We start from the raw sequence: 144,179 nt of genomic DNA on the forward strand, positions 1-144,179 counted from the left end.
GGTGGGCAGGAGGCTTGTCCTATGGGGTGAAGTGAGGCAAGGCAGGGCAGGAGTGCCATTGCCGCAGGGCAAGGTGAGGCAGGGGCCGGGCAGCTGCTGCCTGACACCATCGACCCCCGCACACGGCAGTCAGTGAGTGCATGGGAGCCCACAGTGTCTGTCAGCTGCCACAGCCTGCTGGCTCCTTGACCGGCGCACTCTGGGGCTCTGCAGCCCACCGCCAGCAGTTCAGAGAAGCTGCCTCTGAGCTGGACAGCTGGCTGACAGCTGAGGAGGCAATGCAGTGCCCGAGAAAAGGAGAGCATGTAAGGCCAGGAGGGACAGGACGGGGCGGGGGAGGGAAACCAGCCATGCCAGGATGCATCCGGCTACGTGGGGCGGCAGGTTGAAGAGGGACAGTTGCCATCTCCGGGACATGGCACGTGTGCCCACAAAGAGGGCTCTGAGTGCTGCCTCTGGCACGCGTGCCATAGGTTCGCCACTACTGATCTATATATTCGTCCTGTGTAAGCTTTTATTCATCTGGCAGCACTTTCTTGCCTGCTTGAACAATGATAAAATTTGGGGTTTCACACCAAATTGGCAGAAGCTCTCTCATCCCTACTCCTAAAAAAGAAATATTAAGTTTCTGACATGAATCAGAATATTTGAGTAGTCTATACTTTACCCTTCCTTTGTACAATTTATGTGGATAGCACCTTTTTCTCTAGCAGGTGGCCAATAGGTTGCTCCTCTTTGTGGTTACAGATATTCCTATTTTAAAGGAACATTTCTCACTTTAAAGGGTCATCCTTCATAGCATAGTAACACGTTTCAAGGATTTTAATCGATGTTCCTCATTTCCACGTTTCCCACCTCTCTCAAAGTGAATGGATATCTCTCATTTCAGATGCTTCCTCTCCAAAGTAGCCCTCGTTTCTGAGATTTGATCTGTGTTCATTCCTCCTCCTCCTCCTCCTCCTCCTCCTCCTCCTCCACTGGTGATGTTTTCAGGAGCATAAGAGCCACCAGGAGGAGCTATTTTGGAAAGATTTGTTCAAAGCCTGCTACAAATAGGAAAAAAAAATCAGAATTTTCTTTGCCTGTGCTAGTTTTCTGGATTTTGTGTACCTACAGGGAATTGTTGTGCTTTTCTTAATTGAGAACAGTGTTTCTGAAACTTTTTTTTCCTCCCTTCCCACTTTTAAAAATTAAGGAGGACTCCACAAGAGCTTTAATTTGTATGGGTTATATTTATCGACATATGCTGTATTAAAAATTGAAACTGATGCATTTGCTGCCACTACTGCTTCTCATGATTGTTTGATGGGATTTTAATATTGTATTATTTCCCAGTGTGTACTGGCAAATAATTTTGACTTTGCTGTTGCCTAAGGGGGTTTTGGGGGATCCCCCACAAGGGTCGTAGAGCACACTTGGGTGTCCACTATCTCCATTATTATTTATTTTAACTTTGGAAGTGTTAAATAGAAATGTCAGACAGGACACAGAAATTAAAGGAATGGAGATAAAAGACGAAAAATGTAAACTACAAGCATTTGCGGATGATTTGGTATTTATATTAGAAGACCCGTTGCGAGACAAGCCCTAAATTATGGACAAAGATTGAAGAATTTGGAGAAGTAGCAGGACTGAAAATAAACAGAGAAAAGACTAAAGTGACAGTCAAAAACTTTAAAGACAAACAAAAAAAAACCCCAACTGTCAGTAAAAAGAGATCTCCAGGTAGTGAAGAAAGTTAAATACCTGGGGTTATATTTAACAGCAAGGTGTCTAACAATAAAATAAGATAATTATGTAAAACTATTAAAACAAATAAAACTAAACCTGGAAAAAAATCTACAGCTATCAATATTGGGAAGAATAGCAATGGGGAAAACTAACATTTTACCAAAACTACTTTTTTAAAAAATTTCAAAATATTAAAAATTGAGAATTTTTTTTAAATGAGTTACGGTAAATGCATCGATTTTGAAATTTATCTGGCAAGGGGAAAAAGCCAGAATTAGACTAAAAATGTTAGAAGAAGCGAAAGAAAATGGAGGGTTTGGTTCTATATTATCAGACTGGGTTCTATATTATCAAGCAGCTGCATTAACCTGGCTAAAAGAATGGATAACACTTAGACACAAAAAATTATTATACTTAGGATGACACGACTTACAACTCGGATGGCATGCCTTCCTATGGTACAAGAAGAACAAAATCCATAAATACTTTCAAAATCACTACGTAAGAAATGCTTTGCTTCTAACATGGGAAAAGATAAAAACAAAAATTTATATGAAAGTACCAGGATGGATCTTGACAACGGAAGTGTTTGTGCACCCAAATTTAATTAACTATGAGAAACCTGTGACTTATAGAGACATTTTTTTTTAAATTCCATTTATATCCCGCCCTTCTCCAAAGACTCAGGGTGGCTTACAAGCTTAGCAGTAGCCTTCATTCTATGTATATGCCTGCTTATTAGGGCTTTCACACACACCCCAAGCAGCATTATTACAAAGTCAGCTTAATTGCCCCCAACAATCTGGGTCCTCATTTTGAATACTGAAGGGAAATTACAAACTAAATAAGAACTGGAAGAACAGGGCATTGAGCTATCATGGTGGCCATACTTGCAAATGCAAATGAGATATGAGAAAGATGCCAAAACCTCTTGGTTTTTATAAAGACCAGACAGTGTTTGGCCAGATACTTTTGCCATCAGATGAAAAATTGATTAAGAAACTGTATAACTTTTTGTTAAACTTAAAGATGGAAGATGAACAAGTCAAAGAAAGAATGATAACATGAGCAAAAAAAACTTTGGGCAAAATGTAGAGTTAGAAAAATGGCAAAATTTGTGGGAAAGAAACTATAGAATAACAAGAGCAGCTACCTATAAAGAAAATTGATATAAAATGTTTTATAGATGGCACTTACCACCTGCAAGATTAGCAAAAATGTTTAAAAACATTTCTAGCAATTATTGGAAATGTAGGCAAAAGCCAGGCATGTATTACCAGCTTTGGTGGACATGCCCTAAAGCAAAAGAATTCTGGTCAAAAATCCATATGTGGTTAGAGAAAATGTTAAGAAAACATGTAGATTTTAAGCCGGAACTATTTCTTTTAGGTATAATCTCAAAAAACTATGCTAAAGAATGTGTGTATATTTAATATTACATGTACTAACAACAGTGAGAATTACATTTGCACAATACTGGAAAAATAAAGAAACACCAACTGAAGAAGACATAATAAGAAAATTCTGGACTGTGCGGAAATGGAAAGGCTTAAATTGAAAATGAAAGGGAAAGAAGATATAGAATACTTTCAAACATGGGATAATTTTTACAAATGGCTAGAAAATGGGAGTAGAGAGTAGGAATGGAAGTTGTATTATTATTAATGTTAAATATGTGGACTCAGACAACACGTTATTTACTAAGCACTAAAGATTTGTAATTATAAAAAAATCAATGAAGTTTTTTTAAAAAAAACCACTAACATAGAAGAAGTAAAACTACAAGGAAGATGATTTAGACTAGACAGGAAGAAGATCTTTCTTACTGTAGAAGGTGTCAGCTCTCTGATTTCTGCATACTGCAATCATTTTGCACACACACAAACACAAATAATGGACATAAGTTTGACATCAGAACCCAAACCAAGGACAAATTAATATCAAAACATTTCAGCTCCCAGAACATTTTTAACAAACCTCAAACTCTGTTTGGAAAACTCCTTAACTCCTCTATGAGCAAGAAATAGCTGAACTCACATACTCCAAAAGGTTGCAGACTATTTCACAGGGCTCAACAAACACAATGAGCTTTAACACATTGTCAGAATCCATTTATATCACATTTCATAAATGTATGGTTAGAATATTGTGCCTATTCTCGGGATTCTGCCATCTCTCCGAGGTGGGGGAGAGGATGTTTATTCAGATTGCAGTAGACTGTTTTCAAAGACCAGGAAAGCTTTTGATCTGGGGGGAACAGAGGGAGAGAGAGAGATCTGGGTTGCATCTCCATTTGGAACTATATTTATATTTTATATTTTATTAGATTTATATACCGCCCTTTCCCGAAGGACTGAAAGGAAGAAAGCAATAACAATAAACGCAAGAAGATTTCCCTTTCCCACGAAAGGGCCTGATGTGAGCCTGACCAAATGGATTCGAGGGGAGGGGATTGAAACGGGAATGCTTTATATAGTATTGAAATGTAACTCAATGTCAGATCCTGTCTTGTATTGCCACAACCGATCTCATCCTAGTAAACTTTTCCTTTTGGACAAACTTGGATCCAGGAGTTCTTATTTCCTAAGATGTGGATTGGGGTGGGTCCTGACATATATTACATTTGATAGAATTGATAAATCATTTCTAATCTATCTCTTATGTAATCTGCATCTGCATAACCAACATGTCCTCTCCTCCTTTCCCTCTCTTCCCAGTTTAACTCTACATCAATTTACTCACTCCATGTTTCTAATGCAATATGAACTGCAGCTCATGAAATCTTATGCCTTTTAATAATTGGTCCTGATTTTTGCCACCATAGGCTAACATGGCTTCTCTCCAACAATACTATACTTCCATCATTCCAGAAAATATTTACAGTATATATGAAATTTGAAGAAATGTTGCCAATTAATGTAGTTCCATGGATACATGTAAGTTCTGGAGGCATTCAAAACAAAGTAGTCGCTCTGCGGATTTTGCCATTGAGCCAGCATTGTCTGAAGACATTTCCACAGTCACCGTAGTGTTACCTATTTATCTACTCACAGCAACCCAGGTTTGAGACTTGAGTGCCACATGATGGGGCGAACTCCCATCCTTTCCCCAGTGCCTGCCAACCTACCAATTTGAGAGCATGCAAAATGCGAGTAGATTCAAAACAAAACTGGTTTGGAATTTCGGACGTTGTAAGCTACGAGGTTGGGATGGAAGGTATAGACCAGGAGTGTCAAACTGCCCGCCCGCAGGCCAGTTGCATCATATGGATGCCGTGCCCACCCCAGCTCCGGCAATACAAAAAAAGTCACGATACGTTGTGACACATCACGTGACATGGGGAGTTTGACACCCATGGTGTAGACAAAACCTACATGCTTTGATGTGCTAGAAAAATGTGGTTCAACAGCCCCACCCCCAGCACCCTTTCCGCCCAATCAAAACTGGCTTAACATATGGGGAAAGGCTTGACATCACATCAATCTGAAATTTTGAACCTTTCCTTGGGATTATATCCATTATATTTCCCAAGGCTCTATTCAATTCTATTTGAGTCAGCACAAAAGAAAAAGCAGCTACACGATCCTGCTTTCCCTCTGCAAAAATTGTGAAGGATCTGTGTGAAAAGAACATATGCAAGGTCTCCAGAAATATAAGCCTCTGAGAAATCACCAGACTATAATGCACATCATATTTAGCCACTGTCCATACTGACTTGAGATAATGGGATTTATTGTACATCTGGAGCATCCGAGGCTTGGCATGCTGCACTTATATCTTTAACATGATATTCAGAGTAGTTTATAATTACCATGACTTTCAGAATTGATTCAGTATCTATTGCTATAATCTGCAGTAATGAATCAAGGCAGGAAGCTGATATTTCTGCCTGCCTAATATTGTACCACTAAGTATTAAATGCATTGTCTTCCTGATAGCAGAGATGAATGTCAGATCCAGCCAGGCCTGGATTCAGACTCTCTGGAAGAATCTTGCATAAGAAATATCCCGATTCTTCCTCTAAGGGCGAAGATTGGGGCCACCTCAGAAGTTTTTACATCTCAACTGGATTATCCAGAGTGTGGCACTCGCCTCCCTCCTCTGGTGTCCTCTGCTGCAGCAGGCAAGCTTATCTGCTTTTTGATCTCCTGGAAGAAGGGAAGCCCTTTCAATACCTGCTGTTTAAGAATAAATGGTTCTGCTCTTCCTGTCTGCCAGTTGCTATGCCTGACCGGAATTCCAATCACGTTGGCTGCACAAGGCCATGTCCTTTTTCTCCTTCAGTCCTCCCAAATTCAGTGTTACACAGAGATGCAGGTTCTTGCTTTGCAAGGATTCTTCTATCACACAACCATCATTTCTTGGATTTTATTTGTGCATGTGTGGTGTGCGTGCGTGCGCGCCTGTACATGTGCACTAATCTGCCCACACCCGCAGTGGATTCTGTTCTTTTAGTTGATTTGTTTGTTATGCTGCAATTTTTGTCTAAGCATACCAAAACTAAACTCAGCACGACTACTCAGTGAAAACGCCTGTTAGAAATTTTCCATTATGATACATGCAGGGAGGAAATTTGTAGCATTTATTAAGATGTAGACAATAGCTATTTTTTAAGTAATAAGGAAGTGCACTAGGTTTTTAAAATTTTCGTTAACATGTGCTTCAGCATGCTTATATGAGTGCTGTCAGGGAAAGAAAGAGTATGTTTATTTCTCCAATAGAAATTTAAGCTCAGAGTGCTTCTGGTTATTCAGAAATGGCTCTGAACATATGGAGGTTTGCCCCCACAGAATAGGTTCTTCTTCTTTTTCCATTATTTGTACCAAAGGTGAAACAAGCTTTTAACTATAATGGACAAATTGTTCCCAGAATGGATCACTTATGCATTCTATGTAACCTTCATTAACTAAAGACATGGACACTCTAGATCTGGAGTGTCAAACTGCCGGCCCGCGGGCTGGAAGCGCCACCGGAAAACCACACCCACCCCATTGCCAGCAATGGCGAAAAAGCTCCGATTCGGTGTGCGACATCAGGTGACGTCTTGAGTTTGACATGTCTGCTGTAGATGAAGCTCTGAATCATGTAATATATTTCCCTGACTGCTAATTTCTAAGTATCATGTTGGACTACGAGTGGAGAGACTTGGATCCAAGTTGCCATTTAGTCATGGTGATAACTGGCAAAGGAATGACCTTGGACTAGGCACTACCTTTCAACTTCGTTTTCCTTACATCATTACAAGTAGTCCTTGACTTACAACCATTCATTTAATGACTGTTCAAAGTTACAACGACACTGGACAAAGTGACAGGACTGGTTTACATGCTTACAACTATTGCAGCATCCCTGTGGTTACACGATCAAAATCCGGACTCTTGGCAACTGGCTCATATTTATGACAGTTGCAGTGTCCCAGGAACACGTGATTACCTTTTGCAACCTTCTGACAAGCAAAGTCAGGGAGGAATCTAGGTTCACTTAACAACCATGTTGCTAATTTAACAACTGTAATGATTTACGTAACAACAGTGGCAGGAAAAGTCATAAAATGGGGCATAAGTCACTTAACAACTGTCTCACTTAACAGAAATTTTGGGCTGAATTATGGTGATAAGGTAAGGGCCAACTGTACTCTTAGGATGATGTGAGGAAACCCAGTTTTCCTGCTCTCTTTCAAAGAAGGATAAAGTGCCGCCTTAAAAGATGCTAAGCCCTTAGGACTGTTTGTAATAACTTCATGCCCTTTGATAATTCTACAGGCTGATATTATTATCGTTCAGATGGGGTTTTGAAAAAAGTTTGACTTTCTCAGCTTTTACCTATTGTGTATGTTACTTTCTTCATCATCATCATGCCACCGGTCAGAGAATGTAGATTGGTGGCCCCCAGGGGGAGATCTTTCTCTGTGGGCGCCCCAGAATTATGGAATCAGCTACCAGTTGAGCTCCGGACGGCGCCCGATCTCCGCTCCTTCCGCCGCGACCTAAAAACATACTTGTTCGAACAAGCCGGCCTGGCCTGAGGGGGGATTGGGGGGGTTATTATTATTTTATTGGGGTTATTTATTATGTATTAATTGTTCTTTTAACGGGCATGTATTTAATTACTTTTAACTTTTGTAATTTTGTATTTTATTCTTGCCCTGTACCGCCCTGAGTCCTTCGGGAGAAGGGCGGTATAGAAATATTAATAAATTAATAAATTAATTAAATTAATCATAGTTTTTTGTATTTCCAGGACTCCTTTTTTTTGTTCAGATACATCTCTTTCTGCTATCAGGAATATAAGTCAATATTACTCAAACCTTGACTGCTTGAAGAAGTATAGACTTCAACTCCCAAAATTCCCCAGCCAGTTCTGCTGACGGGAAATTCTGGGAGTTGAAGTCCAGACATCTTCAAGTTGATAAGGCTGAGAAACACTGATATAAATAATTCGAAACTCTGAAGCACTCTCTACTTCAAACTACGTGACAATCAAAAATCTATTTAGTCATAAAAGGCAAATGATTATAATTTACACTGATTTTGAAGACTTTTGTGAAGCGTATCAGGAACTTCTCTTGGGAGAATATGATCAGAATCCCTAAAGGTTGAGTTCCAACAGATATGGTTTTGAAGAGCTGTACTTTCACATTGACAGAATTTCATTTTGAGCTATGAGAAGTGGAAAATAATTGTTAAAATGACTATTAAAATGGATTATTGGCCTTTCAACCTCTACATCAGATGTAATTTATTTGTGTATTAAATTTTTATGCCACCCATCTCCTCTGTAGGGTGACTTTGGGTGTCTTACAGGTAATAATCTATAGGAAAGTACAGAATCAGAGCATTCAATTACATTAGCCATGTGAAACACGTTGGCCAAATTTTGGGGAGTTAAAAAAAGAAATCACCAATTAATACATATGCTAAAAAGAGACGCAGAAAGGAATAAGCTGACAGATGCCCCCCCCAAAAAAAGGGCCTAACAGAGAAAAACGACACTCCCCAGTATCCTGCACTTTGGCTGTGCTAGAAGAGGGACAGGCAGAACTGGGGCTGACCAGCACTCCAGTGTCTCAGGTTCATTTGCAATTGGTTAAAAATATATTTGTGGAATTGTGGATGTGACCTACTAAGAAGAACAAAGAAGATAAAATCATTGTTCACGGCCAGGACAGGTTTTCTCCCATCAGGGTAGCAGAGATATCTTTGGCAGGTCAAAGGTCAAATATTTGTTTGTTTCTTCTGCCACCAGGAAGGTTCATGAACTCGCACCTATTCAGCAAGGACTGCTGGGAAAGCACAAAAGCCTCTGCGCTGACAATGGGAAAAACACGTCCTTGAAAAAAAAAATAACGTCTGTCCAGCTTCCAGAGCTGGGCCTGTTGTTATGACAACAGTCAACTCTGGAGGCACCCATCTTTCCTCCTCCCCGTTCTTGCCCTCCCTGGGAATGTCAGACGGAGGAGGCTGAAGCAGCTGCCGAAAGCAGTGTGGTGGCTTCTGGGCCCTCCCTTTTGTGGGGAGCAAAGACCTGTCACAAGGCTTCTGAAGGATGCAGACCATTTTGGATCTCTTTGTCACCACATACAGATTGCAGCCATTGCCCTCTTTGCCATTGTAAGACTCAGCCTCCTTCCTCGGATGCTGCAGTCACTGCCCAATCTCAGGGACCCTACCTGTTGCCTCCTCCTACAACGGAGCTTTCCTTTTTTCTCTCACACTGAGGACCACGGCATGCTCCCCAAAGGATGGAATGCACAGTGCTTTTTTTGTAAAAGAAAAAGGTGGTGGAACTCAAATGTTATACAACCCGCCTTGCCTACCCTACAAGGTTCCATCCAAAAAAGGTGCCGGAACTCCATTCTGAGTGTTCTATGAGAAAAAAAGCCCTGGGACTGCATATTCTCCTTGGAGCCATGTTTCCTTTAAGACTTAGGTTTTTAATGGCAGTAAAAAGTGTTGATTGACACATTTTAAATGCCTTAAAAAGATTTTGGACAGATGTTATAGTTTTGAGAGTTTAATGATATGGTGAGGGCTTTTGGTTTTGTTTTTTTAAAAAAAACTTTATTAAAAAAATAATTGCTGGTTTTTAGAATGGCACACTAAAAGAATAAATAAATAAAGCTACTTTCCAACTGTCTAGTCCTGTTCGAACTAAGGAGAACTTTCCTGAGAGTTAGAACAATTAATCAGTGGAACGACTTGCCTCCAGAAGTTGTGAGTGCTCCAACATCGGAGGTTTTTTAAGAAGAGATTGGACAGTCATTTGTCTGAAATGGTATAGGGTTTCATGGTATAGGGCACAGGTCTGCAACCCGCGGCTCCAGAGCCGCATGTGGCTCTTTCAGCCATCTCCTGTGGCTCCCAGTCTTCTGCCATGTGCAGTCCAAAAAAAAAAAGTGGGACTAAAAAAGTTCAACCAATCAATTCATATGGAGGGTAGGTCCATATCTCGCCTTGGCTCCACTCTTCAGTCAAACCCTGTTCTGCACATGTGCACATGTACGTGCATGTGCACACATTTTTTTTGCGGCTCCCAGTTTTTCCTTTTGTGAGGGAACCGGTTCTGAGTGGCTCTTTCACTGTTTCAGGTTGTTGACCCCTGGTATAGGGTTTCCTGCTTGAGCAGTGGGTTGGACTAGAAGACCTCAAAGGTCCCTTCCAACTCTGCTATTCTGTTCTGAAGAGTTCTCCCCCTCTCCCCCCATCAGGATGATCATTAGTGCTTGGCTTCCAATTTCTCTCAAGATGTTGAAGCAAATAAATTCTTTGAAGTTAAAGGATCCAGGCCAGCACCATCGCTTATTCATAGAGGCTACCTAGATGTTCTCTGTCTTGGAAGATGAGAGGGTCACGACTTTATTGCATGCTCTTTCAAGGAGGGTGCTGAAACTTTGGCAGTGACCAGTGGTCTTGGGTGGCAGCACACTCTATACACCCGTATCCAAAGATTCATTCATCGTTCCTTTGCAACGCACGCACAGAAGTTGTCCACTTCACCTGACTCTCTGTTACGAGATGGAGACGATTTGATTTCAACCTGCCTTTCCCAAATGCGTTTGGAAGACGCCCGATTGTGGAAGGCTACTGAGGCGACTGGTACCCAACAGCTACCTTTGCACAAGGCCTAAAAAAAAAAAAAGCTTTATCAGGAAAGTAATAGCACAACATCACAGCATGGCAGCTTCTCCCGCTACTGTCCCTCTTTCGCTGTGAAAACAAGAGGTTGTTCAGCTGCTCTTAGAAGGGCTGAGGCCATATAGGTTGGTACTTTTAGGAAGGGTCATGGTCTGTGTGAGTGTGTTCATGGTGGGAGGGGGGGAGAGAAAGAGAGAATGCAAAAATCTATTCTGCTAAGGGATGCAAGTGAACCAAGTGCAGCAATTATGAAGAAGGATTTATGTTTGCCTGCCTTTAATCGGAAACTTGGTGTCAACAAGAAAAATATCTCCTGTCCAGAGTGCCGGCTCCCTGCTTTATCATTATTATTGTACAGAAGGTTTATTTTGAAATTTAAGGCAAAGATGGTTTTTAAATTAAATTTAACATAGGATTTGCTGCATGGAACACGATGAGGGCGAGGTGTCCTTTGGCGTCTAATGACTCCGGGGACAGCCTCCCCCTCACCCAAGCAAATGCCGAACAGCTGGGGGCAGCCTATGCCCCACCTCCCCACCCCTCCCCCTGAAATCTCTCTCTGTGTCCAATTTATATGACGGAAGGAAACTACAAATGAGGTCGGTTTGCGCTGCACTTTTCTTTGGGCACTGCAAACACTGAATGTCTTCCCTTGTGAGAAGACGATGTAGGGATTGTTTTAAAATAGCCAGGGAAAGAAAGAACGGGGAGAAAAGCGCCTGTTTTGATTTTGTATTTTAGCTGCGCGATGGGAAACCTAGCACATTAAGACCATATTTCCATGACTGGTATGTCAATCTTTTCTTTATTTCTTTCTTTTTTAAAAAAAAATCACTTGGTGAAGGTGACTTTGCAGATGACTCTGTACTTTGTGTTCAATACACAATACACTACATTTTGCAGGCTTCGCACACAAGCAGATGGGGGAAACGAATGCAAGACATACTGGATACCATCTTAAGACCAATCTCCAAATATATATAGCTTGGTTTGTGGTTTCTAAAATTCACCCTGCAGTGAAGAGGCTCTGGATAACTTCCAAAGCTGGCCCTTGGTCCTAAAATTATGGGAGGGGAAATATGAAGAGCCTATTGCAATTGTTCCCAGTTGTACATGCCTTCTTTTTAAAATCCCCTTTCAGCATGAAAAAGCATGAACTGTGGGGCCATTCCTAAAAAAATAATAATCTAATTTTTTAGTCCTCCCCCTGCCCCACTGCCACCCCCCCACCCCAGTCCTCCAATACTGAAAGTGTTGTGGAGGATATGAAGAGAGAAGGCAGGATCCAGAATTTCTAAAAGGTTGGTGGGGAAGTGGCGGTGAGCATTACACATTCCCTGGGCCGCCTTCTGTTAGTGCAATCTGATTATTGTAATTTTAAAACATTGATTTAATTGTGAATTGTTTTAATTTGTTTTCATTGTAAACAGCTCTGGGAGTTATTATGGCTGAAAGGCCATCTGTACTTCTAATTAATAAGAAGTACCTAATAATTCAGATATGCATTCCTTGCAGGCTCAGACTGGCTTCCTTGTGGTAGAATGCTGCATACTATAGTAGGGGTTGCCCTCTATTGGTCAGGGAACAGGGCTGGGTGGGGGGAAGGAATGAAAAAGGTCCAAATGACCTTGTTGTATATTCGGTTCGGTCGCAGTGAAAGAGACGCAGGCATTCAAACAGGAACAAGGTTTATTGAAGTGGAACAGGAACAGAAGCAAAACAGTAGCTGCTGCGCAGCTATTTATACAGTTGGCCTCTAGGTGGCGACCAATAGATTTAAAGGAGCCCATTCCTGCCCCAAATCTACCAATGATAGCCCTGGAGACAACAAGTCTGGCCTAGTCAGTAACCATTACACATACACACCACTGAGCAACCGTTAATGCAGCATTTACACAGACACTTACACAGACACGTGAATCTGTACAAGCAAAAACCCCAATACATTACAGACCTATTTTGCTCGAGAGGCTTCGTCTTTGTAACAAGTTCTCACAAACATTGCTGTGATGTAGGGTGCTACCCTCTGTTCCTTTATTGCTGGAAAACAGCATGTCCAAATGCAAATGTTTTTCTTTTAAGTTTGTTTCATTACATTAGCTTTTAATTAGAGAAAATTTAAAATTTTGATTAAAAAGCAGGCAACCCAGAAGTGTATAACCTTTCTCAGGAGACTAACTGTATGCACAACAGAGGTTGAAATACCACAGAATTCAAGTCCCACCTTAGCAATGAAAGCCAGCTAAGTCACTCTAGGCTAGTCTCTCTCTCTCTCTCTCTCTCTCTCTCTCTCTCTCTCTCTCTCTCTCTCTCTCTCTCTCTCTCCCCAACCCATCTCTCAGAAATAGGAGGAGGAGAGTGTGTTGGATATGTTTGCCGCCTTCAGTGATTGGTAAAAATAATAATAAAAGCAGGACATGCATAAACAAACAAACAAACAAACAAACAAACAAACAAGCTCTCTCAGCCCAACCCATCTCACAGAAATAGGAGGAGAGTATGTTGGATATGTTTGCCACCTTGGGTTATTGGTAAAAATAATAATAAAAGCAGGACATGAATGAATGAATGAATGAATGAATGAATGAATGAATGAATGAACGAATGAATGAATGAATGAATGAACGAACTGTCTCTCTCTCTCAGCCCAACCTGTCTCACAAAAATAGGAGGAGGAGAGTGTGTTGGATATGTCTGCCACCTTGAGTTATTGGTAAAAATAATAATAAAAGCAGGACATACATACATACATACATACATACATACATACATACATACATACATACATAAGCTCTCTCTCTCAGCCCAACCCATCTCACAGAAATAGGAGGAGAGTGTGTCGGATATGTTTGCCACCTTCAGTTACTGGTAAAAATAATAACAGCAGGAAACAAACAAACAAACAAACACACACACACACACACACAAACTGGAATCAGTTTGGTCTAATGGCTAGGAAAGTTCTCCTGGCCTAGGGGCCGGATTGACCAGATTGAGAGTTCTATTATCACCTTAGACATGAAAGCCAGTTGGGTAACTAACTTTGGGGCAGTCCCTCTCTCCCAGCCCAACCCACCTCACAGGGTTGTTGTCGTTCTGGGGAAAATAGGCAAGGAAGGCGTATTGGTATGTTCCCCACCTTGAATTACTTGTAGAGTAATAATGGTGGGTTAAAGTCTAATAAATAAATTAAATAAATATGGCACGCAAGTCCTTCACAAGGTGAAAGAGAGAATGCTGTTTAAGCTTTCGGGTCAGGCTAAGAAGTTGAAAATCAGAGAATAGGCTAAGACTGGACCAGTCTTCTTATGCTGATCACTGGTTTCTGACACTGAGAACAGTGACTGAGCACAGGGGGTCCTCTGAAAATGCTAATTGTACTAGTTCATAGTGCGTCTAACCTTTTGGTTGCTGTGGTGGGGTTAAGGCATATAAAGGTGGTGTGCAGGTAGTCCTCAACTTACGACCACAACTGAGCCCAAAAATTATGTTGTTAAGTGAGACATTTGTTAAGTGCATTTTGCCCCATTTTACGAGCTTTCTTGCCACAGTTGTTAAGTGAATCACTGCAGTTGATGAGTTAGTAACCTGGTTGTTAAGTGAATCGGGCGTCCCCATTGACTTGGCTTGCCGGAAGGTCAAAAAAGCTGATCACTGGTCATAAGCACGAACCAGTTGCCAAACGTCTGAATTCTGATCACGCGATCGTGGGGATGCCCCAAAGGTCACGGCGGTGAAAAATGGTAATAAGGCACATTTTTTCAGCGCCATTGCAACTTTGAAAGGTCACTAAATGAACTCTTGTAAGTCAAGGACTGCCAGTACACGGAATGGTGTCTGAAGCATCAAGTTACCGGTACTGTAATGCAGATATGCAGACACGGAATGGTGTCTGAAGCATCAAGTTACCGGTACTGTAATGCAGATATGCAGATGACTGAGACAAGGATAAATAAAATCAGTAGGAAAGAAAATCAGCAAAGAGGTACAAGGTCTTAGAATTTTCCAGTGACTCTGTAGAGAGTTTGTCTTTGGAAAACAAGGCAAGACTGATCATTTCCTGCAGGCAGTGGTGAGGTATTTCCTGGAATCTCTGAATGCCTCTAGATTCCAGCGGTGGCAGGATTGCTGAATGAATGCAGAAACTGCCTTGAGTTGTGGGGGGGGGACGACAACCCAGCAGCAATCACTGGCTCCAAAATGGCAAGCATGGCTGGGCAAAGGAATCCCCCACCCTTTTTACTTGTACGCAATGTATGTGGCATATACAGGTAGTCCTCGACTTACGGCCACAACTGAGCCCAAAATTTCTGTTGTTAAGTGAGACATTGGTTAGGTGAGTTTTGCTCCATTTTACGACTTTTCTCACCACATTTGCTAAGTGGATCACTGCAGTTAATGAGTTAGTAACCAGGTTGTTAAGCGAATCTGGCTTCCCCATTGACTTTGCTTGTCGGAAGGTCGCAAAAAGGGGGATCACCTTGAGCCCAGGACACCGCAACGGTCATAAATAGGAGCCAGATGCCAAGCATTTGAATTTTGATCATGTGACTGTGGAGATGCTGCAAAGGCCATAATTGTGAAAAACGGTCATAAGACACTTTTTTCCAGTGCCGGTGGCTGCTGAGTGGCAAGCAGTATTTGGAGACCCCTACCACGAGCCCATCAATGTTTCCTCCAGCTGACTTAAAGGACAATGCAACAAGTCTTTCATACTCGATGCTTCCAAGGTATCATTTATCTGTGTATCACTCTCTTTCCCCCATGATCTTAACATGAAATGTGCTTTTTTTTCACCGCAGCCGCACACTGCGTTGAAGTAGTATGGAGTCAGTCATCATGAACCTAAGATCCCTCTCTTGGCCAGTCATTGCCAGCACTGAGTCAATGCTGAGCAGTCACCACATCTACTGCAACTGTTCCTTGTGTGATGGACAGCATGTATTCCCAGAGGCAGGAATCTCTCCATCATATTTCTGGTGTTCACCTGTAGATGCTGGGGACACACTGCTGTGATGGGAAACAGCCTTTAGATAATCATCCATTTGTGACTTAGTGTCTTGCCAAGCAAAGAAGCATAACTCCTAGTTACTGTATTCGGTCCCAGCTTGAGTGAGACAGCAATAAAAGAAGGCTAAGTTCCAGTTAAGTACCTTTTGGGATAAATACTGCCTGCATTAGATGAAATCAAATGGGATAAAGCAGTGAACGGAATGGCCATGTAGACACTCTACTCAAGCAAAGGCAGACAGATTATGCTATGCATCAGGAGCTGTGCATGCCATCTAAGTAACAAATATACTTACCCATGGATGAACAGGAGAGTAAGGATACAGTAGGGCTGCTGGTCAGTCAGGCTGCTGTGAACAAAGATTGATCAAGCCAGCATGAGATGAATGTAGGATTCACTAGCGAGATCGTCAGCCCTAGGATGAAATCCGAGAGTAATAGAATAACGGATCCAATTTCTTGCAGGCTGAAAAAAACCTTCCTCTAGGAAGGACTCAAGCAAGAAGCCAAAAAAGGGATTAGAGTTAGACTGTTAAACAATTTTCCCCAATGTCTTGATTTGGTTTGAGAGGGATTGTGCAGTAGGTTGTGCATTACACCCTCTGTATCGAATAAGTATGCCCAATTTCCCTAAAGGTAACTATTCCCATTCTGACCAGTCTGACTGGGAATTTGTGGTGTAGGTGGGCTTTAGGGGTGGGTGGGCTACAATTCTAACATATCGAGAGGGCGCTGGGTTGGAGAAGTCTTCCATAAATTACTGACTGGATGAGTTTCAGCACCCCAGTATACAGACCATGACTTCTGCAAGTGAAATATGAAAATTGTCCCTGGCTGAGCCAACTCTACCACCAGAATAAAAGAAGATGAAAGGGACCCTGGAGATCTTCTAGTCCAACCCCCTGCTCAAGGAGAAAACCCCATACCATTTCAGACAAACAATCTTTTCTTAAAAAACTCCAGTGTTGGAGCCCCCACAACTTCTGGAGGCAAGTTGTCCCACTGATTTAATTATTCTGTCAGGAAATTTCTCCTTAGTTCTAGGTTGCTTCGCTCCTTGATTAGTCTCCATTCATTGCTTCTTGTCCTGCCTTCAGGTGCTTTGGAGAATAGGTTGGCTTCCTCTTCTTTGTGGCAGCCCCTGAAACACTGCTATCATGTCACCCCTAATATTTATTTTTATTAAACTAGACATACCCTACAACCATTCTGCATATGTTTTATCCCCTAGTTCCCAGTGCATAGGTTCTTTGGATTATCTTACAAAGGGTGGTATATGGGTAGGGCTGTGATAGAAGAAATTTAAAAAAAAATGTTTGGTGAGTGCTTTGTGAGCCACTGACTGACCATTTCACCATTTAGTGATTTAAGTATCTTCATGGCATTGTCCCCAAATTGTTTAAAGCAGGGGTCTTCAATCTTGGCTCTTTTGTGACTTGTGGACTTCAACTCCCAGAATGCTGGCTGAGGAATTCCGGGAGTTGAAGTCCACAAGTCATAAAAGGGCCAAGTTTGAAGACCCCTGCTTTAATATCCTCATTACTGTTATTTTTTTCACTAAGATGGTTGGATAATTCTAAAAACTTATGAGGAAGTGACATGTATGCAACTGATGGACAGCTTTAGTTTTAGGCAGTGGTTAATGCCGGTATGTAATTGCTCTTGCATTGTTCCTTCTCTTATTGCAGAGAGTAAGGAAGATGACCTGGATTTAGGTAAGATACATTACCAAAGCAACTAGGAGAAAAGGTATCTTAAGTCCACTACAAGCAGAAAATATGTGGAAGAATCTCCAATAGACACCTTCCTAATTCACATGGGTTTGAGAAGGGAAGACAGCCCAGCACAATTTGACTTGCAAGATTCTGTCATAGCCACTCTCCAAAATATCAGTCTGAGCCTTCCTTAAAGTGGTAATTGGACTGGTCTACTTAGTGCAGGGGTAGGCAACCTTGGCTCTTTTATGACTTTTGGACTTCAACTCCCAGAATTCCTGAGCCAGCCATGCTGAGGGGAAAGGGAGAGGTTTCCAAGCTGAGCCATGTTGGCTCAGGAATTCTGGGAGTTGAAGTCCACGAGTCATAAAAGAGCCAATGTTGCCTACCCCTGACCTAGTGGGACTACTACACATACAGCGCTGCCTATACATTGACCCACACACAAGTATAGAGCAACCAAATCCCATATTTCACATAATGTGGCCCAATGTATTATTCTTAATACATTTTTGAACATAATTAGCCTGGCCATTAATGAATCAGCATCTTTACAGTAACACCCTCCTTAACTATTGACCCTGGTGGCATCTTGGGTTGGGGCTGCATCTCCCTACGAACTGCAGACTCTGTGGAAGGAGGAGGAGAGCACAACATAAAATATTAATGACACAACATTAAAGGGAGAAATACATCAGGTATGGCAACCTCGGCAAGATCTACAGTCTCACTCTTGGCGACTTTAAATTTTCTTATCTTTGATAAGAGGAAATGAGGTTCGATTAAAGAGAGTCCACGGAGAGCAGTCAAAGCAAGTTAGGGCACCCACTATGTTGGGGGGAGAGGTGGACGGGTTGAAGAGGAGGGGTAGAAGTAAGGCAGACTCAACAGGGCTGCTTATAACCGGGAAGGAAAGCAGCATGTGGGATGCTTGGAGAGGTCACATCCTGCAGGACAAAGGACCAAAGCATGTTAATGAGCTTGGCAAGCAGGTTTCCATCATATATTACTGGCTCTTTAAAGCTCCTCCGTTGCAGGAAGAAAGGAATGGGTGACCTTTGTCCTGCTGGCAGCAGACACTGAATCAAGTTGCTGTTGGGCTAGAACCATTTCTGCAGCAGCTCTTTAAGATATCTGGCCATCAATCATCTTGTCAAAAGGGCTTGGGTCACCTTCCTTGAAATAACCCATTGAAATAAATGGGGTTTCTGATAGTCACGACTAACTTTAAGTTCTGCAGTTTGTCTATCTCAGGGTTAGGTGACCTTGGCTCTTTGATGACTCGTGGACTTCAACTCCCAGAATTCCTGAGTCAGCATGGCTGGCTCAGGAATTCTGGGAGTTGAAGTCCACGAGTCATCAAAGAGCCAAGGTTGCCTACCCCTGGTCTATCTGAAAGGGGTAATCCAATGCCTCTAGAATAATAAACCTTTATTGTCAAAGTACAACATGTGTACATTGAGATTAGCTGAGCCTCCCCCTGTGCTCTCTCCCCCCAACACACAGTGACAACAAACCCTCCATCCCACCACACTATGTGAACCAACTACACCACACACCGGCCTCCCAAGTCAATATACCATTCCAGACAAGTGACTGTCCAGTCTCTTCTGAAAAACCTCCAGTAATGAAGTGCCCACAACTTATGAAGGCAAAAGCTGTTCCACTGGTTAATTGTCCTCACTGTTAGGAACTTTCTCCTTAGTTCTAGGTTCCTTCTCTCCTTGATTAGTTTTCATCCATCGTTTCTTGTCCTGCCTTCTGGTGCTTTGGAAAATAAGTTGACCCCCTCTTCTTAGGGGTAGCCCCTCAAATACTGGAATACTGCTATCATGTCACCTCTAGTCCTTTTTTTCTCTAGACGAGCCATACCCACTTCCTGCAACCGTTCTTCATATGTTTTAGTCTCCAGTCTTTTAATCATAGAGGATACCAAGCTGAAAGACACCACCAACTTTTAAGGACTATAAAGTCAGACTTGAAACCTGTGTTCATAAATACAGCTGCTCAAACAACTACTGTGAATGTCTTTTTTAAAAATAATAATAAGAACAAGAATAATAACCTGGTGGTACTTAGGATGACTCAGCCTTCCATCCTTCCGAGGTAGGTAAAATGAGGACCCAGATTGTTGGGGGCAATAAGCTGACTTTGTAATAATGCCGCTTGGGGTGTGTGTGAAAGACCTAATAAGCAGGCATATACATAGTGTATTATATGTATATAGTTTATGTAATATGTTAACACAAGCAGTTCGCAATAATAAGAGAAACGGTGACAGCCGAACATGAGGTAAAAGTATTTGACAGCCGGCCACGAGGGAGTTTTGACAGCTGTCAAAACCCCCGACTTGCGCAGGCGCACTAGTTGACAGCTTTCAGCTGTCAAAGCAACACATGCCGCCAGCACGAGGAGCCGAGCTGTCAGGCGTTCCGCGAAGCTGATTGGAGCAGAAGCAAAGCGGGAAAAAGACCGGCCGGCGATTGGACCAGACGACCGGCGCCAGACTATAAAAAGCCGAAAGGCTCCTGTTAGAGTTGCTCTGTCTTAATAAACCTGTTGAAGTTACCAGCTGTCTTGAGTGGTCTGTTCCAGCCACTTCACTGGCGACGAAGGTGGGATCCGCTTCCAGAGCTGAGGTCACGGCCAGGAAGAGTCCTCGGCCTATAGAGCGAGTCACTGGGAGTTTTAACTCCCGCAGCGAAGCGGACCACCGAGCCCTGACAGCATGGCAAATTTCGGACGAGTGAGGGAGTTCGACACTCACCACCCCGAGCGATGGGAGTCGCATCTGGGGCAGGTAGAGGGATTCCTCCTCGTCAGCAAAATAACAGATGACAGAGCCAAGGCGGCTGCACTTCTATACATCAGCGGTCCGCCCGTCTACGATGCTGCTGTCGGTTTATTCAGCCCGGTGCCGATCACAGAAGTTCCATATTCAGAACTCGTCGACCGGCTCAGCAAGCACTACATGCCGGCCCGCTCAGAACTGTACTGGCGGGTACAGTTCGCCCAGCGAAAACAACGACCGGATGAACCTGCAAATGATTTCATTGCGGGAGTCCGGCACGCTGCGCGGAGCTGCAACTTCCCCGACTTAGAGGACCGGATTCGGGACCAGGTGGTCATCGGGCTGAGGGACGAACGTCTCAAGAAGAAAATCACGTCCAAACCGGAGATGACACTCGCCCAGGTCTCCCGAGAGATTTTGGCGTATGAAGATAACCACAAGAAGCCCCTCAACCGAACGGCATTGGAACCCCAAAGCAGCGTCCATCAGGACGAAGCGTGTCTCAGCGACGAAGAGTCCATCGATCTGACAGACACCGATGCAATTCAACGCCGAATGGAGAGAAGGCAAGGTAGACGGAGCGACAACAACGACCGTCCCAGTCCAAGAAACTTCACCTCAGCCCAGAGAGAACAACGAAACGCCTGTGCCAGCTGCGGAGGCAACCATGCCCGGGCAAATTGCCGTTTCCGGAGCGCTAAATGTCATAACTGTGGCAAGACCGGCCACATTAAACCCGTCTGCCGAGGCCGCCCCCGCGACAACCTGCATGAAGTAGAGGCTACTCCCCCAGGTACGATCACCCACCGAGCCAGTCAGGGAAAGCCCTCAGAGGGGTTAGTGAAAACAGTGGAGGGGGTACACAGTTTGAGCCCTAAGGTAAAAATTAAAGCTAAATTACAGGGAGTCTTTTGCGACATGGAGGTGGATTCAGGTTCTGCTGTAACCCTAATTTCGTCAAGGACGTATAGGGAAATTTGTAAGCGCAGTAAAAAAACAATACCGTTAGAGAGCCCTCAAGTTCAATTAGCTGACTACCAGAAAACACCGATTCAACTCAAGGGCAGGGCTAAGGTCTGGGTAGAGTACAAAAAGTTCAAGGGACCACTAGAAGTAATAGTCACCCAGGGAGATCGCACTAATCTGATAGGGTTAAACTGGTTTAACCCCTTAGGAATTGCTCTTACGGGCGTCAACGCCATTCAAACCTCAACCCTGGAGACCGTCTGCAGGAAGTTTGCAGACGTTTTTGATGGTTCCTTAGGCAAATACACAGGACCTCCCATCGCCCTTAATTTAAACCCCGCCATACAGCCTATTAAAATCAGGGCCAGGCGGGTCCCCTTCGCCCTCAAACAAAAAATCGAGGACGAACTGGAACGCCTTGTCAAACTTGGAGTTTTAGAACCTACTGATGGGGGCAGTTGGGAAACCCCCATCGTAACACCTGTGAAACCAAATGGCCAGATTAGAATATGCGCTGACTATAAGGGGACGCTAAACTTAGCACTTAATGCCCACTCTTACCCCATTCCAGCAGTTAGGGATGTCCTGGCTTCCATTCGCTCCGGCGCCATTTTTGCGAAATTAGATCTCACGCAGGCGTATTTGCAGTTGCCTGTGACAGATGACACCGCGGTTGCCCAGACAATTGTCACGCACCGCGGAGCATTTAAAGTGACAAGACTACAATTTGGCATTTCGACCGCCCCAGGCATTTTCCAAAGCATTATGGAAAAAACATTAAAGGGAATCCCCGGGGTCTCCCCTTACTTCGACGATGTACTTATCGCCGGAGAAACAGAAGCCATTCTGGCTGACAGGCTGTCAGCTGTGCTAGAGCGATTCCGAACGGCCGGATTTAAACTAAAAAGAGAAAAGTGCTCTATAGGAGTTCCCTCTACAGAATTCCTCGGGTATAAGATTGACGCTCAGGGCATCCACCCCACTAACGACAAACTAAAAGCCATCCAAGCAGCCCCCAGCCCCAAAAACAAACAGGAACTTCAGGCGTTTTTGGGACTATTAAATTTTTACCATGCCTTCCTCCCCCACAAGGCTACTATTGCAGAGCCACTTCATAGGCTATTAGACAAGGGTAAAACCTGGACCTGGACAAGAGTGCATGAAAATAGTTTCCAGTCACTCAAGAGCATCATTTGTAAAAGCTCCACTATCACACTATTCCAGGAGGACACACCCGTCTGCATCGCTTGCGATGCGTCTCCATACGGAATAGGGGCAGTCTTGAGCCACCTGGACCAGGACGACACCCAAAGACCCATTGCATTTTATTCTCGAACTCTAACTAAAACAGAAAGGAATTACGCGCAAATTGACAGGGAGGCCCTGGCCATCGTCGCCGGGGTTAAAAAATTTCATGACTATCTGTATGGCAGACAGTTCACTATCTTCACAGACCACAAACCCCTATTAGGCATATTTACCTGGGACAAAACGACCCCGCAAATATTGTCCCCTAGAATCCTACGCTGGTCAACCTTTCTATCAGCGTACTCCTACAAATTGGTATACAAACCAGGCAGGGAATTAGGGCATGCAGACTGCCTCAGCAGACTCCCTATACGTTGCCACGACCCAGACCCAGCCCCTGCAAGTAACATTATGGCCATCGAGGAATTACCAGAATTTCCCCTCACAGCAAAAATCATTGCTGATAGCACCGCGAGGGACACAACTCTCAGCAGGGTTCTGCAATGGGTCACAACTGGATGGCCACACAAAAGCCCAGCAGAAACATTTCGCCCCTACTTCACCAGACAAGCTGAACTAACTTCTCATTTAGGCTGTCTACTATGGGGAAATAGAGTAGTGATACCACACACAAATATACAACAAACATTAAAAACCTTACACGAAGGGCACCCGGGAATGGTCAAAATGAAGTTACTTGCAAGAAGCTATGTATGGTGGCCAGGAATTGATAAGGACATAGAACAACATGTAGGGGGATGTTATACGTGCCAACTAACAAGAAGCGAACCACCCCATGCCCCAATCCATAAATGGGAAACAACAAAAAACCCATGGTCCCGTATCCACCTAGATTTTGCGGGACCAATACGAGGGCAGAATTTCTTAATAATTGTGGATAGCTTTTCTAAATGGCTCGAGGTGATACCCCTTAATAAAATAACAACATACTCCACTATACAAGCACTTAGGAAAGTTTTTGCAACACATGGCCTCCCAGACGTCATAGTTTCCGATAACGGCCCACAATTCACTTCTCGTGAATTTCAGATGTTCGCTTCGAGGAACTGTATTAGACTGGTGACGTCCGCACCCTTCCACCCGTCGACTAATGGCATGGCAGAAATAATGGTGAGGTCAACAAAAGAAGCACTTAATAAATTCATAAAAGGAAACTGGCACCGACGCCTTAGCCAATTCCTCCTAGCCCAACACACGACACCCGGTACCACCACTGGCAAATCACCAGCTGAACTTCGATGGGGCAGGAGGCTAATAACAAGATTAGACAGACTACACCCAGACAGAACTCCTAATGACCAAGAACTTCCTACATCCGCGCCACGAACCTTTCTGCCAGGCCAAGCTATCTGGGCTAGAAATTATACCAGCAACCAAAAATGGATCCAAGGGGTCATAATAAAACAAACCGGACCTGTCTCATACTTAATCCACTCTGACACACACGGCCAACTACGACGACACCTAGACCAAATACGAGTCCGCAAACCACAAAACACACCCCCACCATCACAACAACCCCTTTTAACCCCCTTTATACCAAATACTCCGCCACCCGAAGAAGCACAGCCACAACCGCAGGAGGAAGGAGAACTCGGAGACGAGGCTCCCCCACGACGGTCCAGCCGATCGAGAAAGCCACCGACTTACTTGCAAGACTATGAATGGGCAGGAAGCAACAAACAAACTCACGGGGGTGCAAACCATCCAGGGGAAGGGTAAGGGGTGTATTATATGTATATAGTTTATGTAATATGTTAACACAAGCAGTTCGCAATAATAAGAGAAACGGTGACAGCCGAACATGAGGTAAAAGTATTTGACAGCCGGCCACGAGGGAGTTTTGACAGCTGTCAAAACCCCCGACTTGCGCAGGCGCACTAGTTGACAGCTTTCAGCTGTCAAAGCAACACATGCCGCCAGCACGAGGAGCCGAGCTGTCAGGCGTTCCGCGAAGCTGATTGGAGCAGAAGCAAAGCGGGAAAAAGACCGGCCGGCGATTGGACCAGACGACCGGCGCCAGACTATAAAAAGCCGAAAGGCTCCTGTTAGAGTTGCTCTGTCTTAATAAACCTGTTGAAGTTACCAGCTGTCTTGAGTGGTCTGTTCCAGCCACTTCACATAGAATGAAGGCTACTGCTAAGCTTGTAAGCCGCCCTGAGTCTTCGGAGAAGGGCGGGATATAAATGTAATAAAAATAAAAAAATAAAATAAATAAAAAAATAAATGTCAAGAGTGGGAACCGAAAGTCAGAACTCTTTCCGTCTGTACCAGAATTCTGGCAAATAATTACTGTGATCACCTCTCCCAAGCAGCTTCTATTTAAAAAAATAATAATCCAAAACCTTAGATGAAGTAAAATTTAATACATTTATTGCAATGTGCTGGGCTGCCAGATGCAGATCCAGAGGCCTGCAGTATAGAAAGCACAGAAAATCCTCAACTTACACCACAATTACATCACCAGAACTTCCATTGCTAAGCAAGGCAGTTGTTAATGAATTTGTGCCTTATTTTACATCTTTTTTTTTACCGAGATTGTTAAGTGAATCATGGAAGATGTTAAGTGAATCATGTGGTCATAAAGCGAACCCAGCTTCCCTCATTGATTTTCCTTGTTAGAAGCCAGCTGGGAAGGTCACACAGGACCCCAGAACCCTGCAACTATCTTAAATACTTGCCGGTTGGCCAGCTGATTGTTGAGCTTGGGGATGCTGCAATGGCTTTAAGTATGAGGACTGTTTGTAAGTCACTTTTCTCAGTGCCGTTGCAACTTCAAACAATCACTAAACAAATACTTGTAAGTCATGGACTATTTGTATGCTATTCAGTGCGCTACAATGGCAGAGGCTTTAGGCATTCCATCTTTTTTTTTTTAAATTCCATTTATATCCCGCCCTTCTCCGAAGACTCAGGGCGGCTTACAAGCTTAGCAGTAGCCTTCATTCTATGTATATGCCTGCTTATTAGGACTTTCACACACATACCCCAAGCGGCATTATTACAAAGTCAGCTTAATTGCCCCCAACAATCTGGGTCCTCATTTTACCTACCTCGGAAGGATGGAAGGCTGAGTCAACCTTGAGCCTGGTGGGATGCGAACCTGCACTAATTGCAGGCAGCTGGTGTTACTTAAGGAGGCATTAGCCCACTGCTCCACCAAGGCTCTTCAAGAAACAAAGACACCATGAATGGTGAAGATCACTTTGCTCTGCAACAGGTTCCAACATGGTTAAGAGTTCTACAAAATAGCCAGCTTATCTTGCTGCTTGAGCAAGAGGAGGGTGGAAGGTGGGATGGGAGATGGGGAGAAGGGAGAGGAGAAAGCGGATATGGGAGGGAATCAGATATTATGCAATGCTTGAGAGAGCAGCATACTGAGGGCAGTGCTGCTAATGGCACAGTTTTGGCCTGGTCTATATTCCCTTGAAAGTCCTGCTGTCCTTCAGCTGATCCTGAAGTCTCTTTCTGCAAAGATCTCTGCATGCAGGCTTTTGACTGCCGAGGCACTGTGAACAGAGGAACAAGGAGAAAAAACCGGGGAAAAAGCTACATCATAGTATTTGGCAAGCCATAAAGCAGGGGTCTTCAAACTCGGGCCTTTTATGACTCATGGACTTCAACTCCCAAAATTCCTCAGCCAGGCATGCTGGCTGAGGAATTCTGGGAGTTGAAGTCCATGAGTCATAAAAAAGCCGAGTTTGAAGACCCCTGCCATAAAGGATCAGGAAGCAGAAGAGCCAAAGAGAGATGCAGCTGCTGGTGGTGGAAAGGGTGGGTTGGATATCTTCTCAAATGAAATCTGTGGGGAAATGGCATTGAGAACAAATCTGGCCCACCTGTCTTTGCTGTGGACCGACCAGTTGTAAGGTTCTACATTTAGGCAGGAAAAATCAAATGCACAGGTATAGTATAGGTGGTACCTTGCTCAATAGTAGTAACTGTGAGAGGGATCTCGGAATCCTAGTAGACAATCACTTCAATATGAGCCAGCAGCGTGCTGCAGCTGACAAAATAGCCAACACAGTGCTAGGCTGCATTAACAGAGGGATAGAATCAAGATCAAGTGAAGTACTAATACTACTTTACAATGCCTTGGTAAGGCCACACCTGGAATACTGCATCCAGTTTTGGTCACCACGATGTAAAAAAGATGTCGAGACTCTAGAAAGAGTACAGAGAAGAGCAACAAAGATGATTGGGGGACTGGAGGCTAAAACATATCAGGAACGGTTGCTGGAATTGGGTATGTGTAGTTTAATGAAGAGAAGGGTGAGGGGTGACATGATAGCAGTGTTCCAATATCTTAGGGGCTGCCACAAAGAAGAGGGAGTCAAGCTATTCTCCAAAGCCCCTGAAAGCAGGACAAGAAGCAACAGATGGAAACTAATCAAGGAGAGAAGCAACCTAGAACTAAGGAGAAACTTCCTGACAGTTAGAACAATTAACCAGTGGAACAACCTGCCTCCAGAAGCGGTGAATGCTCCAACACTGGAAGTTTTTAAGAAGAGACTGGGCAGCCATTTGCCTGAAGTGGTATAGGGTTTGCTGCCTGAGCAGGTTGGACTAGATGACCTCCAAGGTCCCTTCTGACTTCTTCTTCTTCTTCTTCTTCTTCTTCTTCTTCTTCTTCTTCTTCTTCTTCTTCTTCTTCTTCTTCTTCTTCTTCTTCTTCTTCTTATTATTATTATTATTATTATTATTATTATTATTATTATTATTATTATTATTATTATTATCCTTTATCCCCTGCAGTTCAACAAGTCATGCAAAGGACAGAGAGTTTGGGGTTGCTTGCTCCCAGAGGGCAGCCTCTTAACCATGGCAAAAAGTTGGTTATCCTGGGGAAAGGGTACATATAACGAGGTCTCTTTATGACATGGATGTTGCCACATTCAACGTTGAAGAGATGGATGGAGAGCCCAAGATGCGTTCTAAGAGGCAGATTGTTCTTGAATCAGAATTGTCTGGCAAGTCAAATTACAAAAAGAGTATACTCAAGTTTATAATAGGGTTTCACAGTCAGCTATGAAGCAACAAGAAGAAAAAGTGGCCAAAGATTCCAGAATGTGGACAAATTAGTTGCATTTAAACTTTCTGGTCACCTCAAAGGTGCTTTTTTTCAAGAGGCAACTGGACTTTCTTGTTTTTCTTTGAAGATATTTCGCTTCTCATCCAAGAAGCTCTGAACTCTGAAGAGAGATCCCACCAGCAAAGAGTTCAGCTCTCTGCTGCTGGGATCTCTCTTCAGAGTTCAGAGCTTCTTGGATGAGAAGCGAAATATCTTCAAAGAAAAACAAGAAAGTCCAGTTGCCTCTTGAAAAAGCACCTTTGGAACATCCATGATCTGGATGACTGAGAATCTCCATAGACATTACACTTTTTGGCTTATCAGCAATCTTCAGAGGCCAGAGAGAAGAATACATTTTGAGGATGATTTACACAATGATTTATATTAAGACTGCCTAGTGAGTCTGCGCATCAGGCACCTCCATTGGTAAGCATGAGCAGCAACATCCACCATTTTGTATAGATTCTATTGCTGATTTCTCCTTAAATATTTTGGATATTGAAATGAAATGAAATGAAAATGGCGTCTTGTTCAGAAAGTGGGGGATTTTGACAGGCTTTTGGTTCTTGATCACTTTCCCACGTTTTATCCTTAATCCCACAGATTTACAGGCAGTCCTCGATTTACAACCACAATTGAGCCCCAATTTTTTTCTGTTGTTAAGTGAGTTTTGTCTCATTTTATGACCTTTCTTGCCACAATTGTTAAGGGAATCACTGCGGTTGATAAGTTAGTAACCTGGCTGTTAAATGTATCTGGCTTCCCCACTGTCTTTGCCCTGTCAGAAGGTCACAAAATGGTGATCACATGACTTTGGGTCACATCAACGGCCATAAATATGAGTCAGTTGCCAAGCCTCTGAATTTTAATGACAGGATCCTGGGGATGCTGCAAAGGTCGTAACTGTGAAAAATGGTCATAAGTCATAAGTAACTTTGAACGGTCACTAAACAAACTGTTCTAAGTCAAGAGCTACCTGTATTTTGCAGGCTTTGGCATAGATGCTGATCTATTACTACCTCTGTGGCTCTCCCATTGGGTTAGAGTTTGCTGCCTCTTGAACAACACCCTTATGCTGATACTGCCTTGGCCAAATCAGTGGAATGAATTACCTCTGCGCACCCCACTCCTCATGTACCTGAGTGCTTCCCCCTCCCCCCTCTCTCCATCTTGTGGTTCACCCTCTAAAACACATGGTAAGATGATGTCCTATAGAAACCCCAGTGCACAAGAGGTCTTGATTTAAGCTGGTTATGACAGTTTTATGGTTCATCCTCAAGTGAGCTGAGACAGCCTCGGTAACTTTTAAGCATCGCTTAAGTTCAGTCTCACAAGTTGCATTAGGACCCTGGGTCCCAGAGGCAAATGCTGCAATTGTACACTAAATCACAGTGCCACTCAGTAACTAAAAGTTCCTAATAAATAATTTTTACAGGGAATGCAGTCCATATATTACCGAAGGCTAGATGCCTATATATTTCAAGCCAATTGTCATATTTGACTACCTCTCTTTCTACGCAGCCCTGTCAAGACGCCAAGTGACTACTCAAATAGAGGAGACCTTTTGGATTTGGCAATCATTAATTTCCCAGAGACTAAGTAAGGTTGACTTTTAATGCAAAGCCGTTTGTAAGTGAACATGGCACTCCTGTTTGCACGCAAAATAAACTAGCTTCCACTGCTTTACCTGGAGGTGGGGAATGCAAATTCTTGCAGTTTGGACAAGAAGAGATTGGCTCTGCTTATGCATTATCTTGAAACATCCTATATGGGTAGTCCTTGACTTACAGCCACAACCAAGCCTAAAAGTTCTGTTGCTAAGTGAGTCACTGCAGTTGTTAAGTTAGTAACACAGTTGTTAAGTGAATCTGGCTTCCCCATTGACTTTGCTTGTCAGAAAGTTACACAAGGTGATCACATGACCCTGGGACACTGCAACCGTCATAAATATGAGCCAGTTGTCAAGCATCTGAATTCTGATCATGTGACTAGGGGGATGGTGCAACTGTTGTAAGTGGGAAAAACAGTCATAAGTCACTAGTTTCAATGCTGTTGTACTGTAATGTTGAACATCCACTAAATAAATTGTTGTAAGTTGAGGATTACCTGTAGTAAGCTGCCTATGCTCATTTTACAGTCATGTTATTTGGTGGACCCTTATAGGAAGCAGTTACAACAGCTACTCTTTGTCAACTGTCCAGTTGGCATTTCCAGAAAAAGAAACTCCCAGGACATGATTTTGCCAAGAGTATAATACTTTACTGAAAATTTACATTGGCACAGAAGTGAAACCAGCTCTGATTTTCCCACTTGAAGGCTTGCTTAGTTAAACAATAAACTCCTTTGTTCCCACTCACCAGGTGTTTACATTGTCCAATAGTAACATTTCTTCTTGTTATGGAAACAGTCCTCCACTTAGCAACTGCATCAGTGACCTTGACTCTCAGAAGCCTGGGTTGCCTAAATACCACTCCTCTCCCTTTTGTATTCCATCCCATTGTCAAGCTATGAGCAAGGGGAAAAAGTGTAGGTGAAAAGGTGAATCAGTGTTGACACTCTGGCCTGGACAGTTTTCAGCAGCCAGTACAGATTGAGGATTTGTATCTCTCCGAATGTTATTGAACTTGAGCGCCTATCATCTCAGATTAGTAGCCATACTGGACGAGGATATGTGATCTCTGGGGGAACACAGACGGCCAATCTCTAGTCTATAGAGAAGACATTGCCAAGTGAAGAGGTCAACCCTGTGTATCTTCTGATCTTTTTAATGATCTTTTGATGAAGCATATAATTTCAAGATCACCCATTGTGTGCTGGCCACAGAGCCTTAAAGTCCCTAAGTGCTTATATTTCACATCAGAAAAAAAGAGAAGAAATCCACTAATTAGTAAAAAAAAACACCAACACCAACCCCCTGCCAACAACCAAACACCCAAAACACCGAAACTTTCAACCCCAACTCTCCTAGTAAATACCGTGCAATGCTTTCAGAAGCCCTCAGAATTTTTTTTAATTATTTATTTTAATTCCATTTATATCCCGCCCTTCTCCGAAGACTCAGGGCGGCTTACAAACTTAGCAGTAGCCTTCATTCTATGTATATGCCTGCTTATTAGGGCTTTCACACACACCCCAAGCGGCATTATTACAAAGTCAGCTTAATTGCCCCCAACAATCTGGGTCCTCATTTTACCTACCTCGGAAGGATGGAAGGCTGAGTCAACCTTGAGCCTGGTGGGATGCAAACCTGCACTAATTGCAGGCAGCTGGTGTTACTTAAGGAGGCATTAGCCCACTGCTCCACCAAGGCTCTTTTCCTGCTCAAAATAAATTTTTCAGCCTGGCCCAAAGCTAACCACAGTAGGTTATATACAGTACAAATAGTAATAAGTAATAGTAAACAGTAATAAGAGCTGACATAAGACTAAGGCCTGATCTATATACTCAGGAGAATGGGCTGTGATAGTAAAATTCAAAGCTATCAGAATATTAGTTGCTACGTCAGTGTTTGTGGGGAAGCTGTTATAATATCTTCCAGATTAAAACAAACCAACTAGCCATCAGAGATAGCAGTTCTGTTGCCAGATGTTCCTTGTGATTTAATTTTTTCTACTTACAGGGATGGTTTTAATATATACAGCAGAAGAACAATCCTCACCTCTGCTTTGAACTTCATTCTGTCCAGATGCTGTACATTAAGCAGAGTGACGCTGAGGCCTGCAGACACAGCCTATACGAAATGGGGGAAAGGCACCATCTTGTTTTTAGTCTCGGGAAATGCAGTGTAATATTTTGGGTTGGTCCTGATGCTGTCATGTATATTCATCAAATCTGATATCATGGAGGTGAAATTTTTGAGAATCCTTTATCAGACAAGGGGGGGGTGGAAACAAGAAAATATGCACTGGAGGAAAAATGGAGCTGGTGCTTTTAAACACTATGTCTTCAAGCTGGCATTCTTATAGTTTCTACACTGAGAGGATTAGTTTGCAGAGAAGCAAACTGGTTTTTAAATGCTGTAAACTTTCCCCAAGCTTTCACACAAGAAAACCCCGGAACAAACAATTAGCACTTTCCCATTTATGGAAATATAAAATCCAGCTCTTAAAAAGCATACATGCACTTATTTTTTTATTTATACGGCGTCCACCAAACTAGAGGATGAAAAACAATCCAATAGAGCACAAAATGCTATATTATGTTGAAACAAAGAACACCATTCTAACTATACAATCCAATTAATAGGAAATAACAGCATAATCAATTAATTGGAGTGTATGTTTGCACGTGTGCTCACGCATGCCTTCAAGTTAGCCTTGACTCCTGGTGACTGTCTGGACTAGTTTTTGCAGTTTTCTTGGCAAGATTCTTGGAAATGATTTGGCCTTGTCTTCTTCTAAGAAGTGAGAGTGAATAGCCCAAGGTCACCCAGCTGGTTTTGTGTCTAAGGCGGGAGTAGAATGCCTGGTCTTCTTTCTCAGGAAAATTAGAGGAGAGAAAAGAAGAGAGCTCAGAGGGATCTCATTTGAAAATTGATTTTTCCCCCCATGCTTAGTAAGAAAATAATTAAACTAGTACACTTTGTATTAGGAAAGTGGTTGAAACTAAGAGTTTGTGTACATTTATGTATTTTTAAGAACAGACTTATGTAGTAGTTGGAAGTCACGCACAGAAGGTTCAGAATCTTTTCCCATCTTTGTATACTCTCTCCACTGAACAGCTAAATGCAATATTCCCCCCCCTCCGCAACATGCAATATGGAAATTGCAAATATTCACATCCCATTGGGAAATCTAAGACATAGGGCCTGGCCAAATCCAGCATGAAATCTACCAGTTATTAGCCCACCCAGGGAGAACCTAGAGTAGACAGACTGTGATGTTAAATAGACTAACAGAAAAAGGATTGAATTGCAGTTAAATCCAACATCTTTCTGAGTTATTTGGCATTTTATGGTGTTTTGCTTTATTTCTTATCCCATGGCATACCGTTTTAAGGTCTCAGAAGAAGAAGAGGGGTTTCCGTAAACAAAAGGATGGAAATCACACACACACACACACACACACACACACACACACACACACCAGAGTTGGTGTTGATATTTGAGGAGGATACTTCTCCTCAATGAAAAATGAAAAACAGTGAGAATAGCACAGATGACCTCCTCTTGCACTTGGCTTATTTAACATAGCTTGACAAATGAGTTTTGTTTCAACAGCAATAGGCCTGAACGGTGATTGGGATTAAAGAGAGGATGCTGCTTTCCTCAGGAACAAATTCCCTGGAAGAATGAGATCCAGAAGAGCTGGATACGTCCGAATCCTCCCTAATCCAGTCCACTCCATAGAGGTTTCGCTTTGTTACTGAATAAGCTAGGATGGTGGCTTTATTTTTAGCTTGCGGTCAGTTACCTGAGCTGAAGTACAACAGAGAACTCAGCAATGGCATCTACTGGAAAGAATGGGAATGCTTGCAATCACTCTATGCAACTTCAAGGGTGATGAAGCAGCTGCAAAGAGGAAGTAGCAGAAGACCTGAACCAACAAGGCTCATAGAGACCCAACTAAGCACATCCGTGATGTAACATGACTTTTGTTTCTTTATTTTGGGCTGGGCAAATTTAAGAGACGATGTCAGCCTTACCAGGTTGTCCAGACAAGAATCACGCCAGCTCGAACTTTATTGTAAGGTTACACTAACACACTCTTTCACGTCTGAAAATACATATCTTCCTCCTTCTCTATTAGAGTCCCAGAAATTAGGGAGGTCCCCTCTGAAATGTTTGCTGTGCTCCCATTCCTTTTGCAGGTTCAGCTGCCTCTTTCCCAAATGCCACTTTAGAAAAAGGGTGGAGAAGAGCAACTAGGATGATAAAAAGGCTGGAGACTAAAACATATGAAGAATGGCTGCAGGAAGTGGGTATGGCTCGTCTAGAGGAAAGAAGGACTAGAGGTGATCTGATAGCAGTGTGTTGTGATTCAGGGTCAGCCTGTGGGTTTGGCAGTTGGGTCGGACGATTCAGAGGAGGAGGAGGGGGGTGTTGGAGAGCCTGCAGAGGACAGCCCTGAGGCTTCGCAGAGCCCTCAGCCAGGCCTCTCCCATATGGTTATGACGCAGACCCAGCTGTGTGAGCCTGACAGCGTGGATGAAGATGACCCACAGCTGGCCCTGTTCAAGGATGCCGGACACAGGAGGCAGTCAATCAGGAGTAAACAGAGGAAGGCAATGGGGCACCTCGGAAGGAGGCAGAGAGAAGCCACGCCTTGAACTGTTTAAAAGAGGAATGTGTGGGAGGGCTGGTTTGCTGAAGGCAACCATTTGAATAGCTCCTGTTTCATGGTTCGTGTTTTTGTTTTGCTCTGTTTGCTCTGTTTTGTGTCAATAAATTTGGCAGGCTTAGTTCCAGCCTCTTGCCTTTTTGTAAAGGGGTTGTCTCTGCCTTTTCTGCAGGGCCAGTAGTAGGCTGGAACAGAACACAGTGTTCCAGTATTTGAGGGGCTGCTGCAAAGAAGAGGGGGGGCTGTCAATTTATTTTCCAAAGCACCAGAAGGCAGGACAAGAAACGATGGTTGAAAACTAATCAAGGAGAGAAGGAAGCTAGAACTAAGGAGAAAGTTCCTAACAGTGGGGACAATTAACCAGTGGAACAGCTTGCCGCCAGAAGTTGTGAGCGCTTCACCACTGGAGTTTTTTAAGAAGAGACCGGATAGTCACTTTTCTGGAATGGTTATAGGGTTTCTTGCTTGAGCAGGGGGTGGACTAGATAGAAGACCTTCAAGGTCCCATCCTGCTCTATTCTGATTGATTATCTAACTATTTCCCTGTGGTTTGCAGCTCTTCCACCTTTCTCTTCCACCTCCTTCCCACATACTATTACAGGTGCTTCCTTTCAAAGCGATGTTATTTTGCAAAGCAACAAACACACACACACACACACGCACACACATTCTAAAAGCAAAGCTGTTGCTTTATGTCACCTTGTGTTGCTCTGAACTGCTCGTCCTGGGGCTCCAGTGCTTGGAAAAGAATCCTGCAAATGCTGGATAAGTCGCTCAGAGGCACACAGCCTGGCTGAGGAAGGTGAACAATGTCGCCTCTATGCTGCAAAGCACCTCGTGGAGGTGAAGCTCGGCTGCCTGGAGCTGGCCTAATTCTTTACCTTAACAGCTTGCTTAACCCCTTTTCTCTTTATTGCCTCTGTTTCTGTGCAGTTCTGGCCTTGTTTACTCCCTCTCCCCTACTCCATTTGGGCGAAGGAGCCCGAAGGTGCTTCACACACATGTTGGAATGGCTAATTTGTTATTCTCCATACAGAGCTTTCCAAATGTAGAATGCCAAGCAGCATAACAAATTGGTGGCTACTTATGGTCCATAATCTTGTAGCTCAGGCACCAAGGGAACACTGGTTGCCATCATAACAGAAGATTTGCAGCTAAGGGTGCATGCAGAGGTCAGGCCCTATATTTCTCCAAAGGCATAAAATAATAATAAATATACATTGGTTCGCGCACACACATTCACACAATCTACATTTGGGGTGAGTTAATGCGTGGTCTCTCCTACTTTTTCCGTGAGCAGAAAAGATATATACAGTGAAGGTTCATGTGCCCGTTCTTGCCCATTTGTTTCTAAGTGTACATTAATTTTCACTATAATTCATCTTCACAGGGGCTGGGATTAGAGAGGGAGGCCTTCCCACTTCTTTTCAGGAGATGTAAAACCACTCCACTTCTCAGTGGGCCTAATGGAGTCTGATCTAAAACTGGAATGAACCCAACCATTTCACTTCCTTTATTTCTTCTATTTACAGCACTGATGTGTAAGCTGGTTGTTCTCAGCACAAGGATTATGGGCACTGACATTGGGTCGTGTCCTGGATTTAAGGATGTTAACTGGTGGGAGAGCTTAAAAAAATTGAGGATGAAGGAGTCTGTTTCAGAACTCAGAAAAGGAATCAAACCTCCACCCTGAACTGGGAAGCTTCATCTCATTTCCTGTGGAAGAGAACCATCAGAGCAGGCAGAACAGTTTCAATCCTGGGAATCCTTTTACTCCCTACATTCCCTACATCCTTCCAGATGTTTTGACAGTGACTTCTGCAATCTCTTTTCATTTGGACATTCCCTACATCCTTCCAGATGTTTTGACAGTGACTTCTGCAATCTCTTTTCATTTGGACATACTGGGATTGTTGGGATTTGAAGTCCAACATATCTGGAAGGCATTAAGTTGCCACCACTAGCCTGGGAAGATGTTCCAAGCTACAGCATAGAACTGGGTATATAGTATGCTGGAGGGATTTGATCAGTGGTGGGATTCAGCCAGTTCACACCACTTCGAAGGAACCGGTAGCTAATTTTTTGTTGCCCAGGCCCAGAATGGACTTCCAGAAGTGGCATCCGCACAGAGAACTGGTTGTTCAGATATTTGAATCTCACCACTGGATTTGATTCCCCAAGAAGTCCGATGCAGCTTCCTGACAATCTCCCAAACAGCTATCTTTGTTCTCTGCACTTCCCTGATTCCGTGGCAGCTCAAGTTAAAATGGAAACGTCAATTTTAAAATGTTTATTTTAATATCGCATGTTTAGAATATGTGCTTCACACATAGTCAGGTATAAATATATACTTAAGCATCCTTAAATAATTATTTTATATATATATTTTTTTAAAAAAATAAAGTGGAAACTGGACAGAATAGGCTTGGGAAGAAACACATGCAGAACTGAAAAGACCAAACCCCTGTTGGATATTCTGAGGCTTGATCCCAGCAATTCTTGGCACTGTTGTACGTCTATCAAACGAGATGGTTTAACTTGTCCTCTCATAGTTTCCTGATTGGGTTTCTGGGATGACTAAGCCCTTATTGCCCCGGATTCCATGTTACTGTGAAGTAGGAAAAAATGTTGGGTACTTATGATCTGTCCCTGTCCACAGTTGTATTTAGGAAGAAATCAGAGAACTCCTGGTGTTATTTTCCCCCCTAATATTAATGTTGGAAGCAGAGACCCAAATGTCATGTGCTTACAAAACATAGCATGCGTGCAATGCCAAATGGACCTAGGCATCACAATTTCTGTATTTGCTTCCTCCAAGCTATCCAACAGGGAAGAAGCGCCCTTTGCACCCACCCACAGACCTCACCCTCCCACTACCTCTGGTCAGGAAGGAAAATAAATGCTTTCACTGCCACCCCACTAAAACAAAACAAGGGTGGGGGAAGCAACTTGCAACTGTTCCCTCTCTTCTCTCTTTCTCTGCAAAACAAAATAGGACAAACAAAATATGAATTTCTGGAAAGGGAGGTCTCAAGTAAATGAAACGTGGGACTGCATGTGCTCCCTTCAGAGAGGAAATCGTGTGGTCATTTCTCAAGGAGAGGCCTCCCCAAGGGAAACAAAACCACAAAACGCAAACAAATAAACAATTAGAAAATCTACATGGAAAACTTGAAGGGTGCAGAGAGAATTAGGTCAAGTTATTGGGTTAAAATGAAGGCTTTGGAATTAGTAAAAGAGTGGCACTTTGGACTGATTGTCCCTTGCTTATCAGGTCAGGAGACTGATGGGAGTTTAATCATTTCTCAAAAAAAAAAAAACCCTTACCAAAAGACAGAGTTATCTGAATAAAATTTTTGTCAGAATATTCCTCTTAGTGTTTCTAGTGCCTTTGGTGAAAATGCACGGATTTATTTATTTAGACTGGAGAGTGACGATGTATCTATTTTAAAAGGTTAAAGGGAGGGTGGCATGTAGGAAAGTCACCACTGTCCATCGGGTTGATTTTTCACTCTACGGTAGCATTTGACAAATGAATTTTTGCAGGGGTTTTATTCCTAAAAATCTTCTACATTTGCTTGGGGCTGCGAAGGACAATATCTGGAAGATTCTAACTTCTCCAGCCGTGGTGTTCATTGTGGGAAACAGGACCACTTTCACTCTGCCCCTGTGGTGGGGCCAACCTTGTCCATGGGAAACCGATCTGCTTTTGAAGGAAAAGAGCAGGAAAAGCTGGGAGCAGAGTTAAATGCATCATTAGCTTAGAATCATTATGTTACCACAAGCACTCGCAAGTTCAACCCCTCCTGAATTCCACTGACTCTTACATAGTGCCGATTTAATGCTGAGCTTCAGTTTACCAGATTCTCGTGTACAGGCGTGAATAAATCTTCTATGCTGCAACCTAACCAGTGGTCTTGATTCTTTGTGCCTGACAGCCTTTGATCTTGCTTCAAGAGAAAAAAAAACCCACTTGAAACATATATATCAGGTATTCCCAAACTTTGTTTTGCCATCACTTCTCTCTTCGGTGTAATCTTAAAATACACACTTCCCTAGAAAATCCAAATACCCAAATAAACACACATGAACAATGAAAACAATACAGTCAAGCTTTATTATTTTTTTTTAATAAAGACATAAAAATAAAAATCTTCCTATCTCCCCTGGACTCTATCTGCACCTCCCTAAGAGAGCTACTCGTTACAGCTTGGGAAATATTACAGTATAATATACTGTATACGGTATACACAAATAGATTCCCCCCCCGCCAGCAATTTTGTACATCTAATCTCTAGAGACCCCTATTTATTTTCCAGGTAGTAGACTTCCAGCTCTTGTTGAACTTGGCTATATATTTGCAAGTGTGGTATTGCTTGCCTAGTTTTGAGGTATTTTCATAATACTGATTTCGGATTGTTGCTAAACGGGAATTGCAGACCAGAACCACTATGTAATGTCTGTTTCTCCATAACAAAGTCCAAAGTCCAAATTATCTTTGGAATGCCACTGCTTTCTTTCTTGGATGGTCTAATCATGATAGTTGACTTTTCATGAGCCAAAGCTTCCTCTGGAGACTGTGTACAGAGATAGGGAGGCAACATAACTTCTGATAACCATTCTTACGATTAGATGGACTTTTCCACTTAAGTTCCAGATCCATGCCTTAAACTGAATGCACACTGTGGTACTTTTGCTTGAATTATGATGCTTATACTCTGGTCACAGCTGTACAAATAGACCAGCTCTACAGGTGTGTTTCTGTAATGAAAAGCTCTGCGCTTGATGCTGTTATCTGATGTTGTGAGAAAGTCAGTGTAGATGTATAGGCTGCGGTCCTGTACCTTTGCCCTCCCATAGGCAGAAATATACAATTTGAGTGGCATCAAAAGTATATACAGGAGCAATCATTTAATGTTTAGTGACTGATGAAAGTTACAATGGCACTGAAAAAAGAAAGTGACTTCTGATTGGCTTTCACACTTATAACCATTGCAGCATCCCGACATCAATATTCCGTTGCTTGACAATTGGCATGTATTTATCACAGTTGCGCTGTCCCGGGGTCATAGGGTCACCATTTGTAACCTTCCCAGCTGGCTTCCAACAAGCAGAATCAATAAGGGAAACCAATTCCCAACAACTACAGCTTAACAACTGTGGCAAAAAAAGTCATAAAATGGGGCACAACTCACTTAATGACTTTCTTGCTGAGCATCAGAAATTTTGGGCTCCACTGTGGCCATAAGTCAAGGACTGCCTGTATGCACGACTAGGAATTAGACTTTGTTCTAAGATGAGGGGGTCCTCGGTGCTCTCTGAGTTTGCTTGTTTTCTTGCAGACGTTTCATGACCCTAACTAGGTAACGTCATCAGTGCTAGTAAGGAGTGCTGTTTGGTGTCAGTTTATATTCTGGTGTCTTGCCCATCTGGGTGGGTGGGGACAGTTTTAGGAATTCTTTGATTTGGCTGTTTACTAATGGCTCTTTGGCAGTTTCTTGACTGGGGTATTGCTTACTTGATTGCTGGTCTGAAGGTGACCTTGGAGTTAATCTATGCTGATTACTGGTGGAGAAGTGCTGGAGTCTTTTTCTCTTTTGGGCTGGTTGACTGTCTCAGCCAGTTCACACCACTTCGAAGGAACCAGTAGCTAGTTTTTTGTTGCCCAGCATCCACACAGAGAACCGGTTGTTCCCCTATTTGAATCCCACCAGTGCCCGTAGGTGTCGGGCCTTTTCAGACTCTGTACCCCACGCACCCCACCCCCAGATGAAGCTGGGCATCATCACTCCTGAGCTTTTGAAGGTCCCTCAAGACCTGGTTAAGTCAGCAAGCCTGAGGACCCCAGGGGAAGGGTAAGTGTGTGAGATTGTTATATTATCTTTTCTCTCTTATCTTCTTTTCTTGCTTAGTCCTGTTTTTATAGTTTTTCATGTTTTAAATAATTATATAAATATTTATTTATTTGTTTGTTTGTTTATATGCCACCCATCTCACTATCCAGTGATCTTAGGCCATGATGGTTTTATTTTTATTGCTTTATTGGGTTGTTAAACTTGGCAACTTTAAAATGTCAACTTTGACTGGTTAGTGCAGGGGTAGGCAACCTTGGCTCTTTTATGACTCATGGACTTCAACTCCCAGAATTCCTGAGCCAGCATGGCTCAGCTTGGAAACCTCTCCCTTTCCCCTCAGCATGGCTGGCTCAGGAATTCTGGGAGTTGAAGTCCACAAGTCATAAAAGAGCCAAGGTTGCCTACACCTGGGTTAGGGAATTCTGGGAGATGAAGTCCACAGATCTTAAAATTGCTAAGTAGGAAAACACTGGTCTAAACTGTCTGAAATTATAAGTTTGAGGGACCACTACGGTGGGAAGGTAACAGCGTTCCGTGCGCCTTTGGCGTCTAGTCATGCCGGCCACATGACCACGGAGTCATCCTCGGACAAGCGCTGGCTCGTCGGCTTTGAAACGGAGATGAGCACCGGCCCCTAGAGTCGGAAATGACTAGCACGCATGTGCAGGGGAACCTTTACCTTTACCTTTTATTCTAAACCATTATCATCACTGAAAAGACTTTTCATCCAAAGATTCTACATCATTGGTGAGATGTCTCTATATGGGTTTCCTATGCCATCTGGGACCTTCCTGACCCACCAGATGTCTTTCAAAAAGATTTCATTAAATTAAAAAAAAAACAGTGATTGAACCTGTATTTTTTGGGGGGGGGAAATCAATAAAGTTCAGCTGTAAAAACCTTTTCTAATTCATAGAGAGAGAGAGCAATTTCTTGGTAAATCTGTTAAACAGGCCCTTAACTGATTTTATTTAAAAGAGCAGTGACTATGACCTTTTCCTGTTTAGAGGAAGATATTCAAAATAAATAATGGGTAGCTTAAACATATAGCATCTTTGCAGGAGTAAAGAAGCAAGGAAATCAAGGAAGCCTAATCTCCATTTATTACAGTGGTCATAATTTATCTATGGGACAAGAGGGTTGACTCTCTAACCTTTTTTCCTAGTCCAAAAAGTTGCACACAGAAATTCATGACATTTTGGGCTAGGCAATGATAATTTAAAACAAAGGAACTGAAAAAAGAGGAGGTGGAGAGGAGGAAAGGAAGAGAGAAGGGGAAGGAGGAGGAGGAGGAAGAGGAGGAGGTGGAGGAAAAAACTCTTTCCTCCTGCTGTATGCAGGAGGAAAGATATCAAGTAGATCCTGAAGAGCTATAACTACTACTTTATAGCTCTCTGAAAAAGCTAGACTGTAGGATGAAGAATATTGTCTGTTGCTGGGTGAGTATGTGTGTGTGTGGGGGGGGTTGTGTTTATGGGAATGTGGGTGACTGTATACATCAGGGGTAGGCCACCTTGTCTCTTTTATGATTCGTGGACTTCAACTCCCAGAATTCCTGACCAACATGGCTCAGCATGGAAACCTCTCCCTTTCCCCTCAGCACGGCTGGCTCAGGAATTCTGGGAGTTGAAGTCCACGAGTCATAAAAGAGACAAGGTGGCCTACCCCTGGTATACATTATACACTTATACACACGCTGTAAACTATATGTCCCTTTTTCTTTCCCCTCTTTATTTTTGTTGGTGGCCACCTAGAACTGACAAGACTTTCTTGGCTGTTTATTAATCAAGTGCTACCGTGGTTTCTCCAATTTCCATAAATAACTTTAACCCTGTTGCAATCGCAACATTTTTTTTTAAAAAAATGACATATTCATGGTAAAAGGATTTTGCAGTTTGGTTTGCAGTGAACCAGTATTCTTGTCTGGGGCTGGGCTGTGCAGTGTGTGCTTCTTTATAGCAGCCTTCAGACATTATTATTATTATTTTTTTGAGAAAATTGTGCATAGCTGCCAAGAAAACTGTTTTCTTCATTAGCCTGAGGCATTTCTCCTTTGGCCAGGCTTGGTTCCAGAACCAGGAGAGGCAGAGCGAATGGTTGTTTATATTCCCTTTGCTAACTTTTCTCCGCAACTGAGACAGCCCAGTGATGAGATTGACTGGCCCAAAAAGGAGGGCGGCTCTGGCCATCATCTCCTCTCTCCTTAGGCTTGCAGTTATTTATTTTTCTCTATCCAAGGGGATCAAATAGTGCTGAGCCTCAGCAGGGCTGGTTGGAAAAAGGTCATTTGGTCTTTTCCAATATGTTTTTCTTTTTGCTAAGCAGAACGACAACCTTTTCAGCTGTGACCAGGGTGGGATGGGGAAGCTCATAAAAAGCCTCCAAAATGTCAGAAAAAGTTCATTTCCTCGGAGGAGGAGGAGGAGGAGGAGGAGGAGGAGGAGGAGGAGGAGGAGGAGGAGGAGGAGGAGGAAGAGGAGGAGTCCACAGCTTGATTGGTTCCAGCAAAGGAGGAGAAAAACCTGACTTGAACAGATTGGACTCTTCTGCTACAGAAACAAATCTATCTCCTTCGTCTGGGCTATTTGGCAGGAGCTTTCAAGCTTCAGCAGACAATTGATACCAAGCCTAGCTAACGCGCTGAAGACGGCTAAGCTGAGCCTTACCTATGAAAATACCGTCAACAGAGTAGATCAGGATTTTGAACCACGTCATGCTCATTTTAATGAGTTGGTTTGGAGTAGGTAGGACATAGAATGCCGCCTAGTCCCAGGGAAGTGTGATCCCGGAAAGTTGTCACAAAACTGAAAACTGAATTTGACTGAAAAGGGAAAGTATTCAACATACTGATTCTATTAACTCTAACGCTGGTGTGTGTTAATGAATGTTAAATTAAATTATATTTAGTTTTGTCCTAGACAAAACAACTTCTTGAATTACAGCTCTGAGATGTCAAGTGGCAAAAAAAAAAGTTTTGCACCCCTGATGGAGAAATTGGATATTAGGATAAACATTGGAAAGCCTTTTAAGGATGTCCTCATATCATCTATTCCCTATGTCCCTCCCCAACCCACAAAAACAAAAGAAAGGAGAAAAAAATCTTCACCTTCTATTATTTTACATTACATTAAGAAATGAACTAGGTAAGCTTCACTAACAACATAAATGACCAATAAAGGAGAATATTTGTAGCTCAGGGGTGAAATGAGCGAACCTGGGTGCTCTCTAAGCGTGGTTGTTTTATTGCAGATGTTGCTAGCATTGATGATGTTACCCAGTTTGGGTAATGAAACATCTGCAAGAAAACAACCAAGCTCAGAGGGCACCCCTCAATATAAATTACATTTTGTTGCATGCTTACTAGAACGTGTGTATTCTATTGTCCACTAGCCTTTCAGAAATCTACTTTTCCCTACTGATTCCTTATCTGATATTTCTAAGTTCTACAGGTAGTCCTCGACTTACAACAGTTCATTTAGTGATGGTTTTTCAGAGCTATGACTATCGCAGCATCCCCACGGTTACGTGATCAAAATGTCAATGCTGCTAACATCGGATGTTTTTGCTTTGACAACATAAGGAGATGCAACCATTTTCCTTCTTATGTTTTACTCTTAGAATTAGAGTTAGAATTAGATGATACTTGGGGGGGGAGGAGGAATGTCCATGGGAGTTTAGTTAGACATAACAATACTGTAGCTAGTGTGAGAACCAAGGTTATTGAAATAAGAGATGATAAGAGTTGGCGGGCTGGAGAACTGGAGGGAGAGCCTGCATTTCAAACTAATTGAAGAATGTGATTGACGACTGTTAATTAGAGGAGGGAATTGTGCTTTGATACTATGTGCTCAGGGGAGGGGAATTCAGATTTTGGCTTCAACTATGTAAGTGCCAATGTTATGCTTCTCGAATAAAGATTCTTTAAGGTAAACAATGCCTCAAAGTTCTTTGAAGAGTTTTATCTGTTGGAACCATGACACAAAATTCAGATGCTTAGCAACTAGCAAATATTTATGATGGTCGCCATGTGCCGGGATCATGTGATCTCCTTTTGTAACCTGAGAAGCAAAGTCAGTAGGGAAGCCAGGTTCACTTAACAACTGTGTGACCAACTGAACAACTGCAATGATTCACTTAACAACTGTGGCAAGAAAGGTTGAAAAATGAGGCAAAACTCACTGTTGCTCAGCGACAAAAATTTGGGGCTCAGTTGTGGTCGTAAATCGATGGCTTACATGTCACGTTTCTTATTTCAGCAGCTGAGCAGGTATTCGTGAGCCTGTAATTTGTCAGTGGAGCAATTTTATCTCATGGAAAGGAGTGGCTTTGTGTGCCCTTCCTTCTCCTGCCAATGCAAACCCCACCACGCCTTTCCCTTCGCTACTCTGATGGTGCCCCTTAATGTGAACCCGAGTGTGCAGAACTTAAGAGCATGTCCAGGGAAACTGACTTCCACGGCATAAAAAGCTGACCTCCATAGCTTTCTACCATCATCATCCAGATTTGAAGTCGCCCAGCTGGACTGTAAAAAAAAAAGGCTGTAACTTAAGAGATTTGCATTTTGTTTTCTGGGTGAGCTGAATGTTAATGCAGCAGCAGGAATAAGTAAGTTCGTGACCAATCTGTTTTGCTCAATAGTCATTAGTCTTGTCCAGCTAGGGCATCAGGCAGTTCTACAATAATTTTGCCATTAAAATCAGACACCAAAACACCAGGGCGGGTGACGTATCTCTCAGGGATTACTTCCGTGTTCTCATTCGCTTTTGTAATTTCCAGAATGCCCCAAGTTGGAGCCCCCAAATTTGATTGAAAACGGAAATTTAGCACGGCCGTTTCCCATCCAACGTGGGTGGGATAGGAAGGCAAGCAAAGTTTTAAGAGGGGCTGAACGTGTTCCCCAAAATGTCTTCCCCTCCCCAAATTTGCCCCATCTGAGTGGCCTAATTCTTTCTTGTCATTCTGCTCCCTTGATCTGTAGCTGTAGAAAATCATATCAAAACACCCTAAACCCCACCCTTGGCCTGCTCTTCTTTTTAAACTCAGCAAGGAATTACAAACAGTCCTCGACTTACGGCCACAGGTGACCCCAAAATTTCTGTCGTTAAGTGAGACATTTGTTAAGTGAGCTTTGCCCCATTTGACGACCTTTCTTGCCACAGTTGTTAAGTGAGTGGCTGCAGTTGTTCAATGAATCAGGTGGTTGTTAAGTGAATCTGGCTTCCCCACGGACTTTACCTGTCAGAAAGTCGCAAAAGTTGAACACATCACTCCAGGACACTGCAACCGCCATAAATACGAGTCACTTGCCCAGCATCTGAATTTTGATCACACGATCATGGGGGTGCTGGAACGGTTGTGTGAAAAACAGTCATAAGTGCCGCTGTAACTTTGAATGGTCACAAAACAAACCATTGTAAGTCGAGGACTACCTATCAGCTATGGATCACATGACCTTGGGACACAGCAACGGACATAAATATGAACCGGTTGCCAAGCATCTGAATTTTGATCATGTGATCATGGGGATGCTGCAAAAATTGTTAACTATGAAAAATGGTCATAAGCCAATTTTTCAGTGCTGTTGTAACTTCGAACAATCACTAAACTAAGTGTTGTAAGCCAAGGACTACCTGTACTTGTTAGTCCTTCCATACAGTGGTGGGATTCAAATATGTGAACAACCAGTTCTCTGTGTGGATGCCGCTTCTGGAAGTCCATTCTGGGCCTGGGCAACAAAAAATTAGCTACCGGTTCTGCCGAAGTGGTGCGATCTGGCTGAACCCCACCACTGCTTCCATATCCTAAATCAGGGCTTTTCAACCTTTTCACCCATTGTACCACTTTTAGCATATGGCAACATCCAAGTACCATCAGTCGCCTGGCAAGGTGTCAAAAACTTGATGACCCCCCCCAAAAAAGGAAAAAAGTGATGAAGTACAGGTAGTCCTCAACTTACAACAGTTCGCTTAGTGAGTGTTCAAAGTTACAATGGCACTGAAAAAAGTGCCCCCCAAGCCACAGCCGAGCAAGACACCTGCCCGCCTGACGGCGCTCTTCCTCCTGTCCGAGGTTTTCATTGTTGTGAGCATTTCTGTTGAGGATTAGCAGTGGGGGTGGGGTGGGGTATTTGGTTTTTACTCCCCCCATCTGCTGGGTGGTTGCAGCAGGTTTTGGTCACTTCACATGACCCTGGGACACTGTGACCGTCATAAATATGAATCAGTTGCCAAGCATCTGAATGTAAATCACAAGAACCTGAAGATGCTGCAACACTCCAGCTGATCGGCACTTCTTCGGGCTCAGCAGAAGCACTGGGATCAGCCCCGAGCTCCAGCTGGAGCCTGGCGCTGATCCTGGCACTTCCACTGGGCCCCCACATCCCTGCAGCTCCTGCTGTCTCTCGCTCAGGATTGTGCGGTGCTGCCACCGGTTCAGCTCATTCCCCTCCCCTGCTACCACTTTTCTAGGATGGCTGTGTACCACCTGCCAGGTGCCAGTGTACCACAGATGGTACCTGTATCACGGGTTGAAAAGCCCTGTCCTAAATAGTACCTGTATCTGATGATGGTCCTCGTGAAAGGTTATACCAAATTCGATACGCCTGAAGATGCTACCAAGGCTGTGTCTACTTTGTTGCCACAGACTAACATGACTCTTTCCTACTTTCTACATCCTGTGGCAATGAATTTCATAAATTAGTTATGCATTGTATGAAAAACAGATTGTTCTTTTTTTTCAAATTGGTCCTGAATTTCCTGGCAGGAGCCACTTTCCCCGAATGGCTTCTCATCAGAGAAGTCTGAAAATCTCTTTAGACATTTGGCAGTTAACAATTATAGAGGCAAAATGGCTATGCTTCAAAAAAAAAGGGGGGGGAATGAAGAAAAAGGCTTCAGGAGAATAAAGTCGAGAAGTGTGCAATTATTTTATAGCTAGTCCTCGTTTAGTGACCACAATTGTAACCCAAAACCCGGTTCTTAAATAAAGCGGTTGCTAAGTAAAACATCATGATGTTACTCTCTTCAACTGTCTTTTGCTTTACAGGAAGGTTGGGAAGGTTGCAAAGATGAGGATTGGTCGTAAAGTTACCTTTTCATCACGGTTGTTGTAACTGTGAAGAGTTGCCAAATGAATCTGCCACAAAATGAGGACTAGCTGTGCCTGGGGTTAGTTAGAGTACTGTAAATACTCTGTTTACGAAAAGTCTTTATGGAAAAGTTGGTTTCTGTGAAAAGTTTGAATGAGAAGGCATGGTAGACAACCTAAAAAGCCATTTCTTTCCAGATATAAAGGACAATTAATGGGGGAAAAGCCCATAGAAAAAGTTCTGATGGGAATTGATGAGGAATATTGACTGAAAACTCCTTACAAGAGGGAATGAATGGCTGCAGTCTGGCTTTGACAACTAAGACACATATGGCCAAATGTGTAGAGCACAAGAGCAAAAAGTGTCATGGAGGTCATAAGCAGCCCACAAACATCCTTTTGGTAACCCCCTAGAGCAGGGGTAGGCTCTTTTACAACTCGTGGACTTCAACTCCCAGAATTCCTGAGCCAAGTTTGCCTACCCCTGCCCTAGAGCATGGGTGTCAAACTCGCGACCTCACGCGACGTGTTGCGATGTATCAGGACTTTTTCCCTGTTGCCAGCAACGGTGTGTTTATGTGTGTGTGTGCGGTTTTGGCATGACGCGTCCAGCCTGCGGGCCAGCAGTTTGACACCCCTGCCCTAGGGTATCAGCGGAATGGATGGGGCCGACTCCTTCCCCTATTCGTTTCATTTGGGGAAGCTTCGGTATCTGAAAGAGCAAAATATTTGCCCTAAATCTTGCAAGTTCTTAAGACCGAATCCACTTCATGTCTAAGAACCCCTCCTTGTCCACTTCTGGAGGATGGACGGCCCCTTGACAAAGCCTCAAGCCAGCAGAAATCACGTAAGACTTTCCATCATGCCCAAGTATGGAATTCAGGCAATTGTAATCGTACGTCCAGGAGGCACCAGTCTGAAGCAGGCTGGTTTAACCATGGTAGTTAGCTTCCTTCTTTCCTTTCGGTTCGACCACAGTGTCCAGGTGGAATTTTCAGAATCTGGTGTCCACACGGAGGACAGGAGCCGGCTAGTATTAACGCAGAGACTCACTGACGGCGGCCGATGATAGCAGCAGACTTTGCTGCCAAATGCCTGTGTTGTAGGCGCCTCTTATTAAGCACCTGGAGGTTTCTGATAAGCAGTCAGGTTATGTCCAGCTCTTTCCAAGAAGGCATTCCTGGGAAGCAGCTGACATGATGAATGATAACGGAGCTCTGACACATTCCAGGTAACTGCTCTCCTGGCAAGGATAGTTAGGGAAATCTGAATCTCACCAAAGAGGAATGTGTAAATGACTTTGCAACATGTAGGGGAATTAAGGAGATGCACTGCTTATCAGTAAAATGATCAGAGAGAGGGTGGTATGTCTTTATGAAGCATTAGCAGGCAAAGAAAAAGGTCTATCAAGCCGGCTTTGGGTGATTACTTCTGATCGTCCCACATGTCCTTTACCAATCCGTAGGTGATGCCCACCCGTAATATTTAGATACAGTATATGTATGAATCCCAGAAATTGATTTGAAGATGATTTGAAGATGCTAAGAGCCTTCTGATGGCTGTTTCCCCCCCCCCTTCAGCTGAATCTTACGCACTGCAGCTTTCTTTCCATATATGAACAAAGCTACAGTGAGGGGAAAGATTGTGTGTTTGTGTGTGTGTGTGTGTGTGTGTGTGTGTGTGTGTGTGTTTGTGTGTTGGGTTCTGTGATACGAATGTGATACGGAAACGCTTGGGAGAATCCTGTTTCCAATGTAGAATTTGTTTTGGAGTGGGGGGAGAGAAAGGGAGATTCTGATTTTTTTTTTACCCTGGTGTATTTGTACTCTGGTATAAACTCCACCAGAGCTGTTTTAAATTATGGGATGGATATCAGTTTAGTAAAAACTAAAACTAAAAATAAATATTTGCTTTTTTTAAAAGAAAAAAATCTTGTTCTTCTTTGTACGATTATGTAACTTTCTTCAAATCCACCTTTCCCCAAATCCACATTTTATCCTTATTCTTCTGACTTGCAATGTTGGTCTCTGTGCACAGTCAGTCTGTAACTTCCTCAACTTTTTTCATCCCTCTTTTATTCCCTTTTACCGTATTCCACTTGCATTCGCCCCATTGCTCCTCCCTTTTATTTTCTCTTTTCCATCTACCGCTTGTCCATTTCTATTCTGCCCGAGTAATTTCCACTGAAAGAGTAGGTTGAGAACAGCAGAGTTGTCCTTAGGTGTCACACACCATTTTTAATATACAGCATACTGTACAGGTAGTCTTTGATTTATGACAGTTGGGACCTGAATTCCATTGTTTAAGCGAAGCAGTCATTAAATGAGTTGCACCCACTCTTGCGACCTTTGGGGGCATGATTGTTAAGCAAATCACTGCAGTTAAGTGAATCACGCAGTCATTAAGCGAATCCAGTTTCCCCCATTGACTTTGCTTGTGGAAGCCAGCCGGGAAAGCCACAAATGGTGATCACATAACCCCAGGATGCTGCAATTGTCACGTGTATATATATATGCAGATTGCCAAATGCCTGAATTTTAATCATGTGACCAATAGTAATCTCTCTTCTCTCTCTCTCTCTCTCTCTCTCTCTCCCTCCCTCTCTCTCCTTCCCTCTCTCTCTCTCTCTCCCCCTCCTTCCCTCTCTCTCTCTCTCTCCCCCTCCCTCTCTTTCTCTCCCTCCCTCCCTCTCCCTCTCTTTCTCTCCCTCCCTCCCTCTCCCTCCCTATCTCTCCCTCCCTATCTCTTTCCCTCTCTTCCTTTCTCTCTCCCTCCCTCCCTTCTTCCCTCCCTCCCTCTCTTTCTGTCTCCCTCCACTCTCCCTCTCCCTCCCTCCCTCCCCCTCCTTCCCTATCTGCCTCCCTCTCTCTTTCCCTCCCTCCCTATCTTTCCCTCCCTCCCTCCCTCCCTCCCTTCTCTCTCTCTCTCTCTCTGTCATACCTTTAAGCTAGTCTTTTTTAAGCTGCTACCTTGGTTCAGCACAGTAGCTCTACAGACTGTTTGCTGGATAGTGTGGAGGATGCTGTACTGTCCTTTCCTTATCCTTGCTATTTCTCTGTTAGAGACAAGTATTTCCAAATGTGATTGTTGTAAACTCTTGAAGCCAACCAGCTGAAGCTTTGCAGGTAATGCTTTGTAAAAAGTCTACCATATACTCCCCCCCGCCCCATTTTTACCTCGCTCAACAGCCGCAGCCATTTTGATGTTTTCACATGATAGCCTATGTTTGGATCTTCTTTCTAATTGTATTTCAAATCAATTTGGACTGCATCTCATTGTCTTTGTATTTCTACTTGAAATTCAAGATTGAGTTCTGCAATCTGTGGACTTCAACTGGGAAATAGATCTTGACTGATATATATCTCCCTAATGTTGGAGGCCTAGAGAAGAACAGTCTTCAAAAACGAATAATGAGTTGGCAGATCGGCTTTCCTGGTTGTTTTTTTTCTTTCTCTTTCAGACCACCATGCTTTCTACATAGGCATTTTTCAAGCATCTCTTTGTTAATTTGGAGTCTTCCAGCACTTGGTACACTCAGAAATATCTGGGTGTAAGGCTGACATATCATTTTCTAATAAATATACATTAATGCCATAAGAAACAGTATAAATTCACTGAAGAAAAATCTAATTCTCTTGTTCTATTGAAAAGAGTCGTTGCTGCTTTTAAACCTATGGATTAAGATGTGGTAGAAATTTTGTCAAAGATAAATAGTGAGGTGAAATCATGTTCTGCTAAGATACTCTACTCTTCCAACAAATTCCAACCCTGTGGTCAAATCCTACAGCCGTGGTGGCGGACCTATGACACGGGTGCCACAGGTGGCACGCAGAGCCCTCTCTGTGGGCATGCGCACCGTCGCCCCAGTCCTAGGCCTTCAGCTGGGTTTTATAAAACCTTTTCGCTTTAGACCTCCACCGCTGTATGTAAAAAAAAGAGGTTCAATCAATCAATCAATTTCAACTTCTCGCGGGGGGGGGAAAAAGATCTCGCAAAGTTGGAATTGATTGATTGTACTTTTTAGTCCCACCCAGTCTGCCGTTACCATTGCAGCCATGCCCACCCAATGGGCCATGCCCACCTGGCACCCGACAATACATAAGTGGGTTTTGGGTTGCAGTTTGGGCACTTGGTCTCTAAAAGGTTTGCCATCACTGTCCTAGAGAATTGCAAGAATCCAATTACAGAATGCATTCAGATGTACCCACTCTTCCGAACTGCATCTACTCTGAAACAAGTATTCGAGATTTGTGTTTGTGGGACAACCTCTCTCTGAGAGTATCTGCCCATCCTACCAGATCAGATGGGGTAGTAGGTACACTCCAGATCCCTTCCCTAAGATCTTACCACTTGGTGGGACCTCGGAAGCAAGCCTTTTCCAGAGCAGGCCCTACCTAATGGAATATCCTCCCCTGCTGATTTGAAAGACACCTCCCTTTTGGAAGGTCATAAGAACTTGGCTTTGTACCCAGGCACTGCAAGCGAATAAAGGTATCTGGCTGTGGGGCATCCCAAGGGGGTGATTAAGCATGGGTTATTTATTCTTTTTGGCTTTATGGTTTATTATTTCATAGTTATTGTGTTTTATTGCTGCAAGCTAGGAAGATAGAGGGCTATGAAATTTTAGGGAGCCCATAAGGCAGGGACTGCTATGAAAAAGGCACATTTCCTAGTTCCCATCAGATGCATGTGTACACGTATAGCTATCTCTGGTATAGAATGAGATTCAGTCACTTGAGTATACAAACTGGGACATAGAGAGATGCCATTTCAGCACTCCACACAGGGACTAGAGTCTCGATCAGGGTTAGGCAACCCTGGCTCTTTTATGACTCATGGACTTCAAATCCCAAATTCCTGAGCTAGCCATAAAAGAGCCAAGGTTGCCTACCCCTGGTCTAGACCAAGGTCAACCCGTTCAATAGGCAAAGAGAGACACTTGCCTTATCTCTGATTATTGACTGTGCTGGCTACATGGGATGGGGGAGTGAAGAATTCAGCAATACTATAGGATAGGATGTACAATTTTCCCATCTCTTCATTAGAGTACTTTTTTCAGACAAAGCTCAGTAAATGTATGGCTTCCCCTTTTTGTTTTACCTTATGGTCCTTCCAAACAATGCAGCTGGGCTGTCCTTTATAATCTCGTACAAAAATAAATAAATAATTGCAACTGAAAAAAGTGCAAAGCCATTATTCTCTTGAAAAACTGTTACTTACACTTATTTTTTCTAGCTGGAACTACCAAGTTTCAATCTGGTAAATGAAGAACAAAAGATACCATTTTCAAATGCAGGGTCTCATCATTTAGAACAAAATATATGAGCAGAGCAATCAGGATTGGAACTGAAATTGGACATAAAGGGGTTGATTCTTCCATGCTTCCAATGTCCTGTCAGCCTCTGCTGTCCATGCTTTATTGGAAACAAAGGACTAGATTTTTCTCTCTGGTTATTTTTCCCCCCTAATTTGTTTGGTTCCAGTGGCAAAGCAGACATCAGTTCAGGCAAGAATAACTACTGCAGTAAAATGAATAAATTGATAAATAAGTGTCAGGCCCAACACCAGAACCCCTTTATTAGCTTACACCTAATGGACAAAATCTTGCCAAATTAAGGCTATAACTTTCTAAGCTACTGGATATATCCTGAGAGATTCTGGGAGTAGCTACCCAGAAGCTTTTCCATCCTTCCTCTTCCAGTTTCAGACTGAGCTGTCTCTTAATCTGAATGTGTTTACGAGAAAACTCTGTATTGCCCAGTCTTCCTCACTGCTCCTGCAGGTACACACCCCATCACAGTAAGCGAGCAAATTTAAGCAGCCATTAAGAAAATTGGCAATAACAGCTGGAATTTCACTTGTGAGGAGTGCAGGAAATCAGCTGTACCTATAGGCAGAGTTTCCAAGGCAGATTTCTCACAGGACAGTCGAGTCACCATAAAGAAGGTCTTGAGATATCAAAAATCACGATTGCCTTGGCTGGGTGAGCTCTCTGTGTCTTAAAATGGCAAAGAGATGAGAGCTACATCAACACACCTATCTGCACTGCTGCCAAAAGTGTACTATTGAAGGACCTTCAGTTAAATTCTGATTTAACTTCCCTCCGCCCAGTGCGTTCCCACAGAGAGGGCCTCCTCAGGGTGCCACCGGTCAGAGAATGTCATCTGGTGGCTCCCAGGGGGAGGTCCTTCTCTGTGGGCGCCCCGGATTTATGGAATCGTTTGCCGGTTGAGCTCCGGATGGCACCCGACCTTCGCTCCTTCCGACACGATCTGAAGACTTATTTGTTCGAACAAGCCGGCCTGGCCTGATGGGTGATGGTTTGGATTTTATTGTTGTTTTAAATGTATTTTAACCTATTGTTGTAACTTGGGCATCTCGTTTAATTCTTTCTTAATTTTTGTATTTTTGTACTTTTATATGTTTGCCCTGTTCACAGCCCTGAGTCCTTCGGGAGAAGGGCGGTATACAAATAAAATTATTAAATTAAATTATTAAATTAAAGATAAGAAAAAGGGGTGGAGAGACAAGAATGGATTTTTCGCCTGCCCCCTCAAATCAACTGCAACCAAATTCAACGCATGCAAATGATCAGTTTTGTCCATATGCACACAACATAGTAAAAGAATGAATCTTGCATCTGGAGACAAAGCTAATAGCAGTAAAAAAAGACTCCTTGAAAAGGGACTCAGAATGTTTGCAAGACACAACTGATGTCTCCCAAGGTCTTAACGTGAAATGGAATAAGGTCCGTTACGCTAAGAGAGTAAGTCTCGTAAACTGGGAAGAAGTGGAATCAACCAAGCTTCTTCACTGCTTCTTACTGGGATTTATGTCTGGAACTTGATACTCCAGTGCTGACTTAGCTTCCCAAGAGGCCATGTGGTTTTTATATATCCTTGGAACGCTGAGAGGTATTGCACGTCTCCTTAAATTATAGTAATTATTTCAAAATTTGCATTCATGAATTATAGATAAGCATATGCAGATTTTATGCAAATGCATCCTTTTTTGACACTGCAATTCCCTTTTTTTTCAGACTGTGTGTATAGGCAATTCATAAAGGACCATATTGCAGTTGTCTTTTATTTTCTCTTGCTTTCCACTTTTTTTCAAAAGCTTTCTAGTGCCCAGATGGAAACACATGATTACCTCGATTTGTGGTGTTTGCTATTGGAGCAGGATGGAGCAGAGGGATTTATCTTGTTAGAGGTAACCAGTAGAAAAGCGGTCAGGCCTCTCCACATCAAGTACTCATAAAGGGGTATTTGTTTTCCTATGTCACAGCAGATTATAACATGACCTTGCGTGGACTTAGAAGGTGAGGATTAGACTGGGAAGTTGGAAACAGAATAACAGAATAACAAAGTTGGAAGAGACCTCGGAGATCATCTAGTCCAACCCCCTGTTCAGGCAGCAAACCCTATACCATTTCAGACAAATAGCTGTCCAGTCTCTTCTTAAAACCTCCAGTGTTGGAGCATTCACCGCTTCTGGAGACAAGTTGTTCCACTGATTAATTTTTCTCACTGTCAGGAAATTTCTCCTTAGTTCTAGGTTGCTTCTCTCTTTGGTTAGTTTCCATCCGTTGCTTCTTGTCCTGCTTTCAGGCGCTTTGGAGAATAGCTTGACTCCCGCTTCTTTGTGGCAGCCCCTGAGATATTGGAACACTGCTATCATGTCACGCCTAGTCCTTCTCTTCACTAAACTAGACATACCCAATTCCAGCAACCGTTCCCTATACGTTTTAGCCCCCAGTCCCCCAATCATCTTTGAGAATATCCTTTGTGGAAGGGATATTCTAGAAGAAGATGATGACAAACCACTTCTCTAAGATGATCAAGGAAATTTTCAGGAATGGTGTCCAGATAACCAGCAAGAGTTAAGCTTGGCTGGAGGGTGTCTTGGCTTTTTCTGAGCCATCTTCCTCCACCAGATCTCCAGTTGTTAGGTGCATAGATGTAGGCCATTAGGTTTTCCTTCCTTCCCTGTTTTAAATCTTTTTGATATACTCAACCAAACTGGGTGAGATTGTTCTATCTTTCTTCTCCTTTAGGGACTCTTTTTTTTTTAACACCTAGTCTGTCTCCCTCCCACCTTTTCCAGGGCGAATGAACAGAATACTGCAGACCTGGTTGACGTTTCACTGCATTGCTTGCTCTTTATTCTAAAAAGGCAGCAATATATCTCCATTCATCTCCTTATCTGTTTGTAACCATAAACTAAGGGAGCTGTCATCTTCAGTATTTATGCTTCTGACTTACGATTATGTTTTTTTTATTAAATAAGGAGAGTAAGGGGGGAAAAGATTTCCCAACACTCCATTCATTTTTTTTAGAAACAAATCTTTGAGCCTTCGCATCCCTTCCCCCTTCACCAGCCCTGCTCTAGGTGTCTGCTAGCTCTATAAAATGTTGCTGGTAATTTACCGTTTCCCCCTGTAAATTGGAGGGGTTTTTATTTTATAACTTTCAGTAAATGTGTGTAGAGCTGGAGCTTTTTATATGTTTTATATTGCTCATCAAACATCCGAATGTCATCCACAAGGAGCTCAGCTCCCCCGTTGCTTTGAATTTGCTTCCTTCCTGGGCTCGGCCCCGATGGCTTAAGCTTCATGCCAACCTGTACCCACTCCTAGGCCTTTCCCATCTGGCCTGAAATCATGATGTGTTTTTTCCAGGTCCTTTTTCCTGCTGTATTGCTCATGGAATGAGGCCACACCACATATATTTTTAATTGACCTTAACCGAGGAAATGTGATAGGTGGACCCCATGCAGTTTGCCATAATAATAATAATAATATATGGTTTGGACTGAAAGGTTTTTTTTTAAATCAAGGACACTGAAATATAATGGAGGGATGGGGAACTTCCAGCCCAAGGACAAGATTGCTGATGCACAATACTGAGGCCATCCACCCACCACCTATAACTGTGTGGCCTTTTTCTTTTCTTTTCTTTTTGCTGGCATAGAAGCTGCCTGGGCTAGGACGGTGGTTGGCTTCACCAGTTCCGTGTAATCGTTTATGTTGGTGAAACAGAAGACTCGGCCTCCAGAAAGGTATTATATTCTAATAGACAGGGAACCACAGGGCCAGAGTACCTAGAACTGGGTGGACCCATCCACTATTTCTTTCCTAGAAACATGTATTAAGATGTTGGGAGAGGCCTTCATTAATTGCTCCCACCAGGCTTTAAAAGGGAACTTTGCATACTTCATTTGCTCACTGATCTATTCCCACCTCCCTCCAGCCCAAACCCCCCCCCCCGCTTGACAGCTAAAAGGAGGAACACCCAGTCCCATTAACAGTACTTACAAAATTGTCCACGCAGGTTTTTTTGTTGTTGTTGTTGCTGAATGGTGTCCAAAATATTCTATTTATTATAGTGCCCCTCCGGGCACTAACTGCTATGAGATAAACAACAAAGTTTATAGTGGAGAGTCGGTGACAAAGCTGCAAAGGTGAGCAAACTGTGTCTAAACCTAAATAGTCCTTACGTAGGCCATAAATGTTACATTGCACCCCTAAAAGGAAGAATAGTCAGGAGAGAAGGTGGAGGGGTCCCTTGTTTTCTAGAGCAGTGCTTTTCAAACTTGGCAACTGCTTTGGCTAGGGAATAAGAGCCTTGGTGGAGCAGTGGGCTAATGCCTCCTTAAGTAACACCAGCTGCCTGCAATTAGTGCAGGTTCACATCCCACCAGGCTCAAGGTTGACTCAGCCTTCCGTCCTTCCGAGGTAGGTAAAATGAGGACCCAGATTGTTGGGGGCAATTAAGCTGACTTTGTAATAATGCCGCTTGGGGGGTGTATGAAAGCCCTAATAAGCAGGCATATACATAGAATGAAGGCTACTGCTAAGTTTGTAAGCCGCCCTGAGTCTTCGGAGAAGGGCGAGATATAAATAGAATTAAAATAAAATAAATGGAATTAAAAATTCTGGGAGTTATTATTATTATTATTTATTGAATTTCTATACCGCCCTTCTCCCAAAGGACTCAGGGCGGTGTACAGGGCAATAAAATACAACATACAAAAGTTAAAAGTAAAATTAAATTAATTTAGCCCTAACAATAAATAGTTAAAAATAAACCCAAACCCTTAGTCCAGGCTGGCCTGTTCAAACAACCAGGTCTTCAGATCACGGCGGAAAGAGCAAAGGTCGGGAGCCATCTGGAGCTCAACCGGTAATTGATTCCAAAGGGCTGGCGCGCCCACAGAGAATGCTCTCCCCCTGGGGGCTGCCAGCCGGCAGTCCCTGACCGACGGCACCCTGAGGAGGCCTTCTCTGTGGGAGCGCACAGGACGAAGGGAAGTTGATGCCGGCAGCAGGTGCTCCCTTAAGTAATCCGGACCCATGCCATTTAGGGCTTTATAGGTCATCACCAGCACCTTGAATCTTACCCGGAGGGCAACTGGAAGCCAATGCAGCTCGCGGAGAAGAGGTGTTACATGGGAGTATCGGGAAACCCCCATCACAACTCGCACGGCTGCATTTTGCACCAGTTGGAGCCTCCGAGTGGTCCTCAAGGGCAGCCCCGTGTAGAGAGCATTGCAGTAGTCTATCCGAGAGGTCACGAGCACATGGGTGACTGTACGCAGGGCATCCCGGTCCAGATAGGGCCGCAACTGGCACACCAGGCGAACCTGGGCAAACCCCCCCCCCTGGCCACAGCTCCTACGTGGTCTTCCAGACTGAGCTGTGAGTCAAGGAGGATACCCAAGTTGCGAGCCCTATCTAGGGGGGGGGGTAACACCTCACCCCCCATAATTAAAGATAGAATGAACTGAATTTCCCGAGATCCCAGTACATACAGTTGAAGTCCACATGTCTTAAAGTTTCCAAGTTTGAAAAAAACACTGCTCTATGTTTTGACCAGCTCCTTATTTAAGCCAACATTAGTATAGAGTGGTGATGACGAACCTTTTAGAGACCAAGCGCCCAAACTCCAACCCAAAACCCACTTATGTATCGTCAGGTGCCAGGTGGGCGTGGCCCATTGGGTGGGCATGGCCCATTGGATGGGTGTGGCCAATTGGGTAAGCGTGGCCCATTGGGTGGGCATGGCTGCAGTGGTAACGGAAGACTGGGTGGGACTAAAAAGTTCAATCAATCAATTCCAACTTTGTGAGATCTTTTTTTTTTCCCCGCAAGAAGTTGAAATTGAGTGATTGAACTTTTTTTTTTTGCACACGGTGGTGGAGGCCTAAAGCAAAAAGGTTTTATAAAACCCAGCTGAAGGTCTAGGACTCAGGCGACAGCGCACGTGCCCACAGAGAAGGCTCTGAGTGCCACCTGTGGCACGCGTGCCATAGGCTCGCCACTACGGGTATAGAGAGTGTATTCGGGTGCTTGCTTAAGGGAAGGACTTATTTCTGCAGCAGACTGAATACTTAAAATTTTGGAATTGGCTACTATTATATGTGCCAGTACAGCCAGTCCTTGCTTAATGACTGTTCACATAATGACAGAACTCATGATGGACCCTAAAACTTATTTACAACTAGCCCTTGAAGTTGTGACTGCTGCACTCCCCATACTGGGATTCGTTTAATGACTGTGGTGACTCGCTTTACAGCCATCGTAAAACAGTCATAAAATCGAGTCAGGTCACACGGTGACCTGCTTAACAACCACAACAACTTACAATGGAAATTGTTGAAATGGCTTTGCATAGCAACCTTGGCATTCATTTAACAATGGTAGCATTTGATTAATGACCAAAGCAAAAAAATAAAGGTCATAAAATCAGGCTCGGTCACTTGGTAACACTTAACAAGCACCACTTCCCATGTCACTTTCACTTTTGATAGAACACCAATTCACCAAAAAATCTTCTCCCCAGGATTCTCCATCCCCTACAGTCAGGTTTCTCTTATTACTTTAGCAGCTGCTCCTATCTAGGGCGAGAGACGTGGGCTTTCTGTGGTGCTTCACGGGTTGTAACTTGATGAGACACTGTTTACCTAGGACCTGTAGGTCCAAATAGCAAAGTCTCACAGAAGACCAGAAGGCATGGAGTAGTCTTCTCTCACACTAGAAACATGGAAAGGGTGTTGCTTGTAGGCCATACGTGGAAGACCAAAGGTCTTGGTCAACATTGGAACTTCTGGACTCAATTAGAGCCGTAAGTTGAGGACTACCTGTGTCATAAGAGTGCACAGCACATTTCTTTTAATGGTCCAAGATATCTCCAACCTGATTTAAAAGTTCTGTTTTATTACATCAGCCTCTTCTGAAGGGGCATAGCGAATTTCTAATGTACCTTTCCCTAGTCTGGGGCTTACCCTGTGTGTTGGAGAAGCTAGCTGGAGGTTTATGACCACGGAAACAGTGGCCCCAGCTTTTCAGCAAGTGCTCCAACAACTTTGCCCCCGCCATCACTAACATGCTGCTCCATTCGTGTCTGCCTCTGTGTTATAAAACATCTTTTTTTTCATATCCAGATTCCCACATATATTCAGAGAGACAGTTCAATCCAGTCAGGAGGAGGCCCTAAGGAATTTATGCTCTTCTCACAGCTATAAATTGCTCAATTTTCTATCATTTGGATAAAAAACTGCAGGCACAACAGATGGTTCATAGGAAATTCTTTGCGAACAGGATTTTCTCTGCAATCTTTGATAAAATTGGGTCCCTGATTAAGATCTTTTCTAGCCCTGGTCTATGCAGAAAACAAAGGGAGTCCTTTTCTCCCTCCCCCCCCCAAAAAAAAACACTTTAAAATTGATTTTTCTTCTCTTTTTAACTATGTGTGCCGTTCAAAGTCATTTTGGAATGGGGAAGACTTCTCAATTGTTAATGGACTATGTCATTTTATGAATAGAAAAGTGTACATGAGGGAGAAAGGTTTCCGATTGTTTGTTTGTATCCCGCCTTTATTACTTTTATAAACAACTCAAGGCAGCGAACATATCCAACACGTCTTCCTCCTCCTATTTCCCCCACGACAATAATCCTGTGAGGTGAGTTGGAGAGGGCGGGGAGGTGGGGGGGAGGGTGAGAAATGCTGTCACCACCCCTCTGTCATAGAAAGTTGCCATCTATCAAATCAGGTCGTTCCTCAACCCTGGCACTTTTTAGGTATATCAGACTACAGACTACAAACTTCCATAACCTGAAACCACCAAGGGGGGGGGGCTGTAAAAAGTAAAGGGAGTGGCATCTTACCCAAATGGAGGACACCAAGGGGGTGAAGGTTGGACTATATAGTGTTGCCTTGCAGTGGCCCTTGGGGCTTGGGATAGATGCGTTCGGCATGCAGAGCAGGTGTTCTATCAGAGCTCAATGATCTAAACCAATACCAAAAAAATGCCCCGTCACAGGCTCGACTCTCATCAGCAAAATCAAAGCCCGTTATTGTTTTTACATCTATTTTCGTAGGCCGGCGACCACAGCTTCAGAGCTCTCCTCGGAGGCCACCTTCCCCTCAAAGCAATCTTTGTGGAGGAACTGTGAGCCTACCGAGATCATTTAGAGCATTGCTGATCTCAGCACTTTCTGGCTGGCAGTGTTTATTCTGCACAGAACTGCTGATTCTGTCAAGCTGTCTGGGAACATCTGGGCTGGGGGGGGGTGAGAGAAATATGACGTTGTCAGGGCTTTTCCTGTCATGCTTTGGAAACAGGCCTTTGCCCTTATCTTCCTGGAGGCGTCTTTGCCTTTCTAGGGTTCATTTCTTTGTTGTTATTTATATAATGCAAGATTCTCTGTGAAGCAGCTGAGTTGGGGAATTTGTTGTGTCAGCACTGTGTGCAGACAGGGAGAGAAAGAAGCAAAAGGATTCTGGAGTGGCAATGGTCATTTGGGTGGGAAGAAGGTCTCGGTTTTTCCATAAAAGATTTGTGGAGCTTAAAAGATAGTTGAGGACCAGACTCCCCACCCAGCAGATGTCTCCCATCCATCACTTCCCATGTCACTTTCACTTTTGATAGAACACCAATTCACCAAAAATTCTTCTCTCCAGGTTTCTCCATCCCCTACAATCAGGTTTCTCTTCTTATTTAGCAGCTGCTCCTATCCAGCGTGAGAGACGTGGGCTTTCTGTGGTGCTTCACGCACTGTAACTTTATGAGACCCTATTTACACTGGTTACGTAGGACCTTTTCAAAAGTAGGTCCAAACAGTCTCACAGAAGACTAGAAGGCATGGAGTAGTCTTCTCTCACACTAGATTTATGGAATGGGTGATGCCCGCAAGCCACAATTGGAAGACCAAACAAAGATCTTGGTCAACATTGGTGCAATAGTCAGAAAATGTTTAGCTGGAATTCAGGTTAGATCCCTAATAGTCTATTTTTCTCAGACAGTGTATCAGACCTACTGAAGGACTTCTGCTTGTTGGTAGAGTCTTTCTGAGGCAACAAAACAAAAGAAATATTCACTTCATTCTCATCAACCTTTTAGATCAGAAAGTCTAAGGTTGACGCATTCATTCACACTCTATTGCCATCGTCCAAAAATCTGAATATTTTTACTTGAATGATATGTTATTTGTGCCTTTCAGCCTGTTGCTATGCCTGCATGCTTCTTTAATTAAAAAAAAGAGAGACTGCATGAATATCTAGATATCTTCCCTTTTGTTGTGCTATCCAGGGATCACTGAGCTATTGAAGCTTTGGTTTTCATATGCAACCTATACGTGTGAAATATGGAGGAAGCTTTGATAGCCCAGTTGCGCCTGCCATTTTGATGTCATTGACCCTTCCTGCAGATGCCATTTGGTACCATTTGTTGATTCATTGGCTCCCCAGCTTCCCACACTTTAATTCAATTCCAAGAAAATATGAAGAATGGTTGCAGGAATTGGGTTTGCCTAGTCTAGTGAAAAGAAGGACTAAGGGTGACATGATAGCAGTGTTCTAATATCTGAGGCACTGCCACAAAGAAGAGGGGGTCAGCCTATTTTACAAAGTATCGGAAGACAAGACAAGAAGCAACGGATGGACACTAATCAAGGAGAGAAGCAACCTAGAACTAAGGAGACATTTCCTAACAGTGAGACCAATTAACCAGTGGAACAGCTTGCCTTCAGAAGTTGCTTACTCCATCACTGGAGGCTTTTTAGAGGATATTAGACAGCTACTTGTCTGGAATGGCGTAGGGCCTCCTGCTTGAGCAGGGGTTTGGACTAGAAGACTTCCAAGGTCCCTTCCAATTCTGTTATTCTGTTAAAAATCTCCTGTTGGGATTTTCAAAAAGTATGGGCAGCCAAGAAAGGGTTTTGGAGTGATAAAACAGTGTTACTGAAAACAGCATCACCGACGTAAATATAAAGAAAGCTCAACAATACCACGAAGAACAATGCAAAAGAAAGCCTCAATTAACCTGAGAATAAACTAAAAAAACACACACAACCGGTGGCGACGCGACGCCGAAGACAGCCGTTTTCAGGCTGCCCGCTCCGCAGCTGTGTTTTTCCATCGTAAACAGCGCCGATCAGCTGTTTAGATGGATTTGAAGCCCCCTCCTCGGGAGAAGAGGAGGGGGTGAGGCCCCAGGTAGGGGTTGAGCTCTCTGGGGCCGCCTGAGCTGAGAGCTTGGGCGGCTGAAGGATGAGCCCCCCCGAAGCCTGGGTTGCTCCGAGCTGCGCAGGGCCTCTGCTCTGGGATTATTGGAGCAGAGCCAGGCGTTAGCAACCACCCCTGCCAAAAGGAAATACTTTTGATTATCAAGATGCAGGCAGAGCGGTACAGGAGGTCAAGGTGAAGTGGACTCTTTATTTTTACTCTCTAGCTCAATGGATTTTATAGCTTCAAAGTGAAAGTGAGTAATAAGTGAAAGTGGGGGAAGATGGCGGCTAAAACTTCTAAAGCTCTCCGGAATGCGGGGTCTTCCCTGGTGCAAGAGACCTCATTGCAAGCTTTGCTTCCTCCTGCATCTCCCCCGGCATTGACGCTTAAGGATTTACAAGACACTTTTGGAAAGCATGCACAACTGATGTCTGATATGATGGATGAAAAGTTGAAAAAGCTGGAGGAGAAAATGGAGGAGAAAATGGAGAAATTGGAGAAGAAGATAGAAGAGAAGCTGGGAGCAATGAGGGTGGACATTTTGTCTAAGGTTGAATCCGTAGCTGAATGTGTGCTACAGTTGGATATAAAAGTGGAGGATCTCAGTCAAAAGAACTCTATATTAGAAGCAAAGGTATTAGAAAATGAAAATATAAGGGATAAAATGGACGAAGAATTGAGCCTTGTTCAGTATAATCAGATGCAGTATGCTATTAGAATTAGGGGTTTAAAGGAGAATGGTAAAGAAGATTTAAAGCAGCTGATTTCTGAGGCTCTGGAAGGGGTACTGGGCCAGTCAGCATCTGAAATTGAGGGAAATATGGACAAAGTTTTTCGTGTAAACTCATAGATTGCAAGACAGAGGAAGTTACCCAGAGATGTGGTGGTCTATTTTACAAAGAGAGTAATGAGAGATGAAGTCATTCAAGCTGCTTATGATACTAATTTGGTAGTGGCTGAGCAAGAAGTTTTGGTTTTAAAAGAGATCCCTCCGAAGATCCTAAGGAGAAGGAAAGATTTTGCATTTTTGGTACAGGAACTTAAGAAACGTGATATTAAGTTTAGATGGGAGATTCCAGTTGGATTGGTGGCGACGCATGAAGGTAAAAGACATCATTTGGTTACTGTGGCTCAGGCACGTGATTTTTATAGTAATGTGTTAAAAGCAACCCCCCTATCATTTTTGGAAGCTGCAAAAGGATACGGTGGGGGAAAGCCTCAAGACGTTACAGATAGACAGACAGAGGACAATGGTGTTGGAGGGGATCAAGTCACAGTTTCATCGGTTGCTGCAGGAGGCCAGAAGATGACGCGTGCCGCCCTAAGAAGAGCGAGACGAGAGCAAGAGCAAGACCAGCAGAAAGTTATGGAATCTTCAAAGTGTACTTACAGTGAAGAGCGGTCTAAAGAAGTTTTGGGGGTCATGACAGAGGTGCTCCAAAAGTTTTGGGGCGTTAAGATTGCTGATTAATTTTTAGATTAGAATGTCAATGGAGTAAAATTATTATAGAGGAGAAAGAAGGTTTTTTTTTTCTTTTTGTTAATATTTTACACAATTTAAGATTGCTTGCTAGAAAAGTATATTAGGGTTATGGACTTAAAGTATGTGTTGAACTAAGAATGGGTATGTAAGCTCCTAATTAACAACAAGTTGTCTTAGAGATTGCCTAAATCTTTTTTTATATATATTCTTTGTATTTGAACTTTTATTTGAACTTAAGGATGATTTGGAACTGCGAGACATTTGGCGTGATACATGCAAGATCTATTTTTGATCGTAGTTTAGTTTGGTTGGAGATAATTAAGATTAACAGAGATAGGCGCTTTTGGCGTGACTATGGTTGGTGGCCACAAAAGGTATTTAATGGGGGTCTGTGGTGAAGAAAAGGTTGAGAACCACTGTCTCAAGACACTTTTTTACACCTTGTTTTCCTTCTTTTTCTAGATATGTTTGCATTTCTGTTTTGATTTGGTGTGGCTGTGAACTCACCATACAATATATTCACAGGTGAGATAAAACTAAACGTGGCAGAGGAAGTGGGTAAAAACAACAAAAACCTATTTGCGAAACTTTTCCAGGTTTTTGGTTTTTTTGCAAAAAATGTTCACCTACTATTTACAAGGTCTTCAATCTCAATTGTCTGGTCATGCTCTTGCAGGCACCGTCAAAAAGACAATCTGTCTGGTAAGTACATGGCTCTGTTACATCACGAGTGGCCTTTGATTGGGTAGGATCCCCCATCTGATTAATTCTGAAGGAGGAAGAAGCAGCTGTCAAAGTTAAACATTGGAACTATGGAATCAGCAGCCAAGTAAAACAATGAGACTGCAGGGATTTTTGGTAATGGGCTGTTTGTATGATCTAAGTGGTTTTTAAGACCAATTTTTCATCGCATCAAGATCATTAGGTCTGACTGACTTGGAAATTAAAGGCCACCTCATTAGCTTTTTCTCTTCCTGGTACAGAATGTATTTCTCTTGAGTCCGTATTTCCCTGGAATCTAAACATCTCTAGATTAAATCTGATTTACAACAAATTTCATACTACAAATAACAATTAAAAATAACAAAACATATACATCAGGTCTGTTGTGAATTCTACTTTGCTGTCAAAACTTATAGAACGTATCAAAGGCTCCTGTCTTATACAGGTAGTCCTTGATTTACAACCATTTATTTAGTGACCATTTGAGCTTACGATGGAACTGAAAAAGTGATTTATGACTGACCCTCACACTTACGACTGTCATAGCATTCCCACCATCATGTGATCAAAGTTCAGGCACTTGGTAACTGGCATGTATTTATGATGGTTGCAGCATCCTGAGGTCATGAGATCACCATTTGCAACCTTCCCAGCTGATGTCTGATAAGCAAAGTCAATGGGAAAAGCAGGATTTGCTTGATAACCACAACAACTGCAGTGATTTGCTCAACCCTTGTGGCAAAAAAGGTCATAAAATCAGATGCAACATACTTAATAAATCATCTTGCTTAGCAATGAATATTCTGGTCTGAATTTGTGGTGATACGTCAAAGACTACCTGTATGCAATTATTTAGCAGATGACCAGGCTGAGCCCAAGGGTGGGGTCAAATGCGTCATCAGCTTGGAGTCACTACACTCCCACCACAGACCTAAATCCAGCCCCCCCACCTTGAAATCCATTGACTCTTATCTAGTGCCAATTTGCTTTGACCATTAGGATTAGGATTTAGGATTTATTAAATTTATATGCCGCCCTTCTCCCTAAGGACTCAGGGTGGCTCACAACAATAAAAATTAAGAGACATAAAATACAAAAATTAAAAAAGAATTAAATAATGAATATAAGAAATATGGGACAATTTACACAATAAAAACCAAATTAAAAACCATGGTCAGTCCAGGCCCGCTTGTTAGATTAGTAGATCAGATTCTTGTGTATGATACCATGTAATAAACTTGAAGTACTTTGAACTAAATTCTTGTTCCTGGTTACTTGTTCCTGATGTTTACTTATGATTAAGCCTGGACTAAGGAAGACTAACAATGGATTCCACTTGATAAAAAGAGACCTAAAATAAAATGGAGCAACGACATCAGCAACTATTGCAGGTCCAATTGGCAAAAGAAAGCCCTTAGACCGTATCAGTTGGAAACACACAGAAGAGGCCTTCATCCTGCAGTGGATAGACCATGGCTAGAACGAAAGCTCCACTGAGTTCTGAGTATATGCAAGATCATATTTGTTGTTTGGGCTCATCTTCATGTCCAGCTCACCATGGCATGAAGATAACCCACTAACAGTTCATGGAAGATATGTCCTCCTGACACAGGCATTAATCTAATTTCCAGCTTGCTGCTAAGGCAGCCCAAGGCCAACTTTAGGTATTCTAGCAAAAAACTGGTGTTTTCCCTCTTACTGTGACACAAAGCTGCCTATGAGGACATCTTACAGTTTATTTATTGACATTTATTGACCACCCACCTTCAGTGGACTCTGGGCAGGGTGCAAAACTAAAAAAACAAAAATAGCAAGAAGCATTAAATCAACAGACAGCCCAGAGCAAAATATTCTACTAACAAAACCCACAAATCAAAATGAAAGGAATAAAAGTATTATTCAGAAATTTCTAATGAATCTAAAGGTTGAAGCAGAAACCAACTGAAGATCAGAAATAATATTTTATCTAAGTATTGACAGGTACAAATGTGAAAAGCGGAAGTTACAAATTGTAAGAGGAAATATCGAAACAACTATAGGAGACGGACTGTGGTAACAGAAAATTAGATGGTGAAAGATAGGATATGGACAAAGGGGCTTCCTGGAACATGGGAAAGACAGTGGTTTTAGGCGGTCTGGAAAGTTTATCGGATGATTAGGGAAGGGGCTTTGAGTGTGATAGGGGAGGGGGAATCTCCATCGGGGATAGGATATAAAAATGTGTCAAAGAGCTCTGTAAGGTGTGGCTGAACTCCTGTGTGTGTTTCAGTCCACCAAGCCTTTGCAAACGCTTCTTTTCAAATAAAACTTTGTTGCTGGAATTCCAAGTGAGTTTGTTTTGTTTTGGATCTTGAGCCACGTTCCAAACAAAAACAAAGTATGGAAGTGGAGCCTTTGGAAATCAGCAATTCACTAGATTTCAGGTGATCTAGTAAGACTGTTGTACACTGACTTCTCTTATCCAGTTGCTGGACTCTTTGGTTCCACAGCTATTTGTACTGCTGTTACATATCTCTCTTGCACTGCTATATTCTCCTTTTCAGAAATGGGAATACTGTATCAACCTCATATAAAACTGAAGTCAGGTATCTCAGACAACTAACTTTAATCAATCTAAGCCTTATGGCATGGAGCAAAATAATAATTTGAAGTACAATTGTGCATTGATGATGAACATGTAAATACTAAAGTGCATAAAATGTTGACATTTGAAACACAAGAACAGGTTAAAATGTATAATAAAGTGGGGTAGGAATTTTGATTACTATATAATATCAAGATGGGTCAATGGGTGGTATGTGGGTAAAAAGACTGAAAGTTATATTATGTTGTAATCCTAAACAGAATGTTGATAAGTTAATGTAACAATGCCAGAGAAATTATATAGAATGTATAAAGGTGCTTCAAATGTATGCTAAAAAATTGAATAAAATGAAGGGATATTCTATCATGCTTTGTGGGTATGTAAAAAAAAGCCAAAACAGTTGGATTCAAATGCATAAATTGATACAGAGGATTTTAAAGAGTGATATTCAGTTGAAGCTAGCACTTCTCCTTTTTAGGATTGAAGGAAACAGTGTTAAAAAAATCATGGAATATTATTTCGATATATGGTTATTATGGCAAGGTTATTATATGCATAAAGATGAAAAGATTCAACACTACCCACTATGGAGGAATGGCTGGTGCAATGGACGGATTTTGCTGAGACAGGTAACTTCTTTAATTAGAGAAAAGACAATTTATGCATTTATTAGTGACTAGAAACCCCTAATGGACATTTTGTGTAAAAACGAAAAAAAATGAACTTGTGATTTATGACTTTGATGATTACATAGGATAGATTATATGAAGAAGAGAATCATGATGTAACTAGAGATAGAGGTTAAAATATATTTATAACTGCTATAAAGAATATCAGGAGCCACTTCTTGGTATCTCTTTTCTTTCTTTTCTATTTTTCTTTTACTCTTTTTTTTCTTTTCTTGCACTTTTAGCTTTCTCTTGGTTTCTTTCTTTTTATTTTTTTCTTCCTTATTATATATGAGTTTGTACTAGTTTTCAAATTTTATAAAAGTTTTAACAAAATTGCATACACACACACACGTACACATACACACACAAAGAGAGAAAGGGAGAGTCTGTAATGTAGAGTGTAACAACATCACATCACAACACAAATGTTTTTTAATTGATCTGGCATGAAATGTCACATACTGGATTCTATCCCTCAAATAACTCATTATTACTCTGAAGAAAATTCTCACTTTCCTTGAAAGAAAATAGTTCTATGAATTTGCCCTGAGTGTGAAATTTGACACACTTTTGCTGTAATTGGAGCAGGCAGCTATGGCTGATTTTCTCTCTTTCTTTCTTTCTTAAGTTGCTTGCTACACTTTTCCACAAGGGGCTGATAAACCCTGATTTATTCTTTGGCACCACAAGGCTTACTCAACAGACCATGGTTTAAAATCCCATTTTCCCTTTCTCTTTTTCCAGACAATGATTTAATGTTCCTGAATGATAACTAAATAAAGGAAGTTACATGTATAATTACCAGCGCAAAAAGAAATTTAAGGAAAGCAGCTGAGCAAGAGCCACTGTGATGCAAGCTGTCTCAACAGGCTGAGATCTCTTGCCGGCACTTTGACTGCATGCTAATTTTTTCTCAATGGGACTTCTGTCTGATTTGCGATGCCCTGCTACTATATTAAGATCACACAGACTGCTGTAAATCTGGCACTTTTTGACTCCCAAATACTTGGCTTCGCTGTCTAGATAAGAGGCTTTTAATGTCACTTTCCTGTACAATCATTTAAATATTTGCTTGTCTATTGACATAACATTTGCGCTATACAAAATGTATTTTAGTCTTCTATCATCTCTGTCGAAAAGTATAGGCACAAGACTGAGGGCTTCTCTGCATTAACGTGCATTCCTCACAACCTTGAATCAACAGAAAGGCATGTTGGTAGAGCTTCATTCTGCCTTTGTGCCAAGGATGAAAACTTGTATTGCTTTCACAGTTTATCATGGGGTAACTTAAGCACAGTGATTGGTGATTCGCCTGGCTGTGTTTTTCCTCCTGTGGGACAAACAATAATCAACCGCTGTCTTCAAGTGGGTTGGAATGGCTACACGGGACAAAGATTTTAGTCATCTTTTACATTGCATAAGTGACAGGCCACTGGTGAAGAGATTCTCCAGGCAAATGGCTGTCATGATTTATAATCAGAGGTCTGGAGATCTGGTAGAATTCAGAACCGGTATCCAAAAATAGCACAGGAGACAGATTGATGGAGTAGAGGAAGAATGGTGGGTGAAGGAAATTGGAGCTATCTTAACATACCGAGCAATCTTCCTCCTTCTTTCCAGGCCCTCATCCACTCCACTAACTAGTCAAGTGGGGTTTTAGCATGCTTTTAGGACAGCCCTAGATTATGTTCAGAAACGGTGACGTTATGTGTCCCCTTCAAACAATTAGTAAGTCATCTCTGTGCTATGGTGAGCAGAATGTGAAGATCAAATATTGAAATCTGAATCCAGATTCAGTTCCTGATCAATTCAGTAAGTCACTGACATGCTAATGCCTAGTCCCCCACCTGCTTTCCACATCTTGGCATGGTATATCATCTGAAATTAAAGTTTCTAAGAGGAGATCCCATGATAACATGTTTAGTTAAGGATGTAGAAGCAGCCGAACATAGGTGGCGGTGTGTGTGTGTGTGTGGGAATGTTATCTTGTAATGTTGAAGTTTTTTATTTTAAGAAAAACTAAAGCTGAATGCAATCAACAGAGATCATAACAGAGAAGTAGAATTTTATACAGAGAAGCTGAGTTCAAAATGAGTGAGGAGAGAAAGAAAGAAAGAGAGAGAGAGAGAGAGAGAGAGAGAGAGAGAGAGAGAGAGAGAGAGAGAGAGAGTAAAAACAATTCCAGAAAAAGCCAATACATCAACACAAAAAAATGAGCAAAGACCTGAAAAGAAGAAAGGCCAGAGGTTGGAGAGAAGGACATTTCACCAAACAAACATCAAGAGACAGCTTAGGACCGTAGAGTGCATGTTCCAAAAGTGAAAGTTCAAAATGAGTCAAAGTCAGCTAAGGATGTAAAAACAGCAGCAAATAGGTGGTAAAAATAAAAGGAAAAGAATTCCTAGATCAGTAACGCATTGAAGGTAGCAAAATGTTAGCAGATACAAAGAAAGGACAGTGGTATTCAACTCTCTGAAATGAGGATAATCAATGTATTCCACCAGCAATTTTGAAAAGGACTGTTAAGGGGCAGTGCTGAGGCTTGAGAATCCTGGAAACTGAGTAAAATGCTAGAAGATGGTTTAAGGAAGGCAAATGTCCACCTTATCTTCAAAAGAGGGAAAAGGCTTAATAGCAATATCTGATAAGCCTTTAGAACAAATTATAAAATGTTCAATCTAAAGTACTTGAGAACAAAGCACCAAAGACCAGATATTAGAAACTGTAAATCAGACATGTCAAACACAAGGCCCGGGGGGCCAGATCCAGCCTGCGAAGTGGTTTCATGCAGCTCACAAAGCCATCCTAGAAACAGTGAGGGAATGGCCCCTGCTGCCTTGGCCCTGGCCCAGAGACCCTCCTTCTGCCAGAGACCCTGAGATCTGTCCCACTCCTGCCCAGGCCCCCATAGGCACCCTTGATGCGAATGATGTAGAGCTGGCCACGCCCACCCAGTAGGCCATATGCACTCTAGCCATGCCCACCCAGTAGGCCACGCCCACCCTGGCCATGCCCACCCTGGCCCCGAGGGCAACCGCAATGCTGATGCGGCCCTCAATAAAATTGAGTTTGACACCCCTGCTGTAGATTAAAAGAGAACATATCTCACCATATATGGATGTGATGTCAAAAACAAGTACCGGTAGCAGGTAATATCATTCCAGAAACTCTTGGCCATGTCAGGCTGACACAGGGATAAGCTGTTTCTGCTTTGGTTTTTGATCAGCTGTGATTATCTGCTGCCTTTATGCAATGTACCACTCTCGAGTTGAAAAGAACAGTTTTGTCCCGGAAGGCTACCAAAATTGTACAAGAGAGATAGACTATTCAACTGTCAATATTGGAAGTGCTTTAACTTAACGGCCCTCACTGCTTTGGCACAAGGCTAATGGTGCAAGCGTAGAATAGTGTAACTGTGAAACGATGCAATAACAATATAACAAAATGCGGAAAAGCCTTGGCTGTAATGATGAGTGTGATACCTTCTTCCTTTGGTTTCCAAACCAATCATGGCAGAACGTGAAAACTGGTGGTTGTTGCCTACATAAAGGAGAAGCAGGAGAGAAATCTTTAGAAAAAGTTCTGTTTCTGAAGCTGTTCCATTTGTAATTCCAATCTGCTGCTATGGTTGTGGTTGTGTTTAAATTTAGCTCAAATTACAACATAAGGAGGTGTAAATAAAAAGTACAGAAAAGAACCTAGAGATAGTTGACACTATTCTACATCCTTACCTACTCAGTCCTCAGATGCTTTTCCTTCTGGCTATAGACAGCAGAAGAGGAAGGACTACACCAATCACATTACCTGTGATGTTTTGCACCCACAAAATGAGGACAGCTCCATTTAACAACTTGGCAGGACGGATGCAACACAGACAAGAAAGAGATAAAACCATGGGGACAACACATATCATTCCGGCAGTGTATAGTTTTCTGCCAATTCATGGATGGATGGAGAATGCTATAACTCTGCAGTGGGGAAAGAGTAAAGGAAAAAAATGGAGAGCAGCATTTCTATAAAGTGAAACAATAAACAACAGGAAATGAAGAGGAACTGAAAGCCAATTGCAAGTAATTTTCAGCGGAAGGTAATTACTTGGTCTGGAAGATGGCCAAACACTGGAGTTAATAGCTATAATATTGTAATGTTTATTTCCTTTTTTAAAAAAGGGTAGTGTTGTTGCTTATATGCATAGTTTGCAGCTTTCCATGAAGGTAATTGTTGGATAAACCATTCCCCCCCCCGCAACTGTTTTTGTAGGCCTGATTTTGTGTTTTACACCCTTGACTTCATTTATCAATTGATTATTAAGATGTTCCTCGAGCACTCTGCACCGGAAAACTTCTAGGCAGGGTGGAGCGCCGAAATATACAGTCATGGCCGAAATTGTTGGCACCCCAGAAATTTTTCCAGAAAATCAAGTATTTCTCACAGAAAAGTGTTGCAGGAACACATGTTTTGCTATACACAGGTTTATTCCCTTTGTGTGTATTGGAACACAACAAAAAAGGGAGGAAAAAAAGCAAATTGGACATAATGTCAAACAAAACTCCAAAAATGGGCCGGACAAAATTATTGGCACCCTTAACTTAATATTTGGTTGCACACCCTTTGGAAAAAAATAACTGAAATCAGTTGCTTCCTATAACCATCAATAAGCTTCTTATACCTCTCACCCGGAATTTTGGACCACTCTTCCTTTGCAAACTGCTCCAGGTCTCTCTTATTGGAAGGGCGCCTTTTCCCAATGGCAATTTTAAGATCCCTCCACAGGTGTTCAATAGGATTCAGATCTGGACTCATTGCTGGCCACTTCAGAACTCTCCAGTGCTTTCTTGCCATCCATTTCTGGCTGCTTTTTGACGTATGTTTGGGGTCATTGGCCTGCTGGAAGACCCAAGATCTCGGATGCAAACCCAGCTTTCTGACACTGGGCTCTACAGTGCGACCCAAAATCCTTTGGTAATCCTCAGATTTCATGATGCCTTGCACACATTCAAGGCACCCAGTGCCAGAGGCAGCAAAACAACCCCAAAACATCATTGAACCTCCACCATATTTCACTGTAGGTACTGTGTTCTTTTCTTTGTAGGTCTCATTTTGTTTTCGGTAAACAGTAGAATGATGTGCTTTACCAAAAAGCTCTATCTTGGTCTCATTTGTCCATAAGACGTTTTCCCAGAAGGCTTACTCAAGTACATTTTGGCAAACTGAAATCTTGCTTTTTTATATCTCTGTGTCAGCAGTGGGGTCCTCCTGGGTCTCCTGCCATAGTGTTTCATTTCATTTAAATGTCGACGGATAGTTTGCGCTGACACTGATGCTCCCTGAGCCTGCAGGACAGCTTGCATTTCTTTGGAACTTGTTTGGGGCTGCTTATCCACCATCCGGACTATCCTGCGTTGCAACTTTTCATCAATTTTTCTCTTCCATCCACAACCAGGGAGATTCGCTATAGTGCCATGGGTTGCAATCTTCTTGATAATGTTGCGCACTGTGGACAAAGGCAAACCTAGATCTCTGGAGATGGACTTGTAACCTTGAGATTCTTGATATTTGTCCACAATTTTGGTTCTCAAGTCCTCAGACAGTTCTCTTCTCCTCTTTCTGTTGTCCATGCTTAGTGTGGCACACACAGACACACAATGCAAAGACTAAGTGAACTTCTCTCCTTTTTATCTGCTTTCAGGTGTGATTTTTATATTGCCCACACCTGTTACTTGCCCCAGGTGAGTTTAAAGGAGCATCACATGCTTGACACGATCTTGTTTACCCACAATTTTGAAAGGGTGCCAATAATTTTGTCCGGCCCATTTTTGGAGTTTTGTTTGACATTATGTCCAATTTGCTTTTTTTCCTCCCTTTTTTGTTGTGTTCCAATACACACAAAGGGAATAAACCTGTGTATAACAAAACATGTGTTCCTGCAATACTTTTCTGTGAGAAATACTTGATTTTCTGGAAAAATTTCTGGAGTGCCAACAATTTCGGCCATGACTGTATGTGTGAAATTTTGTGCAAGTGCAAACAAGTGTTTCTTCTCTGAGTTCTAGATTTCATACTTGCATTCAAACTGAAAGTCTATGGAGATTCTCAGTTATCCAAGTCATGGTTGTCCCAAAGGCGTTTTCAAGAGGCAACTGGACGTTTTTGTTTTTCTTTGAAGATGTTTCACTTCTTGAAAAGGCACCTTTGGGATTCAAACTGAAAGATATTTTGGTCTTATATATTGCATATAAGCCCTGGTATATGTGGTACACCAGGGCTCTTCAAACTTGTCCCTTTCATGACTTGTGGACTTCAACTCCCAGAATTCCTCAGCCAAGCACGCTGGCTGAGGAATTCTGGGAGTTGAAGTTCACAAATCATGAAAGGGCCAAGTTTGAAGACCCCTGTAGTACACTTATGATTAAGAAGCACATATATTTTAGTTATTGGATTTCTATATTGCCAAACCAGTTAATAACAGTAAAACAATACACAAAATACCATAATTACATAAATAAAAATGTGATCATGCAGACAGCAGTTGTTGTGTGTCCAGAACATCCATGTCATGGACCCTTTTCTTTCACCCCATCCAAAATTATAACCAGGGTAGAGCAAGATGGTTTTGGGGCAAACTATAATTCGATGTTGTTAAGAATTAATTTTAGGTAGTTTCATCCCACCAGGTCCCTATATCCTCCAGATAACTGGTCAAGAATTCCATTGCATTTCCATCTCAGCCCAAGGTAGCAACAGCATCAGGGTACTGATGGCTTTTCACCACAAACCAACAAATGATCTTGTCAAGTAAGCTTAAGTAGTTTTGAAAAATGGGGAAAAGAGAACACGTTCCTGAAAGGCTACACTTGAAAGTGCCCACTGTGCTGATTTCGACTGGTTGAAAAAGCACTGTAAAAAAAAATGTAGAAAAAGGTGTAAAAGTGGATGAGGTGAAGCAGAGGCAGCGCCACACAGGCCTGTGGGAGAGTCAGCTGGAGCTGTGTGAGGTATTGCCGGGACTTTGCTGAGAGCCCAGGATCGGTGTGCGCTGCTCCAACTGATTGGTGGCGGCCTTGGGGGTGGCAGGCAGCCACACACAATCTTAGGGTGGAGATTCAGCTGGAACTGCGTGAAGTTTGCCTGGGTTCTCCTTAGAGCCCAGGATCAGCACGTGCAGCTAGAGCTGATCGGCGGCAGGTCTAGGATCTTTTGCCTCCTACCCTTGGCCACACATCCTTCTCCTTGAGCCTCCTGCCTCTGCCCATTTGTTTCCAGCGTTCCTCCTTGGAGCAGCATGCAATTGCCAGCACATGATTGCAGGGGCTTTGGGGGGGAGGGTGAGGCTTCTGCATTGAAGTGGGGGCATGGGGTTGACTGTCGGGATTTTAGTCGGCTATCCCCCAAAGATTCCTTAACATTAAAACAGCTTTTGGGTGGCAACAGTTCCCCAGCATGAGGGGCTCAGGAGTAAGATATGCTGGCAATGTTAACTCCCAAGAATGAGTGGCTCAGAGGCAGCTACAAGCAGGGGAGGCAGGGAGGGAGAGGAGACAAGGAAAGGAAATCAAACCTGATTAACAGGGAGCATAGTAACTGTTGTGTAGCCGGTTCTTTGCAGACATTGAGTGAGACGGAAGGTTCAAAACAGCAACATGCTTTATTGAAGGTCAAACAGAACAGAAGCAATAAGGGAGCTGCTGTGCAACTATTTATACGGTTGGCCGATAGGCGGCAACCAATAGGTTTGAAGCATAGGTTTCCCGCCCAAAGACCTACTTAGCCGGCTGGAGACAACCAGTCTGGGCCAGCTAGCAACCATTACAAAATACACGTGAACTAGCACTTAGCAATTGAATGCAAGCAATTAGCAATCAGTGCAACAAGAGCAAACACTTACAACATATCCAAAGGGCAATACATTACACCTTCCCCCTGGATGGAACACACAATTATTTGGTTATAAAATCTTGAAGATATTTGGGGGTCTTCAGCCTTGTTCAGAGCATCGAGGGGTTTCTGGAATCTCCCGGTCTATCGGTTTTTCTGCCATGCTTGGTAGACCCGGGATCTGTGGTTCGGTGGAGTCAAAACAACTCGAGTCCCTTTGGCTGGCCTGTCCCAGTCGGCCTAGCCCAAAGTCTAATGGTGCCGCTAAATCGGCATGGTTGCTGCTGGGTGTTGGGTGACTGCCCAGCCCCTGCAGTCTGGTCAGGGGAAGCACTTTTACGGCCCCTTCCCTGTTCTCTGGCATGCAAAATGTCTCAGAGCATCTGCACTGCTTAGCTGAAGTGTGAGGTTGTGGACTCCAGGTCTGGTCCCCTTGGGAGTCCTGAGCCAACGACTGCTCCATTAGTCGCTGGTGTAACTGATCGACATGTTGGTGAATGACTTGCCCATCTTCCAAGACCACCTCATAGAAGAGTGGTTGACATGTGTGACACCCATGTACTTGGGCCTTGATAGCTTTATCTAGCCCTGGCCACCAGAGGTAGCTCCTCGCCAGTGCCTTCATCCGGACGATGTCTGAATGGCCCTCGTGCAGACACTGGAGAACTCTGGGCCTGAGTAAACTGGGGACTATGACCCTGCTACCCCAAAGGATGCATCCTTTTTGAGCCGAAAGCTCATTTTTTTGACTGAAAAAACTCTGGAACTTGGGCCCCCCACTATTTTCCAGCCACCCTGGGTGAATCCAAGTCAACATGCGACCTAGGATTTTTTCAGCTGCCGTTTCTGCAGCAACATCTCCTTCATGTAGGGGAAACTCTGGTAAGTCTTGAATTGCTAAAATGTTTGCAGCTGGAGCCAGATCGGGCTCCACATGTGGCAATGGAAATCTGCTAAGGCCGTACTGTCAGGACCCACCCCAATTCACATCTTAGGAAATAAGAACTCCTGGATCCAAGTTTGTCCAAAAGGAAAAGTTTACTAGGATGAGATCGGTTGTGGCAATACAAGACGGGATCTGACATTGAGTTACATTTCAATACTATATAAAGCATTCCCGTTTCAACCTCCTCCCTTCAAATCCATTTGGTCAGGCTCACATCATTTACTTAGGTGTCAATCTCCTTGTGTTTATTGTTATTGCTTTCTTCCTTTCAGTTCCAAATGGAGATGCAACCCAGATCTCTCTCTCTCTCTCTCCCTGTTCCCCCCGGATCAAAAGCTTTCCTGGTCTTTGAAAACAGCCTACTGCAATCTGAATAACCATCCTCTTCCCCCCGCCTCGGAGAGATGACAGAATCCCGAGAATAAGCACAATATTCTAACCATACATTTATGAAATGTGATATAAATGGATTCTGACACCATCTCTTTGTTGGGTTTGTGAACCAGCCTGTTGTCGTAGGCCGAAAGGAAGATAGGCAACCTCAACATTTGTGCTGACAGAATTTGAGGTGTCTGCTTGTCTGTTGTGAACAAGCCTAGCAAGGGTTTGTGGTCAGTAAAGACCGTGAACTGCCTCCCATATAAATAGTCATGGAACTTCTTAACCCTGGCCATGATGGCCAAGGCCTCTTTGTCAATTTGCACGTAGTTGCACTCCGCTGAGGACAAGGTCCTCGAGTAATAGGCAATGGGTGACTGTCTCCCATCTGCCAACAAGTGACTCAGCACAGCTCCAACCCCATATGGGGATGCATCACACGCAATGCAAACTGGCAGCTTTTCATTAAAGTGCATGAGCACCAAGTTCGAGGACAATGCCTTGACTGCCTGAAAACTCCTTTTGTGGAGCTTGGTCCATTGCCATGGAGTATTTTTGTCTAAGAACTGGTATAGTGGCTCTGCCATTGCGGCCTTGTTGGGGAGGACTGAATGATAAAAATTCAGGAGGCCCAGGAAGGCTTGAAGCTCTCCCTTGGACCTAGGGCTTGGTGCCAGCTGAATCTCTTTCAGCTTTGACTCTGCAGGATGGATGCCCTTGGCATTGATTCTAAACCCGAGGAATTCTGTGGACAGAACCCCAATCTTGCATTTGTCTTTCCTTAATCTAAATCCCGCGGTGCGGAATTGCTGAAGGACAGCTCTAAGCCACTCAGCCAGAACTTCTGTGGACTCCCCAGTGATGAGCATATCATCGAAGTAGGGGTAGACCCCAGAATACCCTTGAGCATGCACTCCATGATCCCCTGAAAAATCCCTGGGGCTACACTTACCCTGAATTGAAGGCGCTTTACCTTGAAGTCCCCCCTGTGCATAACAGTCATTTGTGCAGCTGTCGTGGCCTCATCCACCAGCAGCTGTTGGTAAGCCTGCACTAAATCTAACTTAGCGAACACGCGGCCACCTTGCAAAGATGCGAGAATATGGCTGACGACTGGGACGGGGTACGCATGCTGCTGTAGTGCTCGGGTAATGGTACACTTGTAGTCAGCACATATTTGTAACTCTCCATTGGCCTTGAGTGGTGTTACAATGGGGGTCTCCCCACTGTCTACAGGCTATAAAAACCCCTGACTAACAAGCTTGTCCAGCTCTGCATCCATTTTATGCTTTAATGCAAATGGCACATGGCGGGGCTTAACCCAAATTGGCACGACCTGGGAATTAAGTTTAAAAGCTATCGGAGTGCCCTTGTACTCTCCCAAACTTGGGCTGAAAACATCTGCAAATTCCTTGCAGACAGAAGACAAATCTGTTGAGTCTGGTGAATGCCGGTGAACTGAATGCCCAATGCATTGAACCAATCAAGCCCTAATGAGGCTCATTCGCTGGCCATCTACCACAATAACATCTAGCGGGCCTGAAAACCCCTTGAACTTCACTGCAAGTGACTGCCACTCTGGAATTCTGGAAGTCGGTAAGTAGGATATTAGATGGTCATAGCTTGACCCATCTGTTACTACGGCTGCAAATGTGCCAAAAAGTTCCAGTGGAGATGATGGACACAGCGGAGTCTGTGTCCAGTTCCATTTTACAAGGAACGCCTTGAAGTTCAACCTGTAGTTGCAACTTCTGTTTAAGAGGTCGATGGGCACCCATGAAGAAAATGCTTTGGCAGCTGGAACAGAACCCTACTCGGTGTTGCCCTGGGCCCCCGGTACCTCTTCTGAAAGTCTCGTCTGGCTGGAAGTCCCTCTGGCGACCCTGACACACAGTGGCGATGTGACCTGGTTTTCCACACGCCCGGCACGTGGCTGTCCTGAAATGGCAATCTGTGCATTGATGGCAGCCTCCACAGCCCAAGCACCTCGGGAACAGTACTGCCTTGTCAGCTGGCCTCGCTCCTCTTTCATGTGCCGCTGAATTTTGTCAACTTCATGGTTGGAGTCAGTGTCTTCCACTTGTTCAGTATCCTCGTGGTGGACGGTTTCGGTAGATGGTGCGCTTTTGGAGGGCCACAATGCTTTTATGGCCCTTCCAGCAGCTTTGTCCACCATGACTTCCTTTAAGCCCTCCTGAAGTGAGAGAGTCTCCTTCGCAAAGAGTTTTTGTTGGAGATCTCTGTTCCTGAGTCCACAGACTAAGCAGTCTCTTACTCGCTCCTCTAGGTCGGAGAAATTTCAGAGTCACGAAGCTTGACAAAAATGCTGCGATGAATTCTGTTGCCGACTCGCCAGGTTGTTATTCGCATTGTTCGAAGGCATGCCTCCACGCTATCACTGAAAGCTTTGGTTCAAAATGGTCGTGTACCTTCTTCTTTAGGTCTGCATACATGACGGTTTCCTTCAGCCCATCTTCGCTGACTTGATTTGCACTTAGGTAGTTCTCTATGCAGGAAATGTAGGACGACCATCTCTCCAGGTGCGTCATGTAAAATTCTTTGAGCTTTCCAACCTTCGCTATGGTGAGAGGTCTTCGCAGCTTGTGTCTCACGTTGCCTCATGCTGCTGGCTTCTGTGTAGGCCCTGGGACTGGTCCTCAGGGCGTGGTGGTCTCCAGCGTGGCTTGCTAGGCAGATTGAGGCGGGGGAACGCTGTTCTGGTCTCACCCCCTAGTGACTTCAGGCTCTTACTATGAAGCAGCACATCCCACCTTTGTTTCCAGTGTTGTGTAGCCGGTTCTTTGCAGGCATTGAGCGAGATGGAAGGTTCAAAACAGCAACATGCTTTATTGAAGGTCAAACAGAACAGAAGCAACAAGGGAGCTGCTGTGCAGCTATTTATATGGTTGGCCGATAGGTGGTGACCAATAGGTTTGAAGCATAGGTTTCCTGCCCAAAGACCTACTTAGCCAGCTGGAGACAACCAGTCTGGGCCGGCTAACAACCGTTACAAAATACACGTGAACTAGCACTTAGCAATTGAATGCAAGCAATTAGCAATCAGTGTAACAAGAGCGAACACTTGCAACATATACAAAAGGCCAATACATTACAGCAACCCTGCCCCTACTCTGCAGAGGGCAGATCCCCATCATCCCCAGCCCAGCAGGGGTCTTCCTGCCACACCGATGCAGACAAAGGGGGGGTCCAATGAGAAGGAGGAGGAAGAGGGTTTAAGCAAGCTTAGCAACTGAAGTGGGGATCCCTTCAAAAAGCAAACGTCCTTCATGGGTAACCTCCCAGCATGAGAGAAGTGACCAAAACCTGCTGCAACCACCCAGCAGACAGGGTGGGGTGGGGAATAAAAACCAAAAGCCCCTCCCTCCACTGCCAATCCTTGACAGAAATGCTCACGACAATGAAAACCTTGGACAGGAGGAAGAGGGTGGCTGGGCGGGCAGGCGGGTGTCTTGCTTGGCTGTGGCTTGGGGAGGGGAAAGGGGGCAGCTTCACCCCCTCGCAAACGTTGCCCTCTCATGAAAGCAGGATGAAAACTCCAAAAAACAAGGAAAAAAGGTTAAAACGGTCTTTCTGTCTGTAAAGGCAAGAGAGGCAGAGATGTACTTTCAGACTGGCAAGATTCTGTTATTGCTTCATTTTAATTTGACTTTATTTGTTTTGTTTTGTTTTTTTTATTTTGCTCTTCTGGTCTACTGTATTGTGTATATGCGTGTGTGTGTATACACACACACACACACATATATACATATATACTTACATATATACACACATACACATACACATACACATACACATACATATACATATACATATACATATACATATACATATACATATACGCCACCCAGAGATGGTTGGAAGTCAGGCAGTCTATAAATACAATGCAACCCAACCCAACAGCTAACTTGCACATTCTACATCAAATCTCTGGAACTTTTGGTGGTAAAGCTTATTCAAATGTTGCAAATCTTTCTTCCTCCTCTATTCATTCCACTCCATCTATCTATTCTTTTCTTCTACCAACAATATATCTAGCCTTAGTCACTCACTGATCATCTCTCTCTTCTCAGCAAAATGCCTTGCTGTCTCACTCTGCAGCTCCACTCACTCTCTGTTCTTCATTTCCAGCATGGGACCTTAATTACAGCCACTACCAAAGCCAAAATATGGGGACTTAAGAACAGCATAGAATGAGGGCACCCCCTTTGCATCCCCAAATTGATAACCAAAATGTCGACTTCCTGTGAAAATGTAGAAAGGGAGGAGGCTGAATAACTTTGCAAACTAATTACACAATTCCATTTCCTCATTCCCCAATCTAAATGTTGAATCTATTTTCTTTCCTAAAATAGGAGCCCCAAATGAATTACATAAATTCAGTCCCTCTCCATTTCTTTTTTCCTTCTTCCTTTCTAATCAAAATCGAATGGAATTGAGAAGCAAAACCAGAACTGATTTTTTTTTCTCAAGTGCTTCAATATTCCTAGAATGTTTGATGCCCTGCTATGGGGAGGGAGGAAAAAATGTGTTTCCTCCTCACACACACACACAAAAGGCAAAAGCAGGCTATTTGCGCAACACTTGCATGTTTCCATTTATATACACAGATATAAATTTAGCAACTCTGGCTTTAAATAAGAACACAACACAGCTCACCACAATGGGAGCAACTGGGTGGCTGATGGGTCTGCCCAAGCTGATCTTCAAGGAAGCTGCTCATAGTGAATTGATTCAAAGCCATCCTTGCTGCGCTATCTAATCATTTTTTATCACCAAACCAGACATTCCTTCCTTTGTAGGGAAGGTTCAAATACAAGACTCAAAAACAGTTTGGTGTAAGGGTAAACATGCAGGACTAGAAACCTAGGCCACTGATGGCAAACCTTTAAGAGACCGAGTGCCCAAACTGCAGCCCAAAACCCACTTATGTATCGTTGGGTGCCGGGTGGGCATGGCCCATTGGGTGGGTGTGGCCAATTGAGTGGGAGTGGCCCATTGGGTGGGCTTGGCTGTGATGGTAACGGCAGACTGGGTGGGACTAAAAAGTTCAATCAATCAATTCCAACTTTACGAGATCTTTTCTTTCCCCCGCAAGGTTGAAATTGATTGATTGATTGAACTTTTTTTTTTTGCACACGGTGGACGCCTAATTCAAAAAGGGTTTATAAAACCCAGCTGAAGGCCTAGGACTGGGGCGACGGTGCGCGTGCCCACAGAGAGGGCTCTGCGTGCCACCTGTGGCAGGCATGCCATAGGTTCGCCACCACGGTTCTAGGCTTTCCTCAGGCCTGAAAGCCATTTGGCAGATTCAGGGGCCATCTGCTTCTCTCAGCCTAACTCACTTCACAGGTTTGTTGTTCTGAGAAAATAGGCAGCCTGAGCATACCGTCTTGCGTTACACAAAAAGGTGGGATATAAGTATAATAATAAGAAATTAAATACAGACTGTTCTTTGACAGCCCTTCAAATAAAGATCTCCAGCACTCTATAAAGAGCGATGGTGGCAGGGATTAGAATGCAGCATTGCAGGCTAATTCAGCTCACTGCCCCTGTCAGGAATTTGATCCCGACCAGCTCAAGGTTGACTCATCTTTCCATCCTTCCGAGGTTGATAAAATGAGGACCCAGATTGTTGGGGGCAATAGGCTGAATCTGTAAACCACTTAGACAGGGTTATAATGCACTACGGAGTTGTATATAAATCTACATGCTATTGCTATTGCTGTTGCTATTACCATTGCTATAAAATCAAAACCCCTCTCACCTGCTAACCCAGGGGTAGGCAACCTTGGCTCTTTTATGACTTGTGGACTTCAACTCCCAGAATTCCTGAGCCAGCACGAGTCATAAAAGAGCCAAGGTTGCCTACCCCTGTGCTAAACCTTAGGTGTCCTCCTGGACTCACGGCTCAATTTTGAAGATCATATAGGAACCGTGACCAGGGGAGCTTTTGCCCAGGTTCGCCTGGTGCACCAGTTGCGACCCTACCTGGACCGAGATGCCCTACGCACAGTCACTCATGCACTCGTGACCTCCCGTTTAGACTATTGCAATGCTCTCTACATGGGGCTGCCCTTGAGGACCATTAGGAGACTACAACTGGTGCAGAATGCGGCCGCGCGAGTTGTGATGGGGGTTTCCCGATACTCCCATGTAACACCTCTACTCCATGAGCTGCATTGGCTTCCGGTTGCCCTCCAGGTGAGATTCAAAGTGCTGGTGATGACCTATAAAGCCCTAAATGGCTTGGGTCCTGGATATTTGAGGGAACACCTGCTGCCAGCATCAAGTTCCCTTCGTCCAATGCGCTCACAGAGGGAGGGTCTTCTCAGGGTGCCGCCGGTAAAAGATTGCCGGCGGATAACACCCAGGGGGAGGGCCTTTTCTGTGGGTGTGCCTGCCCTCTGGAACCAGCTGCCCGTGGAGCTCAGGACTGCCCCTGACCTACGCTCATTCCGCCGGGACCTGAAGACTTGGCTCTTTGAGCTCTCTGACCCAGGCTGAGAATTTTAACTGGGGTTTTATTTTCAGGGATAATTTAATCTTTTAATTCTCTTTTAACTTTGTATTTTATATTGGTGTGATTTTAAAATGCCCTGTAAACCGCCCTGAGTCCTTCGGGAAAGGGCAGTATATAAATCTAATAAAATCTAAATCTAAAATCTAAACCAAAGTTGGCCAATTTGGACTACATCACCCAGCAGAAAACAAATACACTTCCTGGTTACTAGGAAATTCAGAATCACTGAATCTCATTTCTTTTTTCCCACAGCCCCATTAAAAAAAGGTGTCTTTTTCTCAGATCCAATCAGACACCAGAATGTTCGTATATCAAGAGCTGGCTAGTTAATTTCTGTCATGAGAGTCAATACAGGTAATCGTGCCTTGTTAAGCTGTATTGGTTGTGCAGCCATGCTGTAATTTTTGCTGAATTGTTATAAGCTAGCAATGCAGAGCTTCCTCTGACCATCGTTGCTTATAGAAATCTGCCCCGTGGGTACAAAACTGGACCATCGCCACAGACCTGAGGTTCAACAGGGTTGTGGGAGTTGCCACAATTTCTCTGCTTCCTTTTTAAAAATTTCTGATAAGGGGGACCAAGCGGCTTTTTGCCCATTTGATTTTTAGTGTGAGGAACAAAAGCAATAGCACTTAGACTTATATACCGCTTCACAGTGCTTTACAGCCCTCTCCGAGCGGTTTACAGAGTCAGCCTATTACCCCCAACAATCTAGGTCCACATGTTACCGACCTTGGAAGGATGGAAGGCTGAGTCAACCTTGAGCTGGTGAGAATTGAACTGCTGGCAGTCAGCAGAATTAGCCTGCAATACTGCACTCTGCTCACTGCGCCACCATGGCTTGAACCCTGTGAGAAAATGCAGATCTTTGTGAAGACCTTGATACAGAAGACTGTCACGCTGGAGGCAAAGCATATCAAGGCCAAGATCCTGGACAAGGAAGGAATTCCTTTGACCAACAAAGCCTGGCCGGTATCTGGAACATGGCCACAATCTCTCAGTCTGTGGTATCCAGAAGGAGTCCATTCTGCATCTGGTTCAACCTTTGACCAACCTTAGCAAAAAATGGAAATTGTAGGGGACACACAGGGAAGGAATGAAGTTATCTCTTGTCTTTTAAGTTGGAATGCAAACAGGACTAAGCTCATTATCTATACTCTCTCTCTCTCTCTCTCTCTCTCTCTCTGTGTGTGTGTGTGTGTGTGTGTGTGTGTGTGTATGTGAATGTGTGTGTGTGTGTGTGTATGTGAGAATGGGGACGGGAAGCAGTATTATGACCTCTTGGATGCAACTTGTCAGAGATGGCTAAATCATGGCAAACAAGGTGTTTTCCTATTGTGGAGCCAACCCTTGATGTGGCAAAAAAAAACCTATGCTACCATGAAGTGCAGCATCTCCATTATCAATCCAAATCCTGCCTTTGTTGCGTCTGTTCCCAAGGACAGCCAGTTAACTGAATTCTCCCCATCCCCCCAAGATAAAGGATAGGAAACCCTGATGATATGGCCTTGAGGTGGCTGCTGACCAGAATTGGAATAAGGGAAATGCCACTTAGGGTTGCCTCACTCATGGACAGGGGACAAGGTACCACATTGACATGAAAAAAAAATATGGCCAGCTCAGGGCAATCATGGTTTATGTCAATTCCATGATTAGTCCCAAAGATGCTTTTTCAAATGGCAACCAGACCTGGTTTTTCCTTGAAGATGTTTCACTTCTGTCAGAACTGAAGAAGCTTCTTGAATGAGAAGCAAAATGTCTTCAAGGAAAAGCAAAGTCCAGTTGCCTTTTGGAAAAAGCATCTTTGGGACAGCCATGAGTTGGATTACTGAGAATCCCCATAGACATGCCCTAATTAGGTACAACTAAGGCAAGGTTCATGATATCTTATTGGAACCAAAGGAAGAGCTAGTCGTTTCTGTATATTTGGGGTGAAAATGTGCCTTATTTGTTTAGAAGGGGTTGCTTGGACAATTGGACTATTTTCTTTTTCTAGATTGTAGAATATTGTAGATTTGGCTTTTTGAGCTTAAAAGGTAGTTCATTACTTTGTAATTTAAGAAAAAAAATACTTGTTTAGATTATGAATGTCATACTTCTGTACTTGTTATTATTTTTTGAAAATTGTGTTTTGTATGTGTGGTGAGAGAGCCAATTTGGTTTAGTGCAGGTGTAGGCAACCTTGGCCCTTTGATGACTTGTGGACTTCAACTCCCAGAATTCCTGAGTCAGCATAGTTGGTTCAGGAATTCTGGGTATTGAAATCCACAAGTCATCAAAGAGCCAAGGTTGCCTACCCTTGGTCTAGTGGCTAGGCATCAGAATAGAAAGTGGGAAACCATGAGTTCTAGTCCGGCCTTAGGCAGGAATCTAGCTGGGTGACCTTGGATCAATCACTTTCCCTCAGCCCAACCCACCTCACAGGTTTGTTGTTGTGGGGAAAATAGGAGGAGGAAGGTATGTTAGATATGTTTGCCATCTTGAGTTATTTATAAAAATAATAAAGGAAGGATAAAGGTAAAGGTAAAGGTTCCCCCGCACATGTGTGCTAGTCGTTTCCGACTCTAGGGGCCGATGCTCATCTCCGTTTCAAAGCCGAAGAGCCAGCACTTGTCCAAGGACGTCTCCGTGGTCATGTGGCTGGCATGACTAGACACCAAAGGCGCACGGAACGCTGTTACCTTCCCACCGTAGTGGTCCCTATTTTTCTACTTGCATTTTTACGTGCTTTCGAACTGCTAGGTTGGCAGAAGCTGGGACGAGTAACAGGCACTCACTCTGTTACGCGGCACTCGGGATTCGACCCGCCAAACTGCCAACCTTCTGATTGACAAGCTCAGCGTCCTAACCCACTGAGCCACCGCGTCCCTAAAAGGCAGGATACAAATAAATAAATAAATAAATAAATAAATAAATAAATAAATAAATAAATAAATAAATAAATAAATAAATGGTTTAAAGCACCCGACTGGAAAATATAAAGATTTCTAGTCTTGCTTTAGGCATTAAGCCAGCTAGTTGCTCTTGGATCATTCTTTTTCATCCTAGGAAGGCAAGGACAAACAAGAAGTCCAAAGTGTCTCAAAGATGCGTGCATGTGTGCACGCAAATGCATATGCGTGCAAACACACACACATGATACAGACTGAGCGTCTGGGTGTCTTAAATGTTGTGCACATAAGCTTATTCCCTGGAACCTGCCAGTCTAGAATTTCTAAAGATAAATAGTAGAGTAATTATTATTGATGTTAGAAACTCATCAATGCCTATAGCATTTCACAACCTCAGCAAAGAAAAACTGAAAAGGTCCATGCCCCAAAGACCTCGCAGTGCATTGAAAATGAAGGAAAGGAAGTGAGAAAAAGTTCATGAAGGACGAGAGTTGACTGTAAAATGTAGTTGATATGATTTTGAACAGAAAAGCATCCTTTGTGATGCAAATAAATGTTCTGGCAAAATCTTCCCTTGAAGAAGTGCTTTAAGTAAGAGTCACGTGCCCAACCAAGACTGCTAGCCCAATGCAGCCCAGCATGATCATCATTTGATACACTTTGGATGAGGGGGTTAAGCACAAGATTTCCCATGATAAATTCTTGTGTCTTCAGGTTGCTTCACTTTGATTTGTATCATATCTTTGTAAAGAAAATGTTTTCAGGTTTAAATCATATATCTACTACGGCAATGGGAAAATATAAAATATTACACTTCTCGACTTGTCACAGGGTCTGAGTATTTCTTATAAAACTGGCCCTCAGCTAAATACAGCAGCAAACATTGTGAATGCTTACTGCTGTATTCAAAAAAGTGCAAAGAAAAGCAACTAAAATGATTAAGGGCCTGGAGACAAAAACATATGAAGAATGGTTGCAGGAACTGGCTATGGCCAGTCTACAGAAAAGAAGGACTAGGGGTGACATGATATCAGCATTCCAGTATTTGAGGGGCTGCCACAAAGAAGAGGGAGTCAACTTATTTTCCAAAGCACCAGAGGGCAGGACAAGAAACAATAGATGGAAACTAATCAAGGAGAGAAGCATCCTGGAATTAAGGAGAAACTTCCTAATGGTGAGAACAATTAACCAGTGGAACAGCTTTGACTTTCAGAAGTTCTGGGTGATCGATCACTGGAGGTTTTTAAGAAGAGATTGGAAACCATTTATCTGAAATGGTATAGGGCCACCTGCTTGAGCAGGGGGTTGGACTAGATGACCTCCAAGGTCCCTTCCAGGTCTATTCTGATTGATTTATTGAATATAGAGGCTTGTTGTCATGTGGAAAAATTGGACATAGGTAAAGCTAGAATGAAAACTATGTATTCTTGGGCGATTTAATACCCTTGGCTTGGAAGGCTACTTGGCAAAGAAAGAAAGTGAGAGTTAGATTTTAAAAAATAGAGGATTTCACCTATTAGAGGGGGCATTATATGTCTAAATACTTGTTTGAACATGATTAAAAGAACGGATGACCCTTAGATATATTTAGACTTTTATAATGAAAGATATGATTTAGAATTAAAATAGCATATTTTTTCCTTCTTTTTTTGATATGGGAAATATGAAAATAAGATGAGGATTGGTATGAGTAAAATTTTTAGCAATATAAATGTAATTAGTATTGAGAAATCATAACTGACAAAGATATTTCAAATATTGATGGGAAATCAAACTTTAACAAGAGCACGAAAAACAGGAGATTGATTTAGGAATTGATATTATTTCTATACTACTAGTAAAATGTGATGAAGATCTTTATATCTAACTTTGTACACATCAACAGTACCAAGAATTGTAGTGTAGTGAGGGGAAAATGGAAAAAATATGGGAAAGAAAGGGGGATCAGGGAAAAAATACTGGATTGTGTAGTATTGAATAGATTTAAGTTGAAGAAGTTAATGTTGAATATGTGAACTCAGACAACATATTGTTTACTAAGCACTACAGATTGTAATTCTTAAAAATTAATAAAACATTAAAAAGAAAAAGAAAATCGTGTATTGTTCTAGACTGGATGTTCAGTTCAACCTGCCCTCCTCCCCTTCTCCATGGCAGAGAAGAGCGGGACATGTTTTTTTATGATATTGTGATGAAGTCAACTGAATTACTAGTATTGCCATTTGAGAGCCCCAAATGAGGAAATTTGCAAAAGGACTTAGAGCCAGAGCTGATGTTTCAAAATGTGTTGATGATTTAATAAAGTAAAGTCAAACAGGATGGAGTGGGCCATTTTGGAAATTCACAACTGTGGAACATCTGGCTGGAGAAATACACAAAGACGCTCTACACACACAAGTGCTGTTAATGGTCTCATTTCTTTACTAAAGAACAGATTTAACTTCTTTTTTTAAAGCAGTGCTTTCAAACGACAGGGAGATCTGCAGAATACCCATCAATTATCAGCTCTCCATTGTAGAATGGGGGATGGGGTCCTAGGGAGGGTGCCAGATGTCACACAAGGAGAGTGGGATTGATTAGGTGTGGGGGAAAATAACAGAGTGCTTGATTTTTAGAAGAAAGCAAGGCAGTTTTGAGGTGAACACTCTGCAGGCGACAGGTAGAAAGTGAATGCAGCTTTTGAAAAAGGAGGAAAGGAAGGCTGAGGTACAGGCACACAGGTAGTCCTCGACTTACAACAGTTCATTTAGTGACCATTCAAAGTTACAATGGCACAGAAGAAACGTGACCTATGACCGTTTTTCGCACTTACGACCGTTGCAGCATCTCCATGGTAATGTGATCAAAATTCAGACACTTGGCAATTGACTCATATTTATGACGGTTGCATTTCCACGGGGCCAGGTGTTCCCTTTTGTGACCTTCTGGCAAGCAAAGTCAATGGGAAAGTCAGATTCACTTAACAACCGTGCTACTAACTTAGCACCTGCAGTCACTCACTTAACAACTGAGGCAAGAAAGGTTGTAAAATGGAGCAAAACGTTCACTTATCAACTTTCTCGCCTAGCAGCAGAAAGTTTGGGCTCAATTGTGATAGTAAGTTGAGGACTACTTGTAAAAGCAAGGCTTTAGCCTGTGGAAAGTCACACATACACACACACACACACACACACACACCCCAGAGAAGGAAATATTAAAAGGGCAGAAAAATATATTTCCTCAAAGGATCTTAAAGAGGCAGAAAAGCATGCCCAGTTTTCTTTTATATATATATATATATATATATATATATATATATATATATATATATATATATATATATATATATATATATATATAATATATATATGAGGGACGCGGTGGCTCAGTGGGTTAGGACGCTGAGCTTGTCGATCAGAAGGTCGGCAGTTTGGCGGGTCGAATCCCGAGTGCTGCGTAACAGATTGAGCGCCTGTTACTTGTCCCAGCTTCTGCCAACCTAGCAGTTCGAAAGCACATAAAAATGCAAGTAGAAAACTAGGGACCACTACGGTGGGAAGGTAACAGCGTTCCGTGCGCCTTTGGCGTCTAGTCATGCCGACCACATGACCACGGAGACGTCCTCGGACAAGCGCTGGCTCTTCGGCTTTGAAACGGAGATGAGCACCGGCCCCTAGAGTCGGAAACGACTAGCACGCATGTGCGGGGGAACCTTTACCTTTAATATATATATATATATATATACAGGGCTTTTTTCCTCATAGAACGCTCAGAATGGAGTTCCGGCACCTTTTTTGGATGGAACCTTGTAGGGTAGGCAAGGCAGGTTGTGTGACATGTGTGAGTGTATATATATATATATATATATATATATATATATATATATATATATATATATATATATATATATATATATATATATATATATGGATCTTTGGTTATTCGGGTTTTTCCTCGCGTAGAACTAAAGGTGTAGGGGCGACGTTTCGACGGAATCCCATCCGTCATCATCAGGCTGGAGGCTTCTGCTTCCTTCTTCTGGGAGAAGCATGTGGCTGTTTGTTCCTCTTTTTTAAGCTGCCAGAGGGGGTGTGTTCTGTGGGTGGAGGTTGCTCTGATTGGGTGGGGGAATAAGTGTGTTCTGATTGGGTGGGAGTGTGTTTTGAATGGTGGGTGTGTTCTGATTGGGTGGGGGTGTGTTTTGAGTGGATGGGCTGGTCTCAGCTGCCAGCCTTAGACCTGAGCTGGTGAGTTGTGCTGCTTTTGTTCGGCTTCGTGTTTGTGGTGGTGCCATGTTTTTATAGTGGGTGTCAGTTTGCTTATTGTGTGGTTTGGAGGGGTTTAAAGTGGCTGATGTTGCAGCTGTGGTTAGGTTTCTGTTTTGTGGTTGTGCCTCGTTATCATTGTGGGTTCTACGCGGGGAAAAACCCGAATAACCAAAGATCCACATACGAACACCCGCGAAAACCTCAGAAAACATATATATATATATATATATATATATATATATATATATATATATATATATATATATATATATATATATATATATATATATATATACAAGGGACGCGGTGGCTCAGTGGGTTAGGACGCTGAGCTTGTCAATCAGAAGGTTGGCAGTTTGGTGGGACAAATCCCGAGTGCCGCATAGCAGAGTGAGCGCCTGTTACTCGTCGCAGCTTCTGCCAACCTAGCAGTTCGAAAGCACGTAAAAAATGCAAGTAGAAAAATAGGGACCACTACGGTGGGAAGGTATCAGCGTTCCGTGCGCCTTTGGCCTCTAGTCATGCCAGCCACATGACCACGGAGACGTCCTTGGACAAGCGCTGGCTCTTCGGCTTTGAAACGGAGATGAGCACCGGCCCCTAGAGTCGGAAACGACTAGCACACATGTGCGGGGGAACCTTTACCTTTACCTTATATATATACATACCTTGGTGGAGCCTTGGTGGAGCCTTGGTGGAGCCTTGGTGGAGCAGTGGGCTAATGCCTCCTTAAGTAACACCAGCTGCCTGCAATTAGTGCAGGTCGCATCCCACCAGGCTCAAGGTTGACTCAGCCTTCCATCCTTCCGAGGTAGGTAAAATGAGGACCCAGATTGTTGGGGGCAATTAAGCTGACTTTGTAATAATGCCGCTTGGGGGGGCGAAAGCCCTAATAAGCAGGCATATACATAGAATGAAGGCTACTGCTAAGCTTGTAAGCCACCCTGAGTCTTCGAGTCTTCGGAGAAGGGCAGGATATAAATGGAATTAAAATAAATAAATAAAATTATATATATATTGTATATATATATATTGTATATATATATACAATATATATAGGTATATATATATACCTATATATATATATATATAGGTATATATATTGTATAACAAATTTTATTATTTAAAACTTTGGACAAAGTGTTAACGGTCTGACAATCCTTGTCATTACATCATTTTTGTTTTTTATATACATATATACATATATTCTCCCTTTGTCATCTCGTAATTTACTAATCCAACTTTTCTCCTTTTGTTTTTTCAATTTGTGTGCAAGCCATCGACCAGGTTTGTTTGCATTTTCGAAAAAGTTCTGTTTTATACATCTTATTTGTTGTGCTAATTTTTCTTTTTCTAAGATGTTAAGTTTATGTTTAATTAAGTCCATTTGTTGTTTTACATTCTTTTTTTGTGGTTCTTGTTGGAGCATTATTTCTAATCTTTTGTATTCCCCTTCTAACATTTTCTGTTGTTGTTTTTTCTCCTTATTCTTTTTTGCCATATATGCTATAGCTACTCCTCTCATAATAGCCTTAGCTGTGTCCCAATGATTTTGGACAGAGGTGTCTTCAGCTTTATTTAAAAAAAAAAGAAGTCCAATTCTCTCTCCATCTTTAATCTGAAGTCATCTTCTTTTAATATTGATCTTTGTATAGTCCATCTATATGTTTTTTTTGGACCCTTTCCAGCTAAATTTCACAGGGTTGTGGTCTGCCCAGGTGCTTGTCTCTATGCACATGTCTTCGACTTCAGAGTTAATTTCCCTTGACATCCACACCATGTCAATCCTAGACCACGAACTATGTCGATTAGGATAATATGTATACTGTCTAGTGCTGGGAACCTGCTGCTTGTGCAGCCGGGTTGAGAAATTAGCTGTTGGTGAAGCTGGGCAGAGGCTGCTCCTGCCCAGGGTTGGCGCCCATGAAAAAAGGACACAGAGATCTCTTGGGGGGAAGGGCTCCGCTGCTCCTGGGATGCACTCTCCACCTGGGATGCACTCTCAACCACGAGGAGCAGTGGACCTTGTTTATTTATAGTAAAAGCAACCAATCATATTTTATTATTGTTCAAATAGACCAATCATGATTACACATGTGTTCTTCTAAACTATCCTGAAAGGACATTGGTGTAAATAGTAGATTCAAATACAGTAATGACCAATCACCTGCAGGAGGCGTCAGAATTTGCCTTATATGGAATAACCAATGGTGTGAAGGAATTCTGTGATTATACCCTTATCTGGCTGTAGCCAATGACATCTCTCCTAGGTTTCTTTGTTTACTAGGTTTCTTGGTTTACTTCCTTATACATGGTTCACTGAAGACTTTCCATGGTAGAAAAGTACTAGCCAGCTTCATGTATAGGAACAGAGATCATGGTTATTCCAACAGTCTAGCCTCACGATTCCTTTCTCTCCATATGTCCTGGATATTTAGATCTTTGGCCAATTTGAAAAGGGAAATTGGTAGTGTTCTTCTTTTCCTTTTCCTGGTCTTATTACCCTTGTAGTCCAAATTATTATCAATAATAGCACTGAAGTCTCCTAGCACACAGATCTCATCATAGTCTATATCACGTATCTTATTATGTAACATTTTAAAAAACTGTTCTTGGTTTCCATTTGGGGCATATATTTCTACGATCACTACTTTCCTATGGTTTATTTCTACCTCAGTTTCCTGCCCAGTTTTCTTAATAGCCCCAAGTCTCCCTCCCCCAAGCAGAAACCAGCTCTGTAGAAATGCAGATGATAATCTTGTCAGAAAGACTGGAGTCAGGAAACTGGGATTAGGAAGAAAGATCCCTAGAATCAACAATCCCTCACATCAAAAAATCCAACAGTCATCAGCCACAGCCCCAGGGAAGCAGGGTATGACCTTTGGGGCATAATAGGATTAACCCACCACCATCAGAATACCAGAAAGGCACACTCAGACTCAGGTCAAAGTTCATGCCACAGGAACAACTCCAAACAAAAGGCTCCAGAGGGTATAAAAACCCACACCCTGCATGTGCTCTCTCTTTCTCTTTTCTTCAGAGCCATCTTTCTGTCTGGCTCTCCTCTTCAATAAACTGCAACCTTTTTTCTAAAGCAGTCGCCATGTTGTTCATTCTCGGCTTGGACTGAACCATGATGAAGACTTTTCCTTCTACAAGCCCGTTTACCATTTCTAATTCACAGTCAATCCTTTGGCATGAGAAAGTGGCTAGAAACTTCATTCAGCTGCTGGTTACTTTCCTTCCTTCATTTAAAAAGAAAATTCTAGTTGCTTCAGTTGAAAAGCCTGCAATTCCATTAAGATTCTACTAGAGTTTCAAATTCAAAAACAATATGCCAAATGCACATCTCAAGAGTGAACATTTTCCAAAACCAAATAAAGGGTTATAATTTTCTCAATAGTTTCTATCTTCCTAAGAGGTCTTTAGGTAGCATAAAAATGCTATACTAAGCAAATGGATTACTGCCTTGTCGTGGCGAAGGGGCTTGCGTAATTCAATGAAGCTATGAGCTATGCCGTGCAGGGCCACCCAAGATGGACAGGTCATAGCAGAGAGTTCTGACAAAACGTGATCCACTGGAGAAGGAAATGGCAACCCACTCCAGTATCTTTGCCATGAAAACCCTATGGACAGTACCAAAAGGCAAAACGATATGACGCTGGAAGATGAGCCCCTCAGGTCGGAAGGCGTCCAATATGCTACTGGGGAAGAGCAGAGGGCTAGTACTAGTAGCGCCAGAAAGAATGAAGCGACTGGGCCAAAGCCGAAAGGACGCTCAGCTGTGGATATGTCTGGTGGTGAAAGGAAAGTCCGATGCTGTAAAGATTTTTTCTCCATAGGAACCTGGAATGTAAGATCCATGAATCAAGGAAAGCTGGACGTGGTCAAACAAGAGATGACAAGACTAAACATTGACATCTTAGGTATCAGCGAACTAAAATGGACAGGAATGGGTGAATTTAATTCAGATGACCATCAGGTATACTACTGCGGGCAAGAATCCCTCAGAAGAAATGGAGTAGCCTTCATAGTTAATAAAAGAGTAGGAAAATCAATACTGGGATACAATCCTCAAAATGACAGAATGATCTCAGTTCGAATCCAAGGGAAACCATTTAATATCACAGTAGTCCAAGTCTATGCCCCAACCACCAGTGCTGAAGAGGATGAAATTGACCGGTTCTATGAAGCCCTACAGCACCTTATAGAAGTAACACCAAAAAATGATGTCCTTATCATCATGGGGGATTGGAATGCTAAAGTAGGAAGCCAAAAGATAACTGGAATAACAGACAAGTTTGGCCTTGGAGTACAAAATGAAGCAGGGCACAGGCTGATAGAATTTTGTCAAGAGAATACGATGGTCATAGCAAACACTCTTTTCCAACAACCCAAGAGAAGGCTCTACACATGGACATCACCAGATGGTCAACACAGAAATCAGATTGACTATATGCTCTGCAGCCAAAGATGGAGAAGCTCTATACAGTCGGTAAAAACAAGACCAGGAGCTGACTGTGGCTCAGACCATGAGCTTCTTGTTGCAAAGTTTAGGCTTAAACTGAAGAAAGTAGGGAAAAGCACTAGGCCACTCAGGTATGAATTAAATCATATCCCTGTTGAATATACAGTAGAAGTGACAAATAAATTTAAGGAATTAGATCTGATAGACAGAGTGCCTGAAGAACTATGGACAGAGGTTCGCGACATTGTACAACAGGTAGCAACCAAAACCATCCCAAAGAAAAAGAAATGCAAGAAAGCAAAATGGCTGTCTGAGGAAGCTTTGCAAATAGCTGAGGAAAGGAGGAAAGCGAAAGGCAAGGGAGAAAAACATATATATGCCCAATTGAATGCAGAATTCCAGAGAATAGCTAGAAGAGATAAGAATGCCTTCTTAAATGAACAGTGCAAAGAAATAGAAGAAAACAATAGAATAGGGAGGACCAGAGATCTTTTCAAGAAAATTGGAGAGATGAAGGGAACATTCCATGCAAAAATGGGCATGATAAAGGACCAAAATGGCAGGGACCTAACAGAGGCAGAAGAGATTAAGAAGAGGTGGCAAAATTACACAGAAGAACTATACAAGAATGAGCTTAACATCCCAGATAATCACAGTGAGGTGGTCACTGACCTCGAGCCAGACATCCTAGAATGTGAAGTGAAGTGGGCCTTAGAAAAGCTGAGCAACAACAAAGCTAGTGGAGGTGACAGTATTCCAGCTGAGCTATTCAAAATCTTAAAAGACAGTGCAGTAAAAGTGCTACACTCAATTTGCCAGCAAATTTGGAAAACTCAACAGTGGCCACAGGATTGGAAAAGATCAGTTTACATTCCAATTCCAAAGAAAGGCAGTGCCAAAGAATGTTCAAACTATCGCACCATTGCACTCATTTCTCATGCTAGTAAAGTCATGCTTAAAATCCTACAAGCTAGACTTCAGCAGTATGTGGATCGAGAACTACCAGAAGTACAGGCAGGATTTCGAAGAGGCAGAGGAACTAGAGATCAAATTGCTAACATACGCTGGATCATGGAGAAAGCTAGGGAGTTCCAGAAAAACATCTACTTCTGCTTCATTGACTATGCTAAAGCCTTTGATTGTGTGGATCATAACAAACTGTGGCAAGTTCTTAAAGAAATGGGAGTACCAGACCATCTTATTTGTCTCTTGAGAAACCTATATGCGGGTCAAGAAGCAACAGTGAGAACTGGACACGGAACCACTGATTGGTTCAAAATTGGGAAAGGAGTCCGGCAAGGCTGTATACTGTCACCCTGCCTATTTAACTTATATGCAGAGCACATCATGAGAAAGGCAGGGCTAGATGAATCAAAAGTTGGAATTAAGATTGCTGGAAGAAATATCAACAACCTAAGATACGCAGATGATACCACTCTAATGGCAGAAAGTGAAGAAGAACTAAAGAGCCTCTTGTTGCGGGTGAAGAAGGAGAGTGCAAAACTTGGGTTGAAACTTAACATTAAGAAAACCAAGATCATGGCATCTGGCCCTCTCAATTCCTGGCAAATAGATGGGGAAGAAATGGAGGTAGTGACAGATTTTGTTTTCCTGGGCTCCAAGATCACTGCAGATGGGGACTGTAGCCAAGAAATTAAAAGACGCTTGCTCCTGGGAAGGAAAGCCATGGCAAATCTAGACAGCACACTAAAAAGCAGAGACCTCACCCTGTCAACAAAAGTGCGTATAGTCAAGGCTATGGTCTTCCCAGTTGCAATGTATGGCAGTGAAAGTTGGACCATAAGAAAGGCTGAGTGCCAAAGAATTGAGGCCTTTGAACTATGGTGCTGGAGAAGACTCCTGCGAGTCCCTTGGACTGCAAGGCGATCAAACCGGTCAGTCCTAGAGGAGATCAATCCTGACTGCTCTTTAGAAGGCCAGATCCTGAAGCTAAAACTCAAATACTTTGGCCACCTAATGAGAAGGAAGGACTCACTGGAGAAGAGCCTAATGCTGGGAAAGATCGAGGGCAATAGAAGAAGGGGACGACAGAGAATGAGGTGGCTGGATGGAGTCACTGAAGCAGTAGGCGTGAGTTTAAATGGACTCCAGAAGATGGTAGAAGACAGGAAGGCCTGGAGGAATGTTGTCCATAGGGTCGCGATGAGTCGGACACGACTTCGCAGCTAACAACAACAAAGCAAATATCCAGTGCTGAAAAATGAAAACCCATCTCTATGAAATGAGAAAAGATAACACAGAGTACAGAAAACACAGAAAGAAGGGAATGGAGAGAGTGAGGCAGAAAGAAAAGTGCAGAGTTAAGAAAATAGCTGAAGTGTGAGCAGATTTGAATAAAAAGAGAAAGAAAGTTGAATGAAAAGAAGAGAGACTAAAACTTATGAAGAATGGTTGCTGGAACTGGGTATGGCCAGTCTAGAGAAAATAAGGACTAGGGGGGACATGATATTCTCCAAGGCACTCAAAGCAGCAGGCATAATACTCTTTCCTTCAACTTTTCCCCACAAGAGCCCGATGTCAACGTTGCTAACATTGGATGTTCCCACTCTGACAACTGATGAGAATGCAGCCATTTTCTGTTCTCCTTTAAAACGCTTTTTCTGGTATTTAGAAATCAGGTTCAGAAGGGGGGGTGAGGTTGGGATGAAAGCTCAGCTTTGTGGGAACCCAAGGGCAAGCTGATAATGTTTTGGGGGGCTGAGAAGCTGGGGAGAAAGGCCGCATTTTAAGCTAATTGGAGAATGTGATTTATGACAGTTTATTGGGGGTGGGAATTGCACTTTGTTACTTTGTATCGGGGGAAGGGAATTTAGTTTTTGGGTTCAATTATGTAGTGCCAATACTTTGTTTCCCAAATAAAATGTTCTTTAAGGAAGAATTTTGCCCCAAAGTTCTTTTGATGGGTTTCATCTATCGGAACCATGACACCCTATGTGATAGATTCGGCTCACAGATGTCCTAAGTCATCTCTAGAGAGCTTCCATGGCTGAGGCTGGATTTGAACAGATGTGGTCAGGTCCTAATCCAACATCCTTCCTGATGGATCACCTGCTGAGTTGACAGACAACAGTCTACGAGCAGGCAGAAGGGAATTACAATACCTGCCATCTGAAATACTCACAATATCTGATAGAATGTCTTGTTTGGTGGGTGAATACTTCTGGAGTTGAGAGCATGTTCTGGACACTCACACAAAATGGCTCCCATATGAAGCCTAATTATTCATAAAATGGCAGCCATTTATCAGAAAGCTACCACAGATACCTTTTTTATTTTTATTTTTTTATTTTTAATCCCATTTATATCCCGCCCTTCTCTGAAGACTCAGGGTGGCTTACAATCTAAGAAGCACAGATCAATGTGCTTAGCTTACCTTTCCCTATCCCACCTTTTTTTTGGTCTATATTTCGGGGGGGGGGGGTTGCATAAATACTGAGATACAATGATCCCATGTTTTAATTTAAGATTGCCTAGAGATCCCAGGGCCTTTTGACAATAAACAGGATGTTAAAGTTTGGCACTATTTAATTCTCACATTGTTTGCCATAGACATAGCAGGAAATTTAAAAAGCAGGCCACTGCTGTCAGAGAAAGGTTGAAGCACAAGAATCCTGTTGAGCTGCTATGATACTGGCAATCATCCCAGTGTTGCAGGGGCTCATGTCAGTCTTTTGTGTATTTATGTGTATGAATAAATATCAATGTGTTATATATCAGTACTAAATTATAATAAAAATATAGCAATGTGATGTTATATAATGTAATAATCTAATCTAATCTAATCTAATCTAATAATATAATATGATATAATATAATATAATATAATATAATATAATATAATATAATATAATATAATATAATATAATATAATATAATATAATATAATATAATATAATATAATATAATATAATATAATATAATATAATATAATATAATATAATATAATATAATATAATATAATATAATATAATATAATAACATGGAGCAAGAAATCTGAAGAAAGAGAGAAAAGGGCTAATTCTGGCTGCACAAGACCATTAAAACAAATGCATACAAAGCCAGAATTGAGAAAACAGCAACAGACAGCTAGTGCCACCTCTGCAAAAAATGTCGAAGAAACAGTGGATGACCTGGTTAGCTGCTGCAAGAAGATGTCACAAAATGGCTACAAAAACATCATGACAAAATAGCAACTCTGGTGCATTGGAAGATCTGCAAGAAATACCATTTTCCTACAGGCAAGAACTGGTGGGGCTCATCGAGAAACTCACAGAAAATGAAGAAGCTAATGCGCTCTGGGACTTTAGAATTGAGGCACCTGCCAGATAACATGCCAGACTTAACAATTGTCGATAAGAAAGACAGAAAACTCTGGATAGTGGACATGGCAGTATATGGAGACAGCAGAGTAAAAAAGAACTGGAGAAGATAATAAAAAGAATTGCAAATAGAAATAGAATGACTATGGCAAAAGAAAGCAAAGGTAGTACCTATAGTAATAGGCACCTTGGGTGCAGTCCCAAAACAAGTGGAGCACCACTTGAACACCATTGGCATTGACAAAATCACTATCCATCAATTGCAAAAGGCAGCTTTACTCAGAACAGCTTATATCCTGCAATGATACCTCTAACATCGTCAAACATCAACATCTGCCTATCCCAGGTCATTGGGAAGGATTTGATACATGGATAAAAATTCCAAATTCAGTCTGAACATCTGGCTGACTGTCTGACAAACTACAACAATATAATACAATAGCACACCAACATTCAATCCAACCACAGATCAATGGTATGGAAGCAATCTCTCGCCTTCTGCTTAATCTGCCTTAAAGAGCTTTTATGAAAATACAACCTATTCATAAAAATCTAGCTGGCTTAGAGAAAGAATAAGATAAATACAAATCAAATGGTTTTCAAGCTTTAAGGATTATTGATGTTGTGACAATAAAAAGCTCGCATTTGTTTACTGCTTGGCTGCGAACACACACAAGATGTGTTTACTGTTGCTTTCTTCACTCCTTTTATGGGCTAATGGAAGTCTGTGGAGGAGCTGGTGGCCAGATGAGTTATTTTGCAGCAAGCCATTGAATGAGATGAATGGCTAGTCTCTTTTGTTTATGGTCTTTTATATTGTGAGATTTATAATTCCATAATCAAAATCAGAATAAAAGCCAGATTTCAAAGTAAACTGCCAACACTGGGGTTTATGGCAGGACATGTAGAGAGCAAACTAAACAGGTAAACAAGTCACCTGCTCAGTATCTCATGCTGTAGTCAAAATTAAAATCAAGTACCCTTTGAGTGGAGCTCAGTTCCTGATGACTTTCAAAAATACTTCTGTATGGAATGATGTGGAGGTCATTTGCTATGGCTCTCTCTTTGTGTGTGCATTACTTCCCAGTTGTATTTCTATTTTAAATTATTGGAATTCTTCCTATTATTTGTATCCACAGAAATACACATTCTATGCTAACCTGCTTCCCATTTGTGTTATTTTATGAAGGCAACCTGATAGATGGACGTATTGGATTTTTAACTCCAAAAAGATTGTTCTGTACCTTAATCTTGGACCCACTTTGATCCCAAAAGGATTGTCTGATTGATTGATTGATTGATTGATTGATTATGTGCCATCAACTCAATGTTGATTCTTAGTGGCAACATAGATTTTCTCCATGACAATCTGACCTTAACCTTGTCCTTCAGTTTTCCAAGAGTGCACCTATTCCTGATGAGGCTGTTTGTTCTTGCCTTTTCCAGCATTAGAACATTCTTCAAATAGTAAGGTCTTCCTATAATGTGTAGAGGTGTGATAATTTCAGCCTGGTCATTTTTGTCTTGAATGAGAACTCTGGATTAATTTGTCTGATGATCCCTTGATTTGTTTTCTTGGCTGTCCATGTACGCTCAAGAGTTTTCTTCAATACCAAAGTTCAGAAGTGTCAATTCTCTTTCTTTCCAGCTGGTTCTTTTGTTTCCATAGAGTGTCACAGGAAATACCATGGCTGGCACTTATTCTGATCTTTCTGGTATAAATGTATCACAGCATCTGAATATCTTTTCCAAGGCCTTCATGGCTGCTCTAGTAAAGACTAGTCTGTGGCATATTTCTCAACTGCTTGCTCCTTTGCTGTCGATGGTCGATCTTAAAAGGCAGAAGCAATCTATCGCTTTACTGTCTCTATTGTTAATTCTAACCAAATGGATAAAATCCTTCAGATAAAGCTCCCAAGGATGGCCTCCTATCCTCTATTTGAGAGCCAAATTAAGTGAAACGTTGAAAGGTGAGTGGCCAATGTTTCTGTTTGCTGTTTTGATTAGATATCTGCATGCATCTCGATTTACGAAGTACGAGGGGCAGGTCTCTGCCTTGAGGCATTTGCTATCTACCATTTGACAAAGAGGAGGCCACAGAGGAAGGTGAGGGAGAGAAGTGGAAGGGGGGAAAAACAGGGGAAGAATATGTGTCTATTTCAGTTATGCATTCTTAGCCTTGGCTATAGGTGTGAAATAGATATTATGGGGCTAGGCAACTTTTTTCCTTGAAAAGCAGCCTTATTCAAAAATCCTATAGGAAGCAAGAGAAACAGCACTGATGCGGGGGGGGGGGGAATTTCCTGATCTAAATTGCCTCCCCATTGAAATATCTATTAGCCCAGCGAGGAGTAAAGTATTACAGCACCCTGAGTTAGTCAATAGCAGCTTAGAGGTGGGTAGAATTGAGGGTGGGGAAGGGGCATGAAAGAAAGGATTAAATACCACCTTCCCACATTGTTTTCCAGGTCTATACTAGAGTCCAGCTGCTTTGAATTATAATAACAACAGCAGCACACCAGTGAAAGATCATTTTTCGAAACTCATCTTGCCTACTGCAAGGGCCCCCAAAATTAGGGGGGCACCTGTAGGTCATGAGTTGTGCACAGCTCCATGCATTTCTTTTCCTTTCTTTCTCTGCCCCCAAAGCAGATCCTATTGCTGAAGTTCAGTGGCAAACTAAATTGTGGTGGAAAGACTTTTACCAATCTTCAAAATAAAAGCAAAAAAAAATAAAGATGCATCACAAATCATGTTTTTCTAAAAATAAAACATTCAAAATTCCCTACCCTATCCTTTGCCCCATTCCCACTCTTGAGGCTGATTTTTTTTTGTAAAAAAAAACAACAACCTTCCTGATACAGAAAAGTTATCTACTGTTCTGCTACGGTAGGTTAAATGATGCCCAGCCTCTAATCTGGAATCATTTATGAACATGCAGAGTTTATTTGAGAAACTCTATCTAGTTAACTGCAGATTTTTTTTTCCCCTCCGAGATTGATGGTGGTGGTAGGTTTATCCCACCCTTATATTTCTCTCTTGAAAACCTTGGAACTTTAAAACTGTGACCTTTGTTAGCGTTTGTGCTCGGTGTCCTAGCTTCTGAAAGGGCAAAAGCAATGATATTTGCCAAATTTATACATTTAAGAGCAAGAGAGAGAGATCACCGAAAAGGGAATAAGCCTCCCAAACAAATGTTGGCAAAGCATTTATTTCTCCCTCTATTTTTTTTTACTTCTCTGTTAATTAGATAATTAATCTTTATTGGTTCTTTCTTTTCTTCATTACATGCCTCCCACATCATCCTGCTCATGGTCTCCCCCCCCCCCCCGTCCTCCACCACTGCTGTATGCATCCCAGCTGCTGAGGCAATATTTTTCTAATAGAGTATTTAAAAAGGAGATGTGAATACACAAAGAACATGGGGTGGGGGATATGTCTCGCAGAAATAATTTTGCTTCTGTTACTAGCTAAAATAAAGCTGGTAGCAGGTAATTAAAAGGGGGGGGGGAAAGGAGAGAATAGCACGATTCAAGAGATGATAAGGTCATCTTTTATAATAAAAATCTCATTTGCTCACTTGCTCCCTCTTGCCTGCATGAGTTGCTTCTACTTTCTCCAGGAAGGATAGAAAGAGAATATGGTGGCAAAGAAATACTGCCTTGCTTTCATTCCTGTTTCATTTTTTCTTCTTCAAATGTTCCCAAAATGAAACTATTGCTATTCTTGGGCGCATAACCACTGCTAATTAGTAATCTCTACTTACTATGTGGTATTGAGGAAAGTGTATCTGAATATATCAGTGATATTTGTGTGGTTCATCCTTGGCAAATCTCTGGGCTGTTTACTTTCCATGGAAGGATTAAAGACCTTTTAGAATGAGTAGAGCAGAAGAAGAAGCTGGATCTGGCCTGCCTCTCCCAGCCAGGGAAAACAAAGCTAAGCTAGCATTATGGGTTGATAGAAACATGTTGCCAATCTGTCTCTTTTCCTATTGATCCCTGCCTTGCAACTTGCTGAACCAAAGCACTTTCTGTCCAACCCTTTCCACAATTACCCATGCATATGCAGGGTCATTCTGTTGGAAGGACCTGTTGTGGGATACTTTTTTCCACAACACTGGGGCAGATTTGAGCTCTGTCTGAATACACTGTAAATCTCTTCCCCACTTTTAAAGCCAATTTTTCCTCTTAGCAGGAGATTTGACATCTATCATTCTCCAGAGTAAAATGGAACATGCATAGTTTTATAAAAGGCAAAACATCCACTAGCTCAGCTTCAAAAGACGTGCATATATAGGCAGTCCACATGGTTCCAGGAAAAAACTTTTGGATCAGCTTGTTAAAACCTCTCCTTGTGCAAAGGTTGCTCTTTCTTTCTCTTACGTTTTACTTGATATACATGGAAGAGCTTTACAAAATACTCCTGTCTTGGTAGGGCCACCTATATAGCTGCCCTTCAAAGTATAAACAGTAACGTGCCTATTGAAGAGATTGGCTTCCTTCCTGCCCACTCACAATAGTAACAATGTTTGGGGTGTCTTTTATGGGAGGTTGTTGTTCTTACACAAAAGCTGAGATTTCTTGCACCAGAATGTTGGTATGCAGTTTTTGCAACTGTTCCTGCATCAAGAGATTTAGTCATTCCTTTATATTGGACTCAACACTGCTCATCTTAATTATTACAGTAGGGTAGAGTGAAAGCAATAAATAAATAAGATAAGACAGATGTATCATTATTTTTCAGTGGATTTTAGTATGAATTTTAGCTAAGAAACCCCTTTTATTTTTTTACTGTTCTGTGTAACAACCTTCTCCATTGTGATGACCTAATATATGCTGGATTTCAGTACTCATCTAGGCTGGGAATGATGGAGGTTGTAATCCAGCATATCCGAAGGGCATCAGATTAGAAGATGCTGCTCTAATCTTGTAACGCAAATCTGAGAGCTTTTTTCTTACCACAGTCTAACTGGCCTTACTACAGTTTGCAATATTTCAGAATCAAAAATAGGGACATGCTTATGGCTATGCACTGTGCATATACCACAATGCACAAAATCTCCTTCCCAAAATACATTTTCTTTCTCAAACCTTAAATGGTTAGGTCTAATAGCACTTAGACTTATATGCCACTACACAGTGCTTTACAGCCCTCTCTAAGAAGTTTACAGAGACAGCCTATTGCGCCCCCCCCCATAATCAGCCTATTGCCCTCATTTTACTGACCTCGGAAGGATGGAAGGCTGAGTCTACCTTGAGCCAGTCGGGATCGAACTTCTGGCAGTGAGCAGAGTCAGCCTGCCATTGACAATTGAATCTGAGGCAATATCTGATGGTGATAGTGCTCTTTGGGATGAAGAATGCATATTTTAGCAAATAAAAATGTTCTGGAAACTGGGGTTTTCCATTAGTTAGAACTTGTCATTTGCATAGCTGATGCCAAAATTGACCGATTCTTCTTTACTCACAGCACATGAAGTATGTAGATCTGGGGAAGTTTGATACCACATGAACTCCACATAAAGATCATTTTGTTTGCTCTGTGGTATGAAACCCTGAAATGTTTCCCAAAAAAGTCTGTAACTGTAAGCATTTTACATTTTCTGTCCCTACAGGTTCAAGCACAACTACCACTTCTGTGGAATTAGATTGTATGTATATGGCTATATATACAGCAGGATATTTCAGTAACATCTCATTGCTTCAGCAAGGAATTTGGCAATCTTAAATGAGCCATCAAGACCCAACTTCTTGATCAACTGCAATGCAGCAAAGCCTATTAATACAAGCCTTACGGTTACTGCATTTCCTTCCTTCCTGTTTCATGACATTAACAGAATTCCAGCGATCATACACCATAGTTTTAAAAATTCTGATTCTCCTGTCCACCTTAAAAACAAGCTACTTTTCGATGCTTTTGCTATGAACGAAGTTTGCATTCCAGCAATGCTAAACTGTCTTTGGGGGTGCTTTCTTACCCCCCGTAGATAGGGCTCGCAACTTGGGAGTCCTCCTAGATGCACGGCTCACCTTGGAAGATCACATGGTGGCTGTGACTAGGGGGGCTTTCGCCCAGGTTCGCCTGGTGCGCCAGTTGCGGCCCTATCTAATCCGGGATGATTTATGCACGGTCACTCACGCGCTCGTGACCTCTCGTCTAGACTACTGCAACGCTCTCTACATGGGGCTTCCCTTGAGGACCACCCGGAGGCTCCAGCTGGTACAGAATGCAGCCGCGAGAGTTGTGTTGGGAGTCTCCCGATACTCCCATGTTACACCTCTGCTCCGTGAGCTGCATTGGTTACCAGTTGTCTTCCGGGTGAGATTCAAGGTGCTAGTAATGGTGTTTAAAGCCCTACATGGCAGGGGTCCGGAGTACCTTAGGGAACACCTGCTGCCGGCGTCTACTTCCCTCCGCCCTGTGCGGTCCCACAGAGAGGGCCTCCTCAGGGTGCCACCGGTCAGAGAATGCCGACTGGTGGCCCCCAGGGGGAGATCCTTCTCTGTGGGCGCTCCGGAGCTATGGAACCAGTTACCGGTTGAGCTCCGGACGGCGCCCGATCTTCACTCCTTTCGCCGCGATCTGAAAACATACTTGTTTGAGCAAGCCGGCCTGGCCTGAGGGGGGATTGGTGGGGTTTTTTACTATTTTTATTGGGGGTTTTTTACCATGTATCAACTGTATTTTTAATCGGGCATGTATTTAATTATCTTTTAGTTTTTGTAAATTTCTGTGTTTTATTCTTGCCCTGTACACCGCCCTGAGTCCTTCGGGAGAAGGGCGGTATAGAAATATTAATAAATTAAATTAAATTAAATTAATTCTTTCTCCTAGAACAGACTGACATGCAAGGACCCCCTCTTTCCCATTCCAGTTCTGTTTGACTGTTTCCATCTGGGAGGGGGGCATCATCCTCAAATTCAGCTTGCTACACTCTTAGGATTTTTCAATATCATACAATACACGACTTGCTAGAACAGTGCCATGGTGAACCTTTTTCCTTCCCTCCCCCCCCCGTCTCTCTTTGTTTCATGGAGCCACTTGGGGTGGGGGTGGGAAGTGAACTTGGCAGCTCTTGAAGCTGAAAGTGAGCAATAATTGGCTGGTGTCCTCAGACCTCAGCTGTTGGCTAGTTTGGACTGAGTAATGATTGGCTGAAGGTGCTTCCTATGAAGCTCAAAACCATGCTAAATGCAATTTGGATCTGTGGATGGTAAGGATAAAATGGGGGGTGGGGTGGGGTAGTGGAGGAATTGCTAGTTAGGTTTAAAATGCATGGGGAATGATTAGCAAATGGAACAGATGGTGTTATGGCAGAATTCCAAGTCTTGGCCTGATATCTGAATATCTTCCTTGGTGATATCAACAGACATTATACATCATCTTTGTTCTCAAGTATGATCAATGGTTTAATAAAGCATCCTACACAGAGATTCATGGTAGGATACAATCTGTGGATCACTTGTTCTTCATGCTGAAGCAACATACTGAAGTTCTTGAAAATGAAGTATAATTTTATGCAGAAACACAGCATGCCATTTAGCAACTGAACCTTGAATATATTTGTTAATCTCTTATCACACATTCCAGATGTCTTATCTCTCCTGTTTGGGGCATTTTTATCATTGCCATGGTGAGTTATGAAATAACATTTCGTGACCTCCCAAATATCCAGGATTTTTTTTTTCATAATAGATATGCTGAGCCATTGGAGCATGTTTTAGCACATTCTAAGTGTTACTTTATAAAATGAGATATCTATATCTTCTCTAACAAATCCTTTTTAAATGGCATTTTCTTTAAAATGTTAATAGAGGTCCACCAGATGATCCATGTGGATCAAAAAAAACAACACTCCGTGATCCAATTTTGGCTGTTAGATTTGGTAAATGATGTGTGCAGTCAGTTCAATACTTTTCTTGCCCTATTGTTTCTTCTGTAGAAGTTGTGGAATGCCACTGGCTTTGACAATAATTATTGGAGGCATTACTTGAGACAAAAGCCACAGAATTCTCTAAAGGTAAGCCCTGAATCCAAAAGACATTTTTCAGTGGCCTTTGCAAGGTTTTAGCAACTGCATGGTTTGCAAGGGGCACAACCAGAAAATGAGTCCTAACTGAACCTTGAAACTCGCCATTTTCACACTGAGAAGAATTTTTCAACCTTGTCAAAAATGCCACCTCCAGTTAGTGAAAAGGGAGGATCACTAAACCCTTATGACTCTTGTCTGGGGATTGAGGCAGCTGCATTTCAAGTTGGCAATATGCTTCCTGCAGTGGAGACAGTTTGCCTTCTCGCACTGCAGAGGCGACACAATCTGCTTCAGAAAGATGCTTTGCATTTGAACTTCATCCAGCAGTTTCACTAGCTGTCAGAGGGGCCTGCATCTATGTGGAGCTTGTGCAGAACCCTCTTCAGATGAATAGAATTGCTGAAGCACAGCCCTAAGAGTTGCTTTGGGATGGTACCCATTCTTTTTCTTCCTTCCTTAAATGCAGTGGAGAAAATGACTGGCTTTCATGCATCCTCATGCATATTTCTCAAAGATTTCACTGTCTGGAACAGTTACCCTACCTGTTTACTGTAACTGTCATTTATAGCAAATGGTAAATTAGGGTTGAGTAAAAAAAGAGTTCTGCATTCATTGCCCTATCCGTGGTTGACAGAGCTCATCTGTGCTCGGGAAGATCTTAAACTGTTTTGCTTTTTCCCATTTGTCTTATATTTTACCTTACATATATACGTGTTTACATCATGATTTTCCACTAAATCTTAAGGGTAGGTTTCACCAAAGAGAGAACTGTTCCTTTTTCCTGGATTGTCCTATAAATTCTCTTCCTCCTGAAGAATACGAGAAGTGTGGTTTCACAATATTTTTATTGCGTATTATTATTGTTATTGTTGTTGTTGTTGTTATTATCATTATTATTATTATTATTATTATTATTATTATTATTATTATTATTATTATTATTATTATTATTATTATTATTATTTTGGCAGAGTGAAGCAATAAGATTCTGGAATAAAACCCTTTATGGATAAACAAGTTCCTCCTGTTTTAGATGAGAGTAGGGCTTTTTTTGTCATAGAACGCCCAGAACGGAGTTCCGGCACCTTTTTTGGATGGAACTTTGTAGGGTAGGCAAAGCAGGTTGTATGACATGTGTGAGTTCTGGCACCTTTTTCTTTTACAAAAAAAGCACTGGATGAGAGAATAGCTTATCCAGCTCTGAAACAGATCTTAAGACAAAAACAGACTAAGCAAGGGGAAATCAAACACTGCTTTAGATAAGAAAGGTGCTAAAGAAATGTTTAAAATATATTTTTTAAAATGTATGCTTCTACAGAGAGAAGCCATCAGCTGCTTCAAATCAAAGCCCTGTTTAAGAAAGATCTCCTTAGCTTCAAGGGGCTCTCCTCGTCCCCTCAAGGTTCTTCTTTGCTTGTGAGCTGCCTGTTGAACCCCTGAGCCTCAACGTCTCCAATGTCCTGGCCATTTTATAGCCTCTCTCACTGCCTTCCCACTGAGGAGTCTTCAGAAGACAGGTGACAAGCCCTAAAAAGCCAGAAAGCCAGAGCAATAGTCTGTTCAGCCATTTGGTGATGCAGCTTCATTGCATGCTTCTACAATCAGTGAACCCCGAAGCTGCTCCCATTTTCTGCCGCGTCCTGACACAGAAGTGGAAGGAGAAACCCTTTCCTTTTCTTTTAAAAAGGGCTGGATACAGCAGCAGGCAAGCTTGCTGCTAACACACCGACCATTTTAAAAATATTACTCCGTGTAACATGTAGGAGGCTCATTAATACAGAAAAACTCAGCACAACAGCAGGCACGCAAAACCGTCTGTAGACCTGAAATGTAGCACACAAAAAAAATCATAATATTCCTTGAAACAGAAGGAAAGAGAGAGGTGCCGTAGAAGGAAGATTGGGTTCCGTGTAATTTTCAGTAGATCAATAATAATTTCGGACTTAACCCCGTTGTCTAACATTAGTAACAGTGAAAGGCCTTTTCTGCTTCTTCTGGTTCTTTCTTCAGAGGCATTTCCACGTGTCTGCTTGAGGCCACATTTTTATTTTTATTTTTTATTTTAATTCCATTTATATCCCGCCCTTCTCCGAAGACTCAGGGCGGCTTACAAGCTTAGCAGTAGCCTTCATTCTATGTATATGCCTGCTTATTAGAGCTTTCGCCCCCCCCCCAAGCGGCATTATTACAAAGTCAGCTTATTGCCCCCAACAATCTGGGTCCTCATTTTACCTACCTCGGAAGGATGGAAGGCTGAGTCAACCTTGAGCCTGGTGGGATTCGAACCTGCACTAATTGCAGGCAGTTGGTGTTACTTAAGGTGTTACAACATCCAGAACAGTGTCTTCTGACTCAAATCAGAAAATGGGCATTTCTATTTAGATACATGGGTGAACACTAGGAAACCAACCCTAATTTCTGAGTAGAGAATTTTTCAGCCAGGTCTAGGTGTGCCAGTGTTTAACTGAAAGATGTAAATAATGGTGGCTTCACCCATTAAGCTACTTTTTTTAATCGGTTTTTCCCCCCACTGAGTCATATTGGCCATGTTCACATAGAACACTAAACCACAGTGAGTAGATTAAATATCACACTAAGCCACAAGCCAGGAAATCATATCATGGCTCAAGAAGTAAGTTAGGCACCCTTGTGTGATTCATGCCGATGCAGAAATCTGGATGCCTTGCAATAGATTCAGTGATGGGATTCAGCCAGTTTGCACCACTTCGGCAGAACTGGTAGCTAATTTTTTGTTGCCCAGGCCCAGAACGGACTTACGGAAGTGGCATCCACACAGAGAACCGGTTGTTCACATATTTGAATCCCACCACTGAATAGATTCTGTGCAAGCAATACATTCTGAATTGGGTGCCTTTCTGCAGAGAACCTCCCCCCACCAACAGATGGCAGTGGAGAGGCTCCAATAGTTCTTTCTCAACTCCACAGCTTGAAATCAACAAGTTATTTACAACCAAAGTTGAGCTGAGTTAAAAAGCTGCTGGTCTGCAACCATTCCTGTCAGTGAAAATGCCTATTCTGTGAAATAAGCCAGAAAAAAAAATTAAGTGTGACACCTTTTTACAACACTTAATAACTCTTCGTTTCAAATATACAGCAAGAAAATGCACAACATAAATAGCAGCTAGTCACCACATTGATCTTCACTCCTGAAGAGAATATTCTTTTTTCAGGGGTCTTCAAACTTGGCCCTTTTATGACTTGTGGACTTCAAATCCCAGAATTCCTCAGCCAGGGATTTGGGGATATATTGTAAAATATTGTAAAACTCTTTAATAAAAAAAAGTTGTGAGAGCTGATATTCCCTTTGGAACAATAGTTGTTATCCTTCTTGGGAAAACTAGCTAGCAATCTATAATAGAACTGAAGACAAGGTTAAGTGGTGATGGAAATAGTGGGAATGTTCATATAAAACCTTATACAAATTCAACATTCAGAAGAGCTTCAAAAATTCAAATAATTTGTTAGATGTAGATCAGACCAGAGGAGACTTGTTGATTTATCCCTTCTATACAATGGGGTACAAAAAGTGCAAAGCTGCAAGGGACTCCACCTGCTTTTCCTGCCAAAAAGTTGATCAACTTGATGAACTGGCTGGAGGAAAACGTATCCCTAGTTATTTGTACCAGCAGCAACAACAGGAAAAAGCTGGTTCTCCTTCCTCCCATCAACCACTGCTCTAAGATCCCTGTTCAAAACCACTGATTTTCTACTGTAGGAAACAGATCCACAAGATCACTAGGAGGGAAGGATAAATCTGTCCAGTGCAGTATTTCTCAGCCATGGCAACTTTAAAATATGGGGACTTCACACTGGCTGGAGAATTCTGGGAGTTGGTCCATACATCTTAAAGTTACCAAGATTGAGAAACATTGGTCTAGAGCAGGGGTGTCAAACTCAGTTTCATTGAGGGCCGCATCAGCATTGCGGTTGCCCTCAGGGGGGTGGGTGGGTGTGGCCTGGGTGGGTGTGGCCTACTGGGTGGGCATGGCTAGAGTGCGTATGGCCTACTGGGTGGGCATGGCCAGCTCTACATCATTGGCATCAAGGGTGCCTATGGGGGCCCAGGCAGGAGTGGGACAGATCTGAGGGTCTCTGGCAGGAGGAGGGTCTCTGGGCCAGGGACAAGGCAGTGGGGGGTGTTCCCTCACTGTTTCCAGGATGGCTTTGTGGGCCGCATGAAACCACTTTGCGGGCCGGATCTGGCCCCCGGGCCTTGTGTTTGACATGTCTGGTCTAAAGAGTATGCAATATGTGTTATGTTTTGTGTATCAAGTTCCTTGAATGATAAAACTAATTCTGGCAAGCTCATTCAATTTAGGATAATTGATTTCGACTCCAGTGGATGAATGAATATTTGTACATGTTTGCAGATCCATGCAAGTCTGGCAATGGCTCCACTTGTTAATTTCTTTGAATTAATTGGCTGATCACTGTCACTAGACAGAATTATGAATTAGATGGATGGTTTCCCTGATCCATCCTAGCACTTTATACATACTTGCCTGGGATTTGAATTCTCTAGCTTTGTCTGTAGACACCATCAACAGATTACATGGTGAAACTGTTTCTAGGTATATCGCTCAAATGGTTGGTGCTAGGTTGCACGATTAAATATCATTGAAATTGCTGGTGCTGGATTGCATGAATAAATGTTTTATCCAGTTGCAAAGTACCAAGGAAATCTATCTTTAACTAGAATTTCTAACAAGCCAGACTATGGTATCTGTTTCCTCCTCTGCCAGCCTTTTGCATCCACAAGCTTGACAGCATGAGTTCATACTTTAAAGATAAATATGGATGGCTAGGGTATCTTTGTCACCTGAGTACTCCATCATATAATTTACCAGGACTAATATTATCAGTAGGCCCTATAAAGCCTAAACTTCAAATGATCTCGCATCTTAATCAGATTGGTTTCCTTTTTGAAACTTGATCCCTTCTAGCTGCCTGCAGGAATGGTGGTTGGATCTACCACCCATTATGCTAAATCATAAATGACAACCACAACCACTGGGTTGACTCAGTGCCAATAAAAACTAGCCAAACCACATTATGTGTTCACATAACTGGAAATCTGCAAGTGGCACATCTGAGATGGTATCTGAGCTCCTGTCAAATTAATTTTGCTTTTAAAAAAAAAGTCCTCACAAGATTGCCAGATTTTGCAAGCTTTCTGCCTTTTCACATGGTAACTCATAAAGTGTTAGTGTTCTTTCACAAAACTGCTGAAATCTCCATTCTGTTTTGGTAATAACAGAATAACGGAGTTGGAAGGGACCTTGGAGGTCTTCTCGTCCAACCCCTTGCTCAGGCAGGAGATCTTATACCATTTCAGACAAATGGCTGTCCAGTCTCTTCTTAAAAACCTCCAGTGCTGGAGCACCCACAACTTCTGGAGGCAAGTTGTCCCTCTGATTAATTGTTCTAATTATCAGGAAATGTCTCCTTAGTTCTAATACAATCTAATACAATCCTGGGTTGTATAAACAGAGGCATAGAATCAAGTATTAATTACTGCTTTATAAAACCCTAGTAAGACCACACCTGGAATACTGCAGTCAGTTTTAGTCACCATTTCACACAAAAAAGATGTTGAGAGTTTGAAAAAAATTCAGAGAAGAGCGACTAAGATGATCAAAGGCTTAGAGACTAAAACGTACGAAGGACTTGGTTTTGGCTAGTCTAAAGAAAAGAAGACATAGCAGTATTCCAGTATTTGAGGGGCTGCCACAAGGCAAGAGGGGACCAGGTTGTTCACCAAAGCACCAGAGGGCAGGACAAGAAACAATGGTTGGAAATTGATCAAAGAGAGAAGCAACCTGGAATTTAAGGAGAAACTTCCTGACAGTGAGGACAATCAACCAGTGGAACAGCTTACCCACAGCTTACCCACTTACCCCGCGGGAGGCCACCGTTCCGCAGATAGTCGGGTGTGAGTCTCTCTTCTTGAGATGCGGCCCTGGTGCGCAGTTGGGCTTGCTGCTGGTGTACCGTTCGCCTAGTCACGCGGCAGCAGCCCTGCCTGAGCTTCTCGATGTCCTCTCTGGGTTGGTGGTTGAGTTCCCGAAACTTATAGTTTTGGGGGACTTCAATCTACTGTCTCTGGGAGGATCATCTGAGTTGGCTCGGGAGTTCATGGCTTCCATGACGGCCATGGACCTGACGCAAGTAATTTCAGGACCGACTCATGAGGGAGGCCACACCCTTGACCTAGTTTTCTTATCTGGTTGGTGGTTAGATGATCTTGGTGGGGGCTCCCCAATTATTATGCCCCTGTCATGGACCGATCATCATCTCCTGCGGCTGGTCTTCCGTTTTGCCACCCCCCGCCGTGGGTGTGTGGAACCAGTTAGATGGTACCGCCCCAGACGCTTAATGGATTCCGCGAGATTCCAGGCAGCGCTGGGGTCCCCACCTGCCTCCCCCACTCACAGCTCGGCAGATGCCTTAGTGGAAGCTTGGGAAAGGGCAGCCACTGAGGCTCTTGACCGAGTTGTACCCTTGCGGCCCCTGACCCGATGCAGATCCCGTCGAGCTCCATGGTTCTCCGCGGAGCTCCGGGAGATGAAGCGCCAGAGACGGGGCCTAGAGAGCGGTTGGAGGTCCAGCCAATCCAAATCCAACCGATTGCGACTAAGAACCCATATTAGGTCTTATCTCGCTGCGATAAGGGTGGCGAGGTCTAATCACTTCGCTACCCTTATCGCGTCCGCAGATAATCGCCCGGCCGCTCTGTTTAGGGTGACTCGCTCCCTCCTTAATCAGGAGGTGAGGGAGGAACCCTTGCAGGGTCGTGCCGAGGAGTTTAACAATTATCTGTCGGACAAAATCACTCGGATTCGGACCGGTCTGGACTCTGACTGGACAGAGTCTGGCGATCAGGACGCGGGTGGTCTTGTCGATATCACTTGGGAGGAGTTTGATTCTGTGACTCCGGAGGAAGTGGACTGGATTATGGGGAGACTGAGCTCCACCACATGTTTATTGGACCCGTGCCCTTCCTGGCTGGTTTATGCAGCCCGGGAGAGGACACACAGCTGGTTCCAGGCAGTTATATCAGCTTCTTTGAGTGAGGGTAGCTTCCCTGCCGTCTTGAAAGAGGCGGTGGTGAGGCCCCTCCTCAAGAAGCCTGCCTTGGACCCAGCTGTATTGAACAACTTCCGTCCGGTCTCCAACCTTCGCTTTCTTGCGAAGGTTGTTGAGAGTGTGGTGGCGCATCAGCTCCCTTTGGTCCTGGATGAAGCGGATTATCTAGACCCGTACCAATCGGGTTTCAGGCCCGGGCACAGCACAGAGACGGCATTGGTCGCGCTGGTGAATGATCTCTGTAGGGCTCGGGACAGGGGTCATTCCTCTGTTCTAGTCCTATTAGACCTCTCAGCGGCTTTCGATACCATCGACCATGGTATCCTGCTGCGGCGTCTCAGGGGATTGGGAGTGGGAGGCACGGTTTTACAGTGGTTCTCCTCCTATCTCCAGGGACGCTCGCAGTCGGTGTTGACAGGAGGGCAGAGGTCGACCGCGAGGTCTCTCGTTTGTGGAGTTCCTCAGGGGTCGGTCCTCTCGCCTCTCCTGTTCAACATCTATATGAAACCGCTGGGTGAGATCATTTGTGGCTTTGGAGTTGGGTATCACCAGTACGCTGATGATACCCAGCTTTTTCTTTCTACCCCAAACCACCCCAGTGATGCCCTCAACGTGATGTCCCGTTGCCTGGAGGCGGTTCGGGTCTGGATGGGGAGGAACAGACTTCAACTCAACCCTGACAAGACCGAGTGGCTTTGCATACCTTCATCCCGGGTCTATTCGGATATTCCATCTCTTTCTATGGGGGGTGAATTATTACCCCCCGTAGATAGGGCTCGCAACTTGGGAGTCCTCCTAGATTTGCGGCTCACCTTGGAAGATCACATGGTGGCTGTGACTAGGGGGGCTTTCGCCCAGTTGCGGCCCTATCTAAGCCGGGATGATTTATGCATGGTCAATCACGCGCTCGTGACCTCTCGTCTAGACTACTGCAACGCTCTCTACATGGGGCTTCCCTTGAGGACCACCCAGAGGCTCCAACTGGTACAGAATGCAGCCGCGAGAGTTGTGTTGGGAGTCTCCCGATACTCCCATGTGACACCTCTGCTCCGTGAGCTGCATTGGTTGCCAGTTGTCTTCCGGGTGAGATTCAAGGTGCTAGTAATGGTGTTCAAAGCCCTTCATGGCATGGGGCCGGAGTACCTCGGGGAACATCTGCTGCCGGCATCAAGCTCCCTGCGCCCTGTGCGTTCCCACAGAGAGGGCCTCCTCAGGGTGCCACCGGTCAGAGAATGCCGACTGGTGGCCCCCAGGGGGAGATCCTTCTCTGTGGGCGCTCCGGAGCTATGGAACCAGTTACCGGTTGAGCTCCGGACGGCGCCCGATCTGCGCTCCTTTCGCCGCGATCTGAAAACATACTTGTTCGAGCAAGCCGGCCTGGCCTGAGGGGGGATTGGTGGGGTTTTTTATTTTTTATTGGGTTTTTTTACTATGTATCAATTGTATTTTAATCAGGCATGCATTTAATTATCTTTTAGTTTTTGTAAATTTCTGTGTTTTATTCTTGCCCTGTACACCGCCCTGAGTCCTCCGGGAGAAGGGCGGTATAGAAATATTAATAAATTAAATTAAATTAAATTAAATTATTAAATTAAATCCTGGGCGCTCCATCACTGGAGACTAGAGTAACATTCACCTGTCTGAGACAGTATAGGTTCTCCTGCTTGAGCAGGGGGCTGGATTAGAAGACCTCAAAGCTCTCTTCCAATTCTATTCTATTCTATTCTATTCTATTCTATTCTATTCTGTTCTGTTCTGTTCTGTTCTGTTCTGTTCTGTTCTGTTCTGTTCTATTCTATTCTATTCTATTCTATTCTATTCTAGGTTGCTTCTCTCCTTCATTATTTTCCATCCATTGTTTCTGGTCCTTCCTTCACGTGCTTTGGAGAATAGGTTGACTCCCTCTACTTTGTGGCAACCCCTTAGATATTGGAATACTGCTATCATGTCATCCTTTGTCTCAGGTTTTTTTTAAAAAAATTGGGGCAAGGGCCACCTACAACTTTGTACACAGATCCCTGGCACCTGGGATGCCTGGTGTAATTCACCCCAGCCCTCTGATGTTCAGCTGCTACCTCTGGAATGTAACCTCTCCTTCCCTGTTACGTGCTTCTGGGCCTTCTGTTTGCTGCCTTGAGCACTTAACCTATATTTGCCCTGGATAGGTATCTGGCCTCTGGCCTCTTCAGACTAGGAAACTTTACTACTCATGGAGAAGGCTTGGTTGAGAATTATGGCTTAATGTTAGACGGGATCTTGAAGATTACTTAGTCCAGCCCCCTGCTAAATATGAAACAGGAATATAAGAACAACAATATTTATGTTGACAGCAGTTGTTCATCTGGTAAGGGAAATTCCACAACCCATTGGACCTAATATCTTAACTTAATAACTTAATAATCTGATATTCTTTGGGTTGAACTTTGCTCTGATTTTTTTTTCCACAGAAGAAATATACCTATTTGTTTTGATAATTCCTCATAGGAGACTTTATAGCAATTTCTCTTCCTGCAAGCTATTCTAAATTCTGCCCAGTTTCAGGTTCTTTCACATCCTTAAGGATACCTGCAAAAGAATAACAATAATTGTATGAAATCCATTTGCATTCTAAAGTGTAATATAAATGATTAGCAATAGTCCTTTTTATAAATCAATTGAAAGTATGCCTGTTCACTTAACATTTATGGGATAAGAATTACTATGTGTACAGGATATCTTTACATTTGGTGTATTTTTATTCTGTTTTCTACTTTTTTTCTTTTTAACAAGACAACTTTTTTGTTTTTGCATTTATTGTTTTGAAGCATTTTATGATGGCTTTATCTACATCCTTTTCCTCCTTTCTCTTGTAAGCCATTCTGGGCTCCTCTGGGAGGCAGAACAGTGTAGAAATAAACTAAAACAGAACAGAACAGCAATATGCTTGGGCACTTGAAGAAGCTGAATGCTCTAAAGCTCAAATGATTGTGTGACAGTCAGATTTTGCAACCAATATTCTACTGCTTTGAACAGCAAGTTTATTTATTGCAAGCTTGGTCCACAGCAGCTGAGAATAGCGTAGGCAGTCTCACTTTTTTATTTATCCTTTCAATAACATCGTGAGGTGAGCTATCAACTGCTTCTCATTTGCCAGAGTCAATTATGTTTCACTGATTAACAAGTCATTCCAATAGTTCTATAGCGTTTATCAAAATACTGATCCTGACAAATACTTTTTAAACTGTGTTACGATGAAGAAAACCTAGCTTTCAAGGTTTAAAGCTAAAACCCTGCTGGAGATCTTGTAACCAGGAACCCCGCCCAACCCCAATGTCTGAAATGCTGTCTATGAACAATTTTACAATGCACAATTCTAGTAGGAAGAATTCACCCATCATAGCTGACTTCTAGATAAACTAAATTATAGAAGAAATTTTAAAAAATGATATCCCTCTCTGGGTCTATACAGAGATTATATAGATCTCAAAACATTTTTGTCAGGTTGCTATTGCGATTTAATTAAAGGAAGTCAATATATCCTTACAGCTGACAAAGCTGCCTATGGTAAGATCCCCTTCTCTGCTGTCTGAGTTAAGATCATCCTCAGAACTAAAATCATGGTTGCCGTTTTCCTTTTCCATAATCCAAAATACGTTACCAATCCATCTACATCTGAAAACCAGACAGTGTTCAGATGATTACATAGCCACAAAATTGTAGTTGAAAATCTACATTTTCAACAAGATGCAGAACTACCCCCTCCCTGATGTCAATAATATTGGATGAACTCAGGTAGCTAAAGAATTTGCTGCATAGGGTTATGCTCTTCCCCCCCCCCCCAACTTGTAGTGCTCTGTTAAAACTAATAAAACAAGGTTAGGGACATTTCCTTCAAGGACCTCTTTGCTTCTTTCATAGAAATATCTGTTCCTTAGATACTTTCTATGTGGGTTGGTGTTTTTTTTTTTGCCAGTTAGCTGCCCATCTTGGGAACTTAGCTCAATTTTGTAGCTCAATATTGGCTAGCATTTTTCTCTGCTGCAATTTAATGTATTAGCTTCGGAGATGCTCTGGGGAAGATACATAGCCTTGTTTTTTTCTTTATGAGTGTGTCTATGCAATAACTGTGAGGAGAAACAGCAGACTATGCTCTCTTGTTTCTTAAATTTTTATCCCAGGATAATTGAGGAAAAGATACTCCTGTTACTAATTATGTTACCAGAAAGTTCTGTTAAATGTTACATTAACTTTTGATAATAATCCAGGATTGTCATTATTAGTATTTTATTTTATTTTTTCCCAGTGGTATGAGAATAAGAATTCTTGCTGTAGGGTTAATGCTATCTTTATTTCTGCATTATTTGCACAGTAACTGAGTTTTGCTTGTAACCAGGATTTAGCATTTTGACAGCATTTATTTCTGGTCTAATGGCTGCAATAAATAAGTAAACAAACTATGTTGTACAGCTACAATGACCTGATATGTGCCTTACCCACGACTAGTGTGGTTAGGGTAGTGGACTGTCCTTTGGCCTACTTTACAGAGTACAGCTTCACATCTGAAAAGCAATCTGCTATTTGAAGGCACCTTGTCTCTGAACAACTATTCAGTCTAACTTCATTTTAAAGAGAAAGACTCCCCCAAGGAGAAAAGTAGGACATTCAGTGTGAGTTGTCCATTCAGAATTGGTTCCTGGCCAGCAGTCAAGAGTTTTTAATCTACTGTTTTCTTATTTACACTAAAACAATTATTTATAAAATGTGCATGTCTGCATGCATTAATAGTATATATGAACAAATTACGTGAGTTCTTCTTCTGGCATTTCAGTTTTGACAATGCACCCTTAGCCACCCTAACTGTCTATCTTGGTCAATGACATGTGCAAATCTCCTTTCCCTCAGCAAGCTTCCAGACACACTTGAGTTCCTTTCATCACACAGTTCCCTCCCTCCCTTCCAATCTTCCTGAGGTTTTTTTTATACATCATAGCTGGCGATGGCAGCAAAATGGAGGTTTTTTTTCCATATATACTTTCAATAAGAATCTGCTATCAATCACAACTTCCTGATGCACAAGACATCGTGGCGTACATATTTTGTCATTTTCTCTAAAAAAGAAAGTTGTTCTTTTCTGTCTTCTTCTTCAACATCTGTCAAATTATCATTGTGAGTTAAGGAAACCATCATTTCCTATAGAACTTTTCATATGGTTTGTCTTTGTGAATTTCATACATTCTCTGCCTCTGACCCTGGAAACCTGAAAGTGCCCCCTAAATTGCTTGAATTTGAATAAATATAAATAAATATACTACACAAACATACACACACACATCCATACATACTTACACACACACACACACACACACACACCCTGAAGAGCCATAAAAAAAACTATCAAAAGATACTGGTCAGATGAAGCAAAGTCAGTAATATTAAATGTCTGGGATTCATCCATCCCTCCGTAGCTTTTTCCTAAGTCAATGAGAAGAAGGCAAATAATCCAGGTTCAAAACCTCTGTCTCTTGTCCCCGCCAAGAGAGATGGGGAGCATTGTCTCCAGTGAGTGAAGGATTGGAAAGGCTTATGTTGGAGTGAGGCTGCTTTGCAAACAGCTTGGGTCTGAATCACACGATATTCTATTTGTTTCAAAGCTTACACAAATGCAACACCCAGTGTGTCTCATGCATTTTATGTATTCAGTAGAAATATTTACGAATAACATTTATGTTCTGCTTTTGCTTCAGGAAGCTTATCATTGTACCCACACCTCCAGGATCTCATCTCTACGCAAGTTAGGGATGTGGTGCTTCCAAAGTGATTTCCTGGAATCTACACACTGCCATCCAATAGCTTTTCCATGTTTTCCCAACAGTTCTCCCTTCTTTTGTCAGATGCACCAAACAAAGCAATGCTGATAGTGATGCTGAAGAAAGCCTGCCTTGAACATACAGGTAAGTCCTTGATTTCTGATCACAGTTGAGCCCAAAATTTCTGTTGCTAAGCAAGACAGTTGTTAAGTTAGTTTTGCCCCATTTTACGATCTTTCCTGCCACATTTGTTTTATTTTATTTATTTATTTTAATTCCATTTATATCCCGCCCTTCTCCGAAGACTCAGGGCGGCTTACAAGCTTAGCAGTAGCCTTCATTCTATGTATATGCCTGCTTATTAGGGCTCCTATCTGGACCGGGATGCCCTGTGTACGGTCACTCATGCGCTCGTGACCTCTCGCCTTGACTACTGTAATGCTCTCTACATGGGGCTTCCCTTGAAGACCACTCGGAGGCTCCAACTGGTACAGAATGCGGCCGCGAGAGTTGTCTTGGGAGTTTCCCGGTACTCCCATGTTACACCTTTGCTCCGCGAGCTACATTGGTTACCAGTTGTCTTCCGGGTGAGGTTCAAGGTCTTAGTGATGGTTTTTAAGTCCCTACATGGCATGGGTCCGGAATACCTCGGGGACCACCTGCTGCCGGCGTCAACTCCCCTCCGCCCTGTGCGTTCCCACAGAGAGGGCCTCCTCAGGGTGCCTCCAGTCAGAGAATGCCGGCTGGTGGCCCCCAGGGGGAGGGCCTTCTCTGTGGGCGCCCCGGCTTTGTGGAATCAACTGCCGGTGGAGCTCCGGATGGCACCGGATCTCCGCTCCTTCCGGCGCGGGTTAAAGACCCACCTGTTTGAACAAGCTGGCCTGGCCTGATGGGGAGTTAATTTGGGTTTTAAATATTTGTATATTTTATTGTTTTATCTTGGGCATTAATTTAATTCTATTTTAACTTTTGTAGTTTTGTACTTTTATCATATGCCCTGTTCACCGCCCTGAGTCCCTTGGGAGAAGGGCGGTATAAAAATTTAATAAAACTAAACTAAACTAAACTAAACTTTTGTCCCCCCCAAGTGGCATTATTACAAAGTCAGCTTATTGCCCCCAACAATCTGGGTCCTCATTTTACCTACCTCGGAAGGATGGAAGGCTGAGTCAACCTTGTTAAGTAAATCACTGCAGTTGTTAAGTTAGTAACACAGTTGTTAAGTGAATCTGGCTTTCCCACTGATTTTGCTTGTCAGAAGGTCCCAAAAAGTGATCACATGACCCCGGGACACTGCAACCGTCATAAATATGAGTCAGGTGCCCAACGTCTGAATTTTGATCACGTGACCCTGGGGAATGCTCCAACTGTCACCAGTGTGAAAATGGTCATAAGCCTCTTTTTCATGCTGTTATAACTTCGAACAGTCATTGAACGAACCGCTGTAAGGCGAGGACCACCTGTATTCCATACAGTCTTCATTTGTTGATTTTAACTTCACCCCAGCTTTCAAGAAAAAGGACTCTGTTGTTTCTCCCACTGCCTTGAAAAGGGATTTCCCCAACTCTCCCAATGCTGCTAAGAGTCTTGCCAAGAGTCAAATCTGGGGTTCTGCCAAATGCTTTGCCAAACTGATACCAGTCTTGATATGTAGTTTTATTCATCTTGATTTATGATTATGCTTCTACATTGCCTGGTAACTGTAGTTTTTTTTTTTTTTTGGAAAACGCACAAATATTTTGAAGAAAAAATTAAAAACAAAAGGGACTTTTTATATAAAAAAGCATGGAAATCAACTCAATCATCGAGATAAAATCAGGTTATCAGCAATAATATTATGTCTGCTAACAACAGAAGAAGAATAAATCTTCTGCACACAAAATTTCAACAGTTAAACTAGCAGGAAAATAGACTTATTAAATGCTGAGGAGGATAAAATGGATTTTCCTTGGGACTGAAGGGAACATGATGCAAGGAAGGCCCTTTCATAAACTGGGTATCACCGCTGAAAATTCCCTCTTTCTTGGGACTACCCACATCCCTGGAGATATGAAAAGACAGATGCCTTTCTCTATCTTCCCACAAGCTCTTTAAAGGTTAATTCAGCCCAGAAGAGCCAGTACAGTTGGCCAAGCAAGGGCATTACATAACTGGATCTATCTCAGTTCTGTTAATTTGCAGAAACTAAAGGCTTTTTCTCCCCTTGTTGAAGAAGCTTAACAAAAATGTTTGGACCGCAGTATTTTAACTCAAAGCATGGAAATCAGTTTTAATTCAAAGCATGGAAAGTGTTTGGTACATACCAAAACACTGATTTAAAAACCAAAGCCCCCTAAAATAGGTCTGTGATTTCTGACATCTGGCTGAAGTGTCACAGTGATAGCCACTGCTTCCTGGCAAGTTTAGAGTAATGTTGCATGTTTGGATGGATAGATCCATTATACATGTATTGCCCATTATTAAAGATCATATTTCGTGACATGTCAGGGGTTTAGGAGAAAGACGAGGTAATCCGTACAAGACGGAATCTTGTTGTAGTGACAACAGAGAAATTTATTTATTTATTTTTGGGACTTATATGCCGCCCTATCTCCCGAAGGACTCAGGGCGGCTAACAACAATAAAACACAATAATACAAATGTTAAAAAAGATTAAACTAACAAGCCCCAATGATAAAATGATAAAATATTAAAAATATTCTGCCTAGTGTAGGGGTAGACAACCTTGGCTCTTTTATGACTTATGGACTTCAACTCCCAGAATTCCTGAGCCAGCATGGCTCAGCTTGGAAACCTCTCCCTTTCCCCCTCAGCATGGCTGGCTCAGGAATTCTGGGAGTTGAAGTTCACGAGTCATAAAACAGCCAAGGTTGCCTACCCCTGGCCTAGTGCTTGTGAGAGGTTTGGAAGCGACAAGGAAGTATTTGTTTCCATGCTTTGCACCCTAATTGGTGTGTTCTTGTTGCTACATTTTGCGAGGCTCAGGCCTCCACTCCCAAGTCCTTTTAAAAAAAAACCTAATAAAAATCCAGGCCTAAGAACAGGCATGGGAACAAACCAAGCTGGAGGAGGGAAAAGACAATTGTTTCCTCCCATTAAAACACCCAAATTGATAGATATGGGCAGGCCTGGCTAATCGACTCTACTCTTCGAATTCAAGGATTACTAGGGGAAACTCCCTGATGTCCTGCAAATAAGTATAAAACGGACAGGTAGGTAGGTAGTAGGCAGATGACGGATGGACGAAGAGAGCAAAATAAAGATTAGCTTTCCATTTTGCATGGGCAGTGGTGATAATGACTATTAATGGGTGCCACTTAGTGGCTATTGCAAGTTCCTCTCTTCCTCCCTGATACAGGCATGCAGGCAGCACAGTTGTTTGCCTCTTTTGTCTTGAAAATGCCAACTGGATTTTTTCCCTGCTTGCTTAAGTTAAATATAATCAGATGCAGGTGTTTAGAGTTCTACCAAAGCAAAAATGGGCATGGGAAGGAGAGACTCGGGCTGATTTATGGAGAGTGCTCTCCTTCATAAATCTGCAGATGGTCTGTGTTTTTCAAGGGTGTGCTGGAGCAGCACTCGGTGTAAGCTCTCCACCTCCACCCCTTCTTTCTGTTGGAAATAGTATAAAGTACTACAAAGGCTTAGAGGCTCTCAGCTGTAATCCTGAACCACACCAGAAGAGTTCTCACTTTCGTTGGCTGAACAAGATCATGGTAAAGGGAGTAATAGTTGAATTACCATACTATGTTTAATATAAAACTCCCTCAACTGAGCTTAGCTTCTGCTGTCTTCATGGACACTTGGGTCTTCGGGGACATTTCTTGATAAAAATATGGGAATTATCTGCCACAGCCTTTTTCTGCGCTATTGGCACAGCTTCCCAGTTTGGCCCGGAAGGCTGAGATTATCTGCTGGTCTCCCCTCTAAGTTCTAGCTAGCTCTCAGCTTTCTGAAATCGGCGAAGGTCAAGCAAATAGCTTGACAAATGCAGGAAAACAGTCTTATTTATTTCTACTGTGTCACTCCTATAAATTATAAATGTACAGGTAGTCCTCAACGTATGACCCCAACTGAGCCCAAAATGTATGTTGCTAAGTGAGAAATTTGTGAAGTGAACTTTACCCCATTTTATGACTTTTCTCGCCACATTCGTTAAGGGAATCTGCCCACTTCTTAAATTAGTGACACGTTTCTTAAGTGACTCTGGTTTCCCCATTGACTTTGCTTGTCAGAAGGTCATAAAACGAGGATCTCATGATTCTGGGACACTGCAGCCATTGTAAATGTGAGTCAGTTGTCAAGCATCCGAATGTAAATCACATGACCATGGGGACGCTGCAATGGTCATAAGTGTGAAAAATGGTCATAAGTCACTTTTTTCAGTGCCATTGTAACTTCGAACGGTCACTAAATGAACTGCTGTAAGTCGAGGATTACCTGTACTAGTTTAGAAAATATCTTCTGCGTCCACATATATCTTTATTAGAGTTGTATGCCCCTTTTCCTTCAAGAGCTCAATGCAGCAAAGAGAGCTCTCCCTTCCTCCTCCTATTCTTCCCCACAATAACAAGGTTGGGCTGGGAGAGAGTGACTGGCCCAAGGCTTCCACGGGTGGGGTAGAAACTGCTTAGTCCAACATCTTCCCAACTGCACCACATGGGGCTGATTAGTTGGCATGTCTAGGGATAAAGGTAAAGGTAAAGGTTCCACTGCACATGCGTGCTAGTCGTTTCAGACTCTAGGGCAGGGGTGTCAAACTCAATTTCATTGAGGGCCGCATCAGCATTGCGGTTGCCCTCAAGGGGCCGGGTGGGTGTGGCCAGGGTGGGCGTGGCCTACTGGGTGGGCGTGGCTAGAGTGTGTATGGCCTACTGGGTGGGCGTGGCCAGCTCTACATCGTTTGCCTCAAGGGTGCCTATGGGGGCCTGGGCAGGAGTGGGACAGATCTGAGGGTCTCTGGCAGAAGGAGGGTCTCTGGGCCAGGGCCAAGGCAGTGGGGGCCATTCCCTCACTGTTTCCAGGATGGCTTCGCGGGCCGCATGAAACCACTTCATGGGCCGGATCCGGCCCCCGGGCCTTGTGTTTGACATGTGTGCTCTAGGGGCCAGTGCTCATCTCCGTTTCAAAGCTGAAGAGCCAGCGCTTGTCCGAGGACGTCTCCGTGGTCATGTGGCCGGCATGACTAGACGCCAAAGGCACACGGGGCGCTGTTACCTTCCCACCAGAGCGGTCCCTATTTTTCTACTTGCATTTTTACATGCTTTTGAACTGCTAGGTTGGCAGAAGCTGGGACGAGTAACAGGCGCTCACTCTGTTACGCGGCACTTGGGATTTGACCTGCCAAACTGCCGACCTTCTGATCAACAAGCTCAGTGTCTTAATCCACTGAGCGACCGCATCCCTTTCTCTAGGGATAGGTTGCCCTTTTTAGAAAAGAGAAATAAAAAAGGGCAATGATAGTATGAGGAGAAAGTTGACTCCTTCCAGGCCTTGGGCACTGCTGTCGATGGCCATTTGGAAGTGGACTGATAGACACACTGGGCATCTGGCTTCCATGTGGACATCTTCCTGTGCCCAACATGCTCTCTATAAAGTACCATTCAGATATTACACAGCTCTTTATATTTCTAGGTCTAGCATTCTTCTGGAAAACCAGAAATAGCCTTGGAAATAGCTTATTGGCCCAAAGGACTTCCAGGTTTATCCCTCAGGCAACTGGAAAGACAGCAAAAGCCACTCTGGGTGGTGACACTGGGGTGGGGAAGGTGGGGGAGGATGGAGCTGAAGTTCAGGAATCCTTGCATTGCAACCCTTAAAATGATCCTGTGATAAAGCTGTATGGACTGGACCACTGACAAGCCTTGTTACTGAAGCAGATTTGAGCTTGTCTGACAGGGCAACACAAAATATTATTATTATTATTATTATTATTATTATTATTATTATTATTATTATTATTATTATTATTATTATTATTATTATTATTATTATTATTATTGGAACTGCTCGTTTAAGGACCACTCGTTCAGTGACTGTTCAAAACTGTCCTGGAGAAAAATGCTACCCCTATTGCCAGTGGTGAAATAATATTCAGCTTGCTTCTCAACTTCTATATGTTAACTTGGAGAAAGTGGGAGCAAGTTTCCCATACTTTACCTTGAGCAGCCAAATCTGTAGAGTCACCAAATCTGTAGTCACCGTGCTATTGCAGGAGAAATGCTCTTCTTTCAGCAATCCAAACAAAGATATTCTCTAACAAAATTTGTCAGCACTGGGGGACCTCTTCCTCTATGAATCCTGGGTGCCAGACGAAGAGTATGCCTGAAATAGCATCATCTCGTGAAGAAAAGTAATGTCTTCCTAGCCAAGACACACTCACCCTTGACCCTGTCTCATGTCACCCCTATCTGGCCTATCGTTTGATCAAAGATTGATTGGTCAACCTGGCTATCTAAGCTCTCCCAAATGTCCAAATGGAATAAGGCTAAGCCAAGCCTCCCTGCCTTTTGTTCTAGAATGAAAACTCTTAACCCTTCACTGGAGGCGAAGAGAGAGAGAGAAGGAGATAAGGAAGAGAAACCACCACAACTCCAAGAACAATAAATGTCTTCACCAGCTCTCCCTCCCTTTTGTTCCATAGGGAATAAAAATTGGGGAGGGGGCAGGAGGAGAAGAAAAATAAGAAATTATTATTATTATTATTATTATTATTATTATTATTATTATTATTATTATTATTATTATTATTATTTATAAAGAAATAGGAAAAAAGAGTGGGTGGGAAGAAGAATATTAAAAGTAGAGATGATAAATAGGGCAGAGGCAGGGCAGCAGGCAAAGAGACACAAAGATGAAGGCTAGGAAGGAAGGACAAAAAGCAAGAGATGGGAAGGAAGAATGACAAAGACAAAGAAAAATGAGAGAAGTGGGGATGAAAAGAATGAGCAGACAAAGGAGTGGAGATTGAGAGCTGGAGGGAGAGAAGATGATGGTCCCAGTCAGGAGGCATGCCCCCCCCCCCTGCTCCACTCCTGGCGCAAGGATCATATCCTGCTCGCCGGATAAGCTTTCTTCCTTAAATTTCTGCAGAAAATGGGGCGGGGGTCGCCCCCCCCCACTCTCCCATTCTCTTGCTCATTTTTGCACTTTTATATCTGAATAATCAAGTCATCTGAATTCTTATGATTTACCATTTCCAATGATAAATAGTCATTACAGGAGTTAGCCAGTTGGCAGATCTTTAGCTTGAAGTTATAATTTGTCAAACTGCCATTAGATTCATGTTTTATGCTAATGAAGGTAGACTTATTGACTCAGGGTTAGGCAGTGACCGGGTCATCAGTGCCCTGAGGCAAGGCGGAGGTCAAAAGGTCAGAGGTGAAAGGAAGAGTGGGCCCTATGGATTTTCTCCAGGGTGTTTGTGATTTTATAAGAAAGCCTTTCTAAACGATATTAAAGAAAAGTGGAATCTTCTGAAGGCACCAGGTTCTGTGTCTTTTAACAAGTCAGCCACAATATTACGATTGTGGAGGGATAAATGTGGTACATTGCTTTCTTTTACTGACTTCCTCAAGAAGAAGAAGAAGCCTATTCATAGTGCCGAATTATAAAGATGGAATCTTGCTCTTGAATTCTTGCTCAGGAAATGAAGTGACTACATGTGAAAATCACAGTGTGTGCGTGCAAAATGACTCAGAAGCCATAAGGAGAGTGGTTCAAAGGCCAGAGGTGGTAGCTCCTAGTTTCCTGAACAGTTTCCCACCATCTCTTCAAACCTCTTCTTCCCCTTCTTTCCCAGACTGAGCAGTTAACATGTCTTTCATGTTAATAGTGAATATAGGCCAACATGGACACTTAATGGCTGTTGTCAAACTGCTATATACAACACTGATCTTTATGGCCCCCTTCAGAACATAATATTTTTTTCTCCTTTATTTATCCGTTGCTAGTTGTGCCTCTTATCAACCCCAAATGCAAATTCTCTAAAAGATTGCACTTTCAAACCATGTGTTTTAATTTGCAACATTCATTCCTAATTCAAGGTGTCAGGAATATATTTTTTTCATTCATTCGTTTGTGGGTCAGTGGCTGCTTGTTTTGTAGTTGCTGAGAGAAGTAAAGAATATATCTTTAATAGGTGTGACAGGTTTTTTTCCTCAAATGACATGCTTTTTTCAGACAAAGAAGCAAATTGAATATTTCTTAGGAAATAATGTCTGAATTATGAAAGAGTCATTCATGAGGACCCAGATTGTTGGGGGCAATTAAGCTGGCTTTGTAATAATGCCGCTTGGTATGTGTGTGAAAGCCCTAATAAGCAGGCATATACATAGAATGAAGGCTACTGCTAAGCTTGTAAGCCGCCCTGAGTCTTCGGAGAAGGGCGGGATATAAATGGAATTAAAATAAAAAAATAAAATAAATAAAAATAAATAAGAGTCCTTCCATTTTTTTATCTCACATTTCTGTACTTTGATTTATATTTTGCCAATTGATGACTATGAGTAATTTTAAAAGTATACTTGCATTACAATCACATATTTCTAAAATTGTTTATTTTGCTCCCTCTGTTTTTCTGATAGTGATTTGGTTTTCCTGTGAGTGGGTGGGGGGAAATTACCCATTCGATTGATAGGTACACATAAACAAGGAACTGAAATGTATGTACAAGGCTCTGGATTGAAGCAAAAATAAATAGCCCACGCAGAGCCTTATATGTGGAGTTAGACATGAATGAGCTTATCATCCCATCAAAAGTCCAGTTTAATACAGGCGTGGACAGGCACTTCTTCAATATTTAGTAAATATTCTTTGTTAAGCTACCACAGATTTGAATAAATGAATGAATAAGATCCTCAGCTGATTTTTCTAGTAGACACTAACATGGCTGTTCCTGTGTTAACAAAATGGCAGAATAAGAGTTTGTCTTTATGTGTCTGTATTTTTGTATGCATATATTGTAGCTCTCCAGTGATGGTCAATGATACCCATGTTTGTGTTTTAAACAAAGCCAAACAAAATGAATGGGGGTTGGCATTAGTAACCTAGTCTCACTTTTAGTAGGAATATCTGAAAAAATTGTTCCATGGCATTCTATCAGCGTATCTTCTTCCAGTTTCCAGAGGCCTTATCAGCCCTTGTGTGGGCTAATTCTGGTATTTATTTGTCCTAATCAGCAAGTGAGATAGTGAGCCATGCCTTTCACACCTGACTCTGCATTCTTGCAATGGCCAGCCCAATGCTTAAAGGGACATTCATAGGTACTTGAATGCAATAATGTCACTTCCTAATTAACGTGCCTCCAAATAGTATAATGTTAATAGGACCCTGCAAACTTTAACAGAGTGTAAAGAAACCAATAACAAAATGTAGAATGCCTAAAACATTATTAGCTGAGATAAACTGTCTGGATTCATTTATTTATTTGTTTCATTTCATTTCACTCCTATGAAATCTAACAACACTTGGCATTTTACATGGTATAAGAGAAATCAATTAAAATATCCAAGATACATTTAAAAACAGCAACAGAATACAGTAATCAAATCACAGCATGACAAAACATGTATGGAGTATAGTACATGAAGTAATGGGACGTGGCTCAGTGGGTTAGGACGCTGAGCTTGTCGATCAGAAGATCAGCAGTTTGGCGGGTCGAATCCCGAGTGCCGCATAACAGAGTGAGCGCCTGTTACTCGTCCCAGCTTCTGCCAACCTAGCAGTTCGAAAGCACATAAAAATGCAAGTAGAAAAATAGGGACCACTACGGTGGGAAGGTAACAGCGTTCTATGCGCCTTTGGCGTCTAGTCATGCCGGCCACATGACCACGGAGACATCCTCGGACAAGCGCTGGCTCTTCGGCATTGAAACGGAGATGAGCACTGGCCCCTAGAGTTGGAAATGACTAGCATGCATGTGCGGGGGAACAGTTACCTTTACCTTTTTATATGAAGTAACAATATAATGAAATAATAAAAATAAACAGGGGATAAACTTCACAGAACATTCTCTGAAACTGTTTGGTTCTTAACATCCTTCTAAAAGACATCAGGGTCTCCATCATGAGATTATTCCAAAGCTGCACCAGCATTGCCTCTTAAAAAGGAGTCCTTCCTAATTTTAGCTCCCTTCCCCTCCTGGGAGTGTGGGACTTTAAGTTTCTCCCTCTTGATGATCTAAGGCTGGGCTGATTTAAGTCGGCCTTGTAGGCACTCAAACTATAAAGGGTTTTATAAAACAAAACCAGCCCTTCAAATTGTACCTGGAAACCATCTGATAACCCTTGCAGGGCCTGCAGTATTAGTGTTTGTATGCATCCAGTGTCAAGTGCTAGTTAACATACTGGCTGCTGGATTCTCTACCAACTGTAGTTTCTAAGTAGTCTTTGTACACTGTAAAGTTAAACTGTAAAATGTACAGCTCTTTATAGTAATATTCCTGGGTTGTATTGAGGGTGTGAGTTACTATAGCCACTCCTCCTACACCTGGTAAAGCTGCAATTTATGCTCCTGCCAAAGGTGAACAAAGGAACCTCTTGCTACAGCTTCCACTTGCAGTCCAAGCACTGGCTGTGAGAGAAACATCATCACCACCACCACCCTCAAAAAATCATGGACCTGCTTCTTCAAGAGTACTGTTCACTTGTTCAGAGACAACATTGATGTTTATATAGAACTGCAATGGAAAAACACTACCTCCACTTTTTTGGATTCATCTTTAGTCTGTTTTGTCCTATCCACCTTCTTGCAGTTTCCAAGCACCAGGATAGGACCTTGACAATATCACCCCTACAGCTCAGAGTGGCAATCTGTAATTGGGTATCTTCAACATACTGATGACATCATACTCCAAACTTCCAAATGAGCTCTCTCAGTGGTTTCATATAACTTTTAAAGAGCAGGGGAGAAAGGGCCATCTCCCCCACACAACGGACTAAAACTGCCCAATAAAGAAGGAACAGCACCACTGCAAAACAGGGCTTCCAAATCCTGTAGATGGTACAGCACATTGTCTCAACTGATGGCATTGAAATCTATCAAGCAGTCTAAAGGACCAAACGAGACATCCTCTCCCCATCCAGGAGAATGACCAATGCTGTCTCAGTTCCATGCCCAGGCTTGAAGCCTGACTGAAAAAGGACTAAACCAGGGCTGTCCAACTTTGGCAACTTATGGACGTCAACTCCTAGAATTCTCCATGCTGTGTCTGGGGAATTCTAGGAATTAAGACTGGGCAATAGTTCTTAAGACCATTGGATCCAGGCAATCCTCAGGAGAGGCATATCATATTCTCCTCCAATAGTACTGGAAAACCCACTCACCATTGCAAAGAGATGTTGACAGTCTCCTAGATCCAGGTGATTACATCATCTTTACTAACTCCTTACAATAGCCTAGATTAGACAGGCATAAGCCCAAGCTACATGCCCTCTGAAAGCAATTTAATTCCATTATTTTGTTCCAAGTATCTATCTGGGTACTTAAAATACCAGTTTCATTGGGATTCCATTATTTTTCTTGAAGACTTACAATGCTATCATATTCACATTTATTCAGAAGTTAAACTTACATCGAGGTGCGGTAAATTTAGACTTCAAACCTATGTCTCAGGGAATTTATTTATGAGCAGGCTTATGTCAGGGTTCTCTATTAGAAAAATTAAATGTGAATAACAACAACTTGAGACAGGAAGAAGTCAGAAAAGAGGAGGAGACGGAATACAGGATCTTCTAGTATACATTTCTTGTTATTGGACTTTATTGGGATTTTTGCATGCTGGTGTAAAGAAACTTTTGGAAAAGTTCAGGCGGTATTACATTGCCTACCTATCCTTTATCCGGACATTATTAGTGTAGGGCAATGAGGAGATAATCTAGAAGATGGTATGGAGGAACAGTTAAAGTAATATAAGAGTTAACTCAGTTCTGAGAAAGAAGGCATGAGGGGGGAAAAATAACTTTGCCTTGAGTTTGTCTAAGAAGGAAGAGGGAAGCCATGTTGGATAAGTTGCATTCCTGTAATCCTTGCATAGTCTATTTCCTGATCCTGTCCTCCCTTAAAAGACTGATAATGTCACATCAGCACTTTGGATTTTTACCAGGCTGCTAAATTATCTGACTGTCTAACTAAATAACTAGCTAACATAAAGACACATACCACACTGAATTCCAGGAGAAAGTTGATATTTGCTGTTTTCTGGAACAAAGTTGGAAGTAAAAGAGAAATTGCATGATCCCATAGGGAAGATCTCTGTATATTCTTTCTAGGAACGACAAGGGTTTTGCAAGACCATATAGTAGTGGTCTTGTCCATGTTGCCCCTGCCAGGGGACAGTGAAAGGAAACCCAAGATAAAATTTCTCCAGAGAAGGGGAATCTCCACATTGCAGCCACCATAGCATTCTCTCCCCCTCCCTCATTTCTTCTGCTCAGTTCTGTGATTCTGGAAACAGATCTTCAATTGCGCTTCACTAAGATGTAAGATTGAGGCAATCTCCATTCAGCAGGTCCTGCTCAGTTATTTTCTAAGATGGAATTCTTCTCCACTTCATTTAGCAGCTGAGTTTAGGCAATGATCCTAGGCAATCACACTACAGATAAGGAAGAGAACAGAAGATCATTTAGGACATGGTTTTGGCTCCAATTCTTCCTCTCCCTTTTTTCTTTTCCCTTCCTTCCTTCTTCTAATATTTTCTTGGAAATCAATTTTCAAATCCCCAAATAAAGACTTCCGATAATCTTATGGTTGTAATTTGTTTTAGAAATACTTTTGGAATCATTTGTGAAATTGAGAGCCATTCCTGCAAATAAATGACATAAAAATGCATGAAGGGTATGATGGTGTACAATTACGTGGGCACCAAAAGAAATATTTTAATTTTTTTAAAAAATAATTCTGGAATTTTCTGACATCACTAAATCTCATAAAATATTGGCATTCTCACTGAAAACATGAGAGGGTTTGATGGTCTTGCTTGAAATCTTATGAGATTTGGTGTTCTTCGAAAATTTTGGTCATTACTAAAATATTTTTACACAGGCCTTTGGACACCCACCTAAGAATGTCACATTATCATAGTGCCTGCAGATGTCCCATTACCAGCCATTGGAGTAGAATGTGGATCTTTACAACTCAGCTATTTTCCTCTTTAACAAATTAATTCACATGGGGATAGAGCACCTGATGAATATTTTACTAGCATATCATCTCCATGGGTACCATTCTGTTTATCCCTGGCCTGGATGTATAAGAAGAATAGCTGTGCATGGAAGCACTTGTGTTTCCTGAAAAAAAAATCTACAGAACAAAAAGCTTGCAACATTCCCAATGACTCATAAGTAGGACAATTTGCTGTGTGTGCAAGCCTGTACCGGCTGTGCCTTAAGGACATAACCCTTAAGGACATAACCGGAGGTGCTGAAAACAGTAGCAAGGGGAGAAAAAAATATCTCACAAGCTCCTCAAGCAATTTCAGAGCTAATAAAGCTAGTGTGAATTATGCAAACTATACTCAGCCACATTTCCTCTCTTGGGCAAGATGGCAGCTCAAGCCGTAGATCCTGGTTTGGTTCAAGCTGTATGTGCATGTAGGTGTAACTCGGGTATTTCAACAGGGGCGTTCCATCAAAACCATCTACATCCAGGCTTCCTCACGAAGTTGTGCCTTTCTCTTGTCCCCTCCCAATGATAACTTTTTCTTCAGCTGAAATGAGATAAAATTGATTAAAATCTTATCTGCTGCTTCCTGCATATTCAAAAGCTTCCAGCAGGGATCTGCCTGCCTGAATGAGCCATCACAGAACAAACTGCCCCGGGGCAAAAGCTTCCATCCCTTTGAGCATCTTCAAGGAGTCAATAGATGCCAATCAGTGAAGGATTGACTAGAATAATCAAGCAGGAAGAATCCAAGCAGTTCACCCAAAGCAAAGCTTCAACAGATGGAAATTAGGAATCAGGAAGGAAGCTTTCTTTCCAAGCCCAACACTTGCAGGTACCCACCCACCCACATCTACACATAAGTTCTGGTGACGATTTTGCTCTCTGCTCCTGATGTTTTTGTGGCTCATTTGACACATTCCCACCATGCCAAATTTCAGTTTTCCTTGTATTGCTCCACTGGGACAGTCCTCTGAGATTGTGGCGAGTTGTTGCTGCTGCTATTGCTATTCTACATATATTTTCTTACCTTTTCTCAGATATTCATGAAGGATCCTGGATTTTGGTTTGTTTGTTTATTCATACAATTTAGAGGACATCTGGCCTCAAATGACCCTAGGTGGCTCATGGTTTAAAGTAAGAAACGCAGAAGAAAAATAATTCATAACGAATAATAATAATAATAATAAAAATCCTGCAGGGACTTGACAACCATCTCAACCCAAGGTCTAGGATAATAGCCCAGTTTTCAGTGACTCCCTCAACATTATCAGGGTGGAAATCTGGAGGTATGGTACCCCAACAAATGTAGAGTTCAGAAGCATGGTGTAGCTCTCATTCTTCTTCAGGTTCCGTATCCAGAGTCCCATCATTCCCAAATAATTTCTCAGAAGATGATTGGTACACATACTGTAGAATTGGAGGAAGGGACCCACAAATCGGATCCTTTGTGCTAATGAGTTCCATCCTAAAGTAAAATAATAATCACAGTGGTAAGCAGAAATATTATTCTGAGGAACGCAACAACATTTACCCTAGATCCAATAAAAATATACATTTTGTGATAAACTAATAACCAACCTCCAGTTATATTAGAACATAGGGACCATTCATCATTGTCTCTTCTCTGGCTTGTATGGCCTATGAACTGAGCAGTTGGGAAGGACTCTATTTAGGGGTTCTGTGACCCCTTCTGTGAAGTGGGTTCCTCAACATCTGCCCTTAAATCCTGTATTAAAGCAGCCACTCTTGCATGAAGGAGATTCATCAGATGAACTAAACTCTACTCTATGGGAACACTGTTCTTTAAATTGAGAAAAGATTCCTTTTTTGCTAGAGACTTCACAAGGCGATTTCTTTGAAAATTACTGCATTATAGCTTATATGTGTGTTTGAAAAAAATGGAACTGAAGGTTGTTGGGTTGGGTTATTTTTTTCCTTCCTTTTTGGCTACCTTCATTAAATCTTACATACTGGAATCACAGTGTTTGCTATTGCATATGGACACACACAAGTAGCTGGTCCCTTTTGTCTTCCTGTAGTTTTCCCCAATTCAAGAAAGCTTCTGCATCATTCAAGCTGGAGTGCGTAAGGTATGCTGACAATCCTGTCTTCAGCCAAGATGCAGAATGAGTGGATGAAAGACACAATCACGTTCAATTATGGAGGGCACCAAGATTTAAAAAAAAAAACAGCTTTAAACTTTGGTTTCCTCCCTCCTCCTTTCCCAGCCTTTTCTTCTCTAAAACAGAGAAGAAAAAGTTGAGAGTCCTGTAGGTTTCAAGGCCATGGATTTTTTTTAGTTTTATTATTTATTTATTTATTTTGGTCCATAGAAGTCCATGTAGCGTGAAGACTTGAAAGGAGACAGATGTGGTAGGTCAAAACAGAAGTTGCATAAAGAATAGGATTTCTTAAAATTTCCTTCGCTTTAAAACAATACCAATATTAATAATAGCAGCTGGGCCTATTCCCACCACAACCTCATTCTGTCTCAAATAATTTTTGTAAATTACAGTAGATGGGCCACACTTTTATTCTTTCCATATGTTTCTTTATCTCTCCCATCTTTAATTTCCCCCTTTTCATTGCAGACATTTCTCAGACCATCTTGCTGATCAACAACAATTGTTGAATTGTTGCAAATACCAAGCCTGTCAAAATCATAACCAACCCACCACCTCTGCCCAAGTACTTTTTACTGCTCACTCTTGCTTTTGGCTGCCTGGAAAATCACTGTGGCTTGCCTTGCCTTTTTCCACTTCCTTGTCCCAAGCATGATAATTAACCGAATGTCCCAGCAGTTCTTCCTCATATTCAACCAGCTGAAGAGTCTTATGCTGGAAAGGTACACGGTGTACCGTGTACCTTTGTACAGGTGGATCTCCAATGAAATGAGGAGGCAGCACTATTATAGCAGCGTGTTATTCTCTCCTCTTTGAAGTGCAGAGGAGACAGCGAACTTATTCCATGACTAATTAAATCAGTTTTTTTTAAAAAAAGCTGGATTTTAAAAAATTTTTTAAAAAAAATCCTTGTTATTTTGCTCCTAAGTGCCCAGGCATGTTTCGCTGAGTTGGAAAGCAAAGTTTGGTGGTTGATGTTGTTGTTTTTTTTTTAATCAGGAAAAGAACAAATATTTCCAACAGCAAGATAATATTCTATAAATAGCTACCCACTTCCTGCTCTCTCAGGAGAAAATGCATCTCCGTGTTGGTTAGATCTGAAAATGCAGATAATTGTGGCTTCCCTTTTTTCCAAACTTTGGGGAAGGGTTTTGGCCTGGGAAGTCTAACTCTACTCCCTCTGATGGAAAGACTCATTGAACTCAGTGGGGTTTTCCTCCTAGTTAATGGACAACGGTGTAGGATTACAGATTTAAACACTTCTGCTGTAATCCTGCTGCCCTTGTTAAAAAATATCCTCGTTAACAAAAGCTGCCAGTAAATAAAGAAGTCGGTCTTCCCGTTTTTTCGCCCTGTCTTTCTTCTTATTCTTCGGGGAAAAAATTAAACCGATCTTAAAACTTTGGAATTTTTACTCCCAGCCAAACAACCAACACCCGGGGCAGCAGGTCTTTCTTGAAAGCCGCCATAATTAATTACACTTCCCCTCCCCCTCCCAGTGGGTTTTGCAAAAGATCTAAATGAATCAAATATCTCCAAGTCAGAATTCTGTTTCCGAACAGAACAACAACAACAACAGGCCGCGCACAAAATTCTTCGGCCTCAAAACAACTAAATGAAACGACGGGCATACGCCGGATCCTACCGGATCGCTTCATTAGATTGTTTGTTTATTATTTTTTTAATCGGGAAAATAATCAAATGCTGAAGTGGAAGAAAATACAGCTTTGGGTGTGGGGGGGGGGGGAAGGGGGGAGGCGAGAGAGGCTTTTGATATTTGATCTGCGTCCTGTTGTAAGCGCCAGATAATGTGTCCGGTTTGCAAATCGGCACACCAAAATGTTTTTTCGGGTATTTGGGAGGGCCGTGGCATGGAAAAAGCGCCGCTCCGCAGTTCCCAAGGGTCTCTACAGCTGAGCTCCCACCCCCACACCCCGCATATACAGCGACAGGGATCCCGGAGAGGAGCGAAGGAGAGAAAAGTCAATTTATCAAAAGATCTTCCAGCGCTCTCCGATCTGAAGCTGGGAAGCTTTCGTTTTTGCGCTTTAAAAAAACCCGAAACCGGCAGCTTTCGGATTTCCGCGGGAACTTCATTCTCCAGCGCCGGGTGAACGAATCTTTAATCTTGCCGTTTTTGCAGTTCGAGTGGCCCACGATTGTTGATTTCGACGGGAAGATTTTTTTTTCCTTTTCTTAAAGAGGCACCTTAAAGCAGCCGGTTTTGAGTAGTAAGTCTCTTAACAACTCCTTTCTTTCCGATCTCTGCCGGCCGGCTCGGGGGCAGGGAAATGTTGGTCTAGCTTCCTTCCCAAAGCCAACATTGCTGAAGGAGAAAATAAACTAAGGCAAGCAAGGAATGAAAGAAATAAAGAGATCCCTGACCACCTGCCCCGCCCCCCTAAATAAATATCCCTTTCTCATCCCATTCAAAGAATAATCGCTGTTTTGTAAAGAATTTGTAAATAAATACTCCTAACACAGAGACATACAAATCACCCACTCACTCATTCCCCCTCCGCTTTTTCCTTAATTTATTTGCTTTTTCAAAGTTTCAGAAATACAAAGAACGAAGCTGATCTGTAGCACTCATCTTGTTGTTTTTTTTATGACATTCAACAAACTTCGAAGCGTTTCTGCCGGTAAATCAGAAAGGAGGAACAAATGCAGGCAGTTATTTAAAATGTCGGCAGAACAGCTCAGTAATCTTGTCAACTCTTTTTCTCCCCGCACAACTTTGGAAGTGTAAAATGTTTGATAGCATCAATGTCCCAGAACTGAGGACTTTACTGTTCGTTGAAAAGTAGGTTTTAAAAAAGCGAGCGAGAGAAATGTATAATTTCTGATCATGACTAAAATGGTATATTCGCTCCCTAATTAGTCTACCTGATCGAAGTTGGATCTAAAATAAACGCAAGCCTCTCCCCGAACAACCTTTATGAACTGTCAGGATATTTCCGAAGATGCTTGCTTACTTCTCTCCCATCCATCACACACATATGTTCACGGAGGGTGTGTGTGTGTGTGTGTTTGTGGCTTTAATTTAAAAAAAAAAAGCACGTCCCTCGGAACCAAGTTTGGAGCTAAAACATACCGAAGGCATAAAAAATAATAATTGTGAAGCCTTTGTTTTCAATCTCTCTACGCAACCGTAACTTGTGTTGGGAACCCATCCAGAGAAAGAGCTTTGGGAAATTCTTCTGGAGACTCTTATTTCTTTTTAAAATAATAAAAAAATCATATCCTCCTGCCTATCCATGAAGAGATTCAACAAAAGCTCCTGGTATGAAAAACAAATAAGCCACAACAACAACAACCGATGGTGGGATACCATTGGGTTGTTGTTGTTTTTTAAGATTTCTCCCTTTCTCTCCCTCCCTTTTCACCAAAAGCCTTGTCCTCTAATGATGCTCAGCGGTCCCAGTGAGGCCAAGGAGTTGGGGGGGGGGGTTCTCACGTGAGCTGCTTGGCAATGAGACCCCCGGGGTTTCACCCTCTCTCGTGATGGATGACCTTCGCCTACCTACCGGGATACCTCCAGTATCCGGTGATGCGGCAGGCGGGCCAGCCCGGCGTCCAATTGGAGCCTCCTAGCACTCACCTGTTCCGCGCGGCGGGTTGCGCTCAACTTTCAGCCATTCAGAAGTTGCCTCGGCAGCCTGGCCAGCCGCTGCCGGCTGGCGAGCCCGGGCTCCCTCCTGCGGGCTCGGGCTGGCCCTGGAGATCTTCTTGCTAGGGAGCCTGGAGCTCCATCAGCCGAGCCCGAAAGGGCGGCCCAGGCGGGCAGCCAAGCTGGGGATGCGGAGAGGAGGTGGCGGCGCCGGCGGGGAGGAAGCCGAGGCCAGCCGCCTAGGCGTAGGTGGACAGAGGCCGAGGTAGGTCGTCCGCAGCGGCGGCTGGGCCCGCCGAAAGTCAAGGAGGCAGGGGAAGGCCGGCGGAGATCACCCGGGGGGGATGGGTGGGGAGGGACCCCGTCCCCGATGCTGCAGCTTCGAGGGCGCTGCCTCTCCAGGAGAGGGTCCCTACCCATTGCCCCCCCCGGCCCTCGTCCCGCGTACGCCGGCAGCTCAAAACGGGGACGATCCGTCAATTGTGTCCTGATGGATCTTCTCTTTTCTTCCCACCCTCCCCCACCGCCCCCTACCTTGGCCCTGATTCCTCCCGGTCAAATTGGACATTTCCCCGCTTCCCAAGGAGGCGGGGAGGGGGAGGGGGAGGGGGAGGGGGGGTAAAGAATCGAAAAAGAAAGCCGGCTGACATTCGATACAGTGGCAAGGGGAGAAACCACGTGACGGGCGTTTGGCCAATGGCCCAGGTTCACCGAGGGTGTGTGTGTGTGGGGGGAAAGGCACTGTTTGATGAGCTCATGGCAGCAATTTGTAACTTTCAGTCTCTCTCTGGACAAACGCGCCAGAGGGATGGGAAAGAAGAGGCTCCTTTCTCTCTCCGGGCTGCCAGAAATAGACAACAGCCGCCCGATTCCCTCCCCTGCTGGACTCTCTCTTTGGGAAGCTGAAGGTGAGTGGATCGATTTTTCTTCTGTCCGCTGCTAGCATCTCCGGCTCGGCTTTTCTCCTACAAGGAGCAAGCAGCTGCTCCTTCTTGTTTCCCCTGCCGCCTCCTCCTCCCTCCCCGAAAGTAGATCTCAGTGATGCTAAACGTCTGGCCGTAAGAGCCGTTTCATTTTAATTTAGTTGATTAAATTTACAATTACTTCTGCAGTGAAAATGGATGGCTCCCCAACCACCACCCCCTGCTGCTCAGCGGGGCATGTGTTACAGTAGTTAGGTGAGGAACTGCAACTTTATGCTATTCCTGAAAAGTGTGTACACTGTATGTGGCAGCAGACCACAGAACATTATCTATCTATCTATCTATCTATCTATCTATCTATCTATCTATCTATCTATCTATCTAATCTATCTATCTTACCTATCTATCTTACCTATCTATCTATCTTACCTATCTATCTATCTTACCTATCTATCTTACCTATCTATCTTACCTATCTATCCTATCTATCTATCTATCTATCTATCTATCTATCTATCTATCTATCTATCATCTATCTATCTATCTATCTATCTATCTATCTATCTATCTATCTATCTATCTATCTATCTATCTTACCTATCTATCTATCTTACCTATCTATCTTACCTATCTTCCTATCTGATCTCAGTGGTTAACTTGTTAAAGTAAGACTGAGCAATCTAGGTTGCATTTTGCCTCCAGTCATGGACTTTGATTCACCACTGTCTCTGGGTTCAACCTACCTTGGAGGGTTGCTGTCATAGGGGGAGGGAAATGAAAGTCGATCTTTATGTAAGCTGCCTTGAGCTCCTGGTGTGGGTGGGAGTGAGATACAACTGAAACAGACAACAAATAGCATACCTAACAAAATAGCCCCACAAAGAGCCATTGTAAAGAGAAAAATCAGGTTGTGGCTGCAAATTAGTGATAGTGTTTTCATTCTTGAGTCGTAGGCATAGTTGCAAGGAAAACTACCTGCTTGGGGATGTGGGTGTGTGTCTTGGCTAGTCTCACAGAGAAATTTAATAAGTATCTGTGAGGATATTTTTAATTGAAGTCAAAGAGATATTTTGAATGTTTCCCCATGCTCTGAATTACTCTCCTCAGAGCTCAATAAGTGCAAAGGGGATTGTGTGTATATGGAAGAGAAGGGAGGGAGGGAGGGAGGGAGGATTTATGTTCCTTCTTTAAATGACTGTGGAGGGGTGGAAAAGTCTCCTGAATGTAATTGAGAAATCTTCAGAGCAAGAGACCCGCTGTAACCTTTCAGTAGCAAATAGGTGAAACACCCTAGTGATGCCATGATGAGTATATTATTAATAAGAATAAGGACATCAATAATTGCCACTCAGAAACCAAAGACAGTCTTCACTTTCTTTATTCCAGGTATATTTCCCAGAGACTATCATTCCTACTGAAAAAGAATTAATCTACATTACTATTAATAAAGGACAGTTAAAAATTAATTGACCTTCCAATCAATCATTTCAGCTTGTTAACATTAAATGAATACAGCACTTTTGCTTAAAACAAACTCATGTTCAGTTATTTTTCACTGGCAAGGTTGATGGGAGTGGGAGGAGAGAAAGAAACATTTAAAGTTTTGAAGGAACAGGCAGCGAAGTCTTAGAAGAGAGACCCTGATTATACATGTTCTTCAGTTGTTAGATGAAAACAGTACTAAGTGATAACTTGCATGTGTGAATGCTTTAAAAAAAGATTACAGATTAAACAGAAAAGTCAGAAGGTGTCAGAGGTATTTAATTTGAGCAGGTCACAAACTCAGCTTGAGCGTTTGTGGCACACACACATAAAAGCCTTCTGTTTCTCCAGTCAGAATATAGTTAAACATTAAAATGATTTTTCAAATACATCAATGCTTTGTTTAAAGGATAGAGCAGGGGTAAGCAACCTTGGCTCTTTTATGACTCGTGGACTTCAACTCCCAGAATTCCTGAGCCAGCCATACTGAGGGGAAAGGGAGAGATTTCCAAGCTGAGCCACGCTGACTCAGGAATTCTGGGAGTTGAAGTCCACGAGTCATAAAAGAGCCAAGGTTGCCCACCCCTGGGATAGAGAAATGCCTCGTCCTAGTTCCAACATTAAATCAATTACAAAGCTCCATCATTCATTGGTGAATGTTCAACCCCCTGAGGAATTAGTTCTGCCTCAGACATTCATGGCAATCTGTAGATGACATCACTTGATGACTCACTGCTCCAGGTGGGCATGTCCTCCAATCAAAAGGATGCACACTGAAGGTGATGTGGAATCTCTCTCTGCATGTTTTCAACCGCGCTGGTGAATCCACAAATGTAAACTATTGCCTCATGTTGAAGGAAACGCTGGCGTAAAATTAAGATAGAGTCATTCTATGGGAGTTGCTGCAAGTAGCTTTTCAGAATGGGTACACAGGTAATCCTCAACTTACAACAGTTAATTTAGCAGCCATTCAAAGTTACAAGTTACACTGAAAAAAGTTACTTATGACCCTTTTTCACACGTATAACCATTGCAACATCCCCATAAATATGGATGCTTGGCAAGAGGGTCATACTCATGCAGTGTTCCCAGATCATGTGAAACCTTTTGTGACCTGACAAGCAAAGTCAATGGGGAAGCCAGATTCACTTAACAGCCAGGTTATTAACAACTGGAGTGAATCACTTAACAATAGTGGCAAGAAAAGTAGTAAAATGGGGCAAAACACACTGAACAAGTATCTCACTTAGCAACATAAATTTTGGGCTCAATTATGGTCCTAAGTCAAGGACTACCTGTATCTTTAGGCTTGGTTCCAAAAAGGGTTACATTGGAGTATGAACATAGCACTATGCTATTCATTAAACAGCTTGCATCTTTGCCTGTGACTGGGAGTGCCTTCTACAGCTGCCTGGCAATTCCAGGAAAAGGCCCAGTTGCTTTAAAGGCTTTCAGACAGGTGTTCTATTTGCATGCCTGCATGCTCCAAAGCACCTTTTTGGAAGTGAACTTGAAGCACCGTATAATCCTATTATCGATGTAGCTCAGCTTTAACTTTGTTGAAGTTCATTACGATCTCGACGGTCTCTTTACTGTAGCATAAAATGAACTACATGAATGGTTCGAAGATAAACTTCTAATTTAACTTCAGCTCAGCTTTTTTTCCAGAGGAATCAGTGTGAACATTGGGGTTGTTGAGAAATAAACAACACACACCTGTGTATGTTGGCTGTTCCACAGAGCAAATCCATATTCTGCATCTGCTCAGGATGGCTTGGCTCCCATGGTATTCTGTGCAAGTGACAGGTGAACTTACATCTATAGAATGGCACATAGCTCTGCATATGGAACAGGTGACATACACCTGTCCAAGTACCATTTGTGAGAAGACCATGTTATGAGAATAGAGTTTGAAAGAAACAATGTCCACCTAGGCTCATTGTAGGACAATAGAGCTCTTTGTGGTAGATTATGTAATTGATTGCAATTCTTATTATGTGGATAATAAAACTTGGCAAGGGTCTGGACTTTTTTGTAATTTTTCTTCTCTCTGCCTCATAGAAGCAGGAATAAAAAACCTTGTCTCTCTCCACATTGTTGGATTCCAATATAGCATAGCAGTCAGAGATGAATAGTGTGGTAAGCCATCAATTTCTGAATAACCACAGATTCCTGTGTCCTCTCTCTAGAAGAAGAAATTAAATGGCCTTTACTTTTGCAGTATTCCATTATCTTAAAGATTTATATGGCATTTTAAAGATAAACCTCCATAAAAGTTATATTCATATATAATATTACAATGACTTTATTACTCCATTGTAAGTTACCGTTTGAGGTCGCTATTATTGAATTGCAAAGATGTATTTGAGAATGAGCTTAATAGATACATG

The sequence above is a fragment of the Vipera ursinii genome, assembly GCF_947247035.1.
Source record: "Vipera ursinii genome assembly, chromosome: 2".
NCBI lineage: Eukaryota > Metazoa > Chordata > Lepidosauria > Squamata > Viperidae > Vipera > Vipera ursinii.